This window comes from Pristiophorus japonicus, chromosome 22 (genome assembly GCF_044704955.1).
Source record: "Pristiophorus japonicus isolate sPriJap1 chromosome 22, sPriJap1.hap1, whole genome shotgun sequence".
In the NCBI taxonomy this organism is placed as follows: Eukaryota; Metazoa; Chordata; class Chondrichthyes; family Pristiophoridae; genus Pristiophorus; species Pristiophorus japonicus.
Window position 1 is genome coordinate 24,482,779 of NC_091998.1, and position 144,179 is coordinate 24,626,957.

The 144,179-nt window shown below is 45.8% G+C and overlaps 2 protein-coding genes and 1 non-coding gene across 8 annotated transcripts in view; all 3 read right to left on the reverse strand.

The window, feature by feature from the left end:
- Nucleotides 1–491: 491 nt before the first annotated feature.
- LOC139234902 (glutamine--fructose-6-phosphate aminotransferase [isomerizing] 1-like) lies at nucleotides 492–92,879 on the reverse strand. Of its 5 annotated transcripts, none has more exons than XM_070865764.1 (20): nucleotides 92,773–92,879; nucleotides 89,655–89,762; nucleotides 80,538–80,645; nucleotides 77,846–77,971; nucleotides 62,584–62,642; nucleotides 60,577–60,711; nucleotides 54,172–54,233; nucleotides 48,444–48,523; nucleotides 47,128–47,239; nucleotides 43,975–44,138; nucleotides 40,391–40,486; nucleotides 34,648–34,745; nucleotides 26,790–26,910; nucleotides 17,761–17,918; nucleotides 9,527–9,641; nucleotides 7,095–7,222; nucleotides 6,076–6,243; nucleotides 2,538–2,699; nucleotides 2,296–2,447; nucleotides 492–703 (listed from the first exon to the last, which is right to left on the reverse strand). In XM_070865764.1, the coding sequence occupies exons 1-20, from the start codon at nucleotides 92,777–92,779 to the stop codon at nucleotides 682–684; spliced, it is 2,181 nt and encodes a 726-aa protein (XP_070721865.1). In that variant the 5' UTR covers nucleotides 92,780–92,879; the 3' UTR covers nucleotides 492–681. The 5 variants fall into 5 exon arrangements, with proteins under 5 accessions (XP_070721865.1, XP_070721864.1, XP_070721868.1 ...); XM_070865763.1 differs by lacking the exon at nucleotides 92,773–92,879 and adding an exon at nucleotides 92,277–92,477; XM_070865767.1 differs by lacking the exon at nucleotides 2,296–2,447.
- On the reverse strand, nucleotides 66,862–67,060 carry LOC139235252 (U2 spliceosomal RNA). Its single transcript, XR_011588444.1, has one exon. It is a non-coding gene; the product is annotated as a U2 spliceosomal RNA (small nuclear RNA).
- Nucleotides 92,880–104,170: 11,291 nt separating the features above from the next.
- The window catches only part of LOC139234905 (NFU1 iron-sulfur cluster scaffold homolog, mitochondrial-like), a 50,420-nt gene continuing 10,411 nt past the window's right edge, over nucleotides 104,171–144,179 (reverse strand). For both annotated transcript variants that reach the window (XM_070865771.1, XM_070865770.1), the window contains exons 2-8: nucleotides 143,622–143,731; nucleotides 119,284–119,419; nucleotides 118,061–118,127; nucleotides 117,851–117,959; nucleotides 113,813–113,885; nucleotides 107,599–107,773; nucleotides 104,171–105,851 (exon numbers count right to left, since the gene is read on the reverse strand). In XM_070865771.1, the coding sequence (XP_070721872.1) occupies nucleotides 105,780–105,851; nucleotides 107,599–107,773; nucleotides 113,813–113,885; nucleotides 117,851–117,959; nucleotides 118,061–118,127; nucleotides 119,284–119,419; nucleotides 143,622–143,731 (742 nt within the window). In that variant the 3' untranslated portion in view covers nucleotides 104,171–105,779. The remainder of the gene's footprint in view (nucleotides 105,852–107,598; nucleotides 107,774–113,812; nucleotides 113,886–117,850; nucleotides 117,960–118,060; nucleotides 118,128–119,283; nucleotides 119,420–143,621; nucleotides 143,732–144,179) is intronic.

Genomic DNA, 144,179 nt, shown 5'->3' on the forward strand with positions numbered 1-144,179 from the left:
TTCGAACGGTTCCCGAGGCCTCGTTTTGGATATTAAGGGAATCGCGCACGGGATATGGGGACAGCGCAGTTGAGGTAGAAGATCAGCTGGGATCTCATTGAATGGCAGAGCAGGCTCGAGGGGCAAAATATTCTTCAGGTTCTCCCACAGCCTCAGGTTAAAGTGGAATTGGCAAAAAATGGCATTTGGGCACAACAGCAAAATGCAAGATCCAGGAACTAATTTAAATTGAGCAAGTTGGTCAAACGTACCTTTATTTCCTGATCACACATTATGTGCCCACAACTGCCCTCTCACTAACATATCTAAAGTAGTAACAGTCCGGGGCTAAGCAATTTGGTGCGGGAAAATAAAGTGTTTTGAAAAAGTCCTATGCATAAAGAAATAATGGACTAGAAAACTATTCTGCACTGAAGTGTCCCGAACGGTTTCAGGGACTGTCTACTCCTAATAATTCAGTTATTTCCCTTTTGATAAACCCCCCCCTCCCCCCCATTATCCAATAATGCGGATTAAGAGTAGACTGCGTAGTGCATGTCACATTGTTCAGCGGCCCCCTGCTTCTAGTAGATGCGATGAGACCCCCAAACGTTGACGCAGTCTTTGGCTATAACCCAACTTCTCCAAGGTCCAGGATTTGCGTGCCAGCTCACATAGGCACGTAATCAGCTTCTATCTTCCTCAATCGCTTGTTATCATCCACCTCAAGTGGGTGAAGGTGTTATTGTCCAGGTGTGAGCAAGATCCAGCGTTTGGGGCGACAGTTGAACGAGACGAGCGTGTGAGGAGAAAGGATTAAAAGAAGAAAACAAAAGCAGGACGTGAGCCTCTTCATGATCCATTCAAACCCTTTTCCTTCCCCATCTCTCAAGAAACCATTTGCAAACCATTCTAGAACTAGGGGTCACAGTTTCAGAATAAGGGGCCGCCCATTTCAAACGGAGATGAGGAGGAATTTCTTCTCTCGGAGGGTCGTGAATCTTTGGAATTCTCTACCCCAGAGAGCTGTGGAGGCTGGGTCATTGAATATATTTAAGGTGGAGATAGACAGATTTTTGAATGATAAGGGAGTCAAGGGTTATGGGGAGCGGGCAGGGAAGTGGAGTCGGGGCCAGGATCAGATCAGCCATGATCTCATTGAATGGCAAAGCAGGCTCGAGGGGCCAAATGGCCTACTCCTGCTCCTATTTCTTATGTTCTTATGTTCAAACAGTGGGGGAACAAGTCCGACTAGTTACAGTGTGTGGGAGGTTTTATTTACGTTGCAAATAGCAGAGAGCTTCAAAGCATTTTGAGGGTAACTTAAAGCTTTACAAAGCAAAGTGAAAGCCAGTGTTCTTGCTCTCCCAGTGTCCTCTGCAACGGTTCCATACAGGCTTGGCGTGATCTCCACTCAAAGGTCGGTGGCTTCACCTTTGCAGCCATGTTAAAGTTACGTATTGTAAATCAGTTGTTTAGACTCAGAGGGGAAGTGGATTGAGATTGACTCCTCCTCATTCTGCTCCCATATCCGATCAGGACCCGACTCCGGATTTATAGGAAAGCTCTTTTCAACAACGCCAGGTTTTTAATTAATATTTATCCTTGGGACACTGGCAAGGCTGGCACCAGTAATTTGCAGGATTGCATTTGCCATTTTAAAATGACAGCAAGATTCGGAGGGGGCTTGACAGGGTAGATGCAGAGAGGATGTTTCTCCTGGTGGGGGAATCTAGAACTAGGGCCATTATTTCAGAATAAGAGGTCGCCCGTTTAAAATGGAGATGAGGGGGAATTTCTTCTCTCAGAGGGTCGTGAATCTGTGGAATTACCGGCCCCAGAGAGCTGTGGAGGCTGGGTCATTGAATATATTTAAGGTGGAGATAGACAGATTTTTGAATGATAAGGGAGTCAAGGGTTATGGGGAGCGGGCAGGGAAGTGGAGTTGAGTCCATGATCGGATCAGCCATGATAGAAACATAGAAACATAGAAAATGGGTGCAGGAGTAGGCCATTCGGCCCTTCGAGCCTGCACCGCCATTCAATGAGTTCATGGCTGAACATGCAACTTCAGTACCCCATTCCTGCTTTCTCGCCATACCCCTTGATCCCCCCAGTAGCAAGGACTACATCTAACTCCTTTTTCAATATATTTAGTGAATTGGCCTCAACAACTTTCTGTGGTAGAGAATTCCACAGGTTCACCACTCTCTGGGTGAAGAAGTTTCTCCTAATCTCGGCTTACCCCTTATCCTTAGACTGTGACCCCTGGTTCTGGACTTCCCCAACATTGGGAACATTCTTCCTGCATCTAACCTGTTGATCTTATTGAATGGCGGAGCAGGCTCGTGGGGCCAAATGGCCAACTCCTGCTCCTGTTCCTTGTGTTCGTATGCTATGTTCTTGTGTTCAAATTCTTGGAATTTATGGCCATACAAGTGAGGCCGGCTGTGTAATACAACATAAATCTGAACGAGGAAAAGAATGAGATAAACCTCTGGATTATTCACCCATCGCAAGAATCAGTGCATTATATTTTGGATAAAGTAACTACTCACATCGTAGCCTCGAAGGACAGCGAGGTGGAAGGCTAGAAGCTGAAGCGGGATAACACTCAGGATTCCTTGCAGGCAATCCACTGTGTGAGGAACTTTGATTGCTCGGTAGGCATTCTTCACCGTCTCCTCATCGTCCTTCTCACAGATCAGGATGGGTCGCCCCTGTCGAACAGAAACCGCTGTGTAACTTAACCTGCTCTTTGCAAATGTCATCTGTTGCACCAGCTATATACAGGTTGAGCATCTGAAATCTGGAGTTGCGAAATCTGGAATATTCCAGAATCCAGACCGATCCGTGGCGGGGTTGTCCGGAAACCGGAAAATGTTCCGAAACCCGGACTCCCCCGGCCCTCGGTGGCCTGACCTCGCCCCAGCCCGACCTCGCCTCCCCCCCTCCTCCCTGACCCCACCTATCTCGGCCCAGGCAAAGACATTCCGAAATACGGATATACCCAGAATCCGGAACCGCCTCAGTCCTGAGGTTTCCGGACGTCACACCTGTACTCTTCCAAATTCAACATTGAGCTTCCATGTTACTGATACCATGCTCCTTAATTATACAAATCATGAAACCTTGCCCTATGAGGAGAGATTGAGTAGACAAGGCCTATATTCCTTGGAGTTTAGAAAAATGAGAATGATCGCATTGAAACTGTTTAAATTCTGACAGGGCTTGACAGGGTAGATGTAGGGAGGATGTTTCCCTTGGTTGGGGAGTCTAGAAATAGGGGTCACAGTCTCAGAATAAGGGGTCAGCCATTTAGGACTGAGATGAGGAGGAATTTCTTCACTCAGAGGGTTGTTAATCTTTGGAATTCTCTGCCCCACAGGGCTATGGAGGCTTAGTCGTTGAGCACGAGACAGAGATCGATAGATTCTTGGATACTAAGGGACTCAAGGGATATGGGGATAGTGCGGGAAGGTGGAGTTGAGTTAGAAGATCAGCCTTGATCTTATTCAATGGCGGAGCAGGCTCAAAGGGCCGAATGGCCAACTCCCGCTCCTATTTCTTATGTTTCCAAAGTTATGAATGGGAAACAATTGATGGGTTTTAGATATTTTGTTTGAGCACCAGGATGGATCAAGGAATTCAAATACTACCCTTTCATTTCTGGGTAAATCTAGCCTGGACTGATGAGATCAAAGGCCGAGAACCCTTGGTGAGATAAAAAATGAGTTGGAGCAGTCCCATCCCACTTCACATTGGCCAGAGATTCCACCAATCAGGAGTGACTGTTATTCAGCAGAAAGATGGCTGGTGTGAGAAATGGAATTGGTGCAGCACAGGGTGATCTTAGGTTGGAGTTACAACACATTGTTTGGATGATTACATGAAGCTGCACGTAACCCAGAGTCTTCCCAACTTGGGGAGTCCTTGTTGCAGATGCCATATCAAAGCTCAGTACCGCCCCGCCGATAAATGGTCTACACCTGCTTGTTAACTTGTCCGGTCTCTCCATAGATACTGCCTGACCTCCTGAGTATTTTCTGTTTGTTTCAATTCCCCGACACCCCCTCACCCCCCCCACCACACACACACACACACACACACACACACACACACACAAGTCCAATGCTAGAGCTTTTTCTAAGGGACAATCATAAAATGCTTCCTGCAATGTTCTGACTAAAACTCCTAGGAACAGCGGAGTTTGACTCCAATCCAATTACCAATATGTAGGATGAATTTTGACACTGCGAACTACCGTTAAAGGATGTAATACCCCAGCATGGTGATGGAGCAGCGTGCCGCTTCATACAATCATCTTAACATTGTGCCGGATCCCCAGCGCATCTCATTCACATCCATCTCCCAGCAGCTCTCCCACCTCACACCGGAAGGCATGAAAAGTCCATTATCCTTATTGGCTCATCATTTTGAACGGGGTACATGGAGTAGGGACCATCACGGATAGCGAGAGATAAACAAAATGAACAAGTTAGTCCGTGAGCAAGTCCCCCGATTTCTCCCATGACACAGGGAAAACCCAGACCGGAGGAAAATCTCGATTTGTGGAATTTACATGGAACAAAGGCCGCTCTTAGAGCTTTCTCCCCGCGTTGCGATGGTGGTGCTTCCTTTGCATAAACACAAAGTCACACAAACTCCTAATGCAAACATTGCAAATTCCTAGACAGCTATAGTCACTAAATCTGCAGCTCAATCTCAGAGCCTCCTTTCTTGAATTTGGCAGGCCGCACTCTCCAAATGCCAGAACAAACTCAAACAATTTCAAAAGTGCTGCCCGGAGACCAATGTTGCACAGATCACCAAGCCTTGAATGCCTACCCTTGCACAGCATTTCAGGGGCTCGGGTATTCGGTGGTCCCACTGTCAGTCCGACACAAGAAGCTCATTTAGGAAGGGGAAGCAAATATATTTTAAAATCTCACTCCTGCATGGACTGGTTGGGCCGAATGGCCCGTTCCTGTGCCGTATATCCGACTATAATGTATGCACCTGTCAGTATGCTCGCAGGTTTGTAGAGCTGTTGACTCCTCGTAGGACTGCTCCTGGACATGGCCAAGGGGGCCATCAGCCGGTCCAGGCAGCGGGCGGTTGAGGGGGTCGTTCAGCCCGACTGCCTGCCTCTCTTCCGTGGGTACATCCGAGCCAGGGTGTCCCTGGAGATGGAGCACGTGGTGTCCACCGGTACGCTCGCGGTCTTCCGTGAGAGGTGGGCGCCGGAGGGACTGGAGTGCATCATCACCCCGGCAAACAAATTTTAATTGGATCTGTTTAATGTCAAAAGTTTCATTTGTTTATTTGTCGGTTTTAGTGCCCCTTTAATAAGGGGGCATTTGATTTACAGGTTCAACTAAAATAGTTGTAGAGCTGTTGCATTGTGAGTGGCTTAGCCAGTCATGTGATGCTTACAAGACTCAATAAAACCCCAGCCAGTTGGGTTCGGGGGATCCACGATGAGGCAGCTGGTTGCGAGCCTCGTGGCTGAACATGTAATGTGTAGTGTGATTGTTAAACCTTTCTATATAAACTAACTAGTTCTTAATAGCGATGTGTTGCTATGAATTCCTAAGCAAAGAACCCAGGAAGCAAATACATCACAGCTATGATATTAATTACTAAGTTGCAAGTTTAAGATGACAGGTGTGAATCCATGATCCAAGGGAGGATCTTGGGAAATCACCGGACACCTCTGATTTTTAAAATCCACCCAGCGGAAAACATGGGTCTTGCACCCCCTGGGCGAAAAAGTGCAATTTAGGGCAGATTGGGCGGTGCCTAAAGAAAATGTGCGAAAAATAAAAAAATCTATAAAAATTTACCCCGAGGCTGCAGGTTGGGCCTAACACCAAATAAAGAATCAAAATAATTTTTCAAAAAATCTAACCAAAAAATCCAAAAAACATTTCCAAGAGCTTTTTAATGACTGGGGCTGGTGTGGGGCATGGACCCGTTGGGCCAAATGGCCTGTTTCTCTGCTGTTTGTAAATCACGGGCTGGGAGATCCGGATCATGGAATCGCGCCCCCACCCCCAACCCTCGCCTCCCACCCAAAGACTGCTGGGTAGTTACCTGACGAGCCACCACCTGCTGAAATGCGTTCTGACACTTAACAAAGGTGGGATCTCTCATAACCACCATGATGACTGGCATTCGGTGATCCACCAGCGCCAAGGGCCCGTGCTTCAACTCTCCCGCCAAGATTCCCTCCGAGTGCATGAAGGTAATTTCCTTAATTTTCTGCAATGAAGAATTCAAAAGAGGCAAACGTTCACTTCCACTGCGGGAGATGGTTCACAGCATCAGTGAGCAAACTGCGGCAAAATGTGGCCCAATTTAATAAATATGTTAGCATTAACAATTTGAAGCCAATATTGTGAGTTAGCAGTGGGCTCCATGATTACATCCAACCTTCTAATTAGAAAGAAGGGAAGGATGGCAAGGAAGGGAAAGGAGAAAGGGGAAAGGGGACAGGGGACAGGGGACAGGGGACAGGGAAGGGAAAGGAAGGAATATAGCGTCTTTCATGACCACCGGACACCCCAAAGCACTTTACAGTCAATAAAGTACTTTTTGAAGTGTAGTCACTATTGTAATGCAGGAAATGCAGCAGCCAATTTGCTCCCACAAACAGCAATGTGATAATGACAAGCTAATCTGTTTTTAGCACTGTTGATTGAGGGATAAATATTAGTTAGGACACCGGGGATAATTCCCCTGCTCTTCAAAATAGTGTCATGGGACCTTTTACGTCCACTTAGAGAGCAGACGGGGCCTCAGTTTAACGTCGCATCCAAAAAACGGCACCTCCGACAGTGCAGCACTCCCTCAGCACTGCACTGGAGTGTCAGCCTAGATGTATGTGCTCAAGTCCTTGGAGTGGGACTTGAACCCACAAACTTTCTGACACACAAGCAGCAGAGATTTTGATGTTATTGACAATGTTACCCGTTGAATAAATAATCAATGGAAAATAATTTTTTTTTTTTAAATGCACGGAAATATTTAAGGTGTTAACTGTAATGCAATTTCTTCTTGAACCGAATCGAGGGCCTTCGCTCTGTCCTGACTGAAGCTTGTGTGTTACTCACCAGCGCCCCCTCCAGGCAAGTGGCATAATGATAACCACGACCCATAATAAGCACAGACTTCTGCTGATACAGCTCACTCGCTAATCTCTGGATCTCCTCGTCCAAATTCAGAACTTCCTTTATTTGGTCTAGAAAAACAAAGGGAAAAAAGCAGAAATCAGCATTACTCTCAAGGAGCAGCTTATTTTTAGTGCCATATCTGATTTGCACGGACAGGGTATTCTGTAACATGAAGTACGGCAAAGCATTGATGCATGGCGAACAGCAATACCTTTGCTTTAATTAGCTTGCAATTTACCATGGAACAAAAGCTTTAAAACACAGAGCATTGCTATGAATACAGTGCTGCGAAACACATTACCACAACAACTTGCATTTATATAGCGCCTTCAACGTAGTAAAACATCCCAAGGCGCTTCACAGGAGCGTAATCAGACAAACCGTGACACAGAGCCAAGGAAGGAGATATTTTGAGGATGTTTCCAGTAGAGTGGACAAGGGAGAACCAGTTGATGTGGTGTATTTGGACTTTCACAAGGCTTTCGACAAGTTCCCACACAAGAGATTAATGTGCAAAGTTAAAGCACATGAGATTGGGGGTAGTGTGCTGACGTGGATTGAGAACTGGTTGGCAGACAGGAAGCAAAGAGTAGGAGTAAATGGGTACTTTTCAGAATGGCAGGCAGTGACTAGTGGGGTACCGCAAGGTTCTGTGCTGGGGCCCCAGCTGTTTACACTGTACATTAATGATTTAGACGAGGGGATTAAATGTAGTATCTCCAAATTTGTGGATGACACTAAGTTGGGTGGCAGTGTGAGCTGCGAGGAGAATGCTATGAGGCTGCAGAGTGACTTGGATAGGTTAGGTGAGTGGGCAAATGCATGGCAGATGAAGTATAATGTGGATAAATGTGAGGTTATCCACTTTGGTGGTAAAAACAGAGAGACAGACTATTATCTGAATGGTGACAGATTAGGAAAAGGGGAGGTGCAACGAGACCTGGGTGTCATGGTACATCAGTCATTGAAGGTTGGCATGCAGGTACAGCAGGCGGTTAAGAAAGCAAATGACATGTTGGCCTTCATAGCGAGGGGATTTGAGTACAGGGGCAGGGAGGTGTTACTACAGTTGTACAGGGCCTTGGTGAGGCCACACCTGGAGCACTGTGTACAGTTTTGGTCTCCTAACTTGAGGAAGGACATTCTTGATATTGAGGGAGTGCAGCGAAGGTTCACCAGACTGATTCCCGGGATGGCGGGACTGACATATCAAGAAAGACTGGATCAACTGGGCTTGTGTTCACTGGAGTTCAGAAGAATGAGAGGGGATCTCATAGAAAAGTTTAAAATGCTGACAGGTTTAGGCAGGTTAGATGCAGGAAGAATGTTCCCAATGTTGGGGAAGTCCAGAACCAGGGGTCACAGTCTAAGGATAAGGGGTGAGCCATTTAGGACCGAGATGAGGAGAAACTTCTTCACCCAGAGAGTGGTGAACCTGTGGAATTCGCTACCACAGAAAGTTGTTGAGGCTAATTCACTAAATATATTCAAAAAGGAGTTAGATGAGGTCCTTACTACTAGGGGGATCAAGGGGTATGGCGAGAAAGCAGGAATGGGGTACTGAAGTTGAATGTTCAGCCATGAACTCATTGAATGGCGGTGCAGGCTAGAAGGGCCGAATGGCCTACTCCTGCACCTATTTTCTATGTTTCTATGTTTCTATGAATGGCGGTGCAGGCTCGAAGGGCCGAATGGCCTACTCCTGCACCTATTTTCTATGTTTCTATTAGTACAGGCGACCAAAAGCTTGTCTTAAAGGAGAGGTATGAAGAAGTGAAGAGTATGGGGAGGGAATTCCACAGCTGAGGGCCAAGGCAGCTGAAGGCACGGCCACCAATAGTGAAGCGATGAAAATTGAGGATGTGCGAGGAGGTCAGAATTGGAGGAACGCAGAGATTTCAGAGGGCTGTAGGGCTGAAGGAGGTTACAGAGACAGGGAGGGGCGGGGCCATGGAGGGATTAGAACATGAGGATGAGAATATTAAAGGAGAGGCGTTGGTGGGCCACTAGAAAAATTATACTCAACTACACTCGTCAGAGAAAGGAACTGAATAATGGCAAAAATTTACAAGTATGCTCGACTAGTACTGAATTCTTAAAAGTAAATTCTTAAACCTATACAGTTTCCTACATTACAATGTGACCACACTTCAAAAGAATTTCATTGGCTGTAAAGCGCTTTGGGGCATATCAGAACAAAGATTTAGCTGGAAACTTCCAATCTGAGTAGACTTGTTTGACACAAAACAAAGGCAGAATTATACTTCTTTATAATGTTGCTACAAAACACAGACGCGTGGCGAATTAAATCCCTTCCGGAGAAATTAGAGCTGGATTAGATAGAGCTGAATGTCCTTGGTGGATCAGATTACCTGGCAGAGTCTGGAGACCCTGAATGATCTCTCTTCGCCTTTTCTGCATAGAAATTCGGTCTTCGGACATCATGAGAGCAAACATCATCAGAGCCACAAACTGGCTCGTGTAAACCTGCAGAGTAGTTTGTCAAAATAAAGTCGCTAAGTTTGACTTGAATCCCACACACGGTAGATCAAGAACTGAGTGACATAGACCAGTGTCAGAATTTATCAGGAATAACACATTTGAACAGGTCCCAATCTGGTACAATTCCCAGCAGGAAAACATATCACATTCATGACAGCTATAAAACTCCATCTGGTTAAGGCATTTATGACATAAAATGTTGAAAAGTCTCATTACTGCTTTTTCTTTTCTTGAATAAAGATTGTAATTAAAACCCAAGCTGAACATTGCCAGGAGAGGCAGACTGCAATTCCATTGTTGCTCAATTTCAAACTCTCCGCCACTATGATAAATAAAAAAGTTACAAGACTTGTGAAATTATTCTTTGCTGCCTATTCCTTGCTGCAGGGTTAATAAAGGCACGGCGACATTCAGCCGTGACTCAGTGGGCAGCACTATCGCCTCGCAGTCAGAAGGCTGTGATTTCAAGTCCCACTCCAGAGACTTGAGCACACAATCTAGGCTGACACTCCAGTGCAGTACTGAGGGAGTGCTGCACTGTCGGAGGTGCCGTCTTTCAGATGAGACGTTAAAGTGAGGCCCCGTCTGCTCTCTCAGGTGGACGTAAAAGATCCCATGGCACTATTTTGAAGAAAAACAGGGGCGTTATCCCCGGTGTCCTGGTCAATATTTACCCCTCAATCAACATAACAAAAAAACAGATTATCTGGTCATTGCTGTTTGTGGGAGCTTGCTGTGTGCAAATTGGCTGCTGTGTTTCCCACATTACAACAGTGACTACACTCCAAAACAACTCCATTGGCTGTAAAGTGCTTTGAGACGTCCGGTGGTCGTGAAAGGCGCTATATAAATGCAAGTCTTTCTTTTTCTGGTAGACCCAAAATATGGACAGAATAAGGTACTGGTTGAGGCGCAGTACAGGGGTATTGAGTTTATTTAACAAACCCCTAAATCACAACAAGAGTTGAGGAACTGTGGCATTTGAAAAATAAGCCGAGGAAACGTGCCGCTCATCAGAAATCCGCGGCAATCTGACTTACTGCAGAGTAAGGTCCCAGCCACCAAGTGCAGTCCCGCAAGCAACAAGATCTCAAACCGCACCTGGGCGGCAGTTGCCTTTAATTTAAAGCTGGAATAATCATCGTCCAGCATTTCAGCAATAAAGTGCCGGTATCCCCACATGTTTTATTTTACGACTTGAAACCCTGGGAACAGTGCATATTTTCCGAGAATATCATTGTGCGCCTGCTGCTGAAGGCTATGCTCATTGAGTAATGCCACGAGAGGCTAGCCACAGAGGTCAAAGTGAGTAGCTGGGTAGGAGTTACAGAATGAGGCTGTAACTGGTTTCCTTTATGAGCTTGTATATTCCATGTCCTTTGCCCCCCCCCCCGGTACACTAATTTACTGCGCACTATGCTTGGGAGAAGTAGACCATCAACCCGAGAAGTGGGATTAGGTGTTGCGAAGGCTGCTGTGGGTCATGACAAAGAGGCGCATAGCTGTAAACATGGTGCGATACTGGAGACGACTAGAAACAGACAGCTAACTCCAAACAGATGTGTTCCAAGCGAACAAATCCCTCACAGGAATAGAACAGCCAATCAGCCTGCACTTCACATGAATCACAGGAAGCCAAACCTTCCTGAACAGGGTCTTTACTGTGTAATCTGCTGCGGACTCATTAATCCTTTATAATGCTGAACTCAAATTGTCTCAAGTTATTTCTTTAGCAATGATCTCTCCATTTGTTCCTCGTTCACTGGTGAAGCTGGCCCTAGACTGAGAAAAACGGCCCAACAGTTTTCTTCATTTAAGTGAATTGTAAAAAAAAACACATTTACATTGGAACATGATGACAACGTGCATACTGTGACCGCATTAGCGATAATTCTCCTGATTTTGCAGAAACTAGATGATAGCCTTGTTCTCTTCCCGTCTGAGTCAGAAGGTTGTGGGTTCGAGCCTAGAGACCTGCGCACATAATCTAGACCGACAGTCCGGACTAGTACTGAGGGAATGCTGCAGTGTCAGAGGTGCTGTCGTTTGGATGAGACATTGAACAGTCTGCCTGTTCCATTGGACCGTGCCAACATTCCTCCCTCAACTGCCACAGATTGCCGGAATCTGGTGTGTCAATTTCGTTGTCGTGGTTACCAATATAACAAGAGACACCGCATTCGAAAAAGTTCATCGTTGGCTTTGAAGCAGTTTGGATGGCCTGAGGATTGAAAGGCACTACTGTACATAAATTAAAGTTGTTTCTTTTTGAGGGTTTAAAAAAATCTTTCGTCAGAGTCCAGAGCCCTGTGCAACGTTCTACGCTGTTTGCCCAATAAATTAGTTCCAGTTGTTATGTCCGGAGAGCCCACTGTCCCGCCAGTGCCCGGTTCCCATCTTCTGATGTTTATCTCACTGCGCGAGTCCGATGTAACGGACTCTCTCGACACTCGGCCAGTTCAGAATGCTTGCGCCCTGATATAAGTGCGCTGACTCAATGCACTCACTCAGTGCTAACTGGGAGGTCATAGTCCTGGCAGCAGGTCGGGAGACCAATAAAGAGGGAACACCATCACCTCCAAGTTCCCCTCCAAGTCACACACCATCCTGACTTTGTAAATGTATTGTTGTTCCTTTATCGTCGCTGGGACAAAATCCTGGAACTCCCTCCCTAACAGCACTATGGGAGCACCTTCACCACACGGACTGCAGCAGTTCAAGGCGGCGACTCACCACCACCTTCCCAAGGGCAATGAGAGATGGCCAATAAATGCTAGCCTTGCCAGCAATGCCCACATCCCGTGAACGAATAGAAAAGAGTGACTGTCTGATTCTAGAAGCATGAGAGTACAGTGTGGGCGCACAGTGTCACCAGAGTTTATATTGGCCAGTGTATCTGTCGCATCAGATCTGCACGTCAGGAGTCAATGGCATTGGAGTAACGTAAAAGCCCCAAAATACAATAGTTGCTGTGAAGCTTATTTACAAAATCAGAATCTTATAGCAGACGAGAAGGGTATTCGGCCCGCTGATCTGTACCAGCTTTCTGATACCCACATTCCCTTGCCTCTTTCACGTTATGTGAGATTACATTCCATATAATATTGTAATATCCATCCACATTAAATGGAATGCAATTGCGTACAATAGGGAAGGGGAATGGGGCTAAATGGAGAATCCTTACTGCCTCATGACTGTCCCAAACTGGCTCACAGGCCCTCGTGAAGCTTTTATCTCCACTTCGTCAATCCATGCTCATCAGCTGAATAAAACTAGAGTTGAAAACGAAGGCAAAAATATTGGTACACACGCAAGCACTGTGTAACCTCACTGGTATATGCACAAGCATTATGTGGTCATTATCTGAAGCTGATGTACAACTGACATCACCGACGGGTATAGTGTGTTTAGCACGTGTACTGAACGATACCAGAACCTTTCTGTTGTTGATCAGTCAGGCCCGGTAAATATACCCTCAAATGTTCATACATGTTACAAGGTCTCAACTAATCACCCTCTTCAGCATATCTGACATATTGACGTATTCTCTGCTACTGTTTGATCTCAGTCAGAAATTCCCTAAAGATACAAGGGACGGGAAAGGAGTGGGTGAAGCAGTATTAGAAACTGGAATCAGTCTGCAACAATGGGCACTGTCCTTCAATCAACATGTCTATTCTCAGTTTCCTGGAACACACTGAGGCCCATCTTCCCATTACTTTCTTATCTTCACTCACATCTCTTTCCAACAGGCCCTGTATCCTAAAAAATAAATTAGTTGAGTTCCTGGGCAGTGGTCAGTAGTCTGTGTTTGGAGGGTCACTACAGATGAAAATGGTGATGGAAAAAGGGAGTCTTGTTCTCCACTTAAAAAAAAATATATAAATATTTGTACATTCAAACTGTACTACGATTATGTCATGTATGTACATGCTGTTTGTAGCCACCAGATGGCGTCATTGTTGGGAGGCCACTGAGCAGCACGCACATGGTACTGCTCAGGTATAAAAGGCCAGCCATTTTGAGAGTCAGGCACTTTGGGCCTAAATAAAGCAGAGCCAAGGTTGTACCTTGCTTAGTTAAACAGTACTCAGTTTGAACCTTTATTGCATATATAACAGATTATAAAATGGGCATTAACGGTAGAGAGCATACAGTGTAGATTCGCCAGGATAATGCCAGGGATTGGAAAGTGTGGCATGAGGAGAAACTTGAGATACTGGAACGATCTCCATTGGATAAAAGAAAGCTAAGAGGAGATTTAACAACGATTTAAAAAGTTATAAAGAGTATTTCTGTTGCCTAGGCCCGAAGCTCTGGAACTCCCTGCCTAAACCCCTCCTCCTCTCTGCATCTCATTCCTCCTTCAAGATGCTCCTTAAAACATACCTCTTTGACCAAGCTTTTCATCACTTGTGCTAATTTCTACTTATGCGGCTCGGTGTCAAATTTTTTGTCTCATAATACTCCTGTGAAGCGCCTTGGGACATTTCACTACGTTAAAGGTGCTATATAAATACAAGTTGTTGTTGTAATAGTAAATAGGGAAAGATTATTTTCTCTGCTACTGAGCCCATCGCAAAGGGGTTATCCGTTTAAAATGATTACTAAGAGTATAAGGTCAGGCCAAACTTCTTCACAGGGGGTTATTGCAGCATGAAATGCTTTGACACACAGTGACTGAGGCAGAAACTGTTACATCTTTTAAGGATATTGGCTAAATATTTGAAGCCGAGGAAGATACGAGGCGATGGGGAGAGTGCGGGGGCAGCAGGAGTATATTTGGAAAGCTCCAGCAAAGAGCTGACACAGACACGATGGGTCAATTGGCCTCCCCCTCTGCTGCAAACTACCATAGTTTTATCTGAAGAACAACCTCTCCCACCAAGTCAGAACTGCACATATCAGAATGGAAGGTTGGCAATGGAAGGTGTTCTCAGCGTGTAACTGGGAGCAACACTGAGTTAGTACAAAGGATTCTCGCTTCTGGACTTGGGTTTCAACTAGCTTGAATTCTTGGGATTATGGGTCGCCTCTGTCCATTGGCTTCACCTCAAATTATCTTGGGACAGCCCGGCGGGAGTCAGAGGGAAGGGGAGGGACGCTGGGCCACCAGGGAGTGGTTCGGCCGGAGCAACGGCCGCCATTGTCGGGCTGACTCAGGGGTCGGCCGAGAATTAATACAAAATGGTGGCAGCGGCAGTGCGCCCTCCCCTTTAAGGGCGGCCGCATCGCCCAGCCACTGGCAGCTTCCCGCCGTGCGAAGCTGTCGGGGGGCACTGACTGGTGGCGGCCGAGCTCCTGCGGGGCAATTTCCCCCGCCAGGCGGAAACAGGGGGGGGGGGAAGACAGCGGGCGGTGAGGGGTCATCGCCGGGCGGTAAGGGGTCACCCCGAGGCGGAAACACGGGGGGAGGGGGGTGCGCGGCAGAAATCCATTCTCACTGCCCCCGGCTCGGGAACAATTGTGGATGGATTGTCCCTGCCGCCTGCCCCAGGCAGAAAGGTTTTCCCGCCCCATTCGAGGCGGTAACGGGCCTTAAAGGGGCAAGTTCCACCCTTTAGTGTTTCGACTTGTGGGAAAGAACAACACTAGAGGCCATCAATATAGGTGCAGCGTCCCAAATCCGGAACCCTCGGGACCGAGGCCGTTCCGGATTTTGCGTTTTTCCGGACTTTGGAACGTCTTTCTGACTTCACGAATCCAGAAACACCTGAGCCCAGGTTTGGGTATTTCCGGATTTTGGAAAGTCAGAAAGGCGGGGGGTGGGGTGGGGGGGCGAGTTGCTATCCGAAGAGCTGTTCGGGTCGTCGGCCCCGTCCAGGAGGCCGTTGGGCAGGCCCCGCCGCCGATGAGCTGTTCAGGCGGGCCCTGCAAAGGAGGTGTTCGGACCGGTGGGCCTTGTCACAGAGGTGGTGTGGGGGCGAGGCGGGGAGGGGGCCCTGAGGTAGGGGCAGCGGTGGCGGGGTAAGGTGAGGCCCGAGGCCAGGCAGCGGCGGGGCCCAGAGGTTGACAGGGTCCGGATTCCGGAACATTTTACGGATTCCGGACGATGCTGCCACCAATCGGTCCGGAGTCCAGAAGGTTCCGGGTTCCGGAACTCCGGATTTTGGACGCTCAACCTGTATAAGATAGTCATCAAAAATCAAATAGGGAATTCAGAAGAAACATCTTTACCCAAAGCGTGGTGGGAATGTGGAACTCGCTACCACAGGGAGTGGTTGATGCGAATAGTATCGATGCATTTAAGGGGAGGCTAACATATGAGGGAGAAGGGAATAGAGGGTTAAGCTAATAGAGGCAAGTATCTGAGGGAGAAGGGAATAGAGGGTTAAGCTGATAGAGTTAGATGAGGGAAGACGGGAGGAGGCTCGAGTGGAGCATAAACGCTGGCATGGACTGGTTGGGCCGAATGGCCTGTTTCTGGGCCGTATATTCAATGTAATCTCACTCAGACAGGGCACAGAAAGCTGAAAAAAGGGCTCTTGGAGGATATTGCTGTTACAGAGCAGAGGGAACTTTCCTCGTCCTCGAATCCCACCATAACTGATCTGCAAGGACTTGATGCTAACACTGTGTCACGGGAATGGGAAACTGTTACACCCTCTCAGCACAAACATCCCTCTCCTAGGTCAGCAGAAAAACTCACCTTTTTTAAAAAGTAAAACTGTGTACAAACATAGAAAGGTATATTACAATGCTCCAACAAGGAGGATTGATACAGTAAGTATTATGATTATCTTGCCCCTTTCAAGCCTAGCCCACACTTTCAGCAAATAGCAGAGTTCTGAAGGAGCTATTAGCATTTCCACCAGTATGAGAAACTGTAATTAAATACTGGGCAGTAACGGTGAATAGAGAATAGCAGACAGACTGAAAATCCAGGCATTTATTTCAAACCTGCTGTTGGAAATGAAACAGAATCCTTGGCTTTATAAATAGAGGCACAGAGTACAAAAGCAAGGATGCTATGGTAAACCTTTATAAATCACTGGTTGAGTCTCAGCAGGAGTATTGTGTCCAACTGGCAGCCCATCCACCACCTTCAACATTCACTCCCTCCACCACCGGCGCACCGTGGCTGCAGTGTGTACCGTCTACAAGATGCATTGCAGCAACTCGCCAAGGCTTCTTCGGCAGCACCTCCCAAACCCGCGACCTCTACCACCTAGAAGGACAAGGGCAGCAGGCGCATGGGAACACCAACACCTTTAAGTTCCCCTCCAAGTTACACACCATCCGGACTTAGAAATATATCGGCGTTCCTTCATCATCGCCGGGTCACAATCCAGGAACTCCCTAACAGCACTGTGGGAGCACCTTCACCACATGGACTGCAGCGGTTCAAGGCGGCGGCTCACCACCACCTTCTCAGGGGGCAATTAGGGATGGGCAATAAATGCCGGCCTTGCCAGCGATGCCCACGTCCCAAGAACGAATTTTTAAATAATTCTGGGCACTGCGCTTTAGGAAAGCTGCCAAGGCCTTGGAGTGGGCGTAGAGGAGATTTACTAGAATTGTACCAAGGAGGAGGGACTTTAGTCACATGAGAGACGAGAAAAACTGGGGTTGTTCTCCCGAGAGCAGAAAGGGAACACAGAGGTGTTCATAAATTTTCGATAGAGTAGATAGAGAGACACTGTTTTCACTGGCAAGAGGGTCGGTAACCAGAGGACACGGATTGAAGATCATTGGTAAGGGAGCCGGGGAGATAAGGAGGGTTATTTTTAACGCAGCGAGTTGTTAAGATCTGGAACGCGCTGCCTGAAAGGGCGGTGGAAGCAGATTCAATAGTAACTTTCAAAAGGGAATTGGACAAATAATTAAAAAAGAAAAATCTGCAGGGATACGAGGCAAGAGCAGGGGATGGGACGAATTGGATAGTTCAACCAAAGAGCCGGCAAGAGCACGATGGACCTTAAGATTATATTCCATGATCTGCACTAAATAACTGGACCCAAAGCAAGAACCCAATATTTCTTCACCGCCACCAGGTTCGGAGAGTCCCCAAATGACCGGTGATTCCGCCCGACGCCAGACAAGAATTTTTGCTTCTAAAACGTCACACGGCATTCGAGCAGCCCGTAGCCAGTCAGCGCCATACCTTGGTGCTCGCCACGCCGATTTCTGGTCCGGCATTGATGTGAACGCCGCAGTCAGTCTCTCGGGAGATTGAGCTGCCCACCGTGTTGGTGATGCCGACAGTCAGGGCTCGTCTCCCCTTGCAGTTCCTCAAGGCCATTAACGTGTCCGCAGTTTCACCTGGAGGATAATGAAGAGAAGGTCACCCAGCAAGGTCAAGATTACTGCTCTAGTATCCTATTCTGGTTTGCGTTCCAGTAAGTGACCTTGCAATACATTTAGCGCCAGTTCAGGACATAAAGCAGACAGCAAACTGACACAGAAATTCACATTTCTCTCCCCTGTAAACAGCAACAACTTGCATTTATATAGCGCCGTTATACGTAGTGAAACGTCCAAAAAAAAAACAAGATTTGACACCAAGCCACACAAGTAGATATTAGGACAGGTGAACAAAAGCTTGGTCGAAGAGGTCAGTTTTAAGGAGCATCTTAAAGGAGGAGAATGAGGTAGAGAGGCAGAGAGGTTTGGGAAGGGAATTACAGAGCTCAGGGCCTAGGCAGCTGACGACATGGCCGCCAATGGCTATCACCAATGCTCAATAGACCAGAATTGGAGGAGTGCAGAGATCTCGGAGGGTTTGGAGGCCAAGTACTGAACACTTGATTCAATACGGTTAACTCCTGATCATTTGAATTATGGTAATGTAAATAACAGAGCGTAGTGAGGACTAATGCCAAAATAAAATGGCAACATCAGTTAAACTGAATTAAGCAACTGTGCAGCAATGCCAGACCACGGGGCTAAAGATTTGCCAACCTTGCGACCGTATATTTTGAGATATTTCACCATTTTTCACAAAAAAACGGTGAAATTCAGAGACGTCTTGTGGCGGCAGTTTTCAAATACCACTGGGGAGCGGACTGCCGCCGTGCAAAACTCGAAATATCGCTTTTGCCAAAAAATTGGCTCAGCGCTCACCCGTACTTAGGACGTAAAAAAAGGGCAGGAAAAAAGCTGCGGTAAGTATGAAGACCTGCAAAAAAGGCAAGTTAAAGTTTTTATTTTTTTATTCATTTTTCAGCGATTCGATAGACAAGAGTCTTGTGAATGTTTTGTGATTTTTTTTATTTTTTTCAATTATTTTTTTTGCTGTTTTCCCCCTCCTCCCAAGGCCTCTCTCGCAGCGGTATCGGCCTCAGAGTAAAGTTGCAGAAAATTCGTGGTTTGCGCCACGAATCTTCGAGCAATGCTGATTTTTTACCGCTGCGCAAATTGAAGCCTGAATTTTAGGCCTCGTAGCGATAGCGGAGCGAAAAACAAATTTCTAGCCCCATATGTTGCTCAAATCTTCTTGAATCAGGATCTAATAGTAAACCAAGATACGGTATGCAAATAATGTAATATTCTGTGCAGGCAAATTGAAAGTCCTGACAAAAATGCAAATGAGATTTCCAATTTCTTCTCATTTATTTTTAAGGACACACACATTTATTTAGCCCCAAGGATCTTTAACATGGACCGATTTTTAAAACATAAATTATTGTGGTTTACAAACTTCAAGATGTAAACCCTTCGTATTCACAGAAAGAAGCTGACATTGGGGCTGAATCTGCGCCTCCTACGGGCGGGTACGAGATGCACACACGCCCATAGGGGCCCCGCAAGTTCCGCGTTTAGGCATGCACTGTGTATGCACCGAAACCCAGAACTTGTGATCCATCAAGAATTCTCTCGATCGATCACACGCAGCTGACACAAAAGGGCTTCCGCGAGCGGAGAGTTGGCCTCTTTGCCCAACTTCTGCCCAGAGAATGCCCGTGAAATTCTTACGCTGGTACCAGCATAAGAATTTTAAAAAATAGAAAACTAAAATGTTATCACTCATTTATATATTAAAAACCCTGCTCATTAAGGCAAGTTTATTTTTACCCCTGTTAAAACATATTTAAAGAAAAACTAAATTTTTGTATAAAATATTTAATTAAATTGCATTTTAAACTCATTTTAAACATGTCATATGATTTTAAAAATTTATTTAAAGTGTATTTTTGGGGGTCTTCCCATTCATACTTTTGGCAGCTTCGTAGAAATGGAACTCACCACAAAAGTGTGAATGGGGTTCCCCCTAGTTTAACTAGTTGGGCCGGCCCATGTGATCCCAGGGACGCTTGCGAAGCGCCAGCCCCCCCTGGGATACGTGGGTCTCGACGTAGGCCTTCGCGCAGAGGCCCAGGAGCGCGAAATTTCAAAACTCCCCGGACCAACCGGGTAAGTGCATCGGTTTTTTGCAGGTCAGAGGTTCCGACCGCAAAATGGAGGCCATTAAGTGCGGTAATCGATAAGTGTAGCATTGTAGGTCACTGAGGACACCAACCAGCCCCTTGCTTCGAACCATTATGATTCTCATGGTTGGGCTCAGATGTCACTGAGTTCTGGCCAGTAAAACTTAATACGCAGTATGTGTAGCTTTGTTATTATATAGAAGACAGATGTTGGGAGTCAGTTACAAAGTTTTAATACACTTAAGGGTTTTAAAGGACGTCACAATGTGAGAAAAAGCTGAAAGTTTCACAGTGCCTTCTGAACCTCAGCCGGGAGCGTATGTCCCATGATTTAAAAAGTGAGAAAGGTGATAAAGGAGAATCTGGCCCATCAACAACATGCATTTATATAGCGCCTTTAACATAGTAAAAGGCCCCAAGCCGCTTCATAAGAGCGTAATCAGACCAAATGTGACACCGAGCCACAGAAGCAGAGATTAGGTGACCAAACGCTTGGTCAAAGAGTAGGCTTTAAGGAGCATCTTAAAAGGAAGAAGAGAGATGTGATGGCACGGCTGGAATGGTGGAGCGACTGAAATCGGGGATGCTCGAGAAGCCAGAATTGGGGGAATGCAGAGCTCTCGGAGGCTGGAGGTTGTTACATAAATAGGGAGGGGTGAGGCCATGGAGGGATTTGAACACAAGGATGAGAATTTTAAATTGAGCTGTTGCTGGACTGGAAGCCAATGTAGATCAGCGAGCACATTTTTCTCCTCTTGTTTTTCCTGACTGTTCTCCCCCTATCTTTCGCTTGACTTGTGCTGGCTTAGAGTTCCCAATTACAGAGCATAGGAACAGGAGGAGGCCATTCAGCCCCTCCAGCCTGCTCCGCCATTCAATGAGATCATGGCTGATCTGCGACCTAACGCCATATACCTACCTTTGGCCCATATCCTTTAATACCTTTGGTTAACAAAAACCTATCAATCACAGATTTAAAATGAACAATTGATCTAGCATCAATTGCCGTCCGCGGATAAAAGTTCCAAACTTGTACCACCATTTGTGTGTAGAAATGTTTTCTAATTTCACTCCTGAAAGATCTGGCTCTAATGTTTAGACTGTGCTCCCCTAGTCCTAGACTCACCAACCAGCGGGAATAGTTTCTATCTACCCTATCAGTTCCCCATAACATCTTGAAAACTTCAAATAGATCACCCCTTAACCTTCTAAATTCTAGGGAAATTCAACCCTAATTTGTGTAATCTCAACTCCAGTAACTTAACCATCAGAGCACATAAGAGCATAGGAAGTAGGAGCAGGAGTTGGCCATTTGGCCCCTCGAGCCTGCTCCGCCATCAATAAGATCATGGCTGATCTGATCTTGGCCTCAACTCCACTTCCCTGCCCGCTCCCCATAACCCTTGACTCCCTGATCATTCAAAAATCTGTCTATCTCCACATTAAATATATTCAATGACCCAGCCTCCACAGCTCTCTGGGGTAGAGAATTCCAAAGATTCACGACTCTCTGAGAGAAGAAATTCCTCCTCATCTCCGTCTTAAATGGACGACCCCTTATTCTGAAACTATGCCCCCTAGTTCTAGATTCCCCCATGAGGGGAAACATCCTCTCTGCATCTACCCTGTCCAGCCCTCTTAGAATCTTATTCGTTTCAATAAGATCGCCTCTCATTCTTCTAAATTCCAATGAGTATAGGCCCAATCTGCTCAACCTTTCTTCATAAGACAACCCCTTCATCTCTGGAATCAACCTAGTGAACCTTCTCTGAACTGCCTCCAATGCAAGTATATCCCTCCTTTAATAAAGGAGACCAAAACTGTACGCAGTACTCCAGCACCAAGCCAAACCAGCAGCAGATCTTGATCTGGGGCTGTGCCTAGACACAACCCTGTACACCACAGCTGAAGCTTAACCGCAGAATTGGTCGACGGCAATGGATAGGTAACATGCAATTCACCTCAGTGGATTCTTTACAGAACTGCACGCCTACCAATGGTAGGTCAAAGTGCAACAAAAAAAATATACCAAGGAGGAAGAATGTGGAAATTGGATGCAATATTTAGAAATATTAACTATTTGCTCAGAAACAGGGCGAGGAGCTCCTTTAACAAACTATTACTCCTCATCTCCTTTTTGGTTCAAATAGTTCAGAATGAAACCAGAATTACTTCAAAACAAAAGTTGAATATGTGAGGCTTAAAATGACCACAAATTATGATGTTCATTCAGCAGACTGACTGTCAGTTAACCTTGTTAACGGTTGGGTTAAGTTACTGCAGCCCAAAGGCATGATAAAATAAGCTAGACTGTTGCCTTTATACTTTGGCAGTGACCTTTGATGTACAAGAATGCTCTCAGCGTTATAATAGCACAGCGGTTATCTCTCAAACATTTTGCATTCAAAGTAGTTGGTATTTGCATCCAAATCAGGGATTGGCAGCTTATGGAAAACAAATCTGCCCCACAACCCGTGAGCCCTGCAAATACAAGTTTGTAATACTGGTCGCAGATTGAGATTTATTTGTAAACCTGCAATGTTTTATCATTACACACATACACACGCACACACACATATATATACGCATACACACAGACATACGCATACACACCAATGTTTCGACTAATTTTTTTGGGGTGCGCCGTCCTGTAACGGGCTGCGCAGCCCATTCAAAATTTTGCATGTGCGCAAAATCTCCCATTCAAGAGCCAGTAAGCGGCATGCATGGGACCTCCAGACAGCTGAGCAACGTAGCAGGAACAATGATATACACACACACACACACAATGTATATACACACACAAGAGCACACACAGACACAGACACATATACACACAAACATACATATGCACACACAAACACATATACACACATACACAAACCCATATATACAAACATACACAAACACACACACACACACAAACATACAGAAACACACATATACACACACATAAACATACACACACATATATATGCACACAAACACATATACACACACATACACAAACCCATATATACAAACATACACAAACCCATATATACAAATATACACAAACCTATATATATACACACACACATACAGAAACACACATATGCACACACAAACATACACATACACACACACAGACGCAAACATACACACACATACAAACATACACACACACACACACAAACACATATATGTACACACACACACACACACAAACACATATATACACACACAAACAAACATATATATGTTATGTTTGTGTGTGTATATATATTTCCTCAAATTTCCCCAACCCCTTTTTCTGGCGCCCTCACCAAAGGTGTGCCACTTTTGTCCGCCTCCAAGCGCACCAAAAATCTTCCTCACGAATCTAGCCGCTCCCCAGCCTCTCCTCGGTCGCGGTGCAGCGTGGCCCAGTGGATTGGGGGCGGAGCCAGGTCCCGGCACCGCTGCACATGCACGCTAGAGTCTGCGTGCATGTGCAGCAGCTCCTGGCAGGCCGTTTCTGTGAGTGCATGCTGCAGGCTGTGTGGGAGGGGCCTGAAGCACGCCCTGGCTGAATGGGCTCCCTCATCGGCGGCCCACTGCGGTCCCTAAGGTAGGACTTCTATTTTTTATTTATTATTTACTGATTGATTGATTGCTTATTACTTTGGTCTTGGTGCTTTAGGTGCAGGGTTCCTTCTATTTTTTATTTGTTAATTAATTGCTTATTACTTTTTGTGCTTCAAATATATTTATGCTTCTTTAATGTTGTTGTGAAGGTGTTTAGTGCTTTGCAAGGTCCCCTTCACCCACCCCCCCCTCATCTCTGGCTGCCTGCGCTGATTTCTTAAGTCACCGCAAGGCTTTTCTGAACATACAAGAATGCCCACTTACGCTGGCCTAATTTAGTTTGGAGTAACTTTTAGCTGGCTAAACTGGCTTAAATGGCCAAAACAGGCGCAAGTGGCTGGTAACGCCCCCCCTTTTGAAAAAAAAAACGAACTAAAAAAAAAACTTAACTAACTCACTTACACCGGCGCAAATTAAATGGCCAGAATTGCAACTAAAAAGATACTCCAGAAAAATCAAGTTGCTCCAAAAAAAAAACGGAGCAACTCTTGGGGAAACTTGGGTCCATGGGCACAAACATGTACACACACACATACAGACACATACATGCCTATTTCCATCTGTGTTACATTGCCCGTCTCCGCCCTTGCCTCAGCTCATCTGTTGCTGAAATCCTCATCCAGCCTTTGTTACCTCCAGATTTGACTATTCCAACGTACTCCTGGCTGACCTCCCACATTCTACCCTCCATAAACCTGAAGTCATCCAAAACTCTGCGGCCCGTGTCCTAACTCGCACCAAGTCCCACTCACCCATCACCCCTGTGCTCGCAGTTAAGCAACGCTTCAATTTTAAATTTCTCATCCTGGTTTACAAATCCCTCCATGGCCTCGTCCCTCCCTATCTCTAATCTCCTCCAGCTCTACAACCCCTCGAAATATCTGCGCTGCTCCAATTCTGGCCTCGTGAGCATCCCTGATTATAATTGCTCCACCATTGGTGGCCGTGCCTTCTGCTGACTGGGCCCCAAGATCTGCAACTCCCTGTCTAAACCCCTCTGCCTCTCTTTCCTCCTTTAAGACACTCCTACCTCTTTGACTAAGCTTTCAGTCATCTGCCCTAAGAACAACTTGTGGCTCGGGACCAACTTTTGTTTGATAATCGATCCTATGAAGAGCCTTGGGATGTTTACTACATTAAAGGCGCTATATAAAAGCAAGTTGTTGTTTTGACACAATTTTCTCCCAGCAATTTTTTACATAAGTTATGGTTCCCTTTGGAGGTATAAAATGCCAACCTATAACAAACAGATCTCGGGGTATGATTTTGTCTGGTAGCATCTGGTATGTTTGCTTAACAGTTCCAGATTGTGCTACTTAACACGACCAATGAGGTAAATTAACTAAAATAGGAATTTTGTTCAAGCATGTTAACTAGCGGGAAAGAAGATTAAATCCTGTGGTATAATTTCACCAACAGGGTCAAGGAGCACGAGCAGTTGCATCTTCAAGTCCCACGTCACACAGATCCTGATCTGACCCCTGTTGCCCTGGGGAGTACAGAGTCGAGGCTGTGACCCACTCCAAGCCTTCGCGCCCTGTGTAGCCATCTACATACCCACAGTGGCCAAGCATCAGATGGTATACCATCCCCTCAACTGGTTTACCAGACTGATTCCAGGGATGGCAGGACTGATATATAAGGAAAAACTGGATCGACTAGGCTTATATTCACTGGAATTTAGAAGGATGAGAGGGAATCTCATAGAAATATATAAAATTCTGACGGGATTGGACAGGTTAGATGCAGGAAGAATGTTCCCGATGTTGGGGAAGTCCAGAACCAGGGGTCACAGTCTAAGGATAAGGGGTAAGCCATTTAGGATCGAGATGAGGAGAAACCTCTTCACTCAGAGAATTGTGAACCTGTGGAATTCTCTACCACAGAAAGTTGTTGAGGCCAGTTCGTTAGATATATTCAAAAGGGAGTTAGATGTGACCCATGCGGCTAAAGGGATCAAGGGGTATGGAGAGAAAGCAGGAATGGGGTACTGAAGTTGCATGATCAGCCATGATCATATTGAATGGCGGTGCAGGCTCGAAGGGCCGAATGGCCTACTCCTGCACCTATTTTCTATGTTTCTATGTTTCTAACCCCTGATGTCAGGAATGCTCCATAAAAACAAAGTGTACGGTACCCATTCCTGGGATGAGAGGGCTGTCTTATGATGCGAGATTGTGTAGAATGGGTCTACACTCTCTGGAGTTTAGAAGAATGAGAGGTGATCTCATTGAAACATATAAGATTCTGAGGGTGATTGACAGGGTAGAATCTGAGAGGTTGTTTCCCCCGGGGCTGGAGAGTCTAGAACTAGGGGGCACAGTCTCAGGATAAGGGGGCGGCCATTTAAGACAGAGATGAGGAGGAATTTCTTCACTCAAAGGGTTGTGAATCTTTGGAATTCTCTGCCCCAGAGGGCTGTGGCTGCTGAGTCTCTGAATATATTCAAGGCTGAGATAGATAGATTTTTGGAGTCGAGGGGAATCAAGGGATATGGAGATCGGGCAGGAAAGTGAAGTTGAGGTCGATGATCAACCATAATCTTATTGAATGGCGGAGCAGGCTCGAGAGGCCGTATGGCCTATCCCTGCTCCCATTTCTTATGTTCTTATGTAGTTTAGCAGTGATGCAACTGGGCCAGTAATCCAGAGGCCTGGGCTGCAATGCAGAGAGGGCAAGTTCAAGTTCCACCATGACATTTGGAGAATTTGAATTCAGTTCAAATACAATCTGGAAATGAGGAAAAATGGTGTCCGCAAAAGTGACCATGAAGCTATCGGAGTGTCATAACTGGTTCACTAATGTCCTTTTGAGGGAAGGAAACCTGCCGCCCACCTAGTCCGGTCTGGATGTGACTCTAGTCCCACACCAATGTGGTCGACACTTATCTGGCCTCTGAAGTGAGCTAGCAAGCCATTCGGTTGTATCGAACCACTAAAAGAATGGACGACAGCGGTTCACAAAGGCCCACCAGCTCCTTATCAGAGTAATTAGGGATGGGCAATAAATGCAGGCCTTGCCAGCGATGCCCACATCCCAGAGAATGTATCAAAATAAGTCCAGGGGCAGTCCAGCACAGGACAATCTTTGCCAAGGTGGATTAATAGCCTTGTAAATTATTTTACATCTAGAAATGTGCTTGACAAATGCTGCGCATTACCTGATTGGCTGAGGAAAAAGCAGACATCATCCCGGAAGACAGGCGTGCTTCGATCCAGGAAATCGCTGGAAAGTTCCACCATGACCGGCAGCTCGGTCAGCTCCTCCAGGATTTGGCGTGTCTGAGAGAGAGGAAGCAAGACACAGGAGGAAATGAGGTCAGATCCGTCAGCTCCCGTGTGGGACGTTAAACCACAACGGCAAATATTGTGGATTTTTTTTAACCTTATAAACTGCAATTTCCCTCCTTCTGAAGGCACCCACTCTTGCTTGGGCACAGCACCCAGGGAGCTAGCAGCCTTAGAATCACCGGGCCTGCGTTTGGTCGACTCACCGCCGGCTGCGGCCGAGTTTTCTTGGTGGTCTCGATGTTTTCAGGTCGCTCTCCCCGCCGAGCGAGTTTGGTCAGGCCCTCACGCCAGTGGGGAGAGTAGACCGCTGGCGATCGCCGGCGACAAATGTCCTCCCGCCCGTTGAGTCCCCAGCTAGGTCCGGGGCAGCGCTCTGCTCCAGCAGCAATAGGGGCCGCCGTGTGGAGGCAGGTCTGACCTGAACGGTAAGTATTAAGACCTGCAAAATAAGGTTAATGCACTTCTTTTCTTTATTCCTTTAGCAGGGATTTGGGTCGATGGGGCTCTCTGAAGGATTTCTGGTGTTTTTTTTTATTGTTTTGTAAAACTTTCCTTTTAGCCATTCTCCCCTCCCTGGTTCTTTGCCAAGGATCGCATTTGCCGCCCAGAATGGGACCTACTGCCGGCTGCCGCCCAGAATCGGCATGCAAGGCCCATTTTTTCCCGCCGGGCGGTTTTTCCCCACATTTTATCATGAAACTGCAGCCCAAAGTACCGTCAGGATCTTAGCGGCCCTTTCATTGGGCGGAACTTAGATCTCACCAAACTCGGAGCCTATAGAATCATAGAAATTTACAGCACGGAAGGAGGCCAATTCGGCCCGTCGTGTCTGCGCCGGCCTACCAAGAGCTATCCAGCCTAATCCCACTTTCCAGCTCTTGGTCCGTAGCCCTGTAAGTTACAGCACTTTAAGTACATATCCAGGTATTTTTAAAATGTGGTGAGGGTTTCTGCCTCTAACACCCTTTCAGGCAGTGAGTTCCAGACCCCCACCACCCTCTGGGTGAAGAAATTTCCCCTCAAATCCCCTCTAAACCTCCTACCAATTACTTCAAAATCTATGCACCCTGGTTGTTGACCCCTCTCCCAAGGGAAACAGGTCCTTCCTATCCACTAACCAGGCCCCTCATAATGTTATACACCTCAATCAGATCTCCCCTGATTGAGGTGTATAACAAAGAAAACAGACCCAGCATCTCCAATCTTTCCTCATGGCCAAAATTCTCCAGTCCAGGCAACATTTTTGTAAATCTCCTCTGCACCCTTTCCAGTGCCATCACATCGTTCCTATGGTACCCTGTAGCCTTTGAGTATCTCATCCAAGTGGCTATTCCTCACTTGGGTTTAAGATAGATTTCAGCACATGTCCTCCGTAATACAACAGTCTTCCTACAAACTTCCACAAACTTTTCTTATAGTTAACATAACAATACTCACACTACAAGGACACTCTCAAAGCCTCCCTGATAAAGTGCGACATCCCCACTGACACCTGGGAGTCCCTGGCCCAAGACCGCCCTAAGTGGAGGAAGTGCATCCGGGAGGGCGCTGAGCACCTCGAGTCTCATCACCGAGAGCATGCAGAAATCAAGCGCAGGCAGCGGAAAGAGCGTGCGGCAAACCAGACTCCTTGCCCACCCCTTTCCCTCAACCACTGCCTGTCCCACCTGTGACAGAGTCTGTGGCTCGCGTGTTGGACTGTTCAGCCACCAAAGAACTCACTTCAGGAGTGGAAGCAAGTCTTCCTCGATTCCGAGGGACTGCCTATGATGATGATGATGGTGACTATTTCAAAACTACAGCCGCTGATCTCAGTGAAAAGCTGTGGAACACCAGAGCTTCCTGACCAGCAATGCTAGGGTCGGTGCAATGGGTTTCTGACAATTTTCTACGCATTACAGGTAAGTTAAACTGTTAAAAGTTAAATCCCACTCAAGAGACTTGAGCACATAAATCTAGGCTGACACTCCAGTACAGTGCTGAGGGAGCGCTGCACTGTCGGAGGTGCCGACTTTCGGATGAGATGTTAAACCGAGGCCCCATCTGCTCTCAACCAACCACACTAGAACAGTTTATCTGGACATTATTACATCGCTGTTTCAGGGAGCTTGCTGTGCACAGATTAGTTGCCGCGTTTCCCACAGTGACTACATGTGTTTCCTACATTGCTAAACTTCAAGAATACTTCGTTGGCTGTAATGCGCTTTGGGACATCCTGAGGTTGTGGAAGGCGCTATATAAATGCAAGTTCTTTCTTTTCTTACACATTCAATTGACGGAATGAATGGAAAATAAACCATCAAATTAAACTTGGATTGGGCTAAAATGGGGACTTTGGTGTTAATGAAGGAACTAAAGGATTGCTGAAAATTTTAAGTTTTAACGGGAATTCGCTTATCCCCGATTTGCATGTTTGGGTGAACTATTGGACCACATGGGGCATCACACCCATGACAATCCTACTCTCACCCGACGTCCATCCAAGTGCACTTCCAGCAGGGATCGCAATCAGGAGCAGGAACCTTGCTCGATTTTACTCTCCCACCCGAACCGAGGGGTGGCAATTCCCACACCTCAGGTAACATAAGATTGGAGATTGACCCTGGGACCTTCACAGTCTAGGTCAAGCTCCACACCAAGGACTTGAGCGCATAAATCTAGCTGATGCTCTAGTGCAGTGCTGAGGGAGTGCTGCACTGTCGGAGGTGCCGTCTTTTGGATGAGACGTTAAACCGAGGTCCCATCTGCTCTCTCGGGTGGATGTAAAAGATCCCATGGCACTATTTTGAAGCAGCACGGGGGAGTTATCCCTGGTGTCCTGGCCAATATTTATCCCTCAATCAACATAACAAAAACAGATTATCTGTTCATTATCACTTTATTGTTTGTGGGAGTTTGCTGTGCGCAAATTGGCAGCCGCGTTTCCTACATTACAACAGTGACTACACTCCAAAAGTACTTCATTAGCTGTAAAGCATTTTGGGGCATCCTGAGGTTTTGAAAGGCGATATATAAATGCAAGTTCTTTGTTTCTTTCCTTTTATGTGTCGGGATTTTTAACGACTTGGCCTCACAAGAGGTTTGTTGTCATTTACATTTAAATGTTGCCATCAAATCAAATTTCGCTTGGCTGGGATTAAATCCACAGCACAGACAAACACATCGCTGGTCATGTGGATCAGCTCTCAATGAGGCAGGAGTACCTTCTACGCTATCACCTCGGAGTCAGAAGGTTGTGGGTTAAAGTCTCACTGCGAGGCACGGGAAAGTGTTTCGAAAGCCTGTAACATCCACACACAGAAAGTGTTGGAATGCCTTATTCCTTTGAGCTCAGGGTTCGCCTCCAAAGAGGGTGGCACTCGGTTTGATTGGCAGCTCAGCTGGCCAATCCCCAGATAAGGAGAGCTGGGAGGTGGGCTGAAGTCAAGCCCTTGGTGTCTAGCTAGGAAGAAAGAAGGAAAGGAAGGAAAGAGACTTGCATTTATATAGCGCCTTTCATGACTACCAGATCTCTTAAAGCGCTTTACAGCCAATGAAGTGCTTTTGGAGTGTAGTCACTGTTGTAATGTAGGAAACACGATAGCCAATTTGCGCACAGCAAGCTCTCACAAACAGCTATGTGATAATGACCAGATACTCTGTTTTTTTGGTTATGTTGATTAAGGGATAAATATTGGCCAGGGCATCGGGGACACCCTGCTCTTCTTCAACATAGTGCCATGGGATCTTTTACATCCACTTGAGAGCAGATGGGACCTCGGTTTAACTTCTCATCCGAACGACGGCACCTGTGACAGTGCAGCACTCCCTTAGCACTGCACTGGAGTGTCAGCCTAGATTTTTTGTGCTACAAGTACGTGCAGTGGGATTTAAATCCACAACCTTCTGACTCAGAGGTGATAGTGCTGCCCACTGCACCACGGCTGACAAGAGGGCAAAGAAAGGGATGTGGCATCTGTTTATGGGAGAGATCGGGGACACCGAACCTGGGAGGACTCGCAATTAATAGTAGGAGAAAGGATTACCGACTCCTTTAGCCTCGCACCATCATCGCTTTATCATTTATTCACTCCTGCCCAGCACATTATAATCAACGTTCCTTCCTCCTCCGCCTCTGCACTTGCTTAAAAACTGTTCAGCTCCAACATCTCCGAAGGTCGGCGACCTGAAATGTTAACTCAGTTTCTCTCCCACAGATGCTGAGCATTTCCCAGCATTTTCTGTCTTTACTTCGGAAATTTCTGACAGTCTGGTTCAGCGACTCAGTGCGCTGAGCCGCTGGGCCCTCAGGGATTGGCGAGCCGGTGGTGTTCTGTCTCACGGTGCAGTGCGGCGCAGCCCTGCCCGAGAATGCTCCTTGAGCAAAGACACCGGCCGATTGGGGACGGGAGCCCTCGGCAAAACACTGGTGGAAAACTCGTCGGCGAACCCAAGTCTTCATTAAAATTCTCCGTCGCTTTCGCCAAGCCAAACCGCCTCTGCACTGGCACACCGAGTGGTTCCAAGCGAGCTGCCGAACACAGACAGGAGCTGCAATAGGGCACGCTGCAGGACTAAAAAAAAACTTCAACCGATGCTGCTATATGACCCACGGTGTAGACAAGCAGAGGGCTGATGAAACAGCCAGACTACTGAACACCCAACTTCAAAACACGGGCTGGCAAAGTACAGGAGTACAATTGCTGTGCAGCAAACTATCAATTGTTCCTGCTCTGCTGGGCTCCGTGACCAGGGCAGGATTAAGGGCCGGGGGCAAACTGATCCAAATGGGCCGATAGTTATCTTTGTTCATGTTCATTATATTTCGTATATGATTCTGATTCTGAAAACATAGGCCAACAATGGAAACATATATTCTGTGACAATTAGGTATAAATTCTGGTTCTGGTAACATTGCAAAACTCGATTCCTATACATGTATGCAAATTTCTCTCAATAACGTGTGAAATAAAACAGACGAGTACATATTCTGTTCTGTATATCGGTACATTCGTGTATACAGGTACTTCTGTATATAGGTATAAACAAGTGAATCTATTTTCCTCGGTCTTGTTTTTCCTCTCTTATTGTCTATTCTATTCAGCCTATTTGGGAGGCCTTATATTTTTTTCCTATATTTTATTTGGTGGGCCTATGTTGTTTGGTGGGCCTGGGGCAGCAGCCCCAGCCGCCCCGTGGTTAATCTTAATCCTCCCCGCGGTTAATCCTCCCCGCGGTTAATCCTCCCCGCGGTTAATCCGCCCCGCGGTTAATCCTCCCCGCGGTTAATCCGCCCCGCGGTTAATCCTCCCCGCGGTTAATCCTCCCCGCGGTTAATCCGCCCCGCGGTTAATCCTCCCCGCGGTTAATCCGCCCCGCGGTTAATCCGCCCCTGCTGGTGATAGTGAAGCAGTTTCTGGGGGAGGTGCTGGATGGGGGAAGCAACCATCTTGTGGATCTTGACTGCACCACCATTTACATATGAATTAAATTTCGGGAGAGATAATTGTCTCATTATAATTGAGCAGGATTAATGAGGCATGCGGCCTTGTCAATGTGTGGGACAGTTTAGCGTGAGACAGTTCCCCACCCAGCTCCTTTCAAACGGGAGACAATTTGTCGCGATTAGACAACAGGCCGGGCCAGCTGTGTGCGGCAGGCTCCAGATACACACCAGTCATAAATTAGCCTCCAATTTATCCACATACATTGAGCACCACACACTGAATAATCGAACGGGCTTCAAAACAAAATACTGGCTTTCCGTCACACAGTAAACTACTGGCCGGAAATATTGGACATTGGTCGAAACATAGGATCAGGAGTCGGCCATTCAGCCCCTCGAGCCTGTTCCGCACGGATTGAGGGAAACAGATGCAGCACAAACATGTAGTCGCTTCAATAAACTGCAGTGCAATTTTGTACTTCTGCCTCCTCCCCAATCCAGCGTGCCCGCCCCCCCCCCCCCCGCCCCCCCCCACCCCAGGTAAAGTTGCCAACTTTTTATCCTATGCGCGGTCCCTTTAAATATCTTCCAGCGGCAACGGACGCCTGCGTGGGACCTCCCGATCGATGCACGGCCGAGCTCCCACGCACCTTTGGGGGGAAACGCTGGTTGCCAACCCACCAGCTTTGCCCTGGAGTCTCCATGAATTGAAGACTGATCTCCAGAGCACTGCAGCGAGCAAACACCCCGGGGGCAAATCATCGGGAGATTTTTAACACTTGCGTACTTTAAAAAAAAAATTCTTTGAACACTTTCACTTATTGAGTGATAAAGAAAGACCGAAGATGGGAAAGAGGGGCTGGCTGACTGAGGCCGGGAATCATCTAGTCGGGCTCTCATTGGCCGCGGGGGAGGCAGTGCGCCGCGAGGATGGACGTGTTGGTCGACAAATAGTGGAGGTGGCGCAGGTCATGTGATGAAACCTCCAGGGATAGGTCCAACTCGAGTTGGTAGCCCCACCCCTGGGGAAGGTGAATAATTCCGCGGCCTCCGACGACCTCACTCTGTCATTGGCCGGAGGAGCGGCGGGGTTGATCAAAGACCGCCGTGCATTGCCGTTTAATCCCGCCGCGCCCCGGCAGAACTCCGAGTGAGAGCCCTGACTCATGGTGTGTGGGACTCGGGCTTGCCTTAACAATCCTCGGAAGAACAGCACGCTGTGTGGCACTGCAGGTATCTAAAGGGAATTTTGTGTTGACCGAGAGAAGTCAGTAAAGCCCTCAAAACGGCTGAAATATTTTCTTACGCTAATGATCATTTTAATACAACAGTAGGGAGGATAGGTTAGAAAGGGTACACGCGCACACACAATGTGGTTTAAAATGCTTTGCAGTTCATTTTCTCCAAGAAAGAAAGACTTGCATTTATATATCTTTCACGACCTCCGGATGTCTCAAAGCGCTTTACAGCCAATGAAGTACTTTTGGAGTGTAGTCACTGTTGTAATGTGGGAAATGCAGCAGCCAATTTCACGCACAGCAAGCTCCCGCAAACAGCAATGTGATGATGACCAGATAATCTGTTTTAGTGATGTTGATTGAGGGATAAATATTGGCCCCAGGACACCGGGGATAACTCCCCTGCTCTTCTTCGAAATAGTGCCATGGGATCTTTTACATCCACCTGAAAGGGCCTCGGTTTAACGTCTCAATCGAAAGATGATACCCTCAGAGAGTGCAGCACTCCCTCAGTACTGCACTAAAGTTTCAGCCTAGGTTTACGCGCTCAAATCTCTGGAGTGGGACTTGAACCCACAACCTTCTGACTAAGAGGTGAGAGTGCTGCTGACACCAAGGGTCTGGCCCAACCGACTGCCCTGATCTGTTGGGCGAGACTGGGTCTCGGGATTTGATCCTTAACCTTATTTTTAAAAAAGCAACTGGTTCACTGATGTCCTTCAGGGAAGGAGACCTGCCGTCCTTACCCGGTCTGGCCAATATGTGACTCCAATCCCACACCAAAGTGCCTGATTCTCAGCTACCCTGTGAAGTGGCTCAAGTAGGCTCACCCCACCTTGTGAGGGTGTCTAGGGATGGCCAATAAATACTGGCCTTGCCAGCAACGCCCACAGCCGGAGAATGAATATAAAACAAAGACAAACCATGCAAGATCAAATAGAAAATAAGCTGGACTGTCAGTAATGTTGGGATTGTCATAAAATGGTCTTAGCAAAACCTGAATTTAGTGCTTATTGTAACATATTCAAAAGATATAAGATTTCAAAGACAATAATGAAAGCATACCGCCAGTCCAGTGTGATAACTTGTTCCACAAGCAATAATTAATAAGCGCCTGCATCTTCGGATTTCCTTAATTGAATCCTTTAGCCCGCCGAGGATCACTAAGAGGCAACAGTGATACAAGTTACAATCTTAAGGCTGAAACAAACATACTGGTCAACTTCTGCGGTGTCATTAGACACCAATCAAGATATTTTCCTTCTTCGAATGACTGAAACTCAAGACCGACCATCAATAAGAGAGCAATCTGACATCAGTTATCAGCAAGGCCAATACTTTTTTTTACATTGGTCATCGGCATTTTTGAATTAGCTGGTGCATCAAGAAAATGACAGGCCTGGAGTTTCCTCTGTGTCTGTAGCCAGAGCTGCCCGTAATCTGGGCATTAAGAATAACAACACCACCTAAAGACAAGATCTCCAAACATGTATCGATCTCAGCCTTGAATATACGCAAAGACTCTGCAATTCTCTGCCCCAAAGAGCTGTGAATGCTAAGATTCACAACCCTCTGAGTGAAGAAATTCCTCCTCACCTCAGACTTGAAAGGCCGACCCCTTATATGAAGATAAGAATTAGGAGCAGGAGTAGGCCATAAGGTTGTGTTATATTGGTTTACTGCCACCAGGAGTCTCTAATACACATTATGATTAATCTACAATATTCAATTTATAGTGTATACCAATGAGAGAGAATCAGTAATATACAAGGTTATTTTGGGCACTTAGGGAATCAAGGGATATGGGGATCGGGCGGGAAAGTGGAGTTGAGGTCGATGATCAGCCATGATCTTATTGAATGGTGGAGCAGGCTCGAGGGACAGTATGGCCTACTCCTGCTCCTATTTCTTATGTTCTTAAACTAATTGTGTGGCTTAAAAAGATAGGGGAAGTTTGGACATGAGTGAATTACCCACGGAACTACAACACTCCCAAGGCTCCTTAATCTTTGACATCCGTCCATCAAACCCTCCATCCAAACGAATACCCGCCCACTAAACTGACCATGCCCCCTGTAAGATTGTTGTATGTTTCAATGAGATCACCTCTCATTCTTCTAAACTCTAGAGAACATAGGCCTCGTCTACTCAATCCCTCCTCATAGGACAATTCCCCCAGCCCAGGCAGTCTCGAGCTGGTCCCTAATGGACGTGACCCGAGCACAAAAACTGCTCCGTAATTGGGCCCTAAAAAGCTGTTTCAGCTAGACTACGGGGCAGGCGAATCAAGAAATGGAAAAATGACAGAGTGCTGTGGGAGAGCAGAGAGAAAGCTTCAGTCACAAGCCAGCTGGCAGTGTGGAATCTGGAGCAGGATCCCTTAATGCTGACACTGCCAACCAGAAATAGTAAAGTTTTCATATCCGATCCACAACAATCCTTCATTTGATGACCACAAAATTCCCCCAAATCAAAAAGTGGTAAAGACAAAAAACGTTTGGAAAACATGCAGTCTCAGGAATATCTCAAGACTGAGTCATGACATGTCAGCCGTGGCTCAGTGGGCAGCACTCTCGCCTCTCAGTCAGGAGGTTGTGGGTTCAAGTCCCACTCCAGAGACTTGAGCACCAAAATCTAGGCTGACACTCCAGTGCAGTGCTGAGGGAGTGCTGCACAGTCAGAGGTGCCGTCTTTCAGATGAGATGTTAAACCCTGCCTGCTCTCTCAGGTGGATGCAAAAGGTTCCACGGCACTATTTCGAAGAAGAGCAGGGGAGTTCTCCCTGGTGTCCTGGCCAATATTTATCCCTCAATCAACATCACTAAAACAGATTATCTGGTCATTATCACGTTGCTGTTTGTGGGAGCTTGCTGTGTGCAAATTGGCTGCTGCGTTTCCTACATTACAACAGTGACTACACTCCAAAAGTACTTCATTGGCCGTAAAGCGCTTTGGGACATCCCGAGGTTGTGAGAGGCGCTATAGAAATGCAAGTCTTTCTTTTTTTTAATGTTTTGTAGTTGGCCTGCATTATGCAGTAAAATATAAAGCACTAAACAGCTGTGGTCACCTAATTTTACCGTTAAAATATTAACATACGACCTGTTCCACTGAATGAAAATGAAATGAAAGTAAAAAGGGATAATGAATAATCAGGAATTTTGAGTTGGTTCATAAGGGGAGAGAGAAGCTATATTAATAAAATTCACTGCTTTCCATTCACACTCCAGTTATAATATTTGCATAGTAAGTTGAATTATTTGGGTTGAATGAGTAGCATTATACGAGTAGAGCGACGTTTCAAATGCCTTTTAGGTTGAGTTACACCATTACATGAGCCTTCTCTTTCCCTGCTGCTAATAGTGACTGGCTTCTCTCCTGAAGATCTGCTGAGTGTGGACTGTGTTAGCTGAGTGTGGACTGTGTTAAATGAGCAGGTTGTCCCACTCAGGGGCGGGGGGGAAAAGAGGGAAGTAAACACAAACTGTTTAAATCTGTGCCGTTTCACATGTGAGGACCCAAAGTCACGCCATCACTGTTGCTTAAACCAATGCTCTCTCTAAGTTTTCTTCCCCGTGCGTGGTCCCTTTAACTGACTGTGCGGCACATTCCGGTTTTCTCGTGTGCGCGGTTTCTTCCACGTAAAAGCCGGTGAGCGGCCTGCGCGGGACCTCTAGACTGCTGCGCGACCACGCGGCTTATCAGCAACGTCGTTTCTAACTAGCCAGTAACAGAGGCAAATAAAGCACAAGAGTGGTCTATCCCATCCTCTTATTTGGGGAGAGGGGGCAGGGTCATGCCTCCCCAAGAATGTCGGAGACATGGACCTTACCATACATAATTACAGAGGACTCCATCTTAGAGTGTAACCTTGTACGTTACTGATTCTCTGCTGCAAGATGTTGGTGTACACTATAAGTCGAATATTGTGGATTAATTACAATGTGTATTAGAGACTCCTAGTGGCAGAACACCAATATAGCACAACCTTATCTTAAGGTGGTGTTACTCTTTAAACCGCCAATGCTCCATGGTCCATGCCAGGGGTAAAAAACATTCGCTGACCTCAAGTCGCAGCAATGCTGGTCCCTCTTATGAGACTTTTTCCAGCAGAATGCACAAGATCTGCTCTACGGTGTCCCATTAAACCACTCCTTCTGTGCCGTAAGCTACAAGAGGCTCTGCTGAAACCCTCATCCATGCCTTTGTTACCTCTGGACTTGACTACTCCAAAGCATTCCTGGCTGGCCTCCCACATTCTACCCTCGGTAAACTTGAGGTGATCGAAAACTCGGCTGCCCGTGTCCTAACTCGCACCAAGTCCCACTCACCCATCACCCCTGTGCTCGCTGACCTAAATTGGCTCCCGGTTATGCAAAGGTGAGAATCACCTTTGTTTACAAATCGCTCTATGGCCTCACCCCTCCTTGTCTGTGTAATGTCCTCCAGACCAACAACCACCCCTCCCCCCCACCCCCGAAGTGTCTGCGCTCCTCTAATTCTGCCCTCGAGCATCCCTGATTATAATCGCTAAACCATTGGTGGCCGTACCTTCTGTTACCTAGGCCCTAAGCTCTGGAACTTCCTGCCTAAACCTCCCCGCCTCTTTTCCTCTCTTTCCTCCTTCAAGACGCTCCTTAAAACCTACCTCTTTGACCAAGATTTCCTGCCCTCATTTCTCCTTATATGGCTTGGTGTCAAATTTTTGCCTTATAACACTCCAGCGAAGCATCTTGGAACGTTTTACTATGTTAAAGGCGATATATAAATACAAGTTGTTGTTGTTGAGGCACCTTAGCTTACGATTCAAGAGAGAACGGCCTGGAATTTCCGCTGCTTTGAGAGAGGAGCGAAAGCCTACCAGGGAAACGGCGGCGACGGCTTTTAGCGACATTCACTGAGATGTTCCGCCAACCTCCTGCTGAAGATACGACAGGCGATCGGAGAAACTCTGCGGAACAAGGGTGGGAGGAGGCTCGTGTGGAGCATAAACACTGGCATGGACCAGTTGGGCCGAAGTGTCCTGTTTTTCTGCTGTACATGTAATTCGATGTAACACCTCTGGAATTCCAGGGCCAGCATGAGTAAGGACCAGTTTGTTTCAGCTCGCAGATTAAGAGTAAATAAACGTTGTGCTCCACTGGACGGAAAGCCTCAATAGGGCCAGTGCACCACACCAGCCACGATTGTTGTCTTGGTTGTATTGGCCACGTGCGCTGCTGCTGAACACAGGAGAGGGCAGAACGCCACACGCAAAACCCCAAATGTCAACGGAACTTCTGAAGATTAAGAAGAGACCACAGGATAGCCAGCTATTCTCAATAGATCAACTTGGTTTAGTCGCGGCGTTCTCAGTTCTTGAGTGAGAAGATTGTGGGTTCAAAGTCCCACCTCAGGACATTTGCACAAGGTCCCACACTTCAGCACAGCACCGAGGAAGTGGAGAATTATTGGCGACGTCGGAGGAGATGTTAATGGACGGATAAGGTGCGATCGGTCCCGTCCACCCATCCAAGTCCCACTCCAGGGATTTGAGCACAAAATCTAAGCTGGCACTCCAGTGCAGTACTGAAGGAGTGCTGCACTGTTGGAGGTGCCGTCTTTCAGATGAGATGTTAAACCGAGGCCCCATCAGGTGGACCTCAATAACCCCATGGAGATTGGAGGGGGTTTAGATGGGGGGGGGGGGCAGGTCGGAGGCTGGAGGGGGAGAGATTGGAGGCCGGGAGACAATCGGAGGTTGGAGGGGGAGGTGAGGGGTGGGGGGGGGAAGAGCGGAAGCTGGGCAGAGATCAGAGAGGGATTGGAGGCTTGAGTTGGGGGGGGTGGGGGAGGAGGCGGAAGGTTGGAGGGCCGGGGGCGTGGATGGAGATCGGAAGGGTCAAGGGGAGACCGGAGGCCGCAGCTGGGGAGCGCAGAGAAGGGAGCGAGGGAGGGATCGGAAAAGCTGGCTCAGTGTAAGATTGTGGCTCGGGAGGGGTGGATGGCCAATCGTGGGAGTGGTTTACAGGCTGAGCTTGGTGAGCCGGGGCAGGAAGCACTTGTGCTCCTCCTGGCCCAGAAGCAGTGCTGGAAAGGCACTTACCTGCTGAATCCAGCAGGCCCGCCTCCCCTTTAGCTGCCAGGTTTCCCAAACCTGGGAAACCCAGCTGGCCAGGGTTAAACCTAAAATGGAGAAAAAAAGAGAGACGCACAGCCTAATTGAAATATTGAAATGAGCGACCCATCTCCCTGGAGTGGGTTTGTGGCCACCTTTGCCCGGTCTCCTTTACAACCAGAAGTGGGTGGATTGGAGGTTTACAACATTTTAATAGCGCCCCCCGACCCCAACCCACCCAATTTTGGGGGTTAAAAATTCCTCCCAATGCCCTAGATGGGCGTAAAATCCAACTGATTCAGTAATGCCCTTCAAGGATGGGCGTCTTCCACACCTACCCAGTCTGGAATCATAAGCAGACGCTAAATGCCCTCAGAGCCACTCGGGTGTGGGCAATAAAGGCTGCCTTGAGAGCGTCACTCACATTCCAAGAGCAAATTAAAAAAATAAACAATTGCATTTTTAAAAAATATGATTTTTACACTCTGAAGATTGTCCTCAAATGGCACCCATTGTCAGAAGTGGTTCCAGCTCATACATTTCTTAAAGGGACAGGCAGCGATTCAATTCTCTCTCGCCTCTTCCCCGCCATTTGTTCCCAGGAATTTCCAGCACGGTCCGCTCTTTAGTCAACGCGGTAGAAAGTGCAACTTCCGAGAATCTGAATGTTGAAATGTCGAGTTCGCTGAAGTTTTCAGTGTTCGCTCTTACCTGTGTTATTCTCAAAATTGACTCTTCCCCTCATGGTGTTTACAACCGATTCTGGCTGTTCAAAGATTTCTTTCTGCATAAAGGAACTGTAGCTTCCTGTGAAAAGGTCAGGCAGAATAATCACATGAAAATGTATTCAATAAAAAAAAGGTCAAACGGTTTTGTGCAGGAGGACAACAAACTCTCAGGGCTATGCTTGTAATAATTAATCAAGATCCTGTGCCGGGCTCATGTTTAGTATTCGTGATTCAGTGGATACCCCTCGCTGTCAAAATCCATCTAAATATGTACGTTTTAAGGCTTGACATCCTCGTCTCATTTTAAGATGCATCTACAACAAGGTTAGCTTTAGTGCAAAGCAGCTGTTATGGGAGCCTGTTGGTTCTGATAGTGAACTAGCAACTCGGAGATCACAAGCTCAAATCTCACAATGGCAAGGTATGCCTTTGTTACCTCTAGACGTGACTATTCCAGCGCATTCCTGGCTAGCCTCCCACATTCTACCCTACGTAAACTGGAGGTGATCCAAAACTCGGCCGCCCATGTCCTAACTCGCACTAAGTCACGATCACCCATCACCCCCTGTGCTACCTGACCTACACTGGCTCCCGGTTAAGCAATGCCTCGATTTCACAATTCTCATCCTGGTTTACAAATCTCTCTATGGCCTCGCCCCTCCCTATCTCTGTAATCTCCTTCAGCCTCACAACCGCCAACCCCCCAAGATTCTACGCTCCTCTAATTCTGCCCTCTTGAGCATCCCTGATTATAATCACTCAACCATTGGTGGCCGTGCCTTCTGTTGCCTAGGCCCTAAGCTCTGGAACTCCCTTCCTAAACCTCTCAGCCTCTCCACCTCTCTTTCCTCCTTTAAGACGCTCCTTAAAACCTACCTCTTTGACCAAGCTTTTGGTACCTGCCGTAATTTCTTCTTATGTGGCTCAAGGTCAAATGTATTTGTTTTGTCTTATAAAGTGGCTTGAGACGTCTTACTACGTTAAAGGCGCTATATAAATACAAGTTGTTGTTGTTACATGAAGATATCAAGAAATCTGGTCATTTGTGACTATGAAAGCTGCTGAATTCATCATCAATACCCAACTGGTTCACAAATGTCATTCAGGGAAGAATTCTGCCACTCCTACTCAACCTGGACTACACTGGACTCCAGTCCCACACTAACTCTTAATGGACAACTAGGGATGGGCAATATAAAAACATAGACTTGCATTTATATGGCGCCTTTCATGACCACCGGACATTCCAAAGCACTTTACAGCCAATGAAGTACTTTTGGAGTGTAGTCACTGTTGTGATGTTGGAAACGCGGCAGCCAATTTGCGCTCAGCAAGCTCCCACACACAGCAATGTGATAATGATCAGATAATCTGTTTCTGTGATGCTGATTGAGGGATAAATATTGGTCAGGACTCCCGGGATAACTCCCCTGCTCTTCTTTGAAATAGTGCCACGCAATCTTTTACATAAGAACATAACAATTAGGAGCAGGGGTAGGCCATTCGGCCCCTCGAGCCTGCTCCGCCATTCAATATGATCGTGGCTGATATTCTACCTCAACTCCACTTTCCTGCACTATCCCCATATCCTTGATTCCCTTAATACTCAAAAATCTATTGATCTCTGTCTTGAATATTCTCAAAGACTGAGTCTCCACAGCCTTCTGGGATAGAGAATTCCAGAGATTCACCAGCCTGAGTGACGAAGTTTCTCATCATCTCAGTCCTAAATGGCCAACCCCTTATTCTGAGACTGTGACCTCTGGTTCTAGATTCCCCAGCCAAGGGAAACATCCTCCCTGCACCCGAGAGGGCAGACGAGACCTTGGTTTAACGTCTCATCCGAAAGACAGCACGTCGGACAATGTAGCACTCCCTCAGCACTGCACTGGAGTGTCAGCCGAGATTTTTGTGCTCAAGTCTCTGGAGTGGGACTTGAACCCATGACCTTCTGACTCGGAGGCTGGCTTCCAATGTCACATACATCCCACAAAGAAATAAAAGCTGAGCTAGGATGCGGGCTGCCCTAATACTATGATTGCAGTGTTGGGCTGAATTGTGACATTACTGCACTGCATCAGATCCAGTGATTAGTGATTACAGCCTCCAGACTTCCCACCATTTCGCACCGCTATTCCGTACACTTTATATATACACAGACAGGCACTTGCCAGTTTTTAGTCAGCATGCACGGACAGAAGAATCACAGAATTGCAAGCATAATCGGAGATACTGATACCATATTCCAATCTGCATTTCCCCTCCTGGGTTCAATGGTCTAAAAATGGTACTGGGGCCAAATCAGTAAATAGATCAAACGTGAAGCTATTGGGTAAATTGAAAAGAGTGAAGACCTCAAATACAGGCAATGCAGAAATTCAATGGGAGGTGAATGATGAGCTGGAGGAGTTGGATGGCCATTGCTCAATGATGCTCCATCTATACTCGGGCAACTCCCTCAACTAAACATTATAAAATTACCGACAGACATCTGGCAATGCTCCTGACACCGTCTTGGACCAAACAGATGTGCTAGTAGCAAAATAGAATACAGCTATGATTTTTTAAGTAGATTTTTTTTGAATATATTTGATTTGAGAATTGATATTCGCTTATCTTTAATTAGATTCCACCCCTCATAGAATCATAGAATGGTTGCAGTACGGAAGGAGGCCATTCGGCCCGTCGAGCCCGTGCTGGCTCTCTGCAAGAGCACCTCAGCTAGTCCCAACCCCCCCGCCCCCACCCCGCCCTTTCCCCGCAACCCTGTAATTTTTTTTTCTTTCAGGTACTTATCCAACTCCCTTTTCAAAGCCACCATCGAGTCTGCCTCCACCACTCTGTCAGGCAGTGCGTTCCACATCCTAACCACTCGCTGCGTGAAAAAGTATTTTTGCTACTCATTTACTGCTAGCCTGTCCTAATTCAATTGTATTCCCCTTCATTTCTGCTCTCCCTGTTTCTTGCCCCAGCTCCTGGAACTAAGGTGAATTGAGGTGATGGAGATCTGGTTTCTTAACGCAATGAGATGCTGTGATCTGGAACGCACTGCCTGAAGGGGTTGCAGAGGCAGATGCAATACTAACTTTCAAACAAGAATTGGATAAATATTTGACAATGAAAAATTTGCAGGGCTATTGAAGAATTTGAAGAATGAGAGAGTGGAACTAATTGGACAACTCTTCCAAAGAGCGGGCACAGGCACGATGGCCTCCTTCTGTGCTGTAAGATTCTGGTTCTAGAATACTGAAGATCAGACAATAGTTATAAAAGCCAAGACTTTCAAACATTAGTATAACTCAACCAGTCAGTCACTTGGATTACTTCCTTATAAACATTTCTAGGCATCCATTAGCTTCTGAGTAAATGGACAAAGATTGACGGTGATTCTTTGGTGCACTCGCTCACAGGATAGCTGGAGCGGGGTAAATACAAACTTTCATACCGTCATATTCTGAGGGGAGGCCAGGGCAAAACAGTGGGGTATCTAACCAGCGAATGGGAAGGCCGGGGGCACCAGTCGCCAATACTGCCGCAGATTCTGTCCGGGTTTGCCGCCGCCCTCACCTTTCATCATCTGCTGCAGCTCCACCTGCAGTGTCTGGATACCACGGGCAGGGCAGTCACTTGCCGCGCGCTTGACCCGGTGAATAGAGAGACAGCCGTCAATCACCGCCGCCACGTCATCATCCTCCAGGAAAATGGCTCGGTTTGTGTGCTCAATGATCGTGCTGTAAAATCAAACACCATCGTGACAAACTCCCCATGAATGGACAACACTGGTGACTAGACCCCGTGAATGAACAATAACTTTCAAAAGGAGTTTTTTTTTTATACATAAAACTTGCGAAAATCCGTTCCGCCCACCACAAAACATCAGGAGTTCTAATCATAAATAACCTGAAGAGAAAAGTAATTCCGGCCTGTTGGCCTACGAAGCCTCTCAATTCTGACTCCACGTGTGTTTATTCTACCACATGATTTCCTCCCTTCTCCTTGTTAATCACTGATTTTGAAAATCACTCATTTCTAGGGCTGTCAACTGATTAAAACAATTAATTTTATGATTATAAATGTTAATCTCAGTGATTTTTGTTTTAAATCGCATATTTAACTGATCCCAGCGTCGCCGGTGTTGCTAAGTATTTATGTTATCGCCCTGCTGCCACGTTGGTTATATTGGTGTCAGTTTTGGCCGGTGTGCCAATATCAGCCTGGTCTTTACTGTCACAGGGGGTAATTTGACTGCTAGGACTAAAGTTGATTATAAGCTGGATAAATGAGTATAAGGAGCTTTGGTGGAGTTAACCACATAACACAGACAGTCAGTCACAGGTTCTCAATTATTCCCAGCCTTTGGTAAAGGTCATGAGTCCCTGAGTAGATGTTCATTGCAACTGACTGGATGGAGTGTTGCTTGATCAGAAAATGTGTTTCCAAATAGCTCTGGCTTTCTCATTCCCACCCATCGCCCTACTCCCTCCTCTCACAGGCTTTGCAGTGTCAGCTGTGGCTCAGTGGGTAGCACACTCGCCTCGGAGTCAGAAGGTTGTGGGTTCGACTGCCACTCCAAGTGAGCCCATAATCTAGGCTGACACTCTGGTGCAATGCTGAGGGAGTGCTGCACTGTCGGAGGTGCCGTCTTTCGAGGCTGAGGCCCCGTCTGCTCTCTCAGGTGAACGTAAAAGATCCCATGGCAGTATTTTGAAGAAGAGCAAGGGAGTTATCCCCGGTGCCCTGGGGCCAATATTTATCCCTCAATCAACATGGCCAAAAACAGATTATCTGGTCATTATCACATTGCTGATGGTGGGCGCTTGCTGTGCACAAATTGGCTGCTGCGTTTCCCACAGTACAACAGTAACTGTACTTCAGTGGCTGTAAAGCGCTTTGAGATGTCCAGTGGTCGTGAAAGGCGCTATATAAATGCAAGTCTTTCTTTTTTTCTTTCCTTCCTGGAATCCCTTTCTCACTCTGCCTTCTCTGTGATTAATGTGCTAAAAGATTAGTTGACCAAAAAAACGCATTAATCGCAAGAGTTAACTGCGATTAATTGAAATCCCCACTAATTTTTTTACCTGAAAAACGAGTGCATTGGGAGCCCCTTTACACTCAGTCCCATTGTTCAACAGATATTAATTCAACTGCTTTTAAAAGTGTCAACTGAGCGCAAACCAGTTACCTTCCCTGCTGTCTGTTCCAATAAGCTGTGGACATGTGGGATAGACTTCCTGAGCAGTGGGAGCAGCTACTTCCCCATTGAGTACCTCTGACTGTCTCAAAAGGGAAGTCAATTATTTGAAACTGCAACAACAGAAAGTACCTTATTGACACAGGACTCATAATGTCTGTATCTCTGACTGTCCTCCGCAATCACAATTAAAGGGAAAGTCAAGCATTTTAGCCTGAAATTCGGTCGAAGCATTCAATTTGCAAATATCCTTTACCAAACAGCAATTGAACTCTGGTTGACCTCATCCAGTGTTTACTTAACAACAATTTGACTTTGTAACTTTGATGGGACACAACGTTACTTTGGCCGATTATTATTGTGTGCATTAAAAGCTATAACGTCAGTGTCCTTTGTAAACTTGGCATTGTCTAACTTTCCTAGAGCAATGACACAGGAGACTCACCAGTAAAAGTGCTTGTTATTTCCAGTTTCCACAAGCCATTCATACTCCACACTTTGGGCTCAATATTTCCCAAAGCATTTTTTTGGCATACTTGAAGAGTTACGCCCGTTATTTGGGGGCCCCAAGTACACCAAAAACATTTTTTCTAAGTTTCCCCGTTGAATTTCTTCATTTTGGCGTGGCCTAACCTGTCATTTAGTTTTGGGGATGGAGCATTGATCTGCGCCAAACGATCGGGCTGCCACGGTAACCAGGGACACAATGTGAACTGAGGCTGCAAAGTGAAGCATACAGCCAGCTCCCAACACATTAAAAGAATTGAAAAACACATAGCAGCAACTTATCTCCAACCCCGCCTGAAAGGCTTGCCTGTTTCTCTGTCTCTTGCTCTCTGTCTCTCGCCAGTTTATTTAACTCTCCACAAGGGTTTTCAGGAGAGGCCACATACGCTGGCCTAAGCAGAAATGGAGTAACTCCCAGCTGGCCAAACTTCCATAAATGACCAGAAATGGCGCGGGTGGCAGCTTACGACCCTCTGGCTGAAAAAAAAACTGACCTAAAAAAATCGTAACTAACTGAGTTACACTGGTGCAAATTGATTGGGGAAATTCTGTTTTTTCAACTTAGGCCAAAAAGAGCAGCCTGCTCCAAAAAAAAAACGACGCAAATCACTGGGGAAAATTGAGCCCTATATTACTAGCATAAAATAATCTTAAAAAATAAACGCCAGTCATTTCCCTGCTGGATTCTTCTGGCCTGGAGCCAGAAATTTACAAGTAGCTTCAATTATATAACTGCAGAGTTAAACCACTTTCCCAGAGGGCATATGCGAGTGGTCAGCCTACAAGGGACAGGCCAACTTAACCGAGCTCCATCTTAGCAGCAAAACATCAAAAATGGGCTTCACACTACATATGAGCAATGCCACGGGAGAGCCACAAATGTAAGGGGAAATCTTACGAGAACAAGCTGTGACGCCTCACTTAGCAATCATGCATCTTGGAAACGCCGTTGCCCATAATTCTCCAACCACTCACTTCCAACCACACCAAAGGACTAAAGTTTAGAAGATCACAACGTTCACCTGGCATCCGATGCAATGTAGTACTCCACTGACTTCTCTTCCCCGACAGGGTACAACGAGGTTGAACCATCAGTGCGAGGGACAGAACAGCTTGTCTTCACTTCTTTACATGCTGAAAGCAACCAACATCAAAACTCATGAGAGAATTACATCATTGCCCGCTTGCCCTTCCCCCACCTCCGCCCAGTGAAAGACCAACACAAAACAGAAGGTCACGTTAACAGGCACAACATTAACAGGAGAAGGTAGGTGAGTGGATGAGCACCTAAATATTTGTATTCACTGAGCGACTCCATGCATTTTATGCTGAAAACATAAAAAGGTACAAGTTGGGTTGATGCAAGGCAATGGGACTGCCTAGACGTGACTCTGCTTCACTGCTTTGATGGGTCTCGAGCAGGCATTTCCACCTAACTCTCCCCTCGATTATTTTATTAGATTCCGGAAGTGCACCAGTCGTGCCTCAGATCTACAACATGTTCTTAGGATCTTGCCTTTATAAACTATTTCCCTTCCTCCATTCAATTCCAGAGCACTGAAATATGGTAAGATGAATCTTACTCCATGCAAAGGGGATGGAGTATAAAAGTTAGGTAGTCCTGCTGGTGAGACCACACCTGGAATACTGCATACAGTTTTGGTCTCCTTATTTAAAGGAAGGATAAACTTGCATTGGAGGCAGTTCAGAGAAAGTTGCTGAGATGAAAGGTTTGTCTTATGAAGAAAGGTTGAGCAGGTTGGGCCTATACTCATTGGACTTTAGAAGAATGAGAGGTGATCTTATTGGAACATGTAAGATTATGAGGGCGCTTGACAGGGTAGATGCAGAGAGGATATTTCTCAGAATAAGGGGTCGCCAGTTTAAAACGAAGATGAGGAGGAGTTTCTTCTCTCAGAGGGTCGTGAATCTGTGGAATTCTCTGCCCCAGAGAGCGGTGGAGGCTGGGTCATTGAGTATATTTAAAGGTGGAGATAGACAGATTTGTGAACGATAAGGGAGTCAGGGGTTATGGGGAGCGGGCAGGGAAGTGGAGTTGAGGCAAAGATCAGATCAGCCATGATCTTATTGAATGGCGGAACAGGCTCGAGAGGCTAAATGGCCTGCTCCTGCTCCTATTTCTTATGTTCTTATGTATAATGAATCAAGTGACTTTTCTGGACCTCAGTATCCAACAGGTTTTGACCACATTATACTAAATGAGTCAATGTAATATTATGGAGAGCAATAAACTGCTTTTAGATATTCAATAATCCATATCCTCAGATGCAACTTGTAAAGAATGAGCATCTCTACCTATAGCTCCAACGTTACTTACATGTACGATATAGAACTGGTATGTGGTCTGTAGAAAGTTTATAATTGCTTCTCACACCAATCATTAGAGGACTTCCCCGTCTAAATAAAAAGCATAAACAGCACTAAATAATCCATCTGCGATGTCTGCAAATGCTGCTTAAAAGATGTGAATCTCAACATTTCTGGAAGACACAAGAAATGACTTGCAGTTATATAGAACCTCATGACCTTTCATGACCTCAGGGCATCCCAAAACACCAATGATGTATATTGAGCTATAGTCACTGTTACAGTGTAAGGGAATGTGGCAGCCAATATGTGCACAGTGAAATCCCAGGAAGTGAGATAACTGACCAGATACCTCCGTTTTTGGTGGTGTTGGTTGAGGGATAAATGTGAACCAGAAGACAGGAAGAACTCCCAACTATTCTTCGAAATAGTGTCATGGGATCTTCCATGGCCACCTGAGAGGGTAGCCAGGACTTCGGTTTATCGTCTCATTCTGAAGACAGCGCCTCAGACAGTGCAGCACTCACTCAATATTGCACCAGTGTCATGCTAGATTATACGCACAAGTCTCGAGAGTGGGACTTGAAGCTGCAACCTCCAAGTCACACACCCTCCCAACTTTTGACCCATCGTCGCTGGGTCAAAATCTTGGAATTCCCTCCCTAAACAGCACTGTGGGAGCACCTTCACCACACGGACTGCAGCGGTTCAAGGAGAAGGCGGCTCACCACCACCTCCTTGGGGTCAACCAGGGATGACCAATAAATGCTGGCGATGTGAGCGACGCCCACATCCGAAGAATGAGTTGGAGAAAAAAAAAACGTTAACCTCTAAATGCCCCAGTTAATAAAATTGTACTTTACACCTTTGTAAAGGTGAAATAATTTCATAACTAGTAGCAAAAATTGGAAGGGAAAAGGCAAAATATTAGGATGCCCCTTACTAAAAATGGTGAGGTGGCTCTTTCTGCACGGGAACGGGTTTAAGTAATAGGTCCCAGACTGCAGTATTGTAGGGACAGTGAACCTCAGATTCCTAAAAGATTTGCATTGAAAGTTGAACAAAGTTATAAAAATAGCTTTAAATCATTCAAATGCTTCCTGAGAATGTTGCTGTTAATCTTAGGCTCCATTGACCAAACCTTACAGATTTCAGTTGGTTTTGGAGATTAGTTTATCTTGCCCATACCTACACAGCAAAAACATACACACCGACCACAGGGGTAAACAGAGAGTGACTGGTTATGTGGAGATAGGTCGGGTGGCGGCGCTGCTAAAATTCCTGTGGATTTGCCAACAGATACATACATTTTGGCAAGAATGGCCACCATTTAGTAAATCTTTCCATCCAGCTTTTCAGCAGATTAGACTGGTCGTTCGCATGTCCTGAAGTCTAAAACTACATGATGAGCAGGCTGGGATCCTGCTCAGACAGTTCTGGGCCCTTTGCAAATAAATTACTTGCATTCTTGGGGCATTTTGTTTTACTCAAAACTAGCCAATAAGTATGAACGAGGGAGGACATTCAGCCAATCAAGCTCATCCTTCCATCGGAGCCTACAGAATTCCTATCATCACATCTTGAGTGATTCCAGAATCTGTGCCCCCACTTATCCAGAAACCATTCCAAGTAATAATCACTCATGGTATGTCGAAGTGACCCGACATCAGAGCTGAACTTGCCTTTTAGCAGTTTGTACGATCTCCTCGAGTCCTGTGGTCATGGTTTAATTTGAAGTATCGCTCTGGATTAACCCTTTCTGTTCCATTTTATACATCCTTTAAGGGGATTGATTGAGGTTTATAAGATAGTGAAGGGAATAGACAGTGTTGCAGCTGACCATTTATTTCAATTAAATAAGTTAGGCAGGACCAGGGGACACAAATTTCAGTTGTACAAGGCTAGATCTAGGTTAGATGTCAGGAGGTGGTTCTTTACCCAGAGAACAGTCGACCTTTGGAACAAGCTGCTGTTCCATGTGGTGGATGCAGACTCACTGAATTCCTTCAAGCAAAAGCTGGCTTTGTTTCTGGCTGCGGCAGAGATTAACTCTTACAGAAGGAAGGTGCTGCAGGGAATCAGCGCGGTCCCGGCCTGCGAGACCATCAGCAGGCCGGGGCCATCAGAGGGAGCACCGTGCGGCGGCATAGCACTGCAGGGAGGCAACGGCTGAGAAGTCAGGTCGCTGATTGCAGTGCGGGCAGGCACAGCAGGAGGGGCGAAGGAGAGGCAAGAGTTTGTCGAAGGAAGTGACCGGGGCCCAGGAGAGTTCGGGGCCCAGAAGAAGCGAGGGCCCAGGGGCAGCACGGGCCAGCCCACACTGCGATATGTGCGTGCGCGCTCGGTCTGTGCAGTAGAGCTGGTCTCCACTCGTCTTGGTTAACCCTTGCCACTGGACCAAGACCTAGCTCTGTCGAGCCCGTGTGGTGGCTGGTGTACAACGGCCACCCCACATTAAAAGAATCCACGCACAGGCATCTTCCACCCTTCACGATGCAGTTCAGGATCTGGAATATTAGGTCCTTCATTGAAACATCTGTGAACTCATCCCTTTTTGGTGTGGAAGTAAGTCACCCTCGCTTCGAGGGACTGCCTGTGATGACTGCAGGGAATTTAATGGCCAGAGTGATCTCCTGGACTAGTTTTGATCGCCTAGATGGGTCAGAGAGGAATCTCCCAGATTTTTCCCCCAAAATTAGCCTGGGCTTTTTAATCTGTTTTTTTGCCTCTTCCAGGAGATCAAATGGTTTCAGGTGGGGTGGAGTGTATATGTTGTGATATACAAGGTATCGCAATTGTGTGGGACAGGCTCGATGGACCAGAGTGTCTTTACCTGTCCGTCAGTGTTCGTATGTTTGTATTTTGTATCCTGTAACTTTACAGGTTTAAGAAGCGTCTTAAAGGAGAAGAGGAGAGAGGCGATTCCAGAGCTTAAGGCCTAGATGGCTGAAGGCACGGCGGCCAATGGGGGTGGAAAGCAGGGGATTCTCAAGAGACCAGAGTTGGAGGATCGCAGAGTTTATGGAGGGTTGTAGATCTGGAGGAGGTTACAGAGATAGGGTGGGGTGAGGCAATGGAGAGATTTGAACACACAGATGAGAGTTTTCAAATCGAGGAGTTGCCAGACCGGGAGCCAATGTAGGTCAGCGAGCATAGGGGTGATGGATGAACGGGACTTGGTGCGAATTAGGATATGGGCAACAGAGTTTTAGATGAGCTGATGTTTAGAGGGAGGTCGACCAGGACAGCATTGGAATAGTCAAGTTTGGAGGTAGCCAGGGCTGTCAGCAGCAGATGGGCTCAGTAAGGCAGGGGCGGAGACGGGAGATATTACAGAGGTGGAAGTAGGCGGTCTTGGTAATGGGAGAGGATATGGGGCTGGAAGCTTAGCTCGGGTTCAAATAGGATGCCAAGGTGGCGAATGGTCTGATTCAGCCCGAGTGGTCAGAGAGAGAGATGGATTCGGTGGTGAGGGGACAGAGTTTTCCTCACTGTTTCTCATAACTCAGTTCTCTGCCACAAAGGGTCAGCTCTGTGTTCCCATCTCTGCACCTCTTTCAGGCCTTGAATACTTCAGTGACCAGAATGAATGCAATGCTGACCAGAGCTTCATACAGCTTTACTATGATGTCTCACATTCTCCTTTAACGGTCAGCTGTGGCTCAGTGGGTAGCGCTCCCACCCGAGTCAGAAGGTTGCGGGTTCAAGTCCCACTCCAGAGACTGGAGCATAAAATCTAGGCTGACACTCCAGTGCAGTGCTGAGGGAACGCTGCACTGCCGGAGGTGCCGTCTTTCAGATGAGACGTTAAACTGAGGCCCCGTCTGCTCTCTTAGGTGGACGTAAAAGATCTCATGGGACTATTTTGAAGAAAAGCAGGGGAGTTATTCCCAGTGTCCGAGTCAATACTTATCCCTCAATCAACATCATTAAAACAGATTATCGGGTCATTATCACATTGCTGTTTGTGGGAGCTTGCCGTGCACAAATTGGCTGCCACATTTCCTATATTCATCATCATCATCATAGGCAGTCCCTTGAATCGAGGATGACTTGCTTCCATGCTGAAAAGGGATAAGTTCACAGGTGTTTTAATGAAGGACCTAATCCGGATCCCAAACTACATGTTGAAGGGTGGAAGATGCCTGTGCGTGGATTTTTTTAACGTGTGGTGGCCGTTGCACACCAGCCATCACACGGGCTTGGCAGAGCTAGGTCTTGGTCCAGTGGCAAGGGTTAACCAGGACGACTGGAGACCAGCTCTGCTGCACGGACCGAGTGCTCACACATATCGCAGTGTGGGCTGGCTTCTGGGCCCTGAACTCACGCCTCTCCTGGGCCCCGGTCACTTCCCTCTATGGACTCTTGCCGCTCCTATGCCCCTCCTGCTGTGTCTGCCCGCACTGCATTACAACAGTGACCACACTTCAAAATTACTTCATTGGTTATTATGAGCTTTGGGACGTCCTGAGGTCATGCAAGGCGCTATAGAAATGCAGGACTTTATTTATTTCCTTTCTTTTGCTGATCTGGCATTATGCTTTTGCATTCTATGTCCTGGTTGATCATTGCTCCTCAATGACTGGACACGGTTAAATGCCAAGAGTGTCAACCCCTAGATCTCTTTCAATCAGCTGCCCAGCTAATTTTGGCTCCCTTCATTGAGTATATTCCTGCTTTTTCCTTTAATGTGCAACACTTTGCATTACTCTGTACTGAATTTCATCGAGGCCCTCGATAGTTCCTTACGCTGCTACATCACACCCTCCGCCTGGATTAGTATGTGTAAGTTTGACCATAGTGTTTCTGAACGCAGGACACGTATGTAGATTAGAAACATGGGACACCAGTACTCACCCCAGGGGCACTCCAATGCATCTCACCAGCCTGGCATCACTCCCAGAACTGACGGAAGGTCATCGACCAGAAACCATGGGGTAGAAATTGCGGGCGCAGGCTTCCGACCTGAAAAAAATCTACGAATGTGCCTAGTAGTCCAGGCAGCTGGTAGATTCGCGCTCCTGAGCCTCTAGGTGTAGGCCTGCGTAGAGGAGCCCGTATCCCAGAGGCGCATACAGTTCGCAAGCGTCCCTGGGATTTCGTGGGCTTTCCCAACCAAAGAAGGGAATCTCCACTCATGCTTATGGGGTTCCCATTTGTACGGAACCTTTGTAAAGCATGAATGGAGACCACTTTAAAAAATACACGAACACATGAAATAAATTTTACAAAAATATTAACATTAACTAAAATGGCATTTAATTAAATATTTTTTAACAGGGCTAAAAATAAGCTTCCCTTATTCGACAGGGTTTTTAATGTATAAATGAGCGATGAAATTCCATGTACGAATTTCAAGGGCATTCGCTGGGCAGAAACTGGGCAAATAGCCCAACTCTCCGCCCGCGGAGGCCCTTTTCTTTCAGATACATACAATCTGTTGAGAGGATTCTTGACGGGTTGCAAGCTCCGGGTTTCAGCTCATGCGCAGAGCGTGCCTAAACCCAGAACTTGCGGGACTCCTACAGGCGAGTGCGCACCTCGTACGCACCCGTAGAGGCCACAAATTCAGTTCCATTAACTCAGTTTCTCTCTCCACAGAATCTGCCTGACACGCTGAGTATTTCCAGCATTTGCTGTTTGTATTTCCCGGTTGTAAAACCTGTTTGGTTGCCATTTAATAAGCTACTTACAGATATGCAAACTTGTCTCTAAAGTACAGAGTCACGGTGTTTTACCTGGTGCAGGCAGCTTGCCCGGGGAAGTGAACACTCTTGAATACTAAGGCGAAAGCACCTTCCTGAAAAATGTTAAACCGGCATATAAATTAAAGTGTACTTGCAAACAAAGTCACAGTAGGTATGTCAAGTTTATTAAGTAACACAAGAACATAAGTATTAGGAGCAGGAGCAGGCCATACGGCCCCTCGAGCCTGCTTCGACATTCAACAAGATCACGGCTGATCATCGACCTCAATTTCACTTTCCCACCCGATCCCCATATCCCTTGATTCCCCTAGAATCCAAAAATCTATCGATCTCAGCCTTGATTATACTCAGGGACTCAGCATCCACAGCCCTCTGGGGTAGAGAATTCTAAAGATTTACAACCCTCTGAGTGAAGATATTCCTCCTCATCTCTGTCTTAAATGGCCGACCCCTTATCCTGAGACTGTGCCTCTGGTTCTAGACACTCCAGCCAGAGATTCGAAGAGCTCAACGCCCTCCCGGATGCACTTTCTCCACCTCGGGCGATCTTCGGCCAGGGTCATCTAGGTGTCAGTGGGGATGTTGCACTTCGCCAGGGAGGCTTTGAGGGTGTCCTTGTAACGTTTCCGCTGCCCACCTTTGGCTCATTTGCCATAGGACAGCCCTCTCATGCAAGAATATGTATGAAAGGGAAAATATTTATATAATTATAAAAATGTAGGCCCATTCTACTCAATCTAATTTTCAATGAATTATATTCACTGTTAAAAGCTGTTGATTTTTCTTTCAAAGTATTCCTTCCTATATCATATTTCTCCAGCTATTTTTAATGTGCTTTGCAGCTCATCCAAGAGGGTGACGTGACCTGCTCCCAGACCTTAGCCCATGACCCCCTCCACCAGCAGCTCAGAATGATGCACTTGTGCACTGTTGATGGACTGACGTTCCCTGCAGTAGCTGGGAACGAGCGTGGGACATAATGGTTCAGGGCTATGGTGGTCTCGATGGCCAGTGGCAGTGCCGTCCCTGTGGCAGAAGCTGTCTGCGAGTCACATTCCAATAGGCAGCACAACACTGCCACTAACAAACTCAGTCGTGGCTTTCAAAAGGGAATTGGATAAGTACCTGAAGAAATTTTTTTTTGCAGGGCTATGGGGAAAGGGCGGGGGAGTGGGACTGGCTGAAATGCTTTTGCAGAGAGCCGGCACGGGCTCGACGGGCCGAATGGCCTCCTTCTATGCTGTAACCATTCTATCATTCGCTGGGAAATTGGGTGGGGAATTGTTTCAGCGAGTTTCTCCCCAAGGAATGGGGGCCAAGCGAGGAAAGAGAGAGAGAGAACTGCGATTTTTGACACTAGGACAAACTGCGAACTGCGGAAGCGCAGAACAATAGAAACATAGAAACATAGAAAATAGGTGCAGGAGCAGGCCATTCAGCCCTTCTAGCCTGCACCGCCATTCAATGAGTTCATGGCTGAACATGAAACTTCAGTACCCACTTCCTGCTTTCACGCCATACCCCTTGATCCCCCGAGTAGTAAGGACTTCATCTAACTCCCTTTTGAATATATTTAGTGAATTGGCCTCAACTACTTCCTGTGGTAGAGAATTCCACAGGTTCACCACTCTCTAGGTGAAGAAGTTTCTCCTTATCTCGGTCCTAAATGGCTTACCCCTTATCATTAGACTGTGACCCCTGGTTCTGGACTTCCCCAACATTGGGAACATTCTTCCTGCATCCAACCTGTCCAAACCCGTCAGAATTTTAAACGTTTCTATGAGGTCCCCTCTCACTCTTCTGAACTCCAGTGAATACAAGCCCAGTTGATCCAGTCTTTCCCACCATCCCGGGAATCAGTCTGGTGAATCTTCGCTGCACTCCCTCAATAGCAAGTATGTCCTTCCTCAAGTTAGGAGACCAAAACTGTACACAATACTCCAGGTGTGGCCTCACCAAGGCCCTGTACAACTGTAGCAACACCTCCCTGCCCCTGTACTCAAATCCCCTCGCTATGAAGGCCAACATGCCATTTGCTTTCTTAACCGCCTGCTGTACCTGCATGCCAACCTTCAATGACTGATGTACCATGACACCCAGGTCTCGTTGCACCTTCCCTTTTCCTAATCTGTCACCATTCAGATAATAGTCTGTCTCTCTGTTTTTACCACCAAAGTGGATAACCTCACATTTATCCACATTATACTTCATCTGCCACGCATTTGCCCACTCACCTAACCTATCCAAGTCACTCTGTAGCCTCATAGCATCCTCCTCGCAGCTCACACTGCCACCCAACTTAGTGTCATCCGCAAATTTGGAGATACTACATTTAATCCCCTCGTCTAAATCATTAATGTACAATGTAAACAGCTGGGGCCCCAGCACAGAACCCTGCGGTACCCCACTAGTCACTGCCTGCCATTCCGAAAAGTACCCATTTACTCCTACTCTTTGCTTCCTGTCTGACAACCAGTTCTCAATCCACGTCAGCACACTACCCCCAATCCCATGTGCTTTAACTTTGCACATTAATCTCCTGTGTGGGACCTTGTCGAAAGCCTTCTGAAAGTCCAAATATACCACATCAACTGGTACTCCTTTGTCCACTTTATTGGAAACATCCTCAAAAAATTCCAGAAGATTTGTCAAGCATGATCTCCCTTTCACAAATCCATGCTGACTTGGACCTATCATGTCACCATTTTCCAAATGCGCTGCTATGACATCCTTAATAATTGATTCCATCATTTTACCCACTACTGAGGTCAGGCTGACCGGTCTATAATTCCCTGCTCTCTCTCTCCCTCCTTTTTTAAAAAGTGGGGTTACATTGGCTACCCTCCACTCGATAGGAACTGATCCAGAGTCAATGGAATGTTGGAAAATGACTGTCAATGCATCCGCTATTTCCAAGGCCACCTCCCTAAGTACTCTGGGATGCAGTCCATCAGGCCCTGGGGATTTATCGGCCTTCAATCCCATCAATTTCCCCAACACAATTTCCGACTAATAAAGATTTCCCTCAGTTCCTCCTCCTTAATAGACCCTCTGACCACTTTTATATCCGGAAGGTTGTTTGTGTCCTCCTTAGTGAATACTGAACCAAAGTACTTGTTCAATTGGTCTGCCATTTCTTTGTTCCCCGTTATGACTTCCCCTGATTCTGACTGCAGGGGACCTACGTTTGTCTTTACTAACCTTTTTCTCTTTACATACCTATAGAAACTTTTGCAATCCGCCTTAATGTTCCCTGCAAGCTTCTTCTCGTACTCCATTTTCCCTGCCCTAATCAAACCCTTTGTCCTCCTCTGCTGAGTTCTAAATTTCTCCCAGTCCCCAGGTTCGCTGCTATTTCTGGCCAATTTGTATGCCATTTCCTTGGCTTTAATACTATCCCTGATTTCCCTAGATAGCCACGGTTGAGCCACCTTCCCTTTTTTATTTTTACGCCAGACAGGAATGTACAATTGTTGTAATTCATCCATGCGTTCTCTAAATGTCTGCCATTGCCCATCCACAGTCAACCCCTTAAGTATCATTAGCCAATCTATCTTAGCCAATTCATGCCTCATACCTTCAAAGTTACCCTTCTTTAAGTTCTGGACCATGGTCTCTGAATTAACTGTTTCATTCTCCATCCTAATGCAGAATTCCACCATATTATGGTCACTCTTCCCCAAGGGGCCTCGCACAATGAGATTGCTAATTAATCCTCTCTCATTACACAACACCCAGTCTAAGATGGCCTCCCCCCTAGTTGGTTCCTCGACATATTGGTCTAGAAAACCATCCCTTATGCATTCCAGGAAATCCTCCTCCACCGTATTGCTTCCAGTTTGGCTAGCCCAATCTATGTGCATATTAAAGTCACCCATTATAACTGCTGCACCTTTATTGCATGCACTCCTAATTTCCTGTTTGATGCCCTCCCCAACATCACTTCTACTGTTTGGAGGTCTGTACACAACTCCCACTAACGATTTTTGCCCTTTAGTGTTCTGCAGCTCTACCCATATAGATTCCACATCATCCAAGCTAATGTCTTTCCTAACTATTGCATTAATCTCCTCTTTAACCAGCAATGCTACCCCACCTCCTTGTCCTTTTATTCTATCCTTCCTGAATGTTGAATACCCCTGGATGTTGAGTTCCCAGCCCTGATCATCCTGGAGCCACGTCTCCGTAATCCCAATCACATCATATTTGTTAACATCTATTTGCACAGTTAATTCATCCACCTTATTGCGGATACTCCTTGCATTAAGACACAAAGCCTTCAGGCTTGTTTTTTTAACACCCTTTGTCCTTTTAGAATTTTGCTGTACAGTGGCCCTTTTTGTTCTTTGCCTTGGGTTTCTCTGCCCTCCACTTTTCCTCATCTCCTTTCTGTCTTTTGCTTTTGCCTCCTTTTTGTCTCCCTCTGTCTCCCTGTATAGGTTCCCATCTCTCTCTCTCTCTCTCTCTCTCTCTCTCTCTCGGGGGTTGTGTACATAGTCCTAACCTAGTCCCGGCATCTCGGAAATGCAAGCAGTTATTGCTCAACCTGATCCAAGGCAGTCTGGCTTTACCCCCCCCAGGTGTTTTTGAAAAGTTGGATGTGTCGCGAGTCCTCGATGCATTTCAACATCTGTCGCATCGTCCCGCCCACGAGCTCGACTTCTGTCCGCACTCCCGACGCAACGTGCTCCGAGCCCGGCCCGCTTTTCGAGTGCGTCACACCGCCACTACCTGGCGCCCAACTGCAACCCACAATGCCACTCTGTTCCTCCCCCCGCCACCCATGTCATCGAGTGGGAGGGCGCCTGGGGGTAGACTTCAACTGCCTTGTGAACCCGAGCCCTCGAAGATCGGGGGGGGGGGGGAAGATGGAGGAAGACAATGCACTCCTTGTTTTGTTATCATGGACGTGGAACGACCTGCTACTGAAGGGGACGAGTCTGGCGGCTGACTCTTGGTCAACGACAACGCTCGCCTGGCACCAACTTACAGACAAGGGGATGGATGGACAGTATGGGCTGGGGTGGGGGAAGAGACAATCTGCTCATTAAACGGGTTGGGTAGGCTGGGGGCGATACAGAGCCAGCAATGGTGTGAATTAGAGTAATTACAGTTTTCTTGGGGAAATTCTGAGGTAGATATGCGAGCAAGTGAGCGAGTCAGAACCCAAATGAATTCCCATTTCAGATTTTTATTGGGCCAATCAAAAATGATACAACTAGAATTCCAGGGGGGAAAAAATAAACACAAAAAAAAACACCTCCGTCAGAAATCAAAAAATCCAGTTCTCAGAAAATCCACTTTCAAGAAATGATCATGTGGGAACATCTAGCTGACAGTCATTCGCAATCCACTCAGAACAATCCTGATCCTCAATCATCACCTTCAACAGGGCGAGGTGAGCGCGGCGTGCATTCCCACTCAGTACACTGCTGTCGTCCATTGCTTAAACCAAGCTCTTGCAGCTTATGTGCTGCGGCACTGGAGGCCGGATGGGAGATCGCACTTTCCACAAAGCGTAGGGTAGGGGGATCTGGCAAAGCGTATCTCAACCTGCTTTCCTGGCTCATTCCAGAGTGGCCCCCATGACCGTGTGGAAAAATATGCTCTATAATTTGACAAATATTACTTTGTGAGGGTACAATTTTACATGCCTGCTCATTTGTTGTATATGCAATGAGTGTTGGGAGTTAAGCAGCACTCCGTCTAAGAAGTATGACCTTAGCTCTGCTTTATTAAGGCCCAAAGTGACTAATGTACAAAATGGCTGGCCTTTTATACTTGGGCTGCACATACGTGCATGCAGCCCAATGGCCTCCAACAGTGACGCCATCTAGTGGCTAGTGATCCCAAAAGTACATACATGACATCATTAATGTATCTTTTTTTTTTAAAGCGGAGAATGTAACTTGTAAAATATGCACCTGTGAGGATGCTCACAGGTTTGTAAAGCTGTTGCATTGTGAGTGGCTTAGCCAGTCACGTGATGTTCACAAAGCTGGTTCAATAAAACCCCAGCCAGTTGGGTCTAGGTCATCCACGATGAGGTATGCAGTTGTGAGCCTAGTGGATGAACTGGTAATGTGTAGTGTGATTGTTAAACCTTTGTTAATAAACCAACTAGCTCTTAATAGCAATGCGTTGCTATGAATTCTTAAGCAAAGAACCAACGAAGCAAATACATTACATAACTCTATCCTACAATCAACGTTCCCGTTAAGCTGCGGGGCCGGTGAGCGGTCTGGAGGTCCCGCGCAGGCCGCTCACCGGCTTTACAAAGGAAGTAACCGCGCCCATGCGTGAAAAACTGAAAGGGCCCGTGCACTCAAAAAGAAATCTCAAGGAACATTGCCCACAATATATACACACTTAATTTCAAAGACAAAACCTTAAATAAGCTGAATCTCTCTCTCCGACTCACAGGCTGCCACTTACCAACTGTTGGATGACTCTCTCGACCAAGGTGGCAAAGCTGATGTTCTCATTCTCGCTGTTATCATACACGTATTTGACCAGCTTTGCAATAGATTCGGTATCGGTTTCAGACTCAAACTCGTAGCCTTTGCTTTCCTGAAGGTCAAAGCACACGAAATGGTTCATTATGGCGACGGCAAGAACTGGAATTTCCATTCCCGGAGTGTCCGAGGGTGTAGGAAATGGAACTCAACACTAGATGAGAGGGATTAGGAGAGGCGACAGGAAGCCTGGGTTGAAGCGATGGGTTTGAGGTGGTTTTTATGAAGGTGGAGGAGAGAGAGGCGGAGAGTTCTATAGATGGAATTCCAGAGAGTAGGAACTCCAAGGCAGCTAAAAGCTCAGAGAGGCAAAAGGAGAGAGAGGGGCCAGAATCAGGGGGACAATTCGTTGGTCAAAACTCAATATTGTTATGAGTAAGTTCCGACAACGTGACTTTCACCACTCCACCCAATAAATCTGTTTGGATACCATTATCCACACAATGTGCTGTTACTCCCCCGGTTTATGTGTACGCAAGAACAAACAGACTTGCATTTATATAGTGCCTTTTGTGTTCAGGATGTGCCAAGGCACTTCGCAGCCAATGAATTGCTTTGAACCGCAGTCATCGTTGTTGCATAGGCTACAACTTGTGCACAGAAAGATCCCACAATAAATGACTGGTTAAGGTCTCATCCAAAAGACAGCCCCACTTACGTTACAGCACAGTGCGAGATTGTGCGCTGAAATCCCAGGGGGCGCGGCTTGAACTCATGACCTTCTGACTCAGAGGTAACAATACTACTACTGAGCCAAGTATCATATTTCGTTATCTCGCCTTCTCTCAATGCCTGTTGTTAAAACAGTACACGCACGGTTTAACCCTGCCACCCCAGAGAAATTACACAGTAGGTTTCAGATCATAGATCATGGAGATTGTTTTATAATGAGAAAAACTTGTTAACAATTTGTACAGGTTGATGATTATTTTAATAATTGTACTAATGTGCTAACAGTGCCTACGATACAGTGTTTATTAGGGGTCCAGTTCTCAGTAATGTGTGTCCATACACAGGATATGTGCAGCGATCTTGTCTAACACTCAATTCCCAGCTCAATTTAACCTCACCTCAATCAGTCAGTGCATCAGTCTCTCCGCCATTTCACAAACAGCAGCGTAAAACATCCCTACCCTCCAGACAAAAGGGTCTAAATGTACACACAGCAGAACACCTAGTGCGCCATGTTTTATCAGTACTCGATTCATAAGAACATAAGAAAGAGGTGCAGGAGTAGGCCATTTGGCCCCTCGAGCCTGCTCCACCATTTAATTCGATCATGGCTGGTCTGATCATGGACGCAGCTCCACTTCCCTGCCCGATTCAAAGTCGATTCTCATATCCTCCGAGTCGTTGAGTATATTCAAGGCTGAGACAAATCGATTTTTGGACTCTAGGGGAATCAAGGGATATGGAGATCGGACGGGAAAGTGGAGTTGAGGTCAAAGATCAGCCATGATCTTATTGAATGGCGGAGCAGGCTCGAGGGGCTGTATGGCCTACTCCTGCTCCTGATGTTCTCTTCACTGATTTTCAACAGGGATTAAAGGAGCGTACAGAACAAAGATTTTTGAAGGGAGTCGAGGAATATCCTGTGAATCCAACGGGAAAATTGGGAATGCTCAACACGTGAAGAGGACTGAATGCAAAGACTACAGGATAATGACTGCACACAGCAGGTAAGAGACACTAAGATTGTCACTTAAGAGGAAGAAATTGGAAATAAGTAGCAATGTCTGGATGTCCTGCAGAAACTGTCTGAAATATAATGTACTGAAGCATCTTCACCTATCTGGCCATTAGGTTAACTTTTCTGACTTTAGTCATTTTAGAGAACATCCAGGAGAGGAATTAAATCGGACAGAAATATATTTTACGATGTAAGACTGCTTTAGAAGCCAACAGTTGAGGGTTGGTGAGTGCTTACCAGGAACCGCCGCAGATTCTTGTGGTTCGTAATGATGCCATTATGGATGACAATAAACTCTGCAATTGAGCAAAAAAAATTACCGTAAAACAATGGACAAGACATACACAGTCTAATAAACAAGATCCAACGCCGGGGTCTGGGTCAAATAAATAAAACAATGACAGGAATTTGTGTGTCCAGGAATAGAAGATGTCCAGTGGCCTCCCCCTGGAGCGGAAACAAGGAATTCAATGGCTGTCCGGGGAATGTGAGCTAAGTCCCTCTCTGACCAATCCTAAACCGTGGATATCCTGAACTCTCTCAGTGTGGACCTTCTATTTGTGCGGATGGACTGTGGGGTGACTGAAGGGCTTTGTTGTCAAGTTGTCCGTTCGCCCAGCTCATCATCATTATAGGCCGTCCCTCGTATTGAGGATGACTGTTGTAATGTAGGAAATGTGGCAGCCAATTTGCGCATAGCAAGCTCCCACAAACAGCAATATGATGATGACCAGATAATATTTTTTGTGATGCTGAGCAAGAGATAAATATTGCCAGACACCAGGGAGAACTCCCCTGCTCTTATTCGAAATAGTGCCATGGGATCTTTTACATCCACCTGAGAGGGCAGACGGAGCCTCAATTTAATGTCTTATCTGAAAGACGGCACCTCCGACAGTGCAGCACTCCCTCAGCACTGCACTGGGAATGTCTGCCTGGATTTTGTGTCCAAGTCTCTGGAGTGGGACTTGAACCCACAACCTTCTGACTCTGAGGCGACTGACTGAGCCATGGCTGACACTATGGGGTAAAAAGGGACTTGTTGAAAGTGTTATGTAAGAACATAAGAAATAGGAGCAGGAGTAGGCCATTTGGCCCCTCGAGCCTGCTTCACCATTTAATATCATGGCTAATCTGATCTTGGTCTCAACTCCACTTCCCTGCCCATTCCCCATAACCCTCGACTCCCCTAGAGTTCAAAAATCTGTCTATCTCCACCTTAAATATATTCCATGACCCAACCTCCACAACTCTCTGGGGTAGAGAATTCCAAAGATTCACGACCCTCAAAAAAGAAATTCCTCCTCATTTCAGTCTTAAATGGGTGATCCCTTATTCTGAAACAATGCCCCCTAGTTCTAGATTCCCCCACGAGGGGAAACATCCTCTCTGCATCTACCCTGTCAAGCCCCCTCAGAATCTTAAACGTTTCAATAAGATCATCTCTCATTCTTCTAAGCTCCAAAGAGTACAGGCACAACCTGCTCAACCATTTCATCTCAGGAACCTTCTCTGAACTGCCTCCCTGAATGCAAGTACAGGGTATATCCCTCCTTAAATAAGGAGACCAAAACTGGACGCAGTATTCTAGGTGTGCTCTCACAGTTAACATACAATCCAGTTGCAGATGAACCCACAGTGTTTCGCCCTTCACTATCACCAAAATCCAACCTTCTCTGAGGACGCTAATCTGAAACAGTCAACACAGACAAGGACAAGACGCTTGACGTGGAGAAGTAAATGAAGCAGAAAATGAAGCCAATGAGAGAGACAGCTCTTTAGCTAATCCATTGCAGCCTGTAGTTGTATGCCAAGTACAACTGACACAGATCAATAACAATTTGTCATGGCACCAAGACAGGTAACTAAAAACCCCGACTGCCTTGTCCAACCAAGATGTCTGAACACCACAGCAAGAGTTCTGATTGGGCGTCGAGAAGAGGGCGGGCTCTTGGGAGGAGTTAATGAGATAACATCTCATACCCTTGTGCAAAAAAAAAGGGCATACTGATGGCCTTTTATGCTTGTACATCTCAGAGGAGTTAATCCTACCTCTGAACATTAGCAAAGTGATGCTGCACAGCCTCAGGCAGACTGACATTTCACAATAGCTGAGACACCCTGCTGTCAGGTACTTTAGACCGGTGTACGGCATGTCTATTCCCGTTTGTGTACCATGCGGGTAAGCAGCCTGACAACACGAGAGAAGGAGAAAATAAAAACACATAAGGATATCTGAGAATGCACTACAAGGCTGAATAATACTTCAGTCATTTGGATCACATTTGAGAGCCGTTTAAATTGGGCTAACACAAGAACAGGACTAGGCCATTCATCTGTCAAGCTGATTCCACCACTTAATTAAATCAAGGCTGGTCTCTACCTTAACCCCATTTACCCGCCTTTCCTCCATATCCCTCAAAACCCTTATCCATCGCTCTCAGTCTTGTAAACTTCAATTCATTCAGCGTCCACATCCTTCCAGGGGAAGCGTGTTCCAGATTTCCACTACTCTTTGTGAGAAGAAATGCTTCCTGATTTCACACCTAAATGGCCGACCTCTAATTTTAAGATAGCGCCCCCTTGTTCTGGATTCCTCCATCAGAGGAAAGAGCTTCTCTGCATCTACCTTATCGATTCGATCACCCCTCCACCAACACACCTCACGCAGCAGCAATAGGACAACACTTGCAGCCTGACAAAACGTTACAACCACCTGCAATTCCTCAGTGAAGGTGCTGGTGTTGGAATCAATGGTCGGGGCTTTCCCGCTTGTGTGTTCGGCAGCCCAGAATTTTCCCCAATTCCTTTTGAGAGGAAAAATCACAGGTTGGCAAGTGCGGAGGCGGATAACCTTGGCCCATAGCCGCTAGTATACCTATCATTTCCACCCCCGACCCTCCAGCCGCTAATCGTGCATCAGTGTCCGCTGTGGCTCAGTGCGTAACACTCTCGCCTGAGTCAGAAGGTTGTGGGGTTCAAGTCCCACCCGAGTGACTTGAGCACATAAATCTAGGCTGACACTCCAGTGCAGTGCTGAGGGAGTGCTGCACTGTCAGAAGTGCCATCTTTCAGATGAGACGTGAAGCCGAGGCCCCGGTCTGCTCTCTCAGGTGGATGTAAAAGATCCCGTGACACTCTGCAGGTTAGCTATGTGAGAAGATTGGAGTGTGCTGGGCTGCCTCCCGCTTCCCTCCGCCTGGTCTCCAACACCCGAGGTGCTGGCTCACACACGAAAATTGGCCATTTATGGGAGGTACTGAGCAGTGAACCCTGTACAGGGAGCCCACAACCAGCGTGAAACAGGGAGCGGAGTAAGTTGCAGACACAAAATATTTTTTTAAATAAAGCTGTGGAAAGTGGGGTGGAAAAAACTCTGCAGCACATTCCTTGGTTACTGAAAGCTAGACTGTCAAGCAACCCTGGCAGTAAGTTTTAAACTGCAGCATTGGGACAATACTGGTAGCTAACCAAACTGGTAGCAATGTGGTGGAGGAGGATTTCCTGGAGTGTATTAGGGATGGGTTTTCTAGACCAATATGTCGAGGAACTAACTAGGGAGCTGGCCATCCTAGACTGGGTGATGTGTAATGAGAAGGGACTAATTAGCAATCTTGTTGTGCGAGGCCCCTTGGGGAAGAGTGACCATAACATGGTAGAATTCTTTATTAAGATGGAGGGTGACACAGTTAATTCAGAAACTAAGGTCCTGAACTTAAGGAAAGGTAACTTCGATAGTTTGAGGCGTGAATTGGCTAGAATAGACTGGCAAATTATACTTAATATAGGCAATGGCAAACATTTAAAGATCACATGGATGAACTTCAGCAATTGTACATCCCTATCTGGAGTAAAAATAAAACGGGAAAGGTGGCTCAACCGTGGCGAACAATGGAAATTAAGGATAGTGTTAAATCCAAGGAAGAGGCATATAAATTGGCCAGAAAAAGCAACAAACCTGAGGACTGGGAGAAATTTATAATTCAGCAGAGGAGGACGAAATTAAGAGGGGGAAAATAGAGTACGAGAAGAAGCTTGCCGGGAACATAAAAACTGACTGCAAAAGCTTCTATAGATATGTGAAGAGAAAAAGATTAGTGAAGGCAAATGTAGGTCCCTTGCAGTCGAATTCAGATGAATTTATAATGGGGAACAAAGAAATGGCAGACCAATTGAACAAATACTTTGGTTCTGTCTTCACGAAGGAAGACACAAATAACCTTCCGGAAGTACTAGGGGACCGAGGGTCTAGTGAGAAGGAGGAACTGAAGGATATCCTTATTAGGCGGGAAATTGTGTTAGGGAAATTGATGGGATTGAAGGCCGATAAATCCCTGGGGCCTGATAGTCTGCATCCCAGAGTACTTAAGGAAGTGGCCCTAGAAATAGTGGATTTTTTTTTTTTTTTTTTTCGTAGCCAATCTTTCCAATTCTTTGTCAGATCACAAGCACCAGAGGTCACCTTGCACACATCAAAGATCACCCTGCGCCAATGCTCTTAGCCAAAAGGCCTAGAGCCCAAGCACCGTTCCTGGAAGTACTGCAATACCAGGTTCGTGCCATAGAGGTGGATGGGTCAAGCCACCCCACCCACCTCCTATTTCCAAAAAGCATAGGAGAACCACCTTCCTGATCCAGGGAGAACGTTGGGGTCATGGTTACTCCCCTGTCAGGTCAGTTACGCATGATCTTAGCCAAAAGGCCGAGAAGCGATGCATTGGTGATCATTTTCCAACAGTCTATCGACTCTGGATCAGTTTCTATGGACTGGAGGGTAGCTAATGTAACACCACTTTTTAAAAAGGTTGGGAGAGAGAAAGTGGGTAATAGACCGGTTAGCCTGACATCACTGGTGGGGAAAATGTTGGAATCAATTATTAAGGATGAAATAGCAGCGCATTTGGAAAGCAGTGACAGGATTGATCCAAGTCAGCATGGATTTATGAAGGGGAAGTCATGCTTGACAAATCTTCTGGAATTTTTTGAGGATGTAACTAGTAGAGTGGACAAGGGAGAACCAGTGGATGTGGTGTATTTGGACTTTTAAAAGGCTTTTGACAAGGTCCCACACATGAGATTGATGTGCAAAATCAAAGCACATGGTATTGGGGGCAATATACTGATGTGGATAGAGAAATGGTTGGCAGACGGGGAGCAGAGAGTCGGATAAACGGGTCCTTTTCAGAATGGCAGGCAGTGACTAGTGGAGTGCTGCAGGACTCAGTGCTGGGACCCCAGCTATTTACAATATACATCAACGATTTGGATGAAGGAATTGAGTGTAATATCTCCAAGTTTGCAGATGACATTAAACTGTGTGGCAGTGTGAGCTGTGAGGGGGACGCTAGGAGGCTGCAGGGTGACCTGGACAGGTTAGGTGAGTGGGCAACTGTATGGCAGATACAGCATAATGTGGATAAATGTGAGGTTATCCACTTTGGGGGCAAAAATATGAAGACAGAATATTATCTGAATGGCGGCAGATTAGGAAAATGGGAGGTGCAACAAGACCTGGGTGTCATGGTTCACCAGTCATTGAAAGTTGGCATACAGGTACAGCAGGTGGTGAAGAAGGCAAATGGTATGTTGGCCTTCATAGCTAGGGATCCGAGTATAAGAGCAGGGAGGTCTTACTGCAGTTGTACAGAGGCCTTGGTGAGGCCTCACCTGGAGTATTGTGTCCAGTTTTGGTCCCCTAATCTGAGGAAGGACCTTCTTGCTATTGAGGGAGTGTAGCGAAGGTTCACCAGACTGATTCCCGGGATAGCAGGACTGAGAATCAACTGGGCCTTTATACATTGGAGTTTAGAAGGATGAGAGGGGATCTCATAGAAACATATAAGATTCTCACGGGACGGGACAGGTTCGATGCGGGTAGAATGTTCCCGATGTTGGGGAAGTCCAGAACCAGGGGACACAGTCTTAGGATAAGGGGTAAGCCATTTCGGACTGAGATGAGGAGAAACATCTTCACTCAGAGAGTTGTTAACCTGTGGAATTCTCTACTGCAGAGAGTTGTTGATGCCAGTTCATTGGATATATTCAAGAGGGAGTTAGATATGGCCCTTACGGCTAAGGGGATTAAGGGGTATGGAGAGAAAGCAGGAAAGGGGTACTGAGGGAATGATCAGCCATGATCTTATTGAATGATGGTGCAGGCTCGAAGGGCCGAATGGCCTACTCCCGCACCTATTGTCTATGTTCCTATGAAAGCAGTAGTGTGGTTTACTGCTTTCCTCCTGCAAGTTGGTTAATACAACAAGCCTCATCAAACAGTATGTATCCCCAACAACCACGCGAGCCCCAGGAGGGCAGCGAAAAAGCTTCAAGGACACCCTCAAAGCCTCTTATGTAACATGCCCACCCATTGGGAATTCCTGGCACAAGGCCGCTCAAAGTGGAGGAGAAGCACCCAGGGAGGCGCCGAGCACCTTGAGCCTCTTCGCCGGGAGCACGCGGAAGTCAAGCACCAACATCGGAAGGAACGTACGACAAATCAAACACCCCACCCACCCGTCCCTCCAACCACCATCTGCCCCACCTGTGACAGAGTCTGTCGGTCCCGCATTGGTCTTATCAGTCATCTTAGAAATTATATTGGTGCGGAAGCAAGACATCCTCGACTCTGGGGGACTGCCCAAGACGATAACCCCCTAACAACTGCAATGCTGTGACAGTTTTCTTGATCTGCTCACACGTAATGAAGATTTGACACTGTCTGTCAAACCTCTATCCCGCACATCCTGGAAGCGTTATCATGGGTCACACAGCTACATACCATGGACCCGTGGCAGCCAAATATTATGGCCCATTCTCTGAATGTGCAAGTGCCCCCTGCTGTCCGCGGACCACCCACATTGGGATATCACAGGTGCTGCTACCCATGATGTCCACATTTTCCCCAAAATGCATGGCTGGTGGCAGAGTCGCCCTGTTGATCTAAACTTGGCTTCACAGACACGGACAGCAAATTTGTAATAACGTTGTGGTACGACTTTCTTTTACATCGCTGACTCCATCCCTCTCCCCAACTCCTGTCTGAGGCTGAACCAGACTGTTCACAACCTTGGTGTCATGTTTGACCCTGAAATGAGCTTCCGACCACATATCCGCATCATAACCAAGACCACCTATTTCCACCTCCATAACATCGCCCGTCTCCGCTCTTGCCTCAGCTCATCCGCTGCTGATGCCCTCATCCATGCCTTTGTTACCTCTAGACTTGACTATTCCAATGCAGTCCTTCCAAAACTTGGCTGCCCGTGTCCTAACTCGCAACAAGTCCCGCTCACCCATCACCCCTGTGCTCGCTGACCTACATTGGCTTCCGGTTAAGCAACGCCTCGATTTCAAAATTCTTATCCTTGTTTTAAAATCCCTCCATGGCTCTCGCCCCTACCCATCTCTGTAATCTCCTCTAGCCCCACAACTTCCCCCCCCCCCCCCCCGCCGAGATGTCTGTGCTCCTCTAATTCTGCCCTCCTGAGCATCCCTCATTATAATCGCTCAACCATTTGTGGCCATGCCTTCTGTTGCTTAGGCCCTAAGCTCTGGAACTCCCTTCCTAAACTTTTCCACCTCTCTTTCCTCCTTCAAGACGCTCCTTAAAACCTACCTCTGTGACCAAGCCTGCCCTAATTTCTACTTATGAGGCTCGGTGCCAAATTGTTTTATCTCATAATACTCCTGTGAAGCGCCTTGGGGCGTTTCAGTATGTTAAAGGCGCTATATAAATACAAGTTGTTGCTGTTATTGATCTTATTTAAAAAAAAGGACTGTAATTCCTCACAACGGTGACTACACTTCAAACTTGCTTCATTGGCTGGAAAGTAATTTGGGATGTCCCAGGGGGTTATGGGGTGAGCTGATCGAAGTTTTCAAGATTATGGGCTCAAGTTTCGGATGTCCTCCCAGAATGGCGCACTCCAAGAGGCCCGCCTATTTTTTAAGAATAAAAAAAGCACCTAAAACTTGCCTCGCGATTCTCCGAGTCCAGCAGGCCTGTTTCACTGTCAACGCAGCACAAAAGCAGCTGGGGGCGGAGCTACAGCCCTGCGCCAAAAAGAGTGCCGGCAGCTGCGCGCATGCGCAATGGAGTCTGCGCGCATGTGCAGTAGCTCCTGGCCCTCCCAGCGCGTCCGGTCTCCGGGCGACCCTATCCCGGGCCGAAGGGACGTCGCCCCTATCCCGGGCCGAGTGGCCTGCCTGCCCTTACCTCCTCGGTGGCGGGCCCCGCCCAAACACCTCCCCGGCGGCAGGGCCCGCCCAAACACCTCCCCGGCGGCAGGGCCCCGCCCAAACACCTCCCCGGTGGCGGGGCCCGTCTGACCATCTCTTTAGCAGGCTGTTGGAGGGCTCCCGGTGCTGCAGTAGGTGAGTAGAAACTTTAAATTTTTTGATTGACTGATTTATTTATTGGTTGATTTATTGATTTATTTATCATTTATTACTGATGATGGCTCTTTATTGGTAAAAGTGAAGTGTTTAATGCTTTGTAAAATCCCCTAACTTCCCTCTAACTTCCCTTCCCCCTCATATTTCTCGCTACCTGCGGCTAATTTCTAAAGTGTAGGCAAGATGTTTCTGAGTGTACAAAAATCGACACGTACTCCGTTCTAAGTTAGTTTGGAGTAACTTTTCGCTGCCTAAACTTCCAAAACAGGCGCAAGTGGCTGGTAATGCCCCCTTTAGAAAAAAAAACTGGACTAAAACTAAACTGTTCTAACTAACTAGAACTGGAGCAAACTAAATGCCGAGAATTGCGATTTCTAAGATACTCCATTCTAAACTCCACAAAAATAGGAGCAACTCAGGCCAAAACTTGGGCCCACTAAAGGGGAACTGATCGGGTAGATAGAGCAAAACTATTTCCGCTGGCTGGGGAGTCTAGGACTAGGGCAGAGTTTAAACATTAGAGCCAGACCTTTCAGGAGTGAAATTAGGAAACACTTCTGCACACAAAGGGTGATAGAGGTTTGGAACTTTCTTCCGCAAACGGCAATTGATGCTGTGTCAATTGTTAATTTTAAATCTGAGATTGGTAGATTTTTGCTAACAAAAGGTATGAAGGGATATGGGGCAAAGGCGGGAATATGGAGTTAGGTCGCAGATCAACCGTGATCTCACCGAATGGCAGAACAGGCTCGAGGGGCTGAATGGTCTCCTCGTGTTCCTATGTCCCGAGGTCGTGAAAGGGACTATAAAAATGCAAGTTTGTGCTTTCTGATCTTTCACATACCCCTAAAAGCTGTATTTACAATTTATTTTTAAAGGCTAATGCAGATTTATCACCATTCACAATTTCAAAATGATATTATCTATCCCATATAAAATATACCCTAATGTTTAAAGCAAGGTTAACACCACGGCATGGTGTTTACTGAAGTGCCGGCTAGCTCCTGCTCAGTACCTCCATTCACATTATACAAGCGAGTGTTGTTCCATCTGAAGTGATAGTGTTTGAATAGCGGCAGTGAAGGCAAACATTGGCGTAGACTACAGCAGTGCAGAAATAACCCCACACGCTTCCCACAGCATCGCAGGGACTTTCATCCCACCTCGAGACGGAGCCTCAATATCTCCGCACAACAGATCAGGCCGGTTAGCTGCTTTTGACAAGCAGCTCTGGGATGACCCCTGTCCCCCACCCCCCTCGCCACCGCCCCCACCCACCCTTCCCAGGCGCAGGGCCGGTGAGGCTGTTTGCGAGCTCGATACCAGGCTGCTAAACCGGCTGCCAAGATGTGCCGTTTCTGGCGTGTCTCTGATCTTCGCAGGCCGGGCACTTTTACCTTCGTCGACCGGCAGACTGAGCCGCACGCTTTAGGAATCGCCAGCAGGGGGCGGGTTTTGCACAGTGCAAGAGCAGCTTTTGGTAGCAGCGGCTTACACAGAACAGGAGGAGGCCATTCAGCCCCTCGAGTCTGCTCCGCCATTCAATTAGATCATGGCTGGTCTGTATTTGAGCTCCACCTACCCACCTTAAAACCCTTGCCTAACAAAGATTTATCAATGTCAGTTTTGAAATTATTAATTGATCCCCAGCCTCAACATCTTTGTTGGTGTGTTCCAGATTCCCACTACCCTTTGTGTGAAGAGACGCTTCCTGACATCAGCCCTGAACGACCTAGCTCTAATTTTAAGGTTATGCCCCCTTGTTCCGGTCTCCTGCACCAGAGGAAATGCTTTCTATCTATCCTGTCAAATCCTTTAATTATTTTAAAGATCTTAATTAGATCACCCCGTCAATCTTCTATACTCGAGGGAATACAAGCCTAGTCTATGTAAGTTGTCCTCATAATTTAGCCCCTTAGCCTCAATAGAATTCTGGTGAATCTGTTTAACCGCCTTAAGCAGCAATACTTTATAGCAAAAGGACATCTTTGAAAGTTGTTCCGGTGGATGCTGGTCACATGCACCACCTCACAACTCCTCATGTTGCAAACCAGCTTCCAGACACGGCACTGCAGCAGTGCAGTCGGTGGATTGGGAGAGTCTCCAGCATTGGGAGCGGGGATGACGGAAGAGTCCCAGTTGCCGTGAGCGCGCTGATGGGAGAAGAGGAATGATCCTGGACACGGGTAGTGTGCTGATGGGAAAAAAGGAACGGTCCTGGACACGGGGAGCGCGCTGGAAGCCAGATGGGGCGGAGGGTTGCCTTCTGTGCCAGGCACTTGTCAACCACGTCTCACAACCTTTGCATTCATTCAAAGCGAGCTGACAGGCGTGATGCCATTGTGGTTTGTCTGCCAGGCGATCCAGCATTCTTCCAGATAGGCTGCAGAGTTCGTACGGTACATAAAATCCTTCGCGATTTTACCTATTTCTTAGACCTGATAAAGTAGCAAAAGAGCCCTTTTTAATGTAACAATTCTGCTGCACTACTTAAATCAAGCCTTTCTTTGATTTTGGTTCTTTTCAAGATGAGTATTATTAGTACCGGAGAACGGAACCACCTTCCCATCTCCGCACGACTGCACTCCCAGCTCAAGTACAGCACAGCGGAGTAAAGCTCCCCCTGCACTGCCACAACAATATAATAAGGACAGAAGAATTAGGAACAGGAGTCAGCCATCTAGCCCCTCGAGCCTGCTCCGCCATTCAACAAGATCATGGCTGATCTGGCCGTGGACTCAGCTCCACTTACCCGCCCGCTCCCCGTAACCCTTAATTCCCTTATTGGTTAAAAATCTATCTATCTGTGACTTGAATACATTCAATGAGCTAGCTTCAACTGCTTCCTTGGGCAGAGAATTCCACAGATTCACAACCCTCTGGGAGAAGAAATTCCTTTTCAACTCGGTTTTAAATTGGCTCCCCCGTATTTTGAGGCTGTGCTCCCTAGTTCTAGTTTCCCCGACCAGTGGAAACAACCTTTCTGCCTCTATCTTGTCTATCCCTTTCATGATTTTAAATGTTTCTATAAGATCATCCCTCATCCTTCTGAACTCCAACGAGTAAAGACCCAGTCTACTCAATCTATCATCATAAGGTAACCCCCTCATCTCCGGAATCAGCCTAGTGAATCGTCTCTGTAACCCCTCCAAGGCTAGTATATCCTTCCTTAAGTAAGGTGACCAAAACTGCACGCAGTACTCCAGGTGCGGCCTCACCAATACCCTGTACAGATGCAGCAGGACCTCCCTGCTTTTGTACTCCATCCCTCTCGCAATGAAGGCCAACATTCCATTCGCCTTCCTGATTACCTGCTGCACCTGCAAACTAACTTTTTGGGATTCATGCACAAGGTCCCTCTGCACCGTAACGTGTTGTAATTTCTTCCCATCCAAATAATATTTCCTTTTACTGTTTTTTTTTCCAAGGTGGATGACCTCACATTTTCCATCTGCCAAACCTTAGCCCATTCGCTTAACCTATCTAAATCTCTTTGCAGCCTCTCTGTGTCCTCTACACAACCCGCTTTCCCACTAATCTTTGTGTCATCTGCAAATTTTATTACATTACACTCTGTCCCCTCTTCCAGGTCACCTAAGTATCAATTGCTTACTCGAAACGCCTCAAGCACATCTCCAATTGCACTCTCTCATAATACTGCTGTGAAGCGCCTTGGGACATTTCACTACGTTAAAGGCACTATATAAATACATGTGTTGTTTCCATTTTCATTACCAGCCTTCAGTGCTGCAGTACAGAGAGACCTGGGAGTCCTTGTGCATGAAACACAAAAAGTTAGTATGCAGGTACAGCAAGTGATCAGGAAGGCAAATGGAATGTTGGCCTTTATTGCAAAGGGGGATAGAGTATAAAAGCAGAGAAGTCCTGCTACAACTGTACAGGGTATTGGTGAGGCCACACCTTGAGTTCTGTGTGCAGTTTTGGTTTCCATTTTTAAGGAAGGATATACTTGCATTGGAGGCTATTCAGAGAAGGTTCACGAGGTTGATTCGGAGATGAGGGGTTGACTTATGAAGATAGGTTGAGTAGGTTGGGCCTATCCTCATTGGAGTTCAGAAGAATGGAGAGGTGATCTTATCGAAACATATAGGATAATGAGGGAGCTCAACAAGGTTGAAGCAGAGAGGATATTTCCACTCATAGGGGGAACTAAAACTAGGGGACATAGTCTTAGAATAAAGAACCGCCCATTTAAAACTGAGATGAGGAGGAATTTCTTCTGAAGGTTATAAATCTGTGGAATTCTCTACCCCAGAGTGGTGGAGGCTGGGTCATTGAATATATTTAAGGCGGAGATAGACAAATTTTGGAGCGATAATGGAATAAAGGGTTAAGGGGAGCGGGCAGGAAACTGGAAGAGTCCATGATCAGATCAGCCATGATCTTATTAAATGGCGGAGTAGGCCAGGTGGCCTACTCCTGCTCTATTTCTTATGTTCTTATCATTACAATCCTTCTGACAGATAGCAGCGAGGCCCAGGTACAGCAGAGGAGCAAGGAGGTCGGGACAGAGGTGCGGCGAGAGATCAGGGCCCAGAAGAGACGAGGGCCCAGGGGCAGCACGGGCCCAGCCCACACTGCGATATGTGTGCGCACTAGGTCCGTGCAGCAGAGCTGGTCTTCAGTCGTCTTGGTTAATCCTTGCCACTGGACCAAGACCTAGCTCTGTCAAGCCCGTGTGGTGGCTGGTGTTCAACGGCCACCACATGTTAAAAGAATCCAAGCACGGGCATCTTCCACCCTTCAGGATATAGTTCAGGATCTGGAATATCAGGTCCCTCATTGAAACACCAGTGAACGCATCCCTTTTTGGTGTGAAGCGGGTCATCCTCGACACGAGGCACTGCCTAAATACTATACCTTCTGACAGAGATGGGCAATCAGAGACAGCTTTGCAGTCTGTATCACAAGCTGATTCTGCCTCCAACACACACACCACCTACTTCCACTTCCGTAATATCGCCCCTGCCTCAGCCCGGCTGCTGCTGATACCCTCATCCATGTCTTTATTACTTCCAAGCTCAACTATTCCAATGCTCTCCTGGCTGGCCTCCCATCTTCCACCCTCCGTAAATCCGGCTGCCCGTATCCTAACTCGCACCATGTCTCGTTCGCCCATCATCGGCTGCGCTCGCTGACCTACGTTGGCTCCCGGTCCGGCAACAGCTCGATTTAAAAATTTTCACCCTCATGCTCAAATCTTTCCATGGCCTCGCCCCTCCCTAGCTCTGTAACCTTCTCCAGCCCGATAACACTCCGAGAACATTGTTTCAACAACTCTGGCCTTTTGTGCAGACCCTACTTCCTTCACCCCACCATTGGCAGACATGCCTTCAACCATCTCGGTGCTCAGCTCTGAAATTCCGTAATTAAACCTCTCCACTTTCTACCTCTCTCTCCTCTTTTGACACTCCTTAAAACCTACCTCTTTAACCAAGCCTTTGGTCAGTTGTCCTTATGTCGGCCCATGTCACACTTTGTCTGATAACACTCCAGTGAAGCACGGGATGTGTTACTATGTTAAAAGCGTTATATAAATACACGGTGTTGTTGGATGTTCCTGGTGCAATTCATACCAAATGATCCTGCTCAAGTTGTATTCATTGTATTAAAGACATAAGTTTTGTGACTTGTGGCTTTTAGAAGATTGTAAAAAAAAAAATCATACAATAGTACAGCACAGATGATAGGCAGTCCCTCGAATCGAGGATGACTTGAGATTATGACTACAGCACAGAAGGAGGCCATTCGGCCCCTCGAGTCTATGCTGGCTCTTTCGAAGAGCAATCCAGTCAGTCCCACTCCCCGCTCTTTCCCCATATCCCGGCAATTTTGTCTCCCTCAAGTATTTATCCAATTCCCTTTTGAAGGCTACTGTTGAATCTGTGTCCACCACCCTATCAGGCAGTGCATTCCATATCCTAACCACTCGCAGCCTAAAAAGGTTTCCCCTCATGACATCACATTGCTTTTATGAATAGAAACGGGCACCATGATGTGGATTAAGCAGGTGGGGTCAGTGTGGGTTGAGGCACTATGGAAATAGTCCAAACTATGAACACCATTGTGTCTCCAAGCCTGAATCCCGAGAAGCTGGCCCCTGTTCCTGGCCAGTGGCTGGCTAACACATTGGTAACACTCCTTATATAGATGGAGCATCACATGACGGGGATATGGTTCATCCCAGCCAAATATAAAATCGCTCAGAATGTAACTGACACGAGGAAAGCCGTCAAACATTGACTCAGTGGGCCAGCGAAGCAATCGCCAAGGATGGTCTCCAGGGTCGTCTGCAAACGTCAAGCGAGATTTACTTGCCGTCACACCGCATCATGTAAATTGACCAAAGTATATTTTGCTTAATCATGTTTTGTAATAAAAGATCAATTTCAGTTATGAAAGTGCATCAAATTGTACCAGAGATAACCTCGATGTTTAAAACTCTGGTTAATAAGATTTACAGGAATTGAACACAGAAAGGGTTACAATATGCTGATACAGGTGCAGCGTCCCGCAACCGGAGTCCTTGGGACTGAGGCCATTCCGCATTTTGCATTTTTCCAGACTTCGGAATGTCTTTCTGACATCACAAATCCGGAAACACCCGAGCCTAGGTTTGAGTATTTCCGGATTTCGGAACGTCAGAGGGGGTGCCTGCCGAGAAGCTGCTCGGGCTGTCCGGGGCCCGCCAAGGTCGTCGTCGGGCTAGCCCCGCCAAGAATGTTGTCGGACGGGCCCCCGCAGAGGTGGTGTTCGGGCAGGCTGGCGAGGAGGCCCCGAAGTAAGGGTGGCGAGGTAAGCGGTGGTGAGGCGGGGCACGAGGCTGGGCAGCGGCGAGGCCCGAGGTCGGGCAGGGTCGGCCGGTCCGGATTCCGCAACATTTTACGGATTCCGGACGACCCTGTCACGAATCGTCCCAGAGTCCGGAACATTCCGGAACTCCGGATTTTGGACGCTGCACCTGTAATGGCAATAGCTTTGAACATCGAATTGTGTCACAAACTCCTTAGTTTACCCAACCCTTTGAGGCGCAGCTGAGTGGTTTAGTTTGTTACAACACAATCGTGCTGGAGAACACACTCACCGCTGTCCTTATCTGACCGCTGGGGATGACTATTGATGAAATTCGGAACGCCATGCGTTGCCCAGCGAGTGTGTGCAATACCAAAATGTGTTTCAAATTCAACGTCAAAGTTAACATCTTCTTGTTCTAAAAGAAAGTTGGAGCAATATTTAACATACGCCACAGTGACAGCAGTAGAATTATGCAAGCACAAATTACCCGTTACATCATAAAAACGTAAGAATTAGGAGCAGGAGTCGGCCATATGGCCCCTCGAGCCTGCTCCGCCATTCAATATGATCAGGGTTGATCTTCTACCTCTACTCTACTTGCCTGCCCGATCCCCATATCCTTTGATTCCCCAGAGTCCAAATATCTATCTATCTCCGTCTTGAATATACTCAAAGACTCAGCATCCACAATTCCAACGATTCACAACCCTCTGAGTGAAGAAATTTCTCTTCATCTCAGTCCTAAATGGCCGACCCCTTATCCTGAGACTGTGCCCCCTAGTTCTAGACTCTCCAGCCAGGGGAAACAACCTCTCAGCATCTACCCTGTCAATCCCCCTCAGAATCTTGTATGTTTCAATGAGATCTCCTCTCATTCTTCTAAACTCCAGAGAATATAGGCACATTCTACTCAATCGTTCCTCACAGGACAACCCTCTCATTCCAAGAATATGATGTATGAAAGGGAAAATATTTATAGAATTAAAGAAGTGTTTAAAACTACACTTAAATGGCGTACAGTTTTGGTCTCTGTATTTAAGGAAGGATATACTTGCATTGGAGGCTGTTCAGAGAAGGTTCACTAGGTTGATTCCGGAGATGAGGGGGTTGACTTATAGGTTGTGTAGGTTGGGCCTCTACACATTGGAGTTCAGAAGAATGAGAGGTGATCTTATCAGATAATGAGGGAGTTCAACAAGATGGATGCAGAGAAGATATTTCCACTCATACAGGAAACTAAAACTAGGGACATAGTCTCAGAATAAAAGGACCGCCCATTTAAAACTGAGATGAGGAGAAATTTCTTCTCTCAGAGGGCTGTAAATCTGTGGCCTCAGAGATCTGTGGAGGCTGGGTCATTGAATATATTTAAGGCGGAGATAGACAGAATTTTGAGTGATAAGGGAGTAAAGGGTTATGGAGAGCGGGCAGGTAAGTGGAGCTGAGTCCATGATCGGATCAGCCATGATCTTATTGAATGGCGGAGCAGGCACGAGGGGCCAAATGGCCTACTCCTGCTCCTATTTCTTATGTCTTATGTACACACTCAACGTCATTGATATAAAGCTTCAATCTCACCCAAAGTATCAATAAAAAAGATACTTTTAAAGATTGAATGGTATTATACCTGCAATGCACAAAATTCAGCATATTCCTAATGAGCACTATTTGGTTTTACAGGTGTGTGGGAAACCTACAACTCTACATGTCAATATCTACAACTCTACACGTCAATATCTACAACTCTACACGTCAATATCTACAACTCTACACGTCAATATCTACAACTCTACATGGCAATATCTACAACTCTACACGTCAATATCTACAACTCTACATGGCAATATCTACAACTCTACACGTCAATATCTACAACTCTACATGGCAATATCTACAACTCTACACGTCAATATCTACAACTCTACACGTCAATATCTACAACTCTACACGTCAATATCTACAACTCTACACGTCAATATCTACAACTCTACACGTCAATATCTACAACTCTACACGTCAATATCTACAACTCTACACGTCAATATCTACAACTCTACATGTCAATATCTACAACTCTACACGTCAATATCTACAACTCTACACGTCAATATCTACAACTCTACATGTCAATATCGACAACTCTACATGGCAATATCTACAACTCTACACGTCAATATCTACAACTCTACATGTCAATATCTACAACTCTACATGTCAATATCTACAACTCTACACGTCAATATCTACAACTCTACATGTCAATATCTACAGCTCTACATGTCAATATCTACAATTGTGCACGTTAATCTCTAGAGCCGTACACATCACTGTCTGGAGCTGTAGCTAATTCCCACACTTTTTACTGCTTATTACCGCTGCTTGTTGAAGGCTGGAGGTCCTCAAATTAACCTGTGAATTGAAAATTTTACAAACCACTCACTTTTCAAAGTCAGCTGATGGGGAGGAACTTTGTGGGAACCCAAAAGAAAATAAGAATTTTTGCGAGCAGTTAATTTTTTTGCCTTTGGTTCAGAAGCGAGACCACGTTTCAATTGTGGAGTAATGTCGCTTTAATTAAATACAGGTTTCCAGCCGGCCAAAATAATCCCAAGTGCTGCTTTGTTCTCAAGTTAACGCTTAAATATAAAATGTAAAAATAGCTTCACTCACTGCAAGGAATGCGGTGAAAATTACAGAATTAATTCCCAGATGGAGAAAGGGAACATACTGATGAGATGAGGCAAGGTGGGAGGAGGCTCGAGTGGAGCATAAACACCAGCACAGACTGATGGGCCGAATGGCCTTTTTCTGTGCTGTAAAATTTAAAGTATTTCCATGTAATTTTGTTTTAAGAAATAAACTGATGTTACATAATATGTTTTATGTTTTTTTTTAAAACAGACAACTGATATACATTATAGAGGAAAAACCTTCCGTGTTATATCAGGGGTCCAACTGCTCAACTTTCCCGCTGCACTCACTGTTTACTTCCTCTTCCAATGCCTTTATTTTCCCGTTCCGTTTAATGATACAGATTTGCTTCCCTTTGTCTTGGCATTCCTTGTTATTTCCTCCATCAATTCCAATACCTAGTAAGAAATTCACAGATAAATTCGCATTCAAGAACAATTTCATTCACATAGTGCCCCAACATAATGAACCATCAGATCCAACTGAATGGCGAAACGTGCTCAAGGGGCCGAATGGCCTCCCTCCAGTGTTCCTCTCCCAAGATGCTGGGCATGGGACAGAAAGATTGGCGATCGGGATTAGCAGAGTTGAGAGAAGGGACAAAGCCAAAAAGGTCAGAGTTTGAGGAGGCTTTTAAAGGCAATGGGAGAAGTCCCTGGAGTGGGACTTGAACCCACAACCTTCTGACTCTGAGGCGAGAGTGGTGCCCACTGAGACAAGACTGACACTGTAAAATGTAAACACATGGATGTGGAAGGGATTAAAACATTTTTGTTTTTAAATGTTCTCCCATAAGATATTTGGCCAAATTTCACCAATGATTAGCAGCAAACCAGGTGGAGTTTTGAACCAGAGGCTGTTTTGAATCCTCCCCCGCTCACTCCCAAGAGCCACGTCGAGAGCTGGGGGTGGGGGTCTCTACCAAAATGAAAGCCGTGGCTTTTCCCAGCAGCTGGAGGCAAAGTGTGAGGGGGGGTGGGGGGCGATGCCTCAGCAATCCATGAAGCTCCCAGCAGCCGATTACAGAGGCCTCAGGCCAGGCTCAGCTCTCCACTGTGTGCACCAGGCCCAATGACCTAAAAGTAAGTTACAGATGAAAAGGGAAATTTAGCCCCCCCCCCAAAAAAAAACCTCGTGGAAAAATTAAGACTTGGATTTATATAGCGCCTTTCACGACCACCGGACGTCTCAAAGCGCTTTACAGCCAATGAAGTACTTTTTCGAGTGTAGTCACTGTTGTAATGTGGGAAATGCAGCAGCCAATTTGTGCACTGCAAGCTCCCACAATCAGCAATGTGATAATGACCAGATAATCTGTTTTTGTTATGTTGATTGAGGGATAAATATTGGCCAGGACAACGGGGATAACTCCCCTGCTCTTCTTCGAAATAATGCCATGGGATCTTTTACGTCCACCTGAGAGCGCAAACGGGACCTCGGTTTAAACGTCTCACCCGAAAGACATTTAAAATTAAAGTTTAAAGCTTCAAACCAGATCATTTGATTTGATGTATATGAAAGATAGGGGCCGAATACCACAATCTAACCCAGTGCTTAGTTAACTCAGCCACAACTGACACAGGCCTGGTACTTGCACTATTAACCTCAGTTGCAACATGTGGACAGAATAAAAATGTAAAAACTTTACAAACAGGGCTACAGCTGAAATACTTTTTTTTCCTTTATTCTTTCATGGATGTGGGTGCCTCTGGCAAGGCCAGCATTTATTGCCCATCACTAATTGTCCTTGACTGGCTTGCTGGGCCATTTCAGAGGGCAGTTAAGAGTCAACCACATTGTTGTGGATCTGAAGTCACATATAGTTCTGACTGGATAAAGCCAGCAGATTTCCTTCCCTAAAAGGACACTAGTGAACCAGAGGGTTTTTTTTAAACGACAATCCAGTAGTTTGATGCTAGTTAGTAGATACTAGCTTTTTATTCCAGATTTATTTAATTAACTGAATTTAAATTCCCCAGCTGCCGTGGTGGGATTTGAACTCTTGTCTCCAGATCATCAGTCAAGGCCTCTGGATTACAAGTCCAGGCATGTAACCATTGTGCTACTGTTCCATACCATGCCCCTGAAGATTTACTCGCTCTGTTGCCAGTACAGGTACAATGCAGCCAATCCCTATAGAGATATCATCACTTCTTTGTGTTTAACGTTAATTTATTCTACAGAATCACTCTTTTTCACACTTGCTTCTAACTCCAGGAGCAGGAGCAACCTGGTTCTCCCATGTTGGTCAATGCCAGCGCTGCTCTGCACTCACCCAACACTAGACATACTTCCTGCATGCTAAGGTAGTTAAAGTCTGCTCTCCTTCTGACAGCTATTTGTATCAACAGCCTGGTGTGGGTAAAGAAAAAATACATAGCTTTCCTAATTTCCGACGTGTTTTAACTTGGCGCCATCTACAGGGGATCTGTGGTGTCCAGCAAGCGGGCAGGCAGTAGGCAGCCTGATCAGCTGATCAGATTGAAGCATTCTCACAGACGGCAAAGGGGGAAGCAAAAAGCAGGGAATATAAATCACATTAAAATCATTGTACAGAAAGCAAAATAAAGATTGGGACATACACATGGGGTTAAGGAAGATACGTAAATATCCGAATAAAAACTTTTAAAAACATTTTTTAATGTTCTTCTGAGAGAATGAGACTCCACACTTGTAAAATTAGTTTTTCAGGGCCAGAGAGGTTGCTCAGCAGTAATTATGACTTAGTACACCACTAAAAACTCAAGTTACTCCCTACTGAAGAAAGCTTAACATTTCATTGGTCTTTACAGCGAGAATAGTGTGTAAATAGTTGAAGTTCACGTCTATATCAGTGATTTCTAATGATTCCCTCGACTGCAGCAGCGCACCATGTGGAGGAGCAGAGTACCACTGACAGCAACTTCTGGATTTCCGTGTTTGCCCGCACAAGTGTAGATGCCAGAAGTTGCCGTCAGTTTTACAAAATCATGATGGTGAGCGCTGACAGTTTCGCCGTCATTACAACCGCAAATTCCAGGCCATCGTCTTTCACCACCTCAGAACGTCCCAAAGTGCCTCACAGCCCATGATTTGCTTTTGTTTCGTAAGTGAGGTCACTGAGTTTAGTAGGCAAACACCAGGCTGGCTGCAGTTATACTGCAGACAAAGCATTGAAAAACAATTGCAGGGCCAACTCCTGGCAGTCCAGTGGAGGTTTGGCAAGTCCTAGCAGTGTTCCCAGCACCTCAGAGGTCAGTCGAGGCACACGTCTGTCGTGGCACCAACCCCTCGAACGCAGTATCATGGCAGCTTACATGTTATGTTAATAGAAGCAAGTGGTGCCTCACGGCAGACTCAAAAACCAAATCCACTCGGAGTGAATCTAGGCCGTCACTCCAGTGCCGTGCTGAGGGAGCGCCGCACTATTTGAGGTGACGTCTTTGGGTTGCGACGTTAAACCAAGATGCAGTCTGCCCTCTCAGGTGGGTGTAAAAGTCCCATGACACGATTTTGAAGAAGAGCAGGGGAGTTCTACCCCGGTGTCCTGGCCAATATTCATCCCTCAACCAACATCAGCAAAAACAGATTGTCACATTGCTGCTTGTGGGAGCTTGGTGTGTTCAAATTAGCTTGGATGATGTGGAATCTATATGGGTAGAGCTGCAGAACACTAAAGGGCAAAAAACGTTAGTGGGAGTTGTGTACAGACCTCCAAACAGTAGTAGTGATGTTGGGGAGGGCATCAAACAGGAAATTAGGAGTGCATGCAATAAAGGTGCAGCAGTTATAATGGGTGACTTTAATATGCACATAGATTGGGCGAGCCAAACTGGAAGCAATACGGTGGAGGAGGATTTCCTGGAGTACATAAGGGATGGTTTTCTAGACCAATATGTCGAGGAACCAACTAGGGGGGAGGCCATCTTAGACTGGGTGTTGTGTAATGAGAGAGGATTAATTAACAATCTCATTGTGCGAGGCCCCTTGGGGAAGAGTGACCATAATATGGTAGAATTCTGCATTAGGATGGAGAATGAAACAGTTAATTCAGAGACCATGGTCCAGAACTTAAAGAAGGGTAACTTTGAAGGTATGAGGCGTGAATTGGCTAAGATAGATTGGCGAATGATACTTAAGGGGTTGACTGTGGATGGGCAATGGCAGACATTTAGAGACCGCATGGATGAATTACAACAATTGTACATTCCTGTCTGGCGTAAAAATAAAAAAGGGAAGGTGGCTCAACCGTGGCTATCTAGGGAAATCAGGGATAGTATTAAAGCCAAGGAAGTGGCATACAAATTGGCCAGAAATAGCAGCGAACCTGGGGACTGGGAGAAATTTAGAACTCAGCAGAGGAGGACAAAGGGTTTGATTAGGGCAGGGAAAATGGATTACGAGAAGAAGCTTGCAGGGAACATTAAGGCGGATTGCAAAAGTTTCTATAGGTATGTAAAGAGAAAAAGGTTAGTAAAGACAAACGTAGGTCCCCTGCAGTCAGAATCAGGGGAAGTCATAACGGGGAACAAAGAAATGGCAGACCAATTGAACAAGTACTTTGGTTCAGTATTCACTAAGGAGGACACAAACAACCTTCCGGATATAAAAGGGGTCAGAGGGTCTAGTAAGGAGGAGGAACTGAGGGAAATCTTTATTAGTCGGGAAATTGTGTTGGGGAAATTGATGGGATTGAAGGCCGATAAATCCCCAGGGCCTGATGGACTGCATCCCAGAGTACTTAAGGAGGTGGCCTTGGAAATAGCGGATGCATTGACAGTCATTTTCCAACATTCCATTGACTCTGGATCAGTTCCTATCGAGTGGAGGGTAGCCAATGTAACCCCACTTTTTAAAAAAGGAGGGAGAGAGAAAGCAGGGAATTATAGACCGGTCAGCCTGACCTCAGTAGTGGGTTAAAATGATGGAATCAATTATTAAGGATGTCATAGCAGCGCATTTGGAAAATGATGACATGATAGGTCCAAGTCAGCATGGATTTGTGAAAGGGAGATCATGCTTGACAAATCTTCTGGAATTTTTTGAGGATGTTTCCAGTAAAGTGGACAAAGGAGAACCAGTTGATGTGGTATATTTGGACTTTCAGAAGGCTTTCGACAAGGCCCCACACAGGAGATTAATGTGCAAAGTTAAAGCACATGTGATTGAGGGTAGTGTGCTGACGTGGATTGAGAACTGGTTGTCAGACAGGAAGCAAAGAGTAGGAGTAAATGGGTACTTTTCAGAATGGCAGGCAGTGACTAGTGGGGTACCGCAAGGTTCTGTGCTGGGGCCCCAGCTGTTTACATTGTACATTAATGATTTAGACGAGGGGATTAAATGTAGTATCTCCAAATTTGCGGATGACACTAAGTTGAGTGGCAGTGTGAGCTGCGAGGAGGATGCTATGAGGCTGCAGAGTGACTTGGATAGGTTAGGTGAGTGGGCAAATGCGTGGCAGATGAAGTATAATGTGGATAAATGTGAGGTTATCCACTTTGGTGGTGAAAACAGAGAGACAGACTATTATCTGAATGGTGACAGATTAGGAAAAGAGAAGGTGCAACGAGACCTGGGTGTCATGGTACATTAGTCATTGAAGGTTGGCATGCAGGTACAGCAGGCGGTTAAGAAAGCAAATGGCATGTTGGCCTTCATAGCGAGGGGATTTGAGTACAGGGGCAGGGAGGTGTTGCTACAGTTGTACAGGGCCTTGGTGAGGCCACACCTGGAGTATTGTGTACAGTTTTGGTCTCCTAACTTGAGGAAGGACATTCTTGCTATTGAGGGAGCGCAGCGAAGATTCACCAGACTGATTCCCGGGATGGTGGGACTGACCTATCAAGAAAGACTGGATCAACTGGGCTTGTATTCACTGGAGTTCAGAAGAGTGAGAGGGGACCTCATAGAAATGTTTAAAATTCTGACGGGTTTGGACAGGTTGGATGCAGGAAGAATGTTCCCAATGTTGGGGAAGTCCAGAACCAGGGGTCACAGTCTAAGGATAAGGGGTGAGCCATTTAGGACCGAGATGAGGAGAAACTTCTTCACCCAGAGAGTGGTGAACCTGTGGAATTCTCTACCACAGAAAGTAGTTGAGGCCAATTCACTAAATATATTCAAAAGGGAGTTAGATGAAGTCCTTACTACTCGGGGGATCAAGGGGTATGGCGAGAAAGCAGGAAGGGGGTACTGAAGTTTCATGTTCAGCCATGAACTCATTGAATGGCGGTGCAGGCTAGAAGGGATGAATGGCCTGCTCCTGCACCTATTTTCTATGTTTCTATGTGTCTCCTACATCATAACAGTGACTGCACTCCAAAAGTCTTTCATTGGCAGGACATCCAGAACTTGTGATAGGCGCTATGTAAATGTAAGTCTTCCTTTTTCTTTACATTTTGCAGAAAGGATGCCAGGTAGGTGCTGGTCATTGGGTGGAACTTTATGAGACAGGGGGGTTTTAAGTCAAATATTTAGACTAAGATGAACGACTCCCGGTAACTTCACTGGGCGGTAAGACATTGCGCCCCGATCTCCTTTGCCCAGAGATCATGACGTCATTGCCATGTGCATCGCCCCGGTAGCGCCCTGGACCCAAACTTCGGTTTGGCCGAAAACTCCGGCAGCTGCAGGAGGCGTTGTTCGGGCGGCCGGGGACTTGGGTGACGATGTGTAAAGGAGAGGTTGGCCGAGGCAAGTTCATCTTCGGCCGCGATCGATCAGACCGGCATGCTGCGGCAGTGATCAGGCCAATCGCGGCTGCCGTCGGGGACCAGGTAAGTGGTCCCAATGCAGAGCCTGCAGCGATGGCCTTTCCCTTTAAGGGAGGGAAGGAGTCTCCCAGCACGGCAGCGCTGCACGGCCCAATGTGCAGCGCTGCACATCTACCGCCAGCCTGCTGCCTCTTGCGCTCCAGGGAGGAAGTGGAGCGCTTGATTTAGTCATCCACTTCCTTCCTGGAGTGCAAACACCAAATGTTTTTAAAGTTGAAAATCGTTAGCGCCTTGCACTAAGTTTTTCAACTTTTAAAAGTTGGTGCCCTACATGGGGCGCTCCAGAATTTCTCCCCCTTAAACTGCACTGAACTGTATCGTCAAAATGCTTGCAAGCTCTACTCGGAACTCCTTCACGGCAAGTGAGCCAAAGGTGGGCAGAGGAAACATTAAAAGGACACCCTTAAAGCCTCCCTGATAAAGTGCGACATTCCCACCGGCACCTGGGAGTCCCTGGCCAAAGACCTATGTGGAGGAAGCGCATCCGGGAGGGCGCTGAGCACCTCGAGTCTCATCGTCGAGTGCATGCAGAAATAAAGCGCAGGCAGCGGAAAGAGTGTGCGGCAAACCAGTCCCACCCACCCTTTATTTCAACAACTATCTGTTCCACCTGTGACAGGGACTGTGGTTCTCGTATTGGACTGTTCAGCCACCTAAGGACTCATTTAAAGAGTGGAAGCAAGTCTCTCTCAATTCCGAGGGACTTCCTATGATGATGATGACTTGGACTCATTGTGACAACCATGGCGCTCAACTCCTCTTCCTCCCCAGCTAAAAAAGTTTTGCCACATTTACATAAATGTTCATTTACATAGGAACATGGGAGCAGGAGTAGGCCATTCGGCCCCTTGAGCCTACTCCATCATCATCATCATCATCATAGGCAGTCCCTCGGAATCGAGGAAGACCGCTTCCTCTCCTGAAGTGAGTTCTCTGATGGCTGAACAGTCCGATACGAGAGCCACAGACCCTGTTACAGGTGGGACAGACATTCGTCGAGGGAAGGGGTCAGTGGGGCTGGTTTGCCGTGTGCTCCTTCTGCTGCCTGCGCTTGGCCTCTTCACGCTCTTTGCGTTGAGACTCGAAGAGCTCGACGCCCTCCCAGATGCACTTTCTGCACCTCGGGCGGTCTTCGGCCAGGGTCTCCCAGGTGTCAGTGGTGATATCACACTTTACCAGGGAGGCTTTCAGGGTGTCCTTATAACGTTTCCGCTGTCCCCCTTTGGCTTGTTTACCATGAAGGAGCTCCGCATAAAGCATTTGCTTAGGGAGTCTCGTATCTGGCATGCGAACTGTGTGGCCTGTCCAGCGAAGCTGATCCAGTGTGGTCAGTGCTTCAGTACTGGGGATGTTACTGAAGCACTGATCGAGGTCACTGATGTTGGCGCACCTGTCCTCCCGGGGGATTTGCAAGATCTTGCGGAGGCATCGTTGGTGATATATCTCCAGCGACTTGAGGTGCCTTCTATACATCGTCCATGCCTCTGATCCATACAGGAGGACGGGTATTAGTACAGTCCTATAGACCATGAGCTTGGTGGTAGATTTGAGGATCTGGTCTTCGAACACTCTTTTCCTCAGGCGGCCGAAGGCTGCGATGGCGCACTGGAGGCGATGCTGAATCTCCGCATCAATGTCTGCCTTTGTTGATAAGAGGCTCCCGAGATATGGGAAATGGTCCACGTTGTCCAGGGCCGCGCCGTGGATCTTGATGATTGGAGGGCAGTGCTGTGTGGCGATGAGAGGCTGGTGAAGGACCTTTGTCTTATGGATGTTAAGCATAAGGCCTATGCTTTCATAGGCCTCAGTGAATACATTGACTATATCCTGGAGTTCAGCCTCTGAATGTGCACAGGCGCAGGCGTCGTCTGCATACTGCAGCTCAGCGACAGAGGTTGGGGTGATCTTGGACCTGGCCTGGAGGCGGTGTCGGTTAAACAGCTTCCCACTGGTTCTGTAGTTTAGTTCCACTTCAGCGGGGAGCTTGTTGATTGTGAGGTGGAGCATGACAGCGAGGAAGATTGAGAAGAGGATTGGAGCGATGACGCAGCCCTGTTTGACCCCGGTCCGGACGTGGATTGGGTCTGTAATGAATCCGTTGGTAAGGATCACGGCCTGCATGTCATAGGAACATAGGAACAGGAGTAGGCCATTCGGCCCCTTGAGCCTGCTCCACCATTCAATAAGATCATGGCTGATTTGATCTTGGGCTCAGCTCCACTTCCCTGCCCGCTCACCATAACTCTTCACTCCCATATGTTTCAAAAATCTGTCTATCTCCACGTTAAATATATTCAATGACCCAGCTTCCACAGCTCTCTGTGGCAGAGAATTCCACAGATTCACGACCCTGAGAGAAGAAATTCCTCCTCCTCTCTGTTCTAAATGGGCGACCCCTTATTCTTAAACTATGCCCCCTCGTTCTAGATTCCCCATGAGTGGAAGCATCCTCTCTGCATTTACCTTGTCGAGTCCCCTCAGAATTGTATATGTTTCAAGAAGATCACCTCTCATTCTTCTAAACCCCCATGGGTATAGGCCCAACCTTTCTTCATAAGTCATATATTAAGTCGTATATTAAATATTAACTCCATAACTCGTAAACCTTCTCGACATGCAAATTCTGTCATACTAGACAAGGCCAAACCAACTTACCAGCAGAATCGTAACCTCTGTATTCGAGCCTCTGCAATCCCTTGAACAGGATTTGAATAATTTCTCTTCTAGTCTGGGGAACATGATAGTTCAGGTAGGCAAATATTCCTTGAAAATAAAAAGGATGACCCAGGTGTTAAGTTTCAGGAATAATTCAATTTTAAAGATCTTGATAGATGTATCCCACAATACTTTTATAATTGTCTACCTACATTGTCTTCCGGTTAAGCAATGCCTCGATTTCAAAATTCTCATCCGTATTATCAAATCCCTCCATGGCCTCGCCCCTCCCGATCTCTGCAATCTCCTCCAGCCCCACAACCCCCAACGAGATGTCTGCGCTGCTCTAATTCTGCCCTATTGAGCATCCCTGATTATAATCGGTCAACCATTGAAGGGATTCAAACATGGAAGTCCGGGAAAGATGGGCATGGATTTGGGAGGTGATAACAAGTTCAAGGACTTTGGAGAGGAAAGGGAGGTTGGAGATGGGGTGGTAGCTAGCAAGCACAGTGGGGTGGAGGGTTGTTTTTTTTGGGAGAGGGGTGATGACCGCAGATTTGGAGAGGGGGACGGTACCTGAAGAGAGAGAACCATTGTCAGCTAACGTGGGAGTCAAAAAAGTTGGGTGGTCAACAGTTTATTCGGAATAAGGTCAAAGGAGTGTGGAGGTCAAAAGGGGAGATCAGAGAGAAACTAGAGAAAGGTGAGAGTTCAGGGCTAGGGCAGGGGGTAATCTCAGAGGAAGTTTGACCCGGTGGGCAAGGGGAAGGAAGGGAACTGGCAGAGGCAGCTGATCGGATGGTCTCTATCTTTGAGACAATGTATCCATACTGTTTATTGATAATACCGCTATTGTTAATTAAAAGGGGTATCAGTTGGCTCATCCACAAGCAATGCCACAGGATACATCCTAGAGTACACATTACATTTTACATACACGCATAAAATAAATGCATACTTTCCAACCAGGCTGCAATTTGCAGTACCGAGTTGATGTAACGGAAAGCCCAGTGCTGTAGAAATGGCACTATGCCGCATTACTGATAAAACCCTCAAAAGTGAAATGCATTTCTACAGTGACCGACCGCAACAGAAGCAAATGCTCGCTGATCATTCGTGTGTTACTCCGGACAACCCCTGTAAATGTGTAAACGTGTGCTGCCTGATAGGGTGGTGCATACAGATTCAATGCCGCCTGCAAAAGGGAACTGAATAGTTGATGGAGAAAACAATTGCAGGGATATGGGGAAAGAGCGGGGGGAGTGGGACTAACTGGATTGCTCTTTGAAAGAGCCGGCGCAGACTCGATGGGCTCCCTCAGAATTCTATGTTTCAATAAGATCACCTCTTCTAAACTTCAATGAGTATAGGCCCAACCTGCTCAACCTTTCTTCGTAAGACAACCCCCCTCATCTCAGGAATCAACCTGGTGAAACTTCTCTGAACAGCCTCCAATGCAAGCATATCCCTTCTTAAATAAGGAGACCAAAACTGTACGCAGTACTCCAGATGTGGCCTCACCAACACCCTGTACAGTTGCAGCAGGACTTCCCTACTTTTATACTCCATCTCCCTTGCAATAAAGGCCAACATTCCATTTGCCTTCCTGATTACTTGCTGTACCTGCATACTAACTTTTTGTTTTTCATGTACAAGGACCCCCAGATCTCTCTGTACAGCAGCATTTTGTAGTCTCTCGGTTTGTAAGACACAACCTTCTTTTCCAGCAGCAGTATTGAACATTTCTAATGGCCCCTTCTCTTTCGTAGTGATCATAAAGGGCATCTCTTGCACTCCAGATTTAGAGACGACCATCTGTGATTTCGCTACACCCTAATGCACGTTAACAGTAAAATCTCCAAGTACAGAGAGCCACTGACAATTTGTAGCACTAATTACAGAATCATAGAATGGTTACTGCACTGGAGGTCATTAGGCCCATCGAGCCCGTGCCGGTTCTCTGCAATAGCACATTATATACTAGATTGATATTTTTGCTCAGTAAGGGTACCAAGGGACGTGGAGCTCAGGTGGGTAAATGGAGTCAAGGTACAGCTCAGTCCTGATCCAATTGATCACGACATATATTCCCAAGTATGAAAATTAAAGTTGCAAGCCATCTATTATTCATGCACATTAGGCACAGCAGGTTTAAGAACTTGCAATCATGGAAGCTTTTCAACTTTTAATGTCATTTCTACTCAAGCCATAAAAATGTATTGAAACAGAAAATATCGAGCAGGTTTCAGTAATAAAACATCGGCTCAAAAGTTGTAATAAAACGCCAGAAAAATTACTTTGTTGTCTGCTGCACCTGAAAATCTGGGCGCAATTTGAAGATAGCCTCTGAGCAAGCGCAATTGCAGGAACATCGTATATTAGGCTCTGTAACGTGGGGACGGGGCCAGCCTTATGGGGGCGATGCCTTCGGCCACAGAGATCGACTGATGATTATAAAAGACTGTGGAGATTTGTACTGACACCCAAAATTACGCAATCTTTTCGGCTGCGTATTTTTGACTTGCGCCCGGGTTACGCGCGACTCTGGCTGCTAATTTTAGGCCCCTCCGCGTCTTACAAACTTGACTCAAATTTTGTTTTTGAAGAATCCCTTCTGACCGTAAATTTCCTGATCCAAACGTTTGCCACCCTTGACCACCATTTAAAAGTAGTCACTCCGCTCACAAGTTTGTTCAGAGTTTTTCTGTTGCCATACGAAAAGTCTGGGCACAGTTCAATTTCGCAAATTTAAAAACGAAACCACATTTGGATGCCCTGTACAGGTCTGCATCTCTCACGTCCGCCTCGTAACGTTTACAAATTCTGTCGTGCCACGCGAAAAAAAAATACAAATTCGACACGACCCCACATTTAAAGCGAGCCTGACCTGAAAGAGGAACAAGTCAGGAATTTGGCTAAAAGCAACTTGGTAATAACTCTCAGATCCCGATCAACACAACCCTGTAAATATACACAAAAGGGCAGTAAAAGAGGCTGCAAGCAGTTTGATGAAAGCACATGCCCTTGGAAAGGACGGTCTTTGTCTGCCTCCCCCCCAGGGGCAGCTTGTGTTAAAAAGGGAGAAGCCGGGGGTCCTCGTCCAGCTGATCCTTACCACACATTCTTTTTTCGAACGTTGAGACTTCTTTGTCACCGCCGTTGCTGCGCGACCGCTCGTCACTTTCTGTCACAACATTCTACGCGCGGGAGCCCCCACGTCACGGCGGCCGCCCCACCTTCTCTGGTGACTGTGGGCCAGTTACTGTGGCGCTCCCTGCACACATGGGCGTGCTCTCATTCTCATCACTGGCTTCGCTCAATTTCTACCGCCCCCGCCCCAAGCCTCGACAGTCACTTTTGATCGACTTGCGGCTGTCATATTCTCCTTGAAAGTGCTCCAAGGTTCACTAAGTTTCCACCCCTGCAATGGAAAGAAAGACTTGCATTTATATAGCGCCTTTCACGACCACCAGACGTCTCAAAGCGCTTTACAGCCAATGAAGTACTTTTTGGAGTGTAGTCACTGTTGTAATGTGGGAAACGCGGCAGCCAACTTGCGCACAGCAAACTCCCACAAACAGCAATGTGATAATGAGCAGATAATCTGTTTTTTTAATGTTGATTGAGGGATAAATATTGGCCCAGGAGATGGGGATAACTCCCCTGCTTTTCTTCGAAATAGTGCCATGGGATCTTTTGTATCCACCTGAGAGCGTAGATGGGGCCTCGGTTTAACGTCTGATCCAAAATTGTTCCCCCTTCTTTCCTAAAAACAGAAAAAAGGGAGTTGATCTAATGATAGGAGATTCAAAAATAGATATAAAAGAATGCCACCCCAATATTTAGTGGGCGATTGCGCCAGCTGTTACTAACAGTGCCAGATCATTTTCGCTCTGTTAGGGTTGCAGCAATGCCAACCCCATGAGACAAGCTGTTAAAAATCATGGCCCGGATTTTGCAGGGCCGATGACGGCGCACGCTGTTGTAAGCCTTCTGAATGGCCCCCCCCAAGTTCCGGGTTTCCGCTTGCGCTGCGCATGTGCGAAAACCCGGAACTTGCAATCTACCAAGGTTCACCCTGACAGATCATCTGACTGCGCCCAAGAACACTCGCTGGCGCGTAGGGTCTGCTTTTACCAGCGTAAGGGTTAAAACAAATGTTCATCTAAAACATTTTTTAAATGATTAAAACATTTAAAATTAGTTCATGCCCATCTTCGAAATTGCCGTGGGATCTTTCCTGTAAATTTTGGGCCGGATTAAAATTTATTATTTTTCAAAAATACTTTTTTATTTTAAATACTTAATCAAAGGGACTTTTAATTAATTTTGAATCTGTCAATTATTTATTTATTTGGGGACTTCTCGTCAGCTTATGAGGAATCCCCCTTTCTAATTGGCTGACCTGGCCCACGTGATCCGACCCACCTGCGTCCCTGAGATCTGTGGGCCTTTATGCAAGCGTACGCTTGGAGGCCCAGGACCCAAAGACTCCGAAGCCTGGGAGCCACCAGATACTTCATATTTTTCCGGGTCAGAGGCGCACTCCGAAAGTACGGCTGCAACCACAAATTGAGTCCAATGCTGGACCTACAGTTGCTGTCACAGGTGGGGCAGACGGTGATCGGAGGGACAGGTGGGTGGGTGCTTGAGTTGTCGTCCGCTCCTTCCACTGTTTGAGCTTGGCCTCCCAGCGAAGAGACTCGCAGTGTTCCCGGATGCTTCTCCTCCACTTTGAGCGGTCTTGGGCCAGGGATTCCCAGGTGTCGGTGGGGCTGTTGCACTTTTCCATGAGGCTTTGAGGGTGTCCTTGAAGTGTTTCCTCTGCCACCTTGGACTCGCTTGCTGTGTCGGAGCTCTGAGTAGAGCGCTTGTTCTGGGATCCTAGTATCGGGCATGGAGACAATGTGGCCTATCCATCAGAGCTCATCGAGCGTGGTCAATGCTTCGATGCTGGGGATGTTGGCCTGAGCGCGAACACTGACGTTGATGCGCCTATCCTGCCAATTTGGGCTAGGTACAGCAAGCACCTCAAAGCACTGGAAAAGTACCGCCAACACTGCCTCCGTAAGATCCTGAAAATCCTCTCTATATGCCCCTTCCCTCTCGCTCCCTGTCTATCTTCCCCATCACATTCTGTGCCTCCATCTCTTTCTCCCTGTCATTCTTCCCCAATCTCTTTAACTCCATCTTTCTCCCATTCTCCTCTGTTCCCCATTTCCCTGTGACGCTGCACCATTTCTCCTCCCCCCCCCACCAGATCGCACTTGCTGACTCTGCCGGTTGGTGTGCACGGATGGTGCGAAGTAATGCCTTGCGACAAGTGCAGTTGTCACCGAGCCGGATTTGCGCAGCTCCAGACGCTGTTCTGACTAGAGTGGAACTGCATCTGCCAGCACGTCCACCGAGTCAGACTCCTCCGTATAGTTTGCTCAGCGTTGCAACACTATTGCAGACAAAGTTTAAAATCGCGAGTACGCCGAGGTGAATCGTGAGATGGGCTGAATTTTCATTAAAAATCACGTGTCTCACAATTAAATCGCGATGGTTGGCATTGCTGGGTTGCCAAGCCGCCAGGATTATCCTGGAATCATTTGCATAATTTAATCCGTTGTGCTGACTATAATAAATTTTACACTCCTCACAAATGTTAAATATTTCCTAAATAGCCTCGAATCCAAATTTCTATCAGGGTTGCTGGCACTTATATAAACAATTGTAAAGTTGTCACTTCAGGAAATATTGTGAAGCAGAGATGAGTTTGTCAACACCTGTGTGGAGTAAAAATACATGTCCGCATTAATTCATAGAAATTACAGCATGGAAACAGGCCATCTGGTCCAACCAGTCCTGCTCCCATTGTTCCCTTTTCCTTCATCACCCTATCCAATCTCATCTTCAACTTTGACATAATTTCTGCTTCATCATTAAGCCTGGAGGTGAATTCCAAAGCCTCACAACTCTGAATAACTTCCCCTTGTTCTCTGTTCTAAATCTCTGACATTCAATCTTGTGTCTCTGCTCTCCCTGTCCAGGCCCCTCAGCCATTGGAAACAAGTGCTTCAATCTAACTAGTCGAAACCTTTCATCATTTTAATCCCGGTAATGTATGTTGTTCTAAAGTTAACAAAAAGCCCTAATTTATCAGGTCTTTGTTCTTGTATTTCCTCATACCAGGCAGCATCCTAGTGATATTACATAGAATATAGATCTTTACACACACGTACATTTGCCAATTACTCGTGCGTGAGAGCTCCCTCACTGAGTCAGAGGTTGTGTGTTTTACACCACACTTGATCAGCTCCGCTGGGCAGGCCACATTGTTCGCATGCCAGACACGAGACCCCCAAAGCAAGCGCTCTACTCGGAACTCCTTCATAGCAAACAAGCCAAAGGTGGGCAGAGGAAACGTTACAAGGACACCCTCAAAGCCTCCCTGATAAAGTGCAACATCCCCACCGACACCTGAGAGTCCCTGGCCCAAGACCGCCCTAAGTGGAGGAAGTGCATCCGGGAGGGCGCTGAGCACCTCGAGTCTCATCAGCGAGAGCATGCAGAGATCAAGCGCAGGCAGCGGAAAGAGCGAGCGGCAAACCTGTCCCACCCACCCTTTCCCTCAACGACTATCTGTCCCATCTGTGACAGGGACTGTGGTTCTCGTATTGGACTGTTCAGCCACCTAAGGACTCATTTTAAGAGTGGAAGCAAGTCTTCCTCGATTCCGAGGGACTGCCTATGACGATGATGGTTTTACACCATTGTTGTTGTATCGTTTGATGGGAAAAGCTTATAATGGGATGTATAGATTGGCTCTCTGTTCGATGGCCTGAGATGCTGGGTGGAGAAACGATGTGCCTCCCGCAGATCTCAGTGGGCAGGTTGATGTGATGTGTTCCATGGTCTGTGACTCGTGGCCAGTTGCACCTCGGGCCATCCCTCATCTTGCACTTGTGGAGCAGGTAGCCGCATCGTCCGTGCCCTGTACGGATTGGGTTGATCACTACCCACTGTCTCCGAGGGAGGTCGCTCCAATCTGTTACTCTGCAATATACAATGCGTTCAGGGCCACTATTTCACAATGGCTGAAAAAGCCAAATTTTGTTTGTACTACAAGATATTCGAAGATTGTTGTTGAGGTTTTAGAGATTTAACGCCAAGGTTCTTTTTACTTTCTGTGAAAGGGATAAATCTCTGGCCTTGATTGCGCTTGTATGTTTTAGGTCTAGATTTAATTTTTTTTAAATCTCAACTCATTTAAGCAGAGGATCAACAGGAAGATGGTCGGCAACATGTAACGGATTGAAGGTGTGGATGCGGAGTTTTAAAGTAGTGAGGTGGGGCTTATGAGGTGCAGTAGCAGTCGTAGGGTATACTGAGCTTTGTAGATAGATTCATAACTCGCAACAGACTTGTCTCGGCTCTGCATTGTTTTCATAAAGGCATTTTTACATGGACAGATCATTGGCCTGACTTGCAGCTCCCGACCAGCAGGACTAGGTTCTGGTAGGTTCGGTGCTGGCTCTGGGGTACGGTGGTACTTAGAGAAGGAACCTCAGGTTTAAAAACACTTGAGGTGGAATGTAAGCTTTGGTTTACTGGATGACTCTCGGGATCTTTATGCAGCGTGGGACAGCAGGTTTTGGGAGCAATGGGGGAAGATACTAAGTTCGCGAGCACAGGGTGGCAGAGGTTGGAAGCACTTAGGAGGGTTCTGATGTGTGCTTGAATGAGAATGTCCTTTCATGTGGTCCAATCCTCCTTGAGTTCTGTTATTGGAGTCTTAAGTGGGGGTTCCACAGTGTATTACTACTAGGGATGGTTGAGTGTGGGAGAATTGTAGAGGTATGGGAATATTGGGGGAGGGTTCGTCAGTCTCAATCGGAACAGGGATAGGCCATTCAGCCACTCGAGCTGGTTCCCCCATTCAATGAAATCATGGCTGATCTGTACCTTAACTCCATTTAATTATGCCATATCCCTTAATTCCCGAGGCCAGCAAAAAAATCTATCAATCTCCGATTGTAAATTATTGAGTTAGCATCTACTGCTTTTTGTGAGAGTTTGACACCTCAATCACCCTTTGCATGAAGTATTTCCTAATTTATCTTCTGAATGCCCTGGAGCTGATTTTTAAGGTTATGTCCCCTTGTCCGAGACTCCTCCCCTACCAGAAAAAGTTTCTCTCTATCTACCCGATCAATTCCTTTCAAAATCGTAATAAACCCTCAATCAAATCACTCCTTCAACGTCTATATTCCAAGGAATACAAGGCTAGTTTAAGTAATCTCTCCTCATAATCTAACCCTTCAAGTCTTGCTGAATCTGCACTGCACTCCTGCCATATATCCATTCTACGGCGCGGTGTCCAGAACTGTAGATGGTGCTCCAGATGTGGTCTAACCAGGACTTTATACAGCTGTAGCAAAACTTCCTCCCCTTTATATTCTAGCCCTCTAATTGTAAAGGCTAACATTTAATTAGCTTTTTGATATTTTTTGTACCTACTACATTTTAGTGATTTGTGTACATGGACTTCCACTTTCCTACATTTTCACCATAATACTCTGATCTATGCTTTTTTGATCCAATTTGGATGACGCCACATTTGCCTCTATTGAAATCCATCTGCCGAAGTTTTGCCCAATCACTTAATCTATCAGTGCCTCTGTAATTTTATGTTCCCATCTACACTATTTACTATACCATCAATCCTTGCATCATCGGCAAACCTGGATATATGGCTTTCAATTGTGTTATTCAAGTCATTAGTAAATTTAGTGAATAGTTGAGACCCCAGCACAGATCCCTGTGGGACACCACTAGTCACTTGCTTCCAATGAGTACATGCCCATTATCGCTACTCTGTCTTCAACCGCCGAACCAATCTCCGAACCAGGTGTCATTAATTTGCCTTCAATTCATGAGCTTTAGTTTTAGTTACAGACTCTTATGTGGAATCTTATTGAATGCCTTCTGGAAGTCCGTATAGACTACATTCAGAGACATTCCCCTAATAGGAGGGGTAGAGTGGTTGGTCCAGGGTCTGGAAGAACAGGGAGTGCTGTATTCAGATAACGGCAGTGGTGGGAAGTTCATCTGGAAATGTGGGAGCATTATGATGTTGGTGCAGCAGAGAGGAGTTCTTTGGTGTGGAAGTAATGGGACTGCTGTGACAGATCTGGAACAATTGGAAACATATAGTGGGTTTTGGGAGTAACAGATGGATTGTGGGGCTCTGGGAGCTATAAGGAAGGGATGCACGGGTGTGGGATTAGTGGTATGGGGGACCATTGGTGGGGGTGGGGAGGTCGACACATGATGTGGAAGTACTGGAAGGGGGTGGGACGACTGGGAAGCTAAGTCTTGGGGTCTCGGGGAAACCCAACTGATTCCCTTTAGGGAGGGATCTGCTGCCTTTATCTGGTCTGGCTTACATGTGACTTCAGTCCCACAGTATGTGGTTTGCTCTTAATGTTCTCAGGAACTAGGGATGGGCAACAAATATCACCTGGTCAATGTTGCCCACATCCCAAGAACATTTTTAAAAAACTAGATGGAAAGTATAATAAATAGGTAACTTTAAGTGTGACAGGAAAAGTGTTAGAGAAAGTAAATGTAAACTTATCGCTGAGCATGTGATCTTCAATATTAAATATCAATCTATAATGATAATTAAAGAGTGACAACTAGAAATTTGCAGTAGGTTTATTTGAAGATAATCAATCAGAACTCTAGCAGATCTAAGGAATTCTGTTGCAAACAGTTAAAAAAAATTAAAAGCAAAATACTGCAGATGCTGGAAATTTGAAATACTGGAAACGCTGCAAAGACTCAGCAGGTCAGGCAGCTGCGGAGAGAGAAACAGAGTTAACGTTTCAGGTCGATGACCCTTCATCAGAACTGGAAAAAGTTAGAGATGTAACAGATGTTAAGCAAGTGCAGAGGCAGGGAAAGGGGGAGGGGAGGAAAGGAAAGAACAAAAGGGAAGGTCTGTGGAAGGCAGGAGAGATTAGATTAAATGACAAAAGGAATGATGGTGCAAGGCGAAATGAGATGGTAAAAAAATTCAATTCATGTACCATAATGATGAAAATTCCAATATGTCAGTAATCGTACTCCTCAGTCAGGAAAAGCTTCACTATATTTTACTAAAATAAACATTTTGAAAGAATGTTAAATAAAAATAAAGTTAACAATACTAGATGCCATTCCCATGCTATGCCTATTTTTGCAGTGAAATTGCAGACTGTTATTTATACACCTTATTTCGGGTATGAAGCACTGATGAACCAGAAAGCATTTTAAATATCCAAACTTAAATCATTCAGAATATGCCTCTTTAAAAATAAATGTTATACAACAGGAAATGGAACAATGTCATTTTTGGTCATTCTACATAAACATCTTTTGTTACATAAGAATTAGAAGCAGGAGTAGGCTATTCGGCCCATCGAGCCTGCTCCACCATTCAAGATCATGGCTGATCTTCTACCTCAACTCCACTTTCCTGCACTGTCCCCATATCCCTCGATTCCCTTAATATTCAAAAATCTATCAATTTCTGTCTTGAATATACTCAAAGACTGAGCCTCCACAACCCTCTGGGGTAAAGAATTCCAAGGATTCACCACCCTCTGAGTGAAGAAGTTTCTCCTCATCTCAGTCCTAAATGGCTGACCCCTTATTCTAAGACTATGCCCCCTAGTTCTAGACTCTACAGCCAGGGGATACATCCTCCCTGCAACTACCCTGTCAATCCCCTTCAGAATCTTATGGGGTGAAAATTGTGGTCGGAGGCTTCCTTCGGACGAACGCCACCGATGCCCAAAAAAATCTACCGAAGTACCTGATGGTCCCGGAGGAACGTAGGATTCTGGTCGGAAGCCTAGATTCGCTGAGCAGCGCATGGGAAGATGTCTTTCACGTGCTGGAGTCACGTGGGGCTGGACCACCAATCACTGCAGTGTTTTCATTGATAAAAATAGGAACTCTAAAGATAAAGTACGAGGCAAACTAATGGGATTAAAGGTGGACAAGTCCCCTGGACCTGATGGCATGCATCCTAGGGCCTTAAAAAAAGTGGCTGTTGAGATAGTGGATTCATTGGTTATAATCTTCCAAAATTCCCTAGATTCTGGAAAGCTGTCAGCAGATTGGAAAACCACAAATGTAACAACCCTATTCAAGAAAGGAGGGAGACAGAAATTATAGGCCAGTTAGCCTAACATCTGTCATTGGGAAAAAGCTGGAATCCATATTAAGGAAGTAGTAGCAGGACATTTAGAAAATCATAATCTAATCAAGCAGAGTCAACATGGTTTTATGACAACAAAATTGTGAGACACAAATTTATTAGAGCTCTTTGAAGATGTAATGAGCAGGGTGGATAAAGAGGAATCAGTAGATGTAGTATATATGGATTTCCAAAAGGCATTCGAAAAGATGCCACATAAAAGGTTACTACACAAGGTAAGAGTTCATGGTGTTGGGGGTAATATATTAGCATGGATAGAGGATTGGCTAACAAACAGAAAACAGTGAGTTGCGATAAATGCGTCTTTTTGAGGTTGGCACAGGGATCGGTGCTGGGACCTCAAATATTTACAATCTATATTAATGATTTGGATGGGTGTATTGTAGTCAAATTTGCTGACGATACACAGATAGGTAGGAAAGCAAGTTGTGAGGAGAACACAACTACACTTGTACGAGGCCCCTTGAGGAAGAGTGCCCATAATATGGTAGAATTCTTTATTAAGCTGGAGAGTGACACAGTTAATTCAGAGACTAGGGTCCTGAACTTAAGGAAAGGTAACTTCAATGGTATGAGACGTGAATTGTTGCAAATGATACTTAAAGGGTTGATGGTGGATAGGCAATGGTAAACATTTAAGGATCACATGGATGAGCTTCAACAATTGTACATCCATGTTTGGAATAAAAATAAAATGGGGAAGGTGGTTCAACCGTGGCTAACAAGGAAAATTAAGGATAGTGTTAAATCCAAGGAAGAGGCATATAAATTGGCCAGAAAAAGCAGCAAACCTGAGGACTGGGAGAAATTTAGAATTCAGCAGAGGAGGACAAAGGGTTTAATTCGGAGGTGGAAAATAGAGTATGTGAGGAAGCTTGCCGGGAACATAAAAACTGACGGCAAAAGCTTCTATAGATATGTGAAGAGAAAAAAATTAGTGAAGACAAACGTAGGTCCCTTGCAGTCAGATTCAGGTGAATTTATAATGGGGAGCAAAGAAATGGCAGACCAGTTGAACAAATACTTTGGTTCTGTCTTCACGAAGACACAAATAACCTTCCGGAAGTACTAAGGGACCGAGAGATATCCTTATTAGGTGGGAAATTGTGTTGGGGAAATTGATGGGATTGAAGGACGATAAATCCCCGGGGCCTGATAGTCTTCATCCCAGAGTACTTAAGGAAGCGGCCCTAGAAATAGTGAATGCATTGGTGATCATTTTCCAAGTCTATCGACTCTGGATTAGTCCCTATGGACTGGAGGGTAGCTAATGTAACATCACTTTTTAAAAAAGGAGAGAAAACGGGTAATTGTAGACCGGTTTGCCTGACATCAGTAGTGGGGAAAATCTTGGAATCAATTATTAAAGATGAAATAGCAGCGCATTTGGAAAGCAGCGACAGGATCGGTCCAAGTCAGCATGGATTTATGAAAGGGAAATCATGCTTGACAAATCTTCTGGAATTTTTTGAGGCTGTAACTAGTAGAGTGGACAATGCAGAACCAGTGGATGTGGTGTATTTGAACTTTCAAAAAGCTTTTGACAAGGTCCCACACAAGAGATTGGTGTGCAAAATTAAAGCACATGGTATTGGGGGTAATGTACTGACGTGGATAGAGAACTGGTTGGCAGACGGGAAGCAGAGAGTCGGGATAAACGGGTCCTTTTCAGAATGGCAGGCAGTGACTAGTGGGGTGCCGCAGGGCTCAGTGCTGGGACCCCAGCTATTTACAATATACATTAATGATTTAGATGAAGGAATTGAGTGTAATATCTTCAAGTTTGCAGATGACACTAAGCTGGGTGGCGGTGTGAGCTGTGAGGAGGACACTAAGAGGCTGCAGGGTGACTTGGACAGGTTAGGTGAGTGGGCAAATGCATGGCAAATGCAGTATAATGTGGATAAATGTGAAGTTATCCATTTTGGGGGCAAAAACACGAAGGCAGAATATTATCTGATTGGCAGCTGATTAGAAAAAGGGGAGGTGCAACGAGACCTGGGTGTCATGGTACATCAGTCATTGAAAGTTGGCATGCAGGTACAGCAGGCGGTGAAGGCGGCAAATGGTATGTTGGCCTTCATAGCTAGGGGATTTGTGTATAGGAGCAGGGAGGTCTTACTGCAGTTGTAAAGGGCCTTGGTGAGGCCTCACCTGGAATATTGTGTTCAGTTTTGGTCTCCTAATCTAAGGAAGGACGTTCATGCTATTTAGGGAGTGCAGCGCAGGTTCACCAGACTGATTCCCGGGATGGCTGGACTGACGTATGAGGAGAGACTGGATCGACTGGGCCTTTATACACTGGAGTTTAGAAGGATGAGAGGGAATCTCATAGAAACATATAAAATTCTGACAGAACTGGACAGGTTGGATGCAGAAAGAATGTTTCTGATGTTGGGGAAATTCTGAACCAGGGGGCACAGTCTAAGGATAAGGGGTAAGCCATTTAGGACTGAGATGAGGGGAAACTTCTTCACTCAGAGTTGTTAACCTGTGGAATTCCCTACAGTGGAGAGTTGTTGATGCCAGTTCATTGGATATATTCAAGAGGGAATTCGATATGACCCTTACGGCTAAAGGGATCAAGGGGTGTGGAGAGAAAGCAGGAAAGGGGTACTGAGGTGAAGGATCAGCTATGATCTTATTGAATGGTGGTGCAGGCTCGAAGTGCCGAATGGCCTACTCCTACACCTATTTTCTATGTTTCTATGTTTGAGCAGAACAATATGATGTCCTGGATTTTACGGGGCTTATGACCACGTGCGCTGTAAGTGCCTTGCAAGTTTTGGGTTTCCCAGTGACTATAAAGGATGTTTAAACAAAAGTATTCAAATATGGCAGAGGGCCATTAATTGAAGCAGGCGCCTGGGAACACACCACCCGCAAGTTCCCCTCCAAGTTACACACCATCCTGACTTGGAAATATACCGGCCGTTCCTTCATTGTCGCTGGGTCAAAATCCTGGAACTCCTTCCCTAACAGCACTGAGGGAGCACCTTCATCACACGGACTGCAGCGGTTCAAGAAGGGTCTCACCATCACCTTCTCGAGGGTAATTAGGGATGGGCAATAAATGCTGGCCGTACCAGCGGCGCCTACATCCCACCTCGGCAGGTAAAATCCAGGCCTAAGGGTGTGATGCCAAGTCTAAAGAATTACAATGCGCGACACCAAAACTACCAATGCAATCCAGGAAGCCCACTCCAATTACTGAGCATGGTGGAAATGATGTGCTTTCTTTAAATAAAACTCAATCACATTATAGCTTTAATACATTTATTTCAACTGTAGCAATATACACCTTTTAAAAATCTTTCAGTTCCCCAAGCTTTGCCACTGCTATACAATATATGACTGAGTTACTTCATAGTCAATATTAGTATTCAGTCTTGTGAACAGTCAATATTAGTATTCAGTCTTGTTAAAATCTTCAACAGTACGATCAACACTGAACGTTTCCTCCAGTGCAAGCAATCTTGAATTCCCACATGACAAAGTTGAAAACTGTTTTAAAGCACTGCCAGTCAGATGTCAAACAGGCTTAAGACTTTACACAGGCCACAGTGCTGTTACGTTCTATACTGAAAAGGATTCTCTTGCAACTTAGAAAAATATGTAATGGCAAGATAGAGTTTGTTGAGCTTAACTGAATAAGAGTACTATGAGAAATGGATAGTAACTGCAGAAAGAAATTTAGCTGGATTGTTTTTTTTGCAATGAGTAATTTTAAAAATAAACTATTAGTGGGACTGTAACAAATATATTTAATGGTTTTCACACTCCTGCATGTTTTTAGTATATTACCAAAAAATGACACCAGACGTTTAAGTATCAAGAGCATCGTGCCGAATGATCTATTAAACATTGCAAATAGCTCATTTTCTTTTAACGTACGTACAGTAAACATACTTTGCCTTTGGCCTTTTATAGACTTATGTTGTTCATACATCAAAAAATAAGTATTTAAATATTGTACAGGTATATATTTTCTGCTATACATGTAGAGACGCCAGTAAAACTACATTTTATACAACATCTTGCTTCTTCATTTTATACGCTGCATTTTGCATTTAGTGTTTGACGGGGTAGCCAGCATTTTATTCCCTAAAATACTGGTAGGCTGTGTTGATGGGTAACCACAATATTCTGAGCTACACAGTGGCTATGTTGGGTTCATGGGCTAACAAAGACAATGGCAAATATTTTTCAGACTGTGCGCAGGCACCATTCCAAATTCAAGAGCAAGTTAGGAACTGCATAGAGCTGAGTGGCCAAATACTTGTTCAAATGCTCAGTTCATATGGCTGTGGCTTTGGTGCATATTCTATCATAATAGTGAGCTGCATTGGGTCTTAAGTTGAGACGTGATGCACATGAATGACCCAAAACAGACTAATCAATGTTTCCCTTTATTTTTTGGGGACGCGTGGCCCCTTTAATGGTGCGCTGGCTGCGCGGGAGCTCCGGAGCGCTGTGTAGCTGCATAACTTAAAGGGAACACTGGGACTGACCCCATCCCATCCCAAACGAGAATCGGGAAAAATATCAAAATGCTTTGTGCCCTTCATGAAGTATATCAAGGTGCAACCAGGGAACAGTATCTGTCCCACAAATTGGTGTAGGAGTGGGATTTGCCCAGCTTCTCTCACTCAGAAGTTAGATGAACTATGCAAAAAGGTAAGAAATAAAGGGGAACACAGAACAACAGAAAGAGAAAGCCAATTGCAGAGTGCCAATTTGTGCTGCAGTCAATATTTCATATAATATAAATTACACTTGAAACAATGAATTAGACTCAGCTATCACAAGAGAAAAGCTGATAAAAACAAGACTTCTCAATCCAATTCTGAAAAGTTCAGGTAAAGAATTTACATATCTTTTAACTTCTTCTCTAACTCTGCAAATACTTTAATGTTTATTTCATCCACTTCATCTTGGACCTGCATTAAAAAAGGATCAAATGAAAGTTACAAAATAATCCACAAACTTCTAAACCATTTTTGTACCGTCTACAGTTTAATCTAGAAACAAAAACACTAAGTTTCCAAAAATGTAAAGTTTAATAAAACAAACTGCAAGTTTTTATAATCCATCAATGATCAAGTTATTCATGACTACCACCCCCACATTACTTGAATGAGATGCAAAATTCATTTTCTGGTAAGATAATCAAGGCTTTGAAGAGCATCAAACTTCGCTGTGGGGAAGAGGACTAGAAGCATTATAATTATGTGAGTAGGCAACATTGGAAACCTGGAAATAGTTTTAAGGCTGAATGATAAAGCTAGCTTAATAAAAAGAAAACAAGTAAGAAATACGAAAGCAACCGTTGAAGATAGTTAACATGCATGAACACAGTTTGCTCTTTAATACGTTCTTTTCAAAGCATCTAGTTTTCCCTAAAGCACTGGCTCATTTCAAGGTTAATTCTGAAAATCGGCAGGAGTCTTTCTGTACGGTTATACACACTGGAGATAGATAACAAACAGAAACAGTAATGGCTGGGAGTAGTAAGCAAAATAAACTGAAGGGACCAGGCTGCTCAGCACAGTTGGAAGTAATCAAGGAAAAGCAGAAATGGAAAGGTAAAAGCACAGAGGTATGGAGAAGCTGACAAATGTAATTGGATACAGCAGCGATAAATGAACAGATTAGGGCCAAGCTAAATTTAAAAATGAGCAAAGAATGTATTGAATTAGAATATCAAAAGCGACTGAATGTAATGCACATGAAAGTTTGGCACAGAAAACATGTAGTTCAATATTTAAATTGATGGAAGCATGTAAAGGTCACAGTGATCCACATCAAAGTTGGGGTTAGGTGAACTGCAGAGCAGCTTTAAGAAACCGTAGCCATTTATTAAGATGTTCTAAACACACACTAGACTTTGTATGACCAGGCGCTCCAGAATGAAATAATAGAGGATACTCTTAACTTCAAATGTTATAAATCCAACCTTCATTTCCAGCCAGATGCTGGTCTAGTAAGTTATGATGCAACTTACTTTGACCTGCCAAAAGGAGTCCCATACCATCTTTAAAAGAGGATCTAAATTTGAAGCAAGAGACGCTCACCCTTCGGAATTGAACATCCGCTCATTTCGAGCACCCGGTGTCAATAGCAAGACCAGCTGCAGAGTGAAGCTCCCTTTATTCTGCCCTAAAAATGTGCTTAAGTTCCAATCATAGACCATCCCAGTCTCCGTAAACACAAGTAAGTTGCAGCATGTCTTGGGAAGAGCAGTGATCGGCACGACATGTTAATTTCCCAAAGCAGCCATTCTAGTAAATGACCAATTTCGTGACAAATTAAGGAGCAGTTTTATGCAATGGACCCGTACTCCCCTTAAAACCGGATCGAGACTACTCAAATCTATTAAATCCCCTTCCAAAGGAGACTTTTGCACATTGGCATGGGTTAGATTCAACACGAGGGCCGTGTAGTAAAAAAATCATATATTAACCTACTGTCCTACTCCATCTCCTCCATTTTAAAAATAAACATTTGGCATCATGGTGTTGTGGAGGGTTTATGTTCCAGTGTGCTTCATCACATAGATTCTGATTATGTAATTGTTTGGAAATAATTTGACCCAACACACCAATCTCTTCCAAAGGCAAATCCTTCAGCAAATTCTGAACAACTTACTTGTAACAGTTCTTTACTCAAATTGTTTTCATACCTTACCTGTACTACTTCGTCAACTTCAGGAATGTAGAACTGTAACATATTTTGGATTCCACTTTTTAAAGTAATAACTGAACTTGGGCAACCGGTGCAAGAGCCTAACAACTTCAGCTTCACAATGCCATTTTCAAAACCCTTAAAAATGACATCTCCTCCATCCTCCTGCACTGTCGGCCTGTAAGTTTGGAAGAGAAGACAGCATCTTAATCTTTTATGCTTTCATTACAACTGGTGAGAGGTTTGCACGTTACAAAACTAAAATAAAAAATCGTAATCTGAGGTCCCAGCTCTCAATATTTGAATATTACTGTCTACATTTTAAAAATTAAATCAAACTCATCTGAAAGACTAAAAGTGCCTTCTCTTTCAGGAAATATAATCTGCAGGCGGTCATGGTGAAAAATGCAAAAATATGAAAATAGTTTGCTGTAAAACGTTTAATTTATCTTTCCTCTTGCGTTTCTTTCTATCTGGTTTCTTACCCCCTCTCCCTTCTTTGTTTTATATTTTTCTTTCTATATTTAGATTTTTTAGAGGGTACTTCTGGATAGGAAAAGCTTTTTAAAAATATTGTAGTCTTGCACAATACTGCAAGTCGATTTCTGATTATTATTGAGCGCACCAAGGGATGTAGATGTAAGCAGGCTGTGTGCCTTGGGCTGTTAGAACTGGAGGACGCTGGTTTAAAATGATCAACTTACATATATATAAAAAAAAGCCTTAGACTTTCATTTATATAGCACCTTTCACAACCACTGGACGTCTCAAAGCACTTTACAGCCAATGAAGTATTTTTTGAACTGTGGTCACTGTTGTAATTTTGGGAAACGCGGCAGCCAAAATGCGCACAGCAAGCTCCCACAAACAGCAACGTGATATTAACCAGATAATCTGTTTTTTCTGGTAAATATTGGCCAGGAAAACCCTGCTCTTCTTCGAGATAGTGCCATGGGATCTTTTACGTCCACCTGAGGGAGCAGACTGGGCCTCAGTTTAATGTCTCATCCGAGAGACGGCACTGAAGTGTCAGCCTAGATTTATGTCCCTCCTCCCGACAGAGATGATATGCTTAAAATGGTCACATATTTTGGAATACATTTTTTAAAGTAATAACTGAACTTGGGCAATCAGTGCAAGAGCCCAACAAGTTCAGCTTCACACTGAAGTGTTAAAGGATAAATGTTAAATCAGAAAAATCTTTGAATTCTTATTTTGAGATTAGGTTCATTTCATCCCTTAATTTTTTTTTCCAGTTCAAGTGAGTTCTGGGATCATTCTTGTCTCTTAACTGAATGCTCTCCGATGCAACATTTCCCTTTACAAGACACTGTGCCAAATCTGGGCACAATATTCCAAATGTGGTTTTCCCAGTGATTGAACAACTGACTTCTGGTCCAATACTCCTCTAAGTATTTAATTAGTTTTGCAAGGACTCAGAAAGTGTTAAGGATGAGGCTTAGAAGACCTGCACTTAGTGTTCAAGATGAAGTTCATGCAAAGCAGTTTGGATACAAGACATAGCTTTACACAACTAGCTGTGCAACTACAGAACAAGTAAAGTCCTTTGTTGGGCAGATACAAGAGCACAACCAACATTTGGTAGTGAAATAATATTCTTCAGGGAAGGAAGTCTACTATCTACACCCAATCTGGTCTACATGTGACTCCAGTCCCAACGACACAGTTGGCTCTTCATGCTCCTTAAAGTCGCCTAGGAAGTCAACAGTTGTAAATAATTGCACGAGTTTCAATAATAAGAAAATCAGGCAGCCCTATCAGCAACAAAACAGCATTGAATCAGGATAAGTCTATCTCAGCCTAGTCAATCCTAAAAAGTCTTCCTCACTAACATCTGAGACTGGCGCTCAATTTGAGATAGCTGTCCCACTGACTAGTCAAGCAACAGCTCGACAGTCATACTCAAACAATCATATCTATTGATAACATATTGGGATACAGTGCATGAACAATTTGAGGCATTATATGTGCTAAGTGTAGGTTTGAAGAAACAAGGTGACCTTGGACCTATGGTTCCCAACGCTCTCCACCACTGGGTTTTCTGCGTCTCATGTCTGGGTCTGTTGTCGATACATTGATGGAAATGGATCGCTATAATTAGTCAAAAACTCCATTATCATTGTATCATCCGCCAAAATGGATTTGTAAAGAGTAGCTCATGGCTAATGAACCTAACTGAATTTTTTGAAAATGGAACTAAAGTAGTCATCAGGGGAGTGTCTATGGATGTCGTTTATATGGACTTCCAAAAGGCATTTGATAAAGTTCCACATAAGAGACTGTTAGCTAAAATGAAAGCTTATGGAATTGAAGACACATTTTTGACCTGGTTAGGTGGTTGAAGGCAGAGAGTAGGGATAATGACTAAGTACTCAAAGTGGAAGGAAGTGACTAGTGGTGCCGCACAAGGATCTGTGCTGGGCCCCTCAACTATTCACAATATTATTTAATGACTTAGATAACACAATAGAGAGCCATATATCCAAGGTTGCCGATGACAAAGATTGGTGGTATAGTAAGTAGTGTAGGCGGGAGCTTAGATTTACACAGAGACATTGATAGAGATTAAGTGAGTGGGCAAAACCATGGCAGATGGATTTGAATGCAGGTAAGTGTTGGACCAAAAAAGCATAGATCCGAGTATTGAGGAAGTAACTAAATGATGGAAAAGCTAGGAACAGAGGAGGCCACTTCAGGATTCATGTACATAGATCACTAAAATGTAGTGGTTAGGTACAAAAAAAATCAAAAAGGCTAATGGAATGTTAGCCTTTATATCTAGAGGGCTAGAATATAAATAAGGGGGAGGGGGAGGGGGAGGGGAGGTTTGCTACAGCTGTACAAAGCCCTGGTTACACCACACCTCAAGTACTGTGCAGTTCTGGGCACTGCATCTTAGAAAGGATATATTGGCCTTGGAAGGAGTGCGGCGCAGATTCACCAGAATGTTACCAGGGCCCCAATAGTTAAATCATGAGCAGAGATCACATAAACTAGGCTTGTATTCCCTGGAATATAGAAGGTTAAGGGGTGATTTGATTGAGTGTTTTGATTTTGAAAGGAATTGCTGGTGGGGAGGCTAGGTCAAGGGGTCATAACCTTAAAATAAAGCAGGGCCAGGCCATTCAGGAGAGAAGGTAGGAAACACTTCTTCCCACAAAGATTGGTAGGCGGGTGGAACTCTCGCCCACAAAAAACAGTGGATGCTAGTTCAATTAATAATTATAAATCTGAGATTGATAGATTTTTGCTAGCCAAGGGTATTAAAGGATATGGAGCCAACCATGGGAAAATGGAGTTAAGATACAGATCAGCCATGATCTCACTGAATGGCGGAACAGGCTCCAGGAGCTGAATGGCCTACTCCTGTTCCTACTGGATGCAATACAATAACTGACCACAGTCACTTTGACAGAACTTCCACCACTGCAACTTCCATCACCAAGAAGGGCAAGCAACAACAACTTGTATTTATATAGTGCCTTTAATGTAGTAAAACATCCCAAGGCGCTTTACAGGAGTATTACAAGACAAAAATTTGATACTGAGCCACATAACGAGAAATTATGGTCGATGACCAAAAGCTTGGTCAAAGAGTTAGGTTTTAAGGTGCGTCTTAAAGGAGGAAAGAAAGGCAGAGAGGAGGAGAGGTTTAGGGAGGGAATTTCAGAGCTTAGGGCCCAGGCAGCTGAAGGCATGGCCACCAATGGTTGAGCAATTCTAATCAGGGACGCTCAAGAGGGCAGAATTAGAGGAGCACAGATATCTCTGGAGGTTGTGGGGCTGGAGGAGATTACAGAGATAGGGAGGGGCAAGGCCATGGAGGGATTTGAAAACAAGGATGAGAATTTAAAAACTGAAGCCCTGCTTAACCGGGAGCCAATGTGGGTCAACGAGCACAGGGGTGATGGGTAAACGGGACTTTGATGTGAGTTAGGACACAGGCAGCCGAGTTTTAGATGACCTCAAGTTTATGTAGAGTCGAACGTGGGAGGCCAGCCAGGTGTGTGTTAGAATAGTCAAGTCTAGAGGCAATAAAGGCATGGATGAGGATTTCAGCAGCAGATGAACTGAGGCAAGGGTGGAAACAGGCGATCTTACGGAGGTGGAAATAGGTGGTTTTAGTTATGTGGTCAGAAGCTCATTTCAGGCTCAAATATGACACCAAAGTTGCAAACAGTCTGGTTCAGCCTCAGACAGATGGTAGGGAGAGGGATGGAGTCGGTGGCTAGGAAACACAGTTTGTGGCAGGGACCGAAGACAATGAGTTTGGTCTTCCCAATATTTAAGTGGAGAAAATTTCTGTTCATCCAGAACTGGATGTCGGATAAGCAGTCTGACAATTTAAGAGACCATGGAGGAGTCGAGAGAAGTGCTGGTGAGGTAGAGCTGGGTGTCGTCAGCATACATGTGGAAACTGATGCTGTGTTTCCGGAAAATGTCGCTAAGGGGCAACATGTAGATGAGAAACAAGAGAGGGCCAAGGATAGATCCTCAGAGGTAACGATGTGGGAGCAGGAAGAGAAGCCATTGCAGGTGATTCTCTGGCTACGATGAGACAGACAAGAATGGAACCAGGCAAGTGCAGTCCCACCCAGCTGGATGATGCTGGAGAGCTGTTGGAGGAGGATGGAGTGGTCAACCGTGTCAAAGGCTGCAGACAGGTCGAGAAGGACGAAGAGATATGGTTTATCTTCGTCAGTCACAAAGGATATCATTTGTGACTTTGATGAGAGCCGTTTTGGTACTAAGGCAGGGGCAGAAATTGGATAGAAAGAATTCAAACAAGGAGTTCTGGGAAAGATGGGCACGGATTTGGGAGGCGACAACACGTTCAAGGGCTTTGGAGACGAAAGGGAGGTTGGAGATGGGGCGGTAGTATGCAAGGATGGAGGGGCCAAGGTTGTTTTTTTTTGAGGAGACGGCAGATTTGAGGGAGAGGGGGACAGTACCTGAGGAGAGAGAACCGTTAATATGTCAGCTAACATGGGAGCCAGAAAAGCAAGTTGGGTGGTCAGCAGTTGGTGGGAATAGAATCAAGGGAGCAGGAAGTGGGTGTCATGGACAAGATGAGCACTGAGAGGTTATGAGGGGAGATCTTGGAGAGAAATTGAAGAAAGATGTGAGTTCAGGGCTAGGGCAGAGGGAAACCTTAAGAGGAAGTTTGGTCCAGTGGGCTGGGGGAAGGAAAGGAAGTGGCAGAGGCAGATGATCTCAATCTTAGAGACCAAGTCTATGAGCTCCTCGCACTGGAGGTGAGGGTGGAGGAGACAGGGGCGAGGAGTTTAAGACGAAGGTTAGCAGTAGAGAATAGAAGCCGGGGTTATCTTTGCATTCCAGAATGATCCTGGAATAGTGAGCAATTTTGGCAGACGAGAGCAGGACCCGATAATGCTTTATGTGACAATGAATGATGACATGTGTCCAAGTCAGGTTGGTGTGTGATAAGGAGGGGACCTTGGAGTTGTTCACAGGACATTGTTACTCGCCCCGTGGTGGCAGTGTGGCTCTAATCAAATCACACCTTGGTCTGTCCCCTACTCCTCCGCAACTTTCTCCTCCTTTGAGCATCTTCACCTTGTTCCATCCCTCTCATTTAAAATTCTCATTCTCTACCACCCACCCAGGTACATAAAAATTATCACCGAGATATCTTCACTGCTTTCCTTCCTCAACCTCTGCACCGAGCGACTTCTCAACCTCGGTGATTTCAACCTCAGTCTCAATTCATCATGTTCCCTCTTCTTGGAGTTCACCAGCCTCAGATCCTCCCTGAATCTCTCCTTCCATGTAAACTCCTCAACCCATATTTACGCCACCCCCTCGACCTTGCCATCTCTCGTGGCCTCGCTACTCGCATTGCGTCAATCGCAGATAAGGCCATATCTGACCACTTCCTTGTATCGCTCCCTACCCACATCCCCTTCCCCATCCCTACTTCCTCCTGTGTCCGCCCCTGGTAAAAACTCTTTCCCCCAACTCTCTTACAACTGCACTTACAAAATCCCAACTGTCCATCCTTTGGCCCTCCACAACATTTCTGCATTGCCTAACACCATGGTGGCCGCGCTACAACCACAGCTGGTCAAGGAGAATGCCCACCACCACCTTCTCAGGACAACTGGGGATGGGCAATAAACGGTGCCCCCACCACATCCGAAGAACAATTAAAGTATATATTAAAAAAATCAAATACCTTATTCTTGTATCCAGCAGTTCCTTAATCATTGCTACCACTTCATCATCCTCCTCACTCTCCTCTGAAGGGGCTATATGATAAAAAAAGAGACAAAACGCTGTACAAATGGTGTAACTCTTCCCGTCTCCCAACGAACATTTGAAAATTGTAAAATAATTAAAAATTGATCTCTAGCCACAACATTTCTTCCAAGCATCTTTACTTGGTACATACCGTTGATGCTGACCATCAGGAGCAAAACTGCAAACTAGAATAAATGACATCTTCATTGGAAAAGCATTTCTATCTGCATGACTGTCGTTACAGACCACAAATCGGCTCACAGGAGATTGCTGCTCCTGATGGGCATGTTCTTTCCTCAGTTGTTTCCTGCTGCACCCATTGCACAAAACTGCTCCTAATTGGGAACTGATTGCCAATTTCACTCAAAGATACAAGATGGATGCTGTGGAAATTGAATAATGTCATGGTGCAGTCGGGCATGCTCCCCTGATGTTGGGAGCCGAGGTGCATTATTGGGGGTTACCGGGGAGAGTTTTACTCTGCAACTAACCATCAGCTTGATGAGTGACCATTTTCCAGCACCAACACCTTTCATCCTGAGCACAATATTCACATACAAAAAAAAAATGGAATTTGATGCAGCATTATGCAAGTCTACAATATATTTAACATGTGTTCCCCATTGAAACAATGAAAAACATCTCCACAAAAATTAAAAATGATAAATCATAAATGAATTGTATCTTTTAACACTTCAAAGTACATATCTGGCAAAAAAATCAGAGGCAAGACGATGAGGGTTTTTTTTTTTAACGCAGCGAGCTGTCACGATCTTGAATGTGCTGCCTGAAAGGGTGGTGGAAGCAGATTCATTAGTAATCTTTAAAAGGGAATTGGATAAATACTTGAAGGGGAACATTTGTAGGGCTATGGGGAAAGGGCAGGGGAGTGGGACTAATTGGATAGCTCTACCAAAGAGCTGGCACAGGCATGATGGGCTGAATAACCTCCTTCTGTGCTGTGTCATTCTATGATTCTATGGATCACGGCTTTATTACTCAGATGAAAGTAATGATCAGATTTTTAAAAAGGAAATTAGATGGTTGCTTGAAAAAGAACAATATTAAATGTTATGTTGAGCGAGCAAAAGTGGAATTAGACTAGGTCACCTGTGGAGGAAAAAACATACTGGATTGACTTGCCTGTGGCAGTACTATATTGTTGTCTTTGATTTACTTTTACCTAATGAAGCTATGTTTTTATCCAAGATATTGATATATCTTATGATCACATTTTGACTTGGTTATGTGGCAATGTCCAGGCAAAGTTATTATTTTTATTTAGTGAGCTTCAGCTGAATATTTACAGGTCAATTAAATGAAGTAAAAATAAGCTCAGACTGGGACAAGAAAATCCCAAAACAATAAGAAGTAAATTAAATGATCTGTTGTCAGGTGATCTGGTTGTGATTGTGGAAATGGTGTCTTTTTAAACTCAAGGCCACCAAAACAATGAACAACTGCGTCTTACCTTCGGGTCCAAACTGAAATGGTGAGATTAGCAGAAAATAAGTCTATGTTATCGTATGATGCTCACTATTTTATTGAGATGCCAATGTGAAAGGTCAAGTGCCTTAATAAAAACACCAGCAAGGCTGGAAAACAATTAAAGGGAAGATAAGGAAAGTCAGGAAGTTAGTGTTAAAAGCCTAACGATGGTAAAAGGAAGGATAGACTAAGGGAGGTAGGAAGTTGTGGAAGGCTTCAACTGAAGGAGGGTGGGGTGCGGACGGGAAAACAGGATTCTTACTTTGTGTCATTCTGAAAATAGTGGATTTGCACCTCGAAACCAGGCTCTTCAAAAGCTGTCATTCAAACGTGTGTTTATGCTAAAATTCCTTTGTTTGCCATTTTAATTTAAGCACTAACCCATCTAAAATAAAACTAACCATTCTGAAATAGTGGACAAAGAATTTCATATCAACAAGTCAAAAAACTTCGAGTCATGGTACAAAAGTACATTTATCTTTTCTATAAACTATTTCGGCCTGCGAGTAGACTAAGAACACAAACTGAGCCAATGATTAGGAACAAATCCACATTCAACTTGAGTAACATTCCGAATTTATGATGAGTTGGAAAATCTAACCAGTATTCAATGAATAGAAATGAATTGGCACAGGGAAACTTACAAAGCAACAGACTTATCAACTTAACCTTTTAGAAAACGTGGTGAAAAATATTAAAAAGAAAATGGTATATAAAACTAGAGCAGTATTGTACAAGCATCCAGAGGTTAAATGGAGGTTTTACAGTACTCTGGCCTGACCATATTTGGAGCAGGTTGTCAAGCTTGCCTCAGTGGTAGCACTCATGACTCTGAGTCAGTAGGTTGTGGAGACTTGACATTCCATTGCAGTACCGAGTGAGCCCTGCACTGTCGGAAGTGCCGTATGTTAAACTGAGGCCCGATTTGCTCTCTCATCCCATGAAGAAGAGCAGAGGAGTTCTCCTGGTGTTCTGGCCAATACTTATCCCACAATCAACATCACTAACACAAATTATCTGGTTATTTATTTCTATTGTTGTTTATGGAAACTTGCTGTGCTCAAATTGGCCGCCGTGTTTCATTACAACAGAGACTTCACTTCAAAAATTGATTGGCTGTGAAGGGCTTTGGGATGTGCCGAGGTTGTGAAAGGCGCTATATAAATGCAAGTTCGTTCTTTCTTTACCGTGTTCAGTTCTGATAACGAAATCACAAAAAAGCATAAACATGCATTGAGGAGAGTGCAGCAAAGGAAAAACTGATCCTAATTAAATGTTTGGAATAATTAGGCAGGCAAAATCTTGAGATAAAAGAATCAGGACCATTCAAATGGAGGAGGATGTTATGAAAGGAGAGTTAAAGTACTAGAGGGGCGAGCTTTTTCTTGTCCTTGGGCTGGATTTTCTGGCGTGAAAGGCAGCATTCAGGTCCCCTGCGCCCCGTCACAATCATCCGGCGCGTTTTTGTGGCGACGCTGAGCAGCACCGCCGGGAAGAGCTGTGCCGGGAGGGCAACGCCTCTCATTGTGACACCGGCAGTACTTTGGACTTTTGCCCGATCCGTCCACCCGGAAGTGCGCCTGCAATAACCGCCTGGGAAATTAGTGCGGTCCAGTCACACCGGTGGCGCAGAGGAAGATAAAATACTCCGAACGTAAGTGAGAGTGTTTGTTCTTTTAATTTTCATAGCGATTTGCAATGTTTTGGGAATGTTTTTTTTATATAAGGTTCCCCTCGCCCCCCCCCCGCATGATTAGATTCTAGGTGAGCCAAATGTGAGGTGATAACAGTTCAGTGTAAACAGTTCAACATCACCCCTTTCCCCAATAAATGTGCAGGGACTACAAGTCATTAGGATCCAAGGTTATCGACCTGAAACGTTAACCCTACCCTTTCTCTCGTCACAAATGCTGTCTGGCTTGCTGAGTGTTTCCAGCATTTTCTGTTCTTATTTCATTAGGTTCCTCATTTTGTGCGTGAGATTAGTAAATTCTACACAGGCTGCCAAATGTGTGAAATAGTATCCAGTAAGGAAAAAGGGGCAGAAAAACAAACAAACAAAGTCATTCTTCATTACAATCCATGTGACGCACATCCCTGAATGGTTTGTTGTTGGCAGTTGACAGGAACTGGAACTTCCATTAAACAGCAGGATGCGTGGTAGTGAGAGAATGTTGGTTGGGAGAAAATTTGGAGGGGAAGGGATGAAAACTAAAACAACGAGGATGACCAAATGTGAAAGCAGTCTCTTTGTAAAGACCCATAAAGAATTGCCAAATAGTACGAGTATGTCTGCATGGGAAGCTATGACATACGTAACAATTTGGTCCCATTTAATTCATCTCATTACAGCAGTCACATCAGATGGCTGTGATGAAGGGTTTCGGCAAGAACCACTGCAATACTGGACTAATCATCTGGGCATGTTTTGTTTGGAACCCAGTTCTAATTCAAGTTTCTATAAAGTGCAAAGGCATATACTTACCAGAATCAGATTGTGGCACATCTGTCATTAATGGAAGGCCGCTAGCAAAGAAATCCATAAGGACTGCAGAAACTTGAGGCGTAAGAACATTCCATTCCACTTCATGTTCCTGTGAATATTTAATGCTTTGATTAAATTAAACTTATGCACCATGTTCATATTTTAAATAAAAAGTAAAAGCAATAAATGAGCGTCTGTGGTAATGCTTACCCTTGTTATTGTAATGAAATCTGGCCCAAAGAACACACTTTTAACCCCTTCTATTTGGAATAGCTGCCTGAAAAAAATATATAGTCATGTGAGTGCTTGCTCCAAAAGTCGCAAAAGCTTGCATTTCAAAGCAATATCAAACACTGCGCACATGCTTAAAAACCACATCTATGTTCCGCGCTCATTGTTCATTCACGCCATATTATAATTTTATCTCCTCGGTTACAAGCGGCAGCTCTGGCTACTTGCGATTTTCACTTGGAAGGGAAGATTTATGTTTGTGCCAAAGCACAACATTTATGCCGAGAAATTTTAGTTTGCCATTAGGTTGAAGAGCACACAAGATGTTTGGATCTCATATAGTGGCTGAAACATGCAGCTTGACGCTGCAGGCAAGAAATTATTTTAAGACTTGTATGCAGAAAGTCTAGAATTTGCTCCAATGAAATCTGTGATTAGGTGCTACTGTTCACACAATAAATTTGATGAAAACGTTGTCAGACAGAGATAACATGGGCTTTTTACAAGAAAGCAGCACCAGGTTGTGTAAATGCCAACAACTAAAGTTATTCCTTGCAGTGACAAGGCTATCTGCTGCGATTTTAAATAGAGATAAGCCCTCTGCATTCCAACCCAAAGATCTGCGACAAGGGTCAACATTACGTGTCAGCAGTGGCTCAGTGGATAGCACTCTCGTCTCAGAGTCAGAAGGTCTAAAGTACAAGTCCCACTCCAGACATTTAAGCACATTATCTAGGTTGGCTCTTCAGTCAGACTACTAATTATCCTAGAAGGTCAGTTTCCTTGGCCAGGCCTCTGAAAGTACTGAGGGAGTGCTGCACTGTCAAAGGACTTTTTGATGAGAAGTTAAACAGAGGCATTGTCTGCCCTCTTGGGTGGATGTTAAAGATCCTATGAAGATCAGGGGAGTTTTCCCAGTTTCCTGGCTAACATTTATGGGGTCTTGACCAACAATTTAACCCTTAACCAACATTATCGGGTCATTTATTTCATTGCTGTTTGCGGGAGTTTGCTGTGTGCAAATTGACTGCTACATTACAAGTGACTACACTTCAGAAGTACTTCATTGGCTGTAAAGCACTTTGGGACGTTGTGAGATGGTGAAATGGACAATATAAATGCACGTCTGTCTTTCTTTTTACAACAGTACCATAAGGCCACGCATCTTGCAATCCTACCTAGTTTAAATGTGTTCTACTTACATGGCGAGAGGTGAGCACTGAGCTGCATTGACATTTGGAAAATCCATGCTTCCCGATGCTACAATTTGTCGACCAGCCAGAAACTTCAAGCTGTTAGGATTTGGTGTGTCCTGGGTCTGGATTGCCATGAATCGTACTATAAAAGAAAATATTACATTTCAGAATATTTACTATAGCTGTGTTAATTGGTGTATCCCAACAGTTTTCTACCATCTGAGTACATAGTAATATTAAATAAATGTGAGTGTGCACGAGTGGGACCTCAATTAACTGCGTTCAAAGCCAAAGGGCCTATTTCTGAGCTGTATAACCTATGTAATCCTATGTAGGAACATAGGAGGGGTGGGGAAAGAGAGCAGAATAGAAATGTGGTAGTGATAGTGAATTCTATAATTAGGGGGATAGATAGCATCTTCTGCAGCCAAGAATGAGAATCCCGAAGGATGTGCTGCCTACCAGGCTAAGGGATATCTCGTAGAGGCTGGCGAGAAATTTGGAAAGGGAGGGGATAAATACAATTTTTGTAGTCCTTGTCGGAACAAACGACTTAGGTAAGAGCAGGGAGGAGGTCCTGCTGAGGGAATATCAGGCATTAGGAGCTAAATTATAAAGCAGGACCTCGAGGGTAACAATCTTTGGATTAATGCACGAGCCACATGCAAATTGGCATAGAAAGAGTCAGATCAGGAAAATTAACACATATGAACATAAGAAATAGGAGCAGGAGTGGGCCATTTGGCCCCTCAAGCCTACTCCACCAATTAATATCATGGCTGATCTATCATGGACTCAGCTCCACTTCCCTGAACTCTTTATTCCCTTATTGCTCATAAATCTGTCTATCACCACCTTAAATGTATTCAATGAGCCAGCCTCTACAGCTCTCTGGGGCAGAGAATTCCACAGATTTACAACCCTCAGAGAAGAAATTCTTCCTCATCTCAGTTTTAAATGGGCGGTCCCTCATTCTGAGACTATGTCCCCTAGTTTTAGTTTACCCTATCCTCTCTGCAACTACCTTGTCGAGCCCCCTCATTATCTTATATGTTTCGATAAGATCATCTCTTATTTTTCTGAACTCCAATGAGTATAGTGCCAACCTATCTTCATAAGTCAACCGCCTCATCTCCGGAATCAACCTAGTGAACCTTCTCTGAACAGCCTATGCAAGCATATCCTTTCGTAAATACGGAGACCAAAACGTATGCAGTACTCCAGGTGTGGCATCACCAGTATCCTGTACAGTTGTAGCAGGATTTCTCTGCTTTTATACTCTATCCCTCTTGCAATAAAGGCCAACATTCCATTTGCCTTCCTGGTTACTTGCTGTACCTACATACTAACGGTTTGTGTTTCATGCACAAGGACCCCCAGGTCCCTCTGAACTGCTTTTCTATTTTTTCTGCCAAAGTAGATAACCTTACATTTTCCTACATTATACTCTATCTGCCAAATTTTTGCCCACTCACTTAGCCTGTCTATATCCCTTTGCAGATTTCTTGTGTCCTCCTCACAATTTGCTCTTCCATCCATCTTTGTGTCATCAGCAAACTTGGCTACATTACACTTGGTTCCTTCACTCAAGTCATTAATATAGATTGTAAATAGTTGAGGCCCCTGCACCAGCAACACGTGGCTAAAGGGTTGGAGTGGGAACTAGGGGTTCTTATTCATGGGACACTGGCACCAGTACTGGGACAGAAAGGAGCTGTACCGATGGGACGGGCTCCACATGAACCAGGATGGGACCCGTGACCTAGCGGAAAGGGTAAATAGGGAGGTGGCAAAGGCTTTAAATTAGTAAGACGGAGGGAGGGATCTACAAGAAATGAAACCAGTCTAAGTATAAACAAAATAGGAAAGTATAACATAGGAAAGAGTAAAGATAGGGCATTGATGGCCAGGGAATAAAGAGAGTTACAGAACAGTAGTTTAAAAAGATGGTTAAAAATAAAGTGAGAGGAACTGCTATTAAAAATGAGTTAGTCTGTATGTACAGCAATGCACACAGTGTCTGTAATAAAACAGGGGGGGATGGAGGCAATCATGCGTTGCAAGGAACCAGACAAACTAGGGATTACTGAGACATGGCTACAGAAAAATCAGGGCTGGGAATTAAACATTGCAGGATATAACATATTTAGAAAAGATAGAGAGGGGAAAAGGGGGAGGTGGAGTAGCTGTACTTATTAGGGATAACATAATGGCAGTAGAAAAAAGTGACGCAGCTATCAGCAAGACAGAAATAGAATCCATATGGGTATAATAAAGGATTATACACTAATAGGGGTAGTCTACAGACCACCTAATAGTGGAAGGGAGATAGAGGAAGAAATATGCAAACAAATATGGGGGATTTCAACTACCCAGATATTAATTGGACAGAAAAGATAGGTAAAGGGAATGGAGTTCCTACAATGCGTACAGGTGTCCTTTCTAACCCAATATGTAACAAGGGAGGTTTTGCCTTTGGATCTAGTAATGGGGGATGAACCAGAGTAGATAAGAAAGTAAAAGTAGGGGACCATCTAAGCAAGTGACCATAATATCATACGCTTTAAGATAATAATTGAGAAGGACATAGACCAGGGTAATAGATTGGAGAAAAGCTAATTTTCAGCATCTGAGAATAGTACTTGGTAAAATAAAATGTACAACAATATTGGCAAACAAAGATGTAGAACAGCAATGGGAAACATTTAAAACGGTGTTCAACAGAGTCCAAGAAAAATATATTCCGCTAATAAGAACAAGCTAAACACTAATGTGACACCATGGATGAATAAAGCCATAAGGGAACAATTGAGGGTAAGGAAAGGGGCATACATTAAGTACATGGTCAGCAGGGGAGAGTATGATAAGAGAGAATACGAAGAGATTAGGAGAGAAGTCAAAAAAAAAGGAAGACAAAGAGGAACTATGAAATTAAATTATCAAGGAACATAAAAAAATAGTAAAATATTTTACAGGCACATCAATAAAAAAAGGATGGTTGGGATGGGAATAGGACCACTAAGGGATGGAGAGGATAATAACACAGGCAGCAATAGAGAGATGGCAGAGATATTAAATAATTACTTTGCTTCAGTATTTACCAGGGAGATAGAACCAGATGGAAATGACATCTGATGATGAGATTAGTAATGCGTTAACTGCATTTAAAATAAAATGAGGAGATATACTAAATAAACTAATGAAACTCAAAGAGCATAAAACCCCTGGTCCAGACGGATTCCATACGCACATTTTAAAAGAATCTAGGGAAGAAACAGCAGAGGCACTACTACACATATTTAGTAATTCTTTAAAAAAAGGTGTAGTGCCAGAGGACTGGCAGATAGCTAACGTAATACATATATTTAAGAAGAGAGACAGAACATTTCCAGGGAACTATATGCCAGTCAGCTTAACATTGGTGGTAGGAAAAAGAATGGAATCTCTACTCTAGGAGAAAATAGAACATCTAGAAACAAAAAATATAATAGTCAGCATGGATTTCAAAAGGGAAAGTCTTGCTTGACCAATCTTATTGAATTTTTTGAAGAGGTAACAGAGAGAGTAGACAATGGTAATGTAGTAGATGTAATTTATCTAGATAAGGTACCACATAATAAACTAATGAATAAGGCCAGGGAATGCGGAGTCAGGGGACAAGTAGCAGAATGGATAGCGAGCTGGCTTCAAGACAGAAAGCAGAGAGTAGGGATAAAGGGTAGGTATTCACAGTGGCAGAAGGTGGGGAGTGGTGTTCCACAAGAATCAGTGCTGAGATCACTGCTGTTCGCAATTTATATTAACGATTTAGACTGGAATAAAAAACACAATCTCTAAATTTGCAGACGATACCAAATTTGGGGGGGGGGTGATAGCGAATACGGAGGAGGACTGCAACAAATTACAAGACGACATTAATAATCTTGCAGAATGGACATATAATTGGCAAATGAAATTCAACACGGATAAATGTGAAGTATTACATTTTGGTAAGAAAAATAGGGCGGTCACATATTATTTGGAAAATAAGAATCTAAAAGGGGTAGAGGTGCAAAGGGATCTAGGAATACAAATACACAAATCACAAAGTAGCGACACAAATTAACAAAGCCATAAAAAAAGCAAACCAAGCACTAGAAGGATAGAATTGAAAAGTAGTGAATTTATGTTGAACCTGTATCAAACCTTGGTTAGACCACACTTGGAGTACTGTGTGCAATTCTGGTCGCCATATTATAAAAAGGATATAGAGGCAGTGGAGAAGGTGCATACAAGATTTACAAGGATACCAGAAATGTGAGGATACACCCCATCAGTAAAGGATGAACATGCTGGGTCTCTTTTCTCTTGAAAAGAGAAGGCTGAGAAGTGACCTATTAGAGGTCTTTAAAATTATGAAAGGTTTTGATAGAGTGGACACAGAGAGAATGATTCCACTTGTGGGGAAGAACATAACTAGACGCCATCGATATAAGATAGTCACCAAGAAATCCAATAGGGATATCAGAAGAAATTCTACCCAGAGAGTGAAGAGAATGTGGAACTCGCTACCACAGAGAGTGGTTGAATTTCAGGGACTGCTAAACAAGCATATGAGGGAGAAGGGAATAGTGGGTTATGCATAGATTTCGATGAGGAAAGACAGGGAGGAGGCTCGAGTGGAGCATAAATACCGGCATAGACTGATTGGGCCGAATGACCTGTTTCTGTGCTGTATATCCTATGTAAGTATTGACACTATTATTATCCAGTATAACCGAATGTGGCAGGCAATTTGCCACAGCACGGCCCGACAAACAGCAAATGAATGAATGAAGGTCTGTTTTAGGGGGTGTTGATTGAGGAAAGACCGTTGGCCAGGACACTGGGAGAACCATCTACGCTTCCTTGAATAGCGCCGTGGGATCCGTTACGTTTACCCGGTCTCGGTCTACCATCTCATCCGATAAGATGGCACCGCCAACAATGCAGCACTCCCTCAGTAATGTACAGAAGGTGCTATGCAAATGCAAGTTATTGCTGTTAATGTTGCAGAAGCCATGCCCTGCTACCAACACTACCCACATAATAAAAAACTGGTCGTTCACCTCATTGCTGCTTGAGAAACATTGTGAGGTGCAGAACAGAGATCACATTTATTTACATGACATGCACCTCAAAAGTATGTTACAATCAAATAAGGCTCTATATAAATGGAAATATAATTTATTCTAGGCCACCAGCTTTAAAGTACACCAATCTTTTCACCCTGCCCTAGGCAGTGTACAATCTTCAAGGTCACTCCATCCTTTTTCCTTTATCCTACTAGCAAGTAGGCTACAGACAGATTTAGGGAGCTGTAATCTTCTGTTTAATCTTCGCTTCTTTCAGTTCAGTCAAAATCAATAGGCACACTTCCGTCTGCTATTTAAACAAGTGACAAGAGAATTTGGGAAAATCAGAGAGCACTTAAAGCTCTTCATACCAGCACATGCGCCACTTTGCTTCATCCTGCTGCTGGGGATTATTGGCAATAGTTAAACAATTCTTCTAAGTTGAGGTCATGTTAAAACTCCGTTTATGGTGCAGAGGTCAGCAGTGAGTCGGAGCGATAAGTGTGCTGCTGAAAGATCCCAGAACACTCTTTTCCTTCTAATATTTTATAACAGAACATTTATTCGAACTTGAGCATTTCTGTAGCTCACCTGCATCATGTTGAAAACAATTTAAAATATTTATGGCAGCCGAGCATGTATCTATACATGGAAATCAAATTATCGTAGTAGTAGTACAAATAAATATATATGGTCTCGACATCATGCGAGTAACATCGACTGGACGTCAATTTGAGTCTGCCTACCCTTTACCCAGACCCTTTCCCTTTCCTCACTCGCACCCGAAAACAATCAACTAAAGCCATTCATAAAAAGAAAAATGTTCTGCTAAAATAAGAAAATCCTCAGAGCTATTTTATCAATAAAATAAAATGAACTGAATCAAAATTATGGCATTACAAGTATGGCTGAGAATGATCAGTATCGCATACAATGGTCATTTACTGACAAGCTGAGCTTTCTCTACCATCTAGTGGCTGCAACTACACCTGCAGATGAACATTTAAAAAAGCAGAATTGCATGGAACCTCTTTCAGTGTGATCAACAACAAAAACATTTGCAAAATATATTTTAAATATACACTGTATGGAATTAAATGGAAAAAGTGTCACGTTAAAAAAAGTGTACAACAAATCCATTAGATTGCACAATATTGTGTATGGATGATTTTGTTGCACTGTAACTTTAATCATGGCACTTTGATAAATCTTTAAGTGCATGAATACGAGAATGGCGTAGGAATTAAGTTGTATTTAAGGTCTGCAGCATCTCTGATGCAAATTGACATCCTTTCACTGAACAGAGATTTACTCCATCAACGATCGCCGCTGTGATGTATGGGAAGTTGCTTTAGGAGAGACAAGTTCCTTAACACATTGACAGAAATATCACACACCGCTGAAAAAGTAATAAGAAGAATGCATGTCGATGATTAGTCAGGGTATCATCTCGTACAGACACAGGACTGCCACGGTACAGCGGAACAACAAAATCAGTCAAAATCAATTAAATCTAACACACTTGACTGTTATACTGAGGCTTTCATTGAATCTTAACCAAGGGCATCATTCATGCTTTCAAAGGGTAAATGCCAACTAATGAATATGTAAATGAAAAATAATGTTCTTTTAAATATCTGCTGGCATTCTGCTGCCATTTGGACTAATATGGTAACATGCACATGACAGCTCAATAGCAAAGGCTGCATGCTGACTAACACGGATGTCAGCTACCATGACAGGCTGTCAATAAATCTCATCAGTATTTTAACTCTCTTTGAAAGTTTTCATTAAGGCTTGATGTTTACAAAGATAAATGAGGTTTTCAACAAAAGTTGCGCATTTAAAGCCAACAGGACGGGAGTCTACATAATCTACAATTCATAACAGTAATCTTCATTTCAGGCCATATTAAATCATCCATAATAGCCAAGACAGAAGGCACATCTGTTTAAAAGGAGCTGGTGTATCAGTTGTAATCAGTTACATAGACTCCGTTTTTAAACACTCCTACATCACTGGATTAATAATTCATTGATGCTATCTGCACTATGTTGAGAATAAGCTGCAAATACCAGTGGCACTTGTGTATGCAATCATTTATTCTCAATACAAGGCAGTGTAACAAATTATTCTTGAACAGACATTAGCAGTCACTCCTCAGAAGAAAATTATGTTAACATTTATAATGTATTCGATTATTTGAGAATCCATCTAAAGTACACATATACATGTTATACAGAAAGTGCAAATTTCTTGTGTCACACTTCAAAAAATAAAGTTGATGAATGAAACAAAAGTAACTCTCCAAGAACATAAAATATCAGTCAGAATATCTGCAGCCTTTTAATTGTTTATTATATGAACTCCCCCATTTATATGAACTCCCTCAACAGCAACTAGACACCCCTACACTTGAGCATTAGAACAATATGATGGCCTGGATTTTACAGGGCCTATGACTGCGTGCGCCGTAAGTGCCCTGCAAGTTTTGGTTTTCCGCATACGCTGCACATGTGCGAAAACCCGGAACTTGTGCTCAGTCAAGTTTCAGCTTGACAGATCATCCGCATGTGCGGGAAATGGACATTCGCTGGCGGAGAGGTGGGCTATTTGCCCATCTACTGCCCAGCAAATGCTCACAAAACCCTTACATCCGGTAAAAGCAGCTTCTTTTACCAGAGTATGGGTGAAAATAAATATTAAAATAAATCATTCAAAATAGTTTAGGTTACTTTTGGCCCCTTTAAAAATGTTTACATTTACTTTCAAAAAAATTAATTTTTACATTAAATGTTGAATTAAATTGTATTTTTTAAATTAATTTTAAACATGTGATGATTTCTTTTTGTTTAGATCGTGTGTAATTGTGTTTTTTATGCCATTCCTATTATGTTTTTGGGAATTCCGTACGTAAATGGAATCCCTATAAGCATAATGGGAATCTGACTTTTTGATTGGTTGGGCCGGCACACGTGATCCCAGGGATACTTGTGAACCGCCTGTGCCCCTGGGATACGTGGGTCTTTACGCAGGCCAACGCCTGCAGACCCAGGACTGCAAGAGTCCGAAGATACGGAGGCACCAGGTAGGGGCGTACTTTTCTTACGGATCGGAGGCATTCCTCCGGCTGCCATTTCAGGTACATTGTGTTTTATCCTTAGTAAGGTAGGAACTGTGCAAGTAATATGTTCCAAATGTCTCATTAGCACATCCAAGCATCACTTTTTTTAAATCAAATGCAAAACAATCTTAAAATAATTGCTGTTACACTCTGAATGACTGCAGTGTCTGTTAGTAATCAATTAACCTTTTTTTATATAAGCCAAACTAGAACTAGCTGTATTAAGAACAGCAAACGGTTTTTTTATTGCTATTTCCATGCATTTTCCTCTCCTGAAAGCTGATTTTTGCTGGGATACAGTTTGCATGAGTGCCAGCAGTTTTGGAATACTATGTTCAAGAGGCCATTCTTCATGTGTGACCCTGAACAGAGTGTCAGCAGGAATATAGCAATGAGGACATACAAGATTCTGAAGGGGATTGACAGGGTAGATGCTGAGAGCTTGTTTCCCCCTGGCTGGAGTGTCTAGAACTAGGGGGCATAGTCTCAGGATAAGGCGTAGGCCATTTAAGACCGAGATGAGGAGGAATTTCTTCACTCAGAGGGTTGTGAATCTTTGGAATTCTCTGCCTCTGAGGGCTGTGGATGCTGAGTCTCTGAATATATTCAAGGCTGAGAGCGATAGATTTTTGGAGTCTAGGGGAATCAAGGAATATGGAGATCGGGCAGGAAAGTGAAGTTGAGGTCGATGATCAGCTGTGATTTGAAAGGCGGAGCAGGCTCGAAGGGCCGTGGGGCCTACTCCTGCTCCTATTTTTTAAGTTCTTACTCTAGAACATCACAACTGGGCCCAACCTTGTACTTGGCTCAACATCCATATACAGTTTCCAGTAGTATTCAGTAGCTAGCCACCTGGAACAGGAATCCTGTCCCCGCCCCCAGCTCCTGGCCCAAATGTACCAAGACCAAATGTAGAAGCTTCACTATAGTCCGACTGAGGTCAGGCAGCCCAGATCAAGGTTCAAACCTTTCTGGTCTGTGTGGCCGAGCACTACAAGGAGTCCGTGCAAAATAGCTCTTAAAGGGGAAAGTCGCAATCATTTTTTGTAAAGTTACAGAAGGTCTTTTTTAAATTTATTGATGGGATGTAGGTGCTGCTGGCAAGGCCAGCATTTATTGCCCATCCTTACTTTGAGAAGGTAGTGGTGAGCCGTCTTCGTGAGCCGCTGCAATCCTACAGTGCTGTTAAAGAGGGAGTTCCAGGATTTTGACCCAGCCACGATGAAGGAACGGCGATATATTTCCAAATCAGGATGGTGTGTAACTTGGAGGGGAACTTGCAGGTGATGGTGTTCCCAGGCGCCTGCTCCTTTTGAAGTGTCGTGTTTGGGCCTGTTGAGTCAGGATGGGTGGGTGTGTGGGGAAAAGACCACCATGGTAATCTGTGGAACTGGGCTGGGAAGGGACACACTGGGATAGAAAAAAAACAATCTCGGAAGCAAGCCTTTGAAGAAAATAGCAAGATCAGGAACAGAACTGGCCATAGATCCTTGGGGAATAAATCCTCATAGGCATGCTCCTGCACATTGCGACTCATCACATCTGTTTCGCTATACTCTTTGCATTGTTGTTTCTACTCTACTCCTAACCCTGGATTTTGCCCTATAGCCTCCTATATCTTTCACTAACCACCCTATCCTTATCTGTGTCCCATTTAGTTACTTCAGTTCTGCTGTGCTGCCATTTTTCCAGTCTCTGCAGGTTCAACTATTTCTGCGTTTGCACTAAAAATTCTATCCCTTACTCAATTACTTGCACCATCTCCACAACCTGACACTTGTAGCAGTTCACTCAATGCCCACAAACCCGCTGATCGCACATCAATCTTACCACCTTCTTGTATGCCATCAGGTCAAACATTTTTACACATGGCATTCTGAATCACTCATCACATACTCAGCTCCTTCCATTTCCTTTCTCCTGTCCTTCCTAACTCCTGCACCTGAACCCCTACACCTCAAAGCTCTGCAACGTGATTAACCCCCTCCCTGTAGCTGCTGACTGATCATCACTTTCACACATCAGTTTTCAAAGAATGCTTATAAAGTAAAAGTTGGCAAAATACATTATGCGTTGATGGCGGTTTGAAAAATAATGTGCTGGTAAAACCAAGGAATTTCAGTCAGTGGACTCGGAGGCAGGAAGCAGTGACATGGCAACATAGCGGAGGGATAAAATGGATATGGGGGTGGGAAGCCACGAGCCTAGGGAAAGGTAGGGGGCACCGCAGTGATGGGGAACCGGTACTGACGGGTGAGAGGCCCAAAGAAAGACAGCAGTCTACAGAGGTCAGGAACAGGTATGGTGAGCCTGTGTGCATGGGAGAGAGACTTAGGCAGAAAACAAGAATAGATGACAGAAAGGCCAGGAGAGATGATAGTACAGGCCAAAAAAATATGAAGTTTAAAATCTCAGAAATTGAAATAAAAATGAATGTTGGAAAATGAAGTGCAACTACAGCGCCGCCTAGCGGAATGGACATGGAAGTCGCAACTTGTCAGAGTAACAGCCCCACCTATGGTTGGAGGACGGAAAGGCAAACATAACAGCAAATATGAAAGCTTAGCTTGCTTAGTTAGGTATTACTCAGGAAGGATAGAGCCATGAGAAAGTGTAGCAGCAGGAATTGTGTGCAGATGCAAGACTTGATATAAACACACATGCACACGTACACACACACATATATCTCCTGTGGCATTGCTCGTGATAAGTCAAAGGAGGGACTAAAGTGTAACTGATAGGATGATTACAGTTATTGCCACCTATATTCAGAATTATTTCGGAAACTGCTTTCACCCTTCTTCTGTGAAACTATTGAGACAACCGGTGGAGGAGGATTTCCTGGAGTGCATACGGGATGGTTTTCTAGACCAATATGTCGAGGAACCAATTGGGGGGAGGCCATCTTAGACTGGGTGTTGTGTAATGAGAGAGGATTAATTAACAATCTCATTGCACGAGGCCCCTTGGGGGAAGAGTGACCATTATATGGTGGAATTCTACATTAGGATGGAGAATGAAACAGTTAAAAATTCAGAGACCATGGACCAGAACTTAAAGAAGGGTAACTTTGAAGGTATGAGGCGTGAATTGGCTAGGATAGATTGGCGAATGATACTTAAGGGGTTGACAGTGGATGGACAATGGCAGACATTTAGAGACCGCATGGATGAACGACAACAATTGTACATCCCTGTTTGGCGTAAAAATAAAAAAGGGAAGGTGGCTCAACCGTGGCTATCAAGGGAAATCAGGGATAGTATTAAAGCCAAGGAAGTGGCATACAAATTGGCCAGAAATAGCAGCGAACCCGGGGACTGGGAGAAATTTAGAACTCAGCAGAGGAGGACAAAGGGTTTGATTAGGGCAGGGAAAATAGAGTACGAGAGGAAGCTTGCAGGGAACATTAAGATGGACTGCAAAAGCTTCTATAGATATGTAAAGAGAAAAAGGTTAGTAAAGACAAACGTAGCTCTCCTGCAGTCAGAATCAGGGGAAGTCATAACGGGGAACAAAGAAATGGCAGACCAATCGAACAAGTACTTTGGTTCAGTATTCACTAAGGAGGACACAAACAACCTTCTGGATATAAAAGGGGTCAGAGGGTCTAGTAAGGAGGAAGAACTGAGGGAAATCCTTATTAGTCGGGAAATAGTGTTGGGGAAATTAATCGGATTGAAGGCCGATAAATTCACAGGGCCTGATGGACTGCATCCCAGAGTACTTAAAGAGGTGGCCTTGGAAACAGCGGATGCATTGACAGTCATTTTCCAACATTCCATTGACTCTGGATCAGTTCCTATGGAGTGGAAGGTAGCCAATGTAACCCCACTTTTTAAAAAAGGAGGGAGAGAAAACATGGAATTATAGACCGGTCAGCCTGACATCGGTAGTGGGTAAAATGATGGAATCAATTATTAAGGATGTCATAGCAGCGCATTTGGAAAGAGGTGACAATACAGGTCCAAGTCAGCATGGATTTGTGAAAGGGAAATCATGCTTGACAAATCTTCTGGAATTTTTTGGGGATGTTTCCAGTAGAGTGGACAAGGGAGAACCAGTTAATGTGTATTTGGACTTTCACAAGGCCTTCGACAAGGTCCCACACAAGAGATTAATGTGCAAAGTTAAAGCACATGGGATTAGGGGTAGTGTGCTGACATGGATTGACAACTGGTTGGCAGACAGGAAGCAAAGAGTAGGAGTAAATGGGTACTTTTCAGAATGGCAGACAGTGACTAGTGGGGTACCGCAAGGTTCTGTGCTGGGGCCCCAGCTGTTTACATTGTACATTAATGATTTAGACGAGGGGATTAAATGTAGTATCTCCAAATTTGCAGATGACACTAAGTTGGGTGGCAGTGTGAGCTGCGAGGAGGATGCTATGAGGCTGCAGGGTGACTTGGATAGGTTAGGTTAGTGGGCAAATGCATGGCAGATGAAGTATAATGTGGATAAATGTGAGGTTGTCCACCTTGGTGGTAAAAACAGCGAGACAGACTATTATCTGAATGGTGACAGATTAGGAAAAAGGGAGGTGCAACGAGACCTGGGTGTCATGGTACATCAGTCATTGAAGGCTGGCATGCAGGTACAGCAGGTGGTTAAGAAAGCAAATGGCATGTTGGCCTTCATAGCGAGGGGATTTGAGTACAGGGGCAGGGAGGTGTTACTACAGTTATACAGGGCCTTGGTGAGGCCACACCTAGAGTATTGTGTACAGTTTTGGTCTCCTAACTTGAGGAAGGACATTCTTGCTATTGAGGGAGTGCAGCGAAGGTTCACCAGACTGATTCCAGGAATGGCGGGACTGACATATCGAAAGACTGGATCAACTGGGCTTGTATTTACTGGAGTTCAGAAGAATGAGAGGGGATCTCATAGAAACGTTTAAAATTCTGACACGCTTAGACAGGTTAGATGCAGGAAGAATGTTCCCAATGTTGGGGAAGTCCAGAACCAGAGGTCACAGTCTAAGGATAAGGGGTAAGCCATTTAGGACCGACGTGAGGTGAAACTTCTTCATCCAAAGAGTGGTGAACCTGTGGAATTCTCTACCACAGGAAGTTGTTGAGGCCAATTCACTAAATATATTCAAAAAGGAGTTAGATGTAGTCCTTACGACTAGGGGGGATCAAGGGGTATGGCGAGAAAGCAGGAATGGGGTACTGAAGTTGCATGTTCAGCCATGAACTCATTGAATGGTGGTGCAGGCTCGAAGGGCCGAATGGCCTACTCCTGCACCTATTTTCTCGGGCCCCAAGTTTCCACATGATTTGCTACTGATTTTTAGGAGCAACTGGTGTAGAATGGAGTATCTTAGAAATCGGAATTCTCGTCATTTAGTTTGCTCCAGTTCTAGTCAGTTAGAACAGTTTCACTTTGGAACAGAATTTTTTTTCAAAAGGGGGCGTGTCCGGCCACTTACGTCTGATTTGAAAGTTTTGAGAGTGAAAACTTATTCCAAACTAACTTGGAATGGAGTAAGTGAAGATTTTTGTACGCTCGAAAAAACCTTGTCTACACTTTAGAAAATCAGGCGTAGGTTACAAATCAGGCGTAGGGAATGGTGGGGGGGGGGGGGGTGTTTAAAGGGAAGTTTACAAACATTAAACACTTCAGTTTTACAAATAAAGAGCCATCATCAATAATAAATTATAAATACATCAATAAATCAACCAATAAATCAATCAAAAAAAATTAATAAGAAATAATTTTTTTTTAATAATCAATCACTAAAACATCTTCTACTTACCGACTGCAGCACCGGGAGCCCTTCAACAGTGTGCTGGGATGCCCCCCGTCAGTGTGTCTCTGTCAGTGTCTCTATCTCTCTGTCTGTCTGTGTGTGTCTCTCATTCTCTGTCTGTCAGTGTCTGTGTTTCTGACAGCGAGGGGAGGGGGAGGAGGGGGGTAGAGGGAGAGAGGGTGGAAGAGGGAGGGAGGGGAGGGATGGGGAGGGAAGGGGAGGGGGAGAAGGGGGAGGGATGGGGGAGAAGGGGGAGGGATGGGGGAGAAGGGGGAGGGATGGGGGAGAAGGGGGAGGGATGGGGGAGAAGGGGGAGGGATGGGGGAGAAGGGGGAGGGATGGGGGAGAAGGGGGAGGGATGGGGGAGAAGGGGGAGGGATGGGGGAGAAGGGGGAGGGATGGGGGAGAAGGGGGAGGGATGGGGGAGAAGGGGGAGGGATGGGGGAGAAGGGGGAGGGATGGGGGAGAAGGGGGAGGGATGGGGGAGAAGGGGGAGGGATGGGGGAGAAGGGGGAGGGATGGGGGAGAAGGGGGAGGGATGGGGGAGAAGGGGGAGGGATGGGGGAGAAGGGGGAGGGATGGGGGAGAAGGGGGAGGGATGGGGGAGAAGGGGGAGGGATGGGGGAGAAGGGGGAGGGATGGGGGAGAAGGGGGAGGGATGGGGGAGAAGGGGGAGGGATGGGGGAGAAGGGGGAGGGATGGGGGAGAAGGGGGAGGGATGGGGGAGAAGGGGGAGGGATGGGGGAGAAGGGGGAGGGATGGGGGAGAAGGGGGAGGGATGGGGGAGAAGGGGGAGGGATGGGGGAGAAGGGGGAGGGATGGGGGAGAAGGGGGAGGGATGGGGGAGAAGGGGGGAGGGATGGGGAGAAGGGGGGAGGGATGGGGAGAAGGGGGGAGGGATGGGGAGAAGGGGGGAGGGATGGGGAGAAGGGGGGAGGGATGGGGAGAAGGGGGGAGGGATGGGGAGAAGGGGGGAGGGATGGGGAGAAGGGGGGAGGGATGGGGAGAAGGGGGGAGGGATGGGGAGAAGGGGGGAGGGATGGGGAGAAGGGGGGAGGGATGGGGAGAAGGGGGGAGGGATGGGGAGAAGGGGGGAGGGATGGGGAGAAGGGGGGAGGGATGGGGAGAAGGGGGGAGGGATGGGGAGAAGGGGGGAGGGATGGGGAGAAGGGGGGAGGGATGGGGAGAAGGGGGGAGGGATGGGGAGAAGGGGGGAGGGATGGGGAGAAGGGGGGAGGGATGGGGAGAAGGGGGGAGGGATGGGGAGAAGGGGGGAGGGATGGGGAGAAGGGGGGAGGGATGGGGAGAAGGGGGGAGGGATGGGGGAGAAGGGGGGAGGGATGGGGAGAAGGGGGGAGGGATGGGGAGAAGGGGGGAGGGATGGGGAGAAGGGGGGAGGGATGGGGAGAAGGGGGAGGGATGGGGAGAAGGGGGGAGGGATGGGGAGAAGGGGGGAGGGATGGGGAGAAGGGGGGAGGGATGGGGAGAAGGGGGAGGGATGGGGAGAAGGGGGAGGGATGGGGAGAAGGGGGGAGGGATGGGGAGAAGGGGGGAGGGATGGGGAGAAGGGGGGAGGGATGGGGAGAAGGGGGGAGGGATGGGGAGAAGGGGGGAGGGATGGGGAGAAGGGGGGAGGGATGGGGAGAAGGGGGGAGGGATGGGGAGAAGGGGGGAGGGATGGGGGAGAAGGGGGGAGGGATGGGGAGAAGGGTGGAGGGATGGGGGAGAAGGGGGGAGGGATGGGGGAGAAGGGGGAGGGATGGGGGAGAAGGGGGGAGGGATGGGGGAGAAGGGGGGAGGGATGGGGGAGAAGGGGGGAGGGATGGGGGAGAAGGGGGGAGGGATGGGGAGAAGGGGGGAGGGATGGGGAGAAGGGGGGAGGGATGGGGAGAAGGGGGGAGGGATGGGGAGAAGGGGGGAGGGATGGGGAGAAGGGGGGAGGGATGGGGAGAAGGGGGGGAGGGATGGGGAGAAGGGGGGAGGGATGGGGAGAAGGGGGAGGGATGGGGAGAAGGGGGGAGGGAGGGGGAGAAGGGGGGAGGGATGGGGGAGAAGGGGGGAGGGATGGGGGAGAAGGGGGGAGGGATGGGGGAGAAGGGGGAGGGATGGGGGAGAGGGGGGGAGGGATGGGGAGAAGGGGGGGAGGGATGGGGGAGAAGGGGGGAGGGATGGGGGAGAAGGGGGGGGAGGGATGGGGGAGAAGGGGGGAGGGATGGGGGAGAAGGGGGGAGGGATGGGGGAGAAGGTGGGAAGGAGATTGGGAGGGGGAAGGAGATTGGGGGGGGAAGGAGATTGTGGGGGGGGAAGGAGATTGTGGGGGGGGGAAGGAGATTGGGGGGGGGGAAGGAGATTGGGGGGGGGAAGGAGATTGGGGGGGGGGGAAGGAGATTGGGGGGGGGGGAAGGAGATTGGGGGGGGGAAGGAGATTGGGGGGGGGAAGGAGATTGGGGGGGGGAAGGAGATTGGGGGGGAAGGAGATTGGGGGGGGAAGGAGATTGGGGGGGGAAGGAGATTGGGGGGGAAGGAGATTGGGGGGGGAGGAGATTGGGGGGGCGTGGGGGGGAAGGAGATTGGGGGGGAAGGAGATTGGGGGGGAAGGAGATTGGGGGGAAGGAGATTGGGGGGGAAGGAGATTGGGGGGGAAGGAGATTGGGGGGGAAGGAGATTGGGGGGGAAGGAGATTGGGGGGGAAGGAGATTGGGGGGGAAGGAGATTGGGGGGGAAGGAGATTGGGGGGGAAGGAGATTGGGGGGAAGGAGATTGGGGGGGAAGGAGATTGGGGGGGAAGGAGATTGGGGGGGGGAAGGAGATTGGGGGGGAAGGAGATTGGGGGGGGAAGGAGATTGGGGGGGGAAGGAGATTGGGGGGGGAAGGAGATTGGGGGGGGAGGAGATTGGGGGGGGAAGGAGATTGGGGGGGGAAGGAGATTGGGGGGGGAAGGAGATTGGGGGGGAAGGAGATTGGGGGGGGCAGGAGATTGGGGGGGAAGGAGATTGGGGGGGAAGGAGATTGGGGGGGAAGGAGATTGGGGGGGAAGGAGATTGGGGGGGGGAAGGAGATTGGGGGGGGGAAGGAGATTGGGGGGGGAAGGAGATTGGGGGGGGAAGGAGATTGGGGGGGGAAGGAGATTGGGGGGGAAGGAGATTGGGGGGGGAAGGAGATTGGGGGGGGAAGGAGATTGGGGGGGGAAGGAGATTGGGGGGGGAAGGAGATTGGGGGGGAAGGAGATTGGGGGGGAAGGAGATTGGGGGGGGGAAGGAGATTGGGGGGGGAAGGAGATTGGGGGGGGAAAGGAGATTGGGGGGGGGAAGGAGATTGGGGGGGGGAAGGAGATTGGGGGGGGGGAAGGAGATTGGGGGGGGGGAAGGAGATTGGGGGGGGGAAGGAGATTGGGGGGGGGGGGGAAGGAGATTGGGGGGGGGAGGAGATTGGGGGGGGAAGGAGATTGGGGGGGGAAGGAGATTGGGGGGGGAAGGAGATTGGGGGGGGGGAAGGAGATTGGGGGGGGGAAGGAGATTGGGGGGGGGAAGGAGATTGGGGGGGGAAGGAGATTGGGGGGGGGGAAGGAGATTGGGGGGGGGGAAGGAGATTGGGGGGGGGGAAGGAGATTGGGGGGGGGGAAGGAGATTGGGGGGGGGGAAGGAGATTGGGGGGGGGGAAGGAGATTGGGGGGGGGGAAGGAGATTGGGGGGGGGAAGGAGATTGGGGGGGGGGAAGGAGATTGGGGGGGGGGGAAGGAGATTGGGGGGGGGGGGGGGGAGGAGAAGGGGAAGGGAGGCTGAACGGGCCAGGCCCGAGACTTTAGGCAGGGCCCGTCCCCAGCACCAGATTTACAGGTAGGTGGCGTTGGGTCGGGTCGGAGGGGTGGTGGGAGGGAAATCGATTCGGTTCGGGTCGGGGGGGTGGGGGTGAGGGAGCGAGGGAGAGGGAGGTCAGGTTGGATCCAGTCTGGAGGCGGGGGGGGGGCGGGAGCGGGTGTCGGGTCGGGTCCGGAGGCAGGGGGGAGAGCGGGTGTCGGGTCCAGTCCGGGGGCAGGTGTCGGGTCCGGTCCAGGGGCGGGGGCGGGAATCGAGTCGGGTCGGGAGGAAGCAGGAGCTGGCCGTGGGAGGAGCCTTATTCACGCAGCCCCAGTGAGGCCATTCGGCCAGGGCTCGGGGCTGCATGCTTCGGGCCCCTCCCACACAGTTTCGGGCGCCTGGAGCTACTGCACTTGCGTGCCCACTGTAGCGCGCATGTGCAGCGGTCCCGGCACTGTTTTCAACGCAGGGACCTGGCTCCGCCCCCTACAGCTCCTGCTGCGCTGTGCCGAAGGCCAGAGGACCTGCAGGGAGGTGGAGAATACGGAGGGTTTTTTTAGGTGCACTTTGTGGCGCGAAAAATGGGTGTCCAGGTCGGGACTGCGCCGTTCTAGGCGCGGCTCGAAACTTGGGCCCTATGTTTCTATGTTTCTAACCTATTTCACACAACAACCAAAGAGTAAAGGATCCTTCAACTGAACCAGGGAGTTCTAGTTCCTGACGACATAATTATGAGTGAGCGGAATGTCGATTTGTAAATTTAACCCCTCCCCTATGAAACTACAATATCCAGAGTACACTGCAACAATGGCACAACGACCATGTCAATTACTACGAGGCATACACAACAGGGGGGAGAAAAGCAAATTATTAAAAAAATTTTTTTATATAGTTTAAGTTGTTGAATTAAAAAAAAATCTGAGCTTAAGCTGTTATTTAGGATGCTTTTTTCAATCATTGAGGCCGACTGGTGTTTGCAACAAGGCTGAAGGGGGATGTTTATAATGCATTTTGATGTGGAGCTCAGATGTTGTGGCCGAGTGAATCAATCAGCCCTGAACCATGGCAAATGACCATCTGGTAAAGTGCGATTCACTGGAGACTCAGCGGCAGCAAGAATTACAAACCTATCCTAGTGTTTTATGTGGAGCAAGAAAATATAATTTATAATCATGTAAACTACTGAGGAAAAAGGGTTTTAGTGAGGGAAGGATGAATGACTAAAGGACTCATGTAAATAATGCAAAAGCACAATATGCTCGAATTCCTAGACTGCCTGGGAGCATCACCCCAGAGGATCTACTTGTACATATAAACCTCAAAAATAAAATTAAAGGCACATTGATACAATAACTTGTATTTATATAGCACCTTTAATGTAGTGAAACATCCCAAGGTGCTTCACAGGAGTATTATGCACTAAACATTTGACCCCACTGAAAATGCTTACATTTGACTAATCCAAAACCAGATCAATTTGTAGATTTAGCAACCCCTTAGTACGGGTTAGGGACTTATCGTGTGGAAATTATCCTTTTTCTGTCAGAGGATGCTACAATTTTATTTATTTAATCATTTTTCACATGTTGACTGCTGATTTTCAGATAGGGGCCAAAAATCTTCAAATTCCAGAAATTCCTTTGCATGCTCCAACCTAGCATTTGTAATCTAACTAACACTGGGCATCTAGTAACATGGGGGGGTTGCATGAAATACAAATTGCAATATACAGTCAAATAATAATGCACTTGTTTCACAAAACTCCAAGTTGCATAAAAATCCTGATTTATTCATGTCTGTAGAGAATACTCTAACAGTTGTAAATCATTTTTTGTGCCATGTTAAATACAGCAATCTATTAATAGCCCCTTGCTCTTGAAATCTATGGTGCTTCAGATTACTGAATGACCAACAGAATGAGAAACATTCAGGCAGTGAATTTTTGCTGCCCTCTAGCACCAGCTTTTGGTATTTCATTTTGCTCAGATTACAAATGCAGGCAAAGGAAAATGCATTTAGTTGGATGCGAGATTGTTACCCAAAGCACAGACATATAAAATAAACTGCACGGTATGTAACACAAAGATATATTTTAAGCAAACTCTGAAAAATATAGTGGTGTTTCTGTAACTATTGGCTTTTATTCACTGGCAGCAGCAAAAACATATTCATCATGATAAAGGAGGATTTGCATTACAGTAGGTTGTTTCATTTCATGTTCTTTTCAGCGTACTGCAAATCTGATGTTGAATTTAGCATCTTTTGTTCTCTGCTGCATTAAGATAGCATAGCCTGGTTCGAACAATTAATAGTAATTAGGTTTAAGGTAGCTATGGAAAGGGACAAAGAAAATTTAAAGGTGAAAATACCCAATTGGAAGAGAGCCAACTTCAGTGATTTGAGAAGGGATCTAGCACAGGTGGACTGGAAACAAAGACTGGCCAGGAAAATAGAAAGTCAGAAGGAAAATATCACAATTCTAGGCTACAAGTAGTTATGAGATGGCGTTGGTGGCGGGTCCCGATCCCGCTGCTGGCTCCAGCCCGCTATCCAAAATTAATTTCCTTTGATGGTCTACATACTAAATGTCGTCAGCTGTGGCTCAGTGGTTAGCACATTCGCCTCGGAGTCAGAAGGTTGTGGGCTCAAGTCCCACTCCCGAGACTTGAGCACATAAATCTAGGCTGACACTCCAGTGCAGTGCTGAGGGAGTGCCGCCTTTCGGATGAGACGTTAAACCAAGGTCCCGTCTGCCCTCTCAGGTGGACGTAAAAGATCCCATGGCACTATTTCTAAGAAGAGCAGGGGAGTTTTCCCCAATGTCCTGACCAATATTTATCCCTCAACCAACATCACTAAAACAGATTATCTGGTCATTATCACATTGTTGTTTGTGGGAGCTTGCTGTGCACAAATTGGCTACCGCGTTTCCTGCATTCAAAAGATAATACTTCATTGGCTGTAAAGCATTTTGGAATGTCTGGTGGGCATGAAAGGCACTGTATAAATGCAAGGCTTTCTTTCCTTTAGAACCACGTGCAGATTCAAACACATATAATCCTCGCTGTACAGTGGCCTCTCTCTTGTGGTTTCACTGTCTACATGTAAATAACTTTGTTTTTAAAAAAAAGTACTTCTACAGAGGACTGGATAGCACAGTGGTTAAGACAGTGGCCCTCTACCTCTAGGACCTCGGTTCAGATTCATCCCAGACTGATAGGATGAACATCTTCCTTCCCTGCAAAGGTCCTGCGAAGTTTGGGCAGTGTCAATACAATTCCTCGTGGCAAGGCACAACACTGCCATTAATTTGGCATTAAAGAAAGGCCACAGAATGTTCTCTTTTTACTTTGGGACCGTGGTATTGGTAGACAGAGTAAAGAAAACAAGAAAGGACTTGCATTTATAGGCCTTTCATGTCCTCGGGACCTCCTAAAGTGCTTCCCAGCCATTTCACTTTTGAAATGCAGTCGCTGTTGTAATGCAAGGAGATGATGCAGCCAATCTGCACAGTCAACAGCAATGAAATAAATAACCAGATTAAATGTTTTAATGGAGTTGGTTGAAATGTTGGCCAGGACACCCCAGAGAACGTCCCTTGGATCGTTTACATCCACCCAAGGCGGAGCCTCAGTTTAATGTCTCATGTGATAGACGGCATCTCTAACAGTGCAGCATCCCCTCAGTACTGCACAGTGCAGCACCCCCTCAGTACTGCACAGTGCAGCACCCCCTCAGTACTGCACTGAATTATGTGCTCAATTTCCTTTGGAGTAGGGTTAGAAGCCAGGATCTTCTGACTGAGAAGCTAGGGTGTCATCACTGCGCTAAGGGTGATAACAACTTGTGCCTAACTTTCATAGTAACACATACAAAGGCATTTCACAGGAGCGTAATCAGACAAAATTTGATACCGAACCATGTAAGGAGATATTAGGACAAGTGACCAAAAGCTTGGTCAAAAAGGTAGGTTTTAAAGGAGGAGAGATAAAGAAGTTTAGGAACGGAATTCCGGAGCTTTGGGCCTGGGTAGCTGAAGGCATGGCCACCAATGGTGTAGCGATTAAAATTGGGAATGCATAGGAGGCCAGGATTGGAGGAACCCAGAGTTCTCTGAGGGTTGTAGGGCTGGAAGAGGTGAGAGATGGCGAGGGGCAAAACTATGGAGGGATTTGAACACAAGGATGAGTATTTTAAAATGGAGGCGTTGCTAGTCCGGGAGCCAATGTAGGTCAGCGAGCACAGGAGTGATGGGGTGAACAGGACTTGGTGCGAGTTAGGCCACGGGCAGCTAAGTTCTGGATGAGCTCAAGTTTACAGAGGGTGAAAGCTGGGAGGTCAGCTAGGAAAGCTTTGGAATAGTCAAGTCTAGAGATAACAAAAGTATTGATGAGGGTTTCAGCAGCAAATGGGCTGAAGCAGAGATGGGAGATATTACAGAGATAGAAGTAGGCGGTCTTGGTAATAGGAGAGGATATGGTCAAATAAGATGCCAAGGTTGCGAAGATTCTGGTTCAGCTTCAGGCAGTGGCCAGGGAGAGGGATGAAATCAGTGATTAGGAAACAGAGTATATGACAGGCACCGAAGACTATGGCTTCGGGCATCACAATTTTTAATTTTTTTATATAAATCAGAGGAACTTTTTCCTCCTCCAATACTGGATGTTGGACAAGCAGCGTGACAAGTCAGATACAGTGGAGGTAGACAAGTCAACCAGCTTTACATTGCATCTAACTGACTATCTTTGACTTGCAAGTGCTTGATGTTGATGCAGAGTGCCCAAAATGAAAAATGTTCTAATTCTCCATCACTGACATCCCTCTTTTTGATGAGCACAATATTTGCACAGGAGGGAAAAAAAGTACATCTGTGTACGTTGTAAATGTAGTTACTTTACAACTGCTCATTATATTTAATAAATCTACGATACGCTGCATTTTAAAAAAAACAAATAACGAACACCGTGTATACATCAATGACACAAGTCTACGACTTGCAGGCACAGGATATAATTTACTTACACCTTACGTGTGGTTTTAAAATTCCCCTGGTACACATCTCTACAGATTTCCTGCACATTATTGCTGACTGTTCAGAACTACCAACTTGGTTACCCGTTATCTTCAAACACTTGAAAAAGCACTTTCACCAGCCAACGTCCTTCAGAAGAAACAAGAAAGATCCCGGCACAGACACAATGGGCTGAATGGCCTCCTTCTGTGCCATAAATTTCTATGATTCGATGATCCCAAACCCACAGCATTCCCAGATTTTCTTGCTCCCATAAACATCAGGGGGCGGAAATTGCCCTCCGCCCCAAACAGGGTGGATAATTCAGATTAAATGAATATTCTCCGCCCTAATCCATGGGGCGGAGAATATAGAGGGAAATTGGCCTCTTCAACTTTTTTAATTTGTCCGGGTGGGTTTGGGGCAGCTGAGGGGGGGTGGGGGAAAAGAGCTTTGGGAGCGGGGCGGGCGGTGTCATCAGCACGCCGCGGACGTGTTGCGCTCTCGCGTAGCAACGCCCCTCCCCTTCAGTTAAAGAGGGCCACTGCGAGCTCTGCAGCCACTTTAGTGGCACCACTGGGCCACCACAGAAGGCTTCGGCCGGGCCAGCGGCCCCAATACCCAAGAGGGGGTGAATAGGCAGCCCGGCCGAATCCGTGGCCGCCATGGTTGGGCCGACTTAAGACTAGCACCAGAGTCCTAGCATGGAATTGAGCACATTTAATGCCACATAGCACTGCATAGAATTTTAAAATAAAATGCCGGCCGTGGCGGTGTGCCCCCGCTGGGAAAAGCTGCTGGGGGCACCGAGCGTCGACAGCTCCGCTCTTGTGTGGCAATTTTCCACGCGGGGCAATGAGGGGTCGGCGTGTGCCCGACGGGGCGGGATCACTGGCGGGTCGGAAACCCATTTCTGCTGCCCTTGGCCCGGGGGCAATTTCTGATGGATCAGCCCATCTGTCGGAAAGGCCTTACTGCCCCATTATCGCCTCTTAGAGGCGGTAATGGACCTTAAAGAGGAGGGTAATTTCAGCCCTCATATGTTTAAGTATATACCACAGATTGACTTGTACACCAAATAATACTATTGCCTGAATTTGTATTATTACTCCCATCTTTGCAAATTATTTTAGAACGTCCTGCATTTTAACCAATCTGTGTAAAAATAGGGGGAAGATTCCTTCTTTACAATTTGTAGCAAAATTGGAAAAACACAAAAAGGAAGAAATTTAGGATTTTAATAAAAATAGCAAATAGAGGAATGTCCCTGAAGTGATGTATAGATAGCAAAGATCTAAAAGTTTTGCAATATATCATCTGAAAAAAGTTAAGAAATGCAAAAACATTTCGGCATTTGGTTTGGTCAGTACTCAGACAGCACCAGAGTCGCTCGCTGATGCCCTGTGGTCCTGGCATGGAATTGAGTACAATTTATTGCCACATAGCACTGCACAGAATTTCAGACACAGCTCAGCCAACATTTTTTGGCAATACCTGTGCTCTCAAGAATAAAACATCACCTGCTCTCCCCATGTACGGCATAAAATCAAAGACGGAACAGCAAACATACCAGCGGCAAACTGTGCACCAGATGGAATCGTAAACTTTGTTCTTTCTACGCATCTCGAAGTTGCACTCAAGGCAGATTGAACATTTCTCAGACCGATGGTGGAAAATGGCCTAAAATTTAAAACAAACAAAATGAAATTGTGCACACTAGTTTGTGAACCACACTTTCATGTTAGAATCATTGCGGTCAAGGCACTAGGCTATGCCTCCAAACTGCTTTCTAGACTACTTAGGAGTTCAGGCTTAAAATGTATTCGCTAGTGTGGGGGGGGGGGGGGGGGGGGGAGAGACAGGAGGTGGTGAGGGGGAAAAAGTAGGTAGAATGTTGCGTTTTCACCATAATTTTTTAATTTGTTTTATTTTAAAGAATCACACACGCTTAAATAATATTTATCAGGTTACTATTGCCTAGCACTATCTCGCTGGAAAGGCTAGAAATGGAAGCAGACAAATATATATATTTTTGGCCTCGTAAAGGTTTATAACTAAAGCATCTATAGTAAGTCATGCGTCCGGAGTTGTAAAAGAAATGGCATAAGGGTCACTAACCCTGTATGCA

Bases quoted from the DNA above. Each gene is read 5' to 3' on its own strand.
- LOC139234902 (XM_070865763.1), bottom strand. From the start codon at position 92,319: ATGGTGGTCAAGGGTGGCAAACGTTTGGATCAGGAAATTTACG. The intron at 80,646-89,654 runs GTAAGTTGGTTT...ATTTCTTACTAG, and splicing joins CAGAGGTTACGATTCTGCTG to GTATTGGAATTGATGGAGGA. The intron at 62,643-77,845 runs GTGAGTGTGTTC...GCTCAATTGCAG, and splicing joins GCGGTCAGATAAGGACAGCG to AGTTTATTGTCATCCATAAT.